The 144,179-nt window shown below is 45.6% G+C and overlaps 1 protein-coding gene and 2 long non-coding RNA genes across 3 annotated transcripts; 2 read left to right on the top strand and 1 right to left on the bottom strand.

The window, feature by feature from the left end:
* Nucleotides 1–32,847: 32,847 nt before the first annotated feature.
* Nucleotides 32,848–40,202, top strand: LOC125112676 (uncharacterized). The gene is made up of 3 exons (XR_007131226.1): nucleotides 32,848–32,927; nucleotides 39,423–39,591; nucleotides 39,982–40,202. It is a non-coding gene; the product is annotated as an uncharacterized LOC125112676 (long non-coding RNA).
* Nucleotides 40,203–40,927: 725 nt separating this feature from the next.
* Nucleotides 40,928–130,856, bottom strand: LOC125112703 (coiled-coil domain-containing protein 3). The gene is made up of 3 exons (XM_047755053.1): nucleotides 130,468–130,856; nucleotides 127,755–127,929; nucleotides 40,928–42,798 (listed from the first exon to the last, which is right to left on the bottom strand). The coding sequence occupies exons 1-3, from the start codon at nucleotides 130,839–130,841 to the stop codon at nucleotides 42,532–42,534; spliced, it is 816 nt and encodes a 271-aa protein (XP_047611009.1). The 5' UTR covers nucleotides 130,842–130,856; the 3' UTR covers nucleotides 40,928–42,531.
* Nucleotides 42,706–47,502, top strand: LOC125112705 (uncharacterized). Its single transcript, XR_007131232.1, has 3 exons — nucleotides 42,706–43,388; nucleotides 44,203–44,393; nucleotides 47,339–47,502. It is a non-coding gene; the product is annotated as an uncharacterized LOC125112705 (long non-coding RNA).
* Nucleotides 130,857–144,179: the final 13,323 nt, after the last annotated feature.

Raw genomic sequence — 144,179 nt, 5'->3', positions numbered from 1 at the left:
ATGTTAGTGCAAGTTTGTGTGCCTGCCGCACAGTGAGGCCAAACTAACCAAAATAATTGGAGTTTGCAGCAGAGAAAGGTTTATTGCAGCCACGCAAGGAGACAGGTGGTTCATGCTCCCATCTCCCCAAAAACCCTGAACCCCCCATACGGTGTTTGTAAAGCATTTTTAAAAGCCAGCTGAGGGAGGGGATGTGTTCATTTCTTCCTACCTGCAGCCACTCACAGGTGGGCTGGGTCCGAAGGCTCCCTGTGAGCTGAAGAAAGGTATTTTAGTTTAACAGTCAAGCCTGGGGGCAGGGTTCCCTGAATGGGCCATTATGTAGTCTATAAGCTATACGAGGGTTCAAGTCAAAGAAACAGATCACATATGGAGTCAGATTTGTTCTTCCCTGTTCCAATTATATATGTGTCCAAAACCACTGTGAACTAAAAAAAAAAAAAAAAAAACAACCTGAAAGTTGAGAGTTAAAAGTTTTATTTGGGGTAAAATCAGGGCTTAAGCCTGGGAGACAGTATCTCAGGTAGCCCTGAAAAACCACTCGGGCAAGGGGGGTAAGCTAGGATATGTGGGGTTTTGCAACAATGGGGAGGTGGTAGGAACAAAAGATTTCCAGAGAAGCGGATTTGCAGAAAACCATTTCTACGGGAAGACTCAAGGTCTGGGCTTCCTGGAATCCTTTGATATGCTTCCCCGAGTGCCCTCGGGGCTCATTGCTCCACCTTTGGGAGCGGCTGTTTTCCCAGGGGACCGAGTCATCTTTTGTTGTGCCCACTTCCTACAGCCCAGAACTATCTGAAATACTGCCCCAAAGAGGAAAGGGGGGCTCATCACCATCTAAGTCTCGAGCGTGCAGGCGGAGGTGCCTGCTGCCAGGCTCACCTCTTACAGATGTTTGCTGCTGGTCTCCTGAAGGTGACTCCTAGTCACAGACCTCGGTCACCACTGATGGATTTTAGTGTTTTTCTAGATATGAGGAGAAGCAAGAATTGAGCTCATAAAATCTGAAAATATCTGACTCCCAGAGCAGAGCGCCTCCCTCTGGGTCTGCACTCTGTGCTCCACGCAGTGGGGGCTGCGGGTGGGCAGCTGCAGTGGCTCATGTTTTACTCCATGTAGAGGCGGGTGGCAAGTGCCAGACTTCAGGTCACACCATAGACCATACAGCACCAAGCACGAACCCTAAAGTAACCGTGACCCTTGGGTGATGATGGTGTCCACGTAGGTCCGTGGGTTGTGACCCACACTCCGCCCTGGTGGGCACGTTGGTGTTGGTGGCGGGGAGGCTCCGGGTGTCTGGACCAGGGAGTATATGGGAAATCTCTGTACAAGCCCCTCAATTTTGCTGTAAACCTAAAACTGCTCTTAAGAAATAGTCTTAAAAAAGGAAAGACATGGTTTCTGCCCTCAAGGGTTGGCGGGGGCGGGGATGAGGGACAGACACGGTGTTGGCAGCTGAAGAACGGCTGAGGCAGGTTTGGGGGTGGGTGAGGAGCCCCCACCCAGGCACCTTGTCGGTGATTTTGAGGCTCTCAGGTGGGTCTCCTTCTCTGAGAATGAGGTACAGGAATAGAAAGCCATGGATTAGGACCCGGAGACGGCAGGGATTCACTCTGGCTGATCTGGACCTGAAGGCTGGGTTGTCTCCACACCCTGAGAGCTGGAAAGGAAGGCTTTGTTATCGCAGAAACTCCTCTAGGGCACCTCCCTCCCCCTGGGGGAATAGGCACCAAGCTGGGTGCGGGCTTGAAACTGAGATGCTTTGTTTATTCTGGAGCCCATCGCAGGCAAGGCTGGGCCTCCCTGTCTGCTTCCCTGTGGCCCTGACATCTGCCAGCCGCATGGCCAGGTGTGGGCAAGCCTGGAATGGAGGCCCTGTGACAGCCACCCACCCCACGCTGCCCAAGCCTTGGGCTGCCCTGGGTGGCTAATTCCCACCTGGGGTGACTTGGTTCCTGGGGGCTGGGGAGGGAGACACTTCAGAATGACTTCTCTCATTTGTTTGAACTCGTACAGTTTGCCTGAATTTCTCAAGGACCTGGCTCAGTGGTTCTGTATGGGGCTGCATGTTGAAATCACCCTCATGAGTCTTGCTGGTTCTGGTGTAATTGGTCTGGGGTGTGACCTCTGCAGTGGGAAGGTTTAAAACTCCCTCAGGTGATTCGAGTATGGGGAAGGGGGGCCTCACGGGCCCAGCTGAAGCATTTCCAGATCTGGTGAGGATTGAGTCACCTGACGCTGGGACTCCTTACTGCCCTCATCTGGTTTGTGCAAAGAAGGGGTGACTTGGAGAAGAACGATTGGGTTAAGATGCTTCTGTGGAATCTTCCTCATCTGCTCCCTGTGTTCTTTAAGCATTAATTCATCAAGGGACCTGTCACCTCCCTTTTGAGTAAAGGGTTTAAAAATCCTTAAGACACACGGTATGTATCAGAGAAGATATGGACTGCCCAGTGAAATTTGAATTTCAGAAAACAGGGTTTTCTAGCATAAGTATATCCTATACAATCCTTGGGATATACCTATATTAAAAAATTCTTCAAATGTAACCGAGCATCCTATATTTGTATTTGATAATTTGGGAGACTGTAATAGATAAATTAATCAGACTTCTTTTTGTTAACAGGTGACAAAAACCCAACTCAAATAATTTTAAAAAGGAGATTAATGGGTTTGTGTAAACGGGTCTGTGTTTAGATGTATCCAGGGAGGTCTCCCCATATTTTTAGCTCTTCTTTTCTCCACCCAGGTCTTTTGAAATAAAGGGAGAGAAGGCCCTTGGAGGCAGTGGCCCCCCCACCCCCCCCCCCCCGTCCTAACAGTTTATCATCCCGGTGGAAGAGATGGTGTCTCCTGAGCGTTTTAGAAACAGGCAAGGCCGATTCTTCTGGCTTGAGCTACCATCTACCCCAACCCCCCTACCACTGTGGCCAAGGAAGTTGAGCAGTAGGTTTGCTCTGTGTTTCTCCTGTGCCCACCCCTGGGGCCAGAGGGGTGGCCCCTCCCTCCCAAGATCACGGAGACCCATCAGTATTACAGTGACCAGGGCGTGGGTGGTTTGCAGGGGACAGGATTTTGAGCAAGTGTCCAACTGCTCCATGCAAAGAAGAAATGCACTTCTTACTCATCCCGGCCATGCACAGACACTGCCTGAGGGAGGGAGGATCTGAATTAGTTAGCATGGCGGTGGGGTCAGAAATTGGGTGACTCCCCGGGGGTCTCTAAAGGAACTTCATAGTTGCTCAGTTTTTCTAGCAGGACAGCACACACACCTTGCTAGCTCTCTGCCGTCCAGCAGGGGCTCCTGCATGCAGAAGAGACCAAGGTCTTGCGTGTGTCAGTGGGGGTGGGGGCTGGAGGGCCAGGGCTGCCCTGGCTGGGGGCATCTCTCCAGCTCTGCGTGCCCCTCTGGCTGTGAATGTGGGAAACCTCTGCATCTGCTGCGGCTGAAGACACCCACTTGGGATGCCTGAGTGGCTCATTCACAGCACTCCTGCTGCAGCCCCACCAGACTGAAAATTCTCTGGCCCTGTGGGTGCTGGTCAGTTACGGCCCAGGGGGTACAGGAGTTGCCCCCATTCCGCTTTGTCTTGTGACCTCTTTGTTTGTGGGCTTTGTACTTGAGTTCCGCTTTGTCTTGTGACCTCTTTGTTTGTGGGCTTTGTACTTGAGTTCTCATCTGTCCTGCTAGAGCATAAGCTTCTTGAGGGCAGGGACTCTTTCTTCATTTCTTTCTTCCCTTTCCAGCATGGGGCTTTGTTGGATGTATTAACTCACTAGAAAGATGGGGAAGAAGAAGGCTCTGTTATCCTCTTGTGCCCAGCTGTTGTAAACCCGCATTCGTATGTAGCATACCTCTCCATCAGGGACTGCATATGAGAATCAACATTTTAATAATTTTTTTTTTATTTTCCCACTGTACAGCAAGGGGGTCAGGTTATCCTTACATGTATACATTACAATTACTTTTTTTCCCCCACCCTTTCTTTTGTTGCAACATGAGTATCTAGACAAAGTTCTCAGAATCAACATTTTAAAACAAACTTGCCCATGTCATGTTTCAAGAAATTCTGATTGAGAAGCTAGGGATGTTGGGTTGGATTGGAATATACGTTTTGGTTTTTGAAGCGCTCCACCAATAACTCTGATAGATGGCTCTCTCCTGACAAACCACCGTCTACTGAAAATAGTTCTAAAATAATTCTCTTCTATGGCTTAGAATATCAAAACTAAGTCTGGAGCAACAATGCTTGTGGTGTGATTTCAACACATCCTCACACTACAGTATGGCACGATTGTGTCGGAAATTATTTAGCAGAGACATCAGCCGTGTAAAGTTGCCTGCTGCTAACCAATTCTAGCCTTATATTTAGAAGTACTTTCATGCAAGCACAAAAACATTTTTGAGGAAAGAAGTGCCTTAATTGGGGAGGTGGTTCCCCTTCTTATGATGACTTGGTTTAGTTCTGACAGAGCTTGAGGGTAGAATGCAAAGTTCTTTTTCCTCTGGCTCCTGAAACACATGTTGTGACAGTACTCTGCGTGGTGTCTTGGGATGGAACTGTCACGGGCAGCATGGATGTTAATATGGTGATAAATGAATGCTCTGCTTGTTTTACTTCATGTTGCCCTGAATAAGAATCAAACCCTGCCCAATAGTGTCAAAAGAATGGGGAGCTGGGAAGCCAAAAGTTGGAGAATAGCAGCGAGATGGCTCAGTGTGGGATTGCCAGGCTGGCAGAATGGGAAAGAAAGGTGGTGAGAAGGAGCTTGTAGTAGAGAGATAGCTACAACCCAAGACTCTGCCTTCCCTGTGATGTAGGTTTCACTGGCCAGCTGTGAACTATTCCAGTGGCCCCAGCAGCAGCAGCATTAGGAGAGCTTTCCCACCCCCAGGTCTCCTCCATCCCTGTCCCACTCAACTCAAGATAAACCACCCCTCTCTAGAACCAGTGGGATGGTTATCTTGTCCCAATACTTGGGGTCTTCAATGAAAACAGATGGACTCATTCAAGAAGTAAAGGACTCTCCCACTCCTGCTCCTCACACCTTCTCCTCCCAAAAAACCCAGTATTTTCCAGTCAAGCTAAGTTTCCACGTTGCAGGTTTAAACATGAGAATGGTAACATCGAACCAAATCCATTGCTTTCAGATTCATCCTTTAACTGAAATGATAATAAATGCCTTGTAATTAAAACTTTTTTTTCCCAATGGGTTCCTTCTCTAATAGAGGAAACCCTTCCATCAACATACAGCTCTAGGGCTTCTGTGCCCTACCGTCCCAAGGAATTTGAAGTCATTGTCTATAGAAGCCGTTCACAAGCCCCAAATTTCTCTGCAGACCTATAATGTACCTTGAAAATCACTGAAATTTTTTTTTTTTTTGCTTTTTAGGGCCACACCTGCGGCATAAGGAAGTTCCCAGGCTAGGGGTTGAACCTACACCACAGCCACAGCAACATGGGATCTGAGCCACATCTGCGACCTACATCACAACTCAGGGCAAAGCCAGATCTCCAACCCACTGAGCGGGGCCGGAGATCGTACTTGCATCTTCATGGATACTAGTCAGGTTCATTACTGCTGAGCCACAACAGGAACTCCTGAAATTTTTCTTATTCTACATCATAATAGATTTGTAGTTATTTTAATGGGAAATAAGAGTTTAAATCATTAACTATCAGAAAAGCTGGAATAAACAGAAGTGACATCATATAACCCTCTATTAGGGTTATAGAATTTTAAAAACAGATTCGTATAAATATGTAGAAAAGAAGTGTTTTCTCACTTCTATATAAATTATGACTGGTAATTACTAGGAACAGATGTCCAGAATAATGTCAAGAACTGGTTTAGTATAACATTTGAGGCTACTTTTGGTCTAAATTTACTGAGACAGTGACGTTGAATGGTAGACTGAGAAAGTTACTGATCCACTCTGCCTTTCACCATTTTGCAAAGTAGTCATCAAGAACATTTTCTGTGGAGTTCCCATCGTGGCGCAGTGGTTAATGAATCCGACTAGGAACCATGAGGTTGCTGGTTCGATCCCTGCCCTTGCTCAGTGAGTTAACGATCTGCTGTTGCCGTGAGCTGTGGTGTAGGTTGCTGACGTGGTTCAGATCCTGCGTTGCTGTGGCTCTGGTGTAGGCTGGCAGCTGCAGCTCCAATTAGACCCCTAGCCTGGGAACCTCCATATGTCGCGGGAGCGGCCCAGGAAATGGCAAAAAGACAAAAAAAAAAAAAATTTCTCCTTAGAGATGGTGGGTCCTTAGATAGGGTCCTTAATTTTCCTATCAGTGTGATGATTTTTATTACACATCAAATAACAAGGGGTTCCAAATACTTTATAGTTTCTTCATTTCATTCTCTTTAAACCTCAAGCCTTTTTCACTGCAAGGATCTTGTCATAGTTTTTTTTTTTTTTTTTAATGCAGTTTTGCCTTGAGATTGTTGAGGGTATTAAGTCTTGAAAAATATCTGCCTAAATAAACCAATTTTGAGATACTATTTTAAACATTTTATTATTATATTGAACCAGTGGTGCACTGTTAAATCAGTTTAAACAAAGCCCTGACTTGCTGTTTGCCAATTACAGTGGTGTAAATAGTTCCACCATGGCTGACTTGTAGCTATAACATGTGTCACTTCATGTGACGTTGGGAAGAAATAGACAAGTTGGTATGAGGAGCCAGGACCAGCAGGCTCTCCAACACAGCAAGTGATGTTGACTTACACCCATGAAGATGCAGCCAACCTGTACATATAATTGAACAAATACTTTTCAAGAGAATATCCATGTTACTCTGCCATGGTCAGGAAATAGAACCCTGCCAGCACCCCAGAAGTCCACCCCATGCCCTTTCCCATGTATAATCTCTTCTTCCCTGTGAGAGCTTTTATGGTGAACGCTCCCATTCTACTCTTTATACTTTTACCACCTAAATATATACCCCTACAAATTCTGATTTAATCTGGCCTATGTTATGCAAATGGAATCAGACTCTATGCATTCCTTTGGTCACTTGTTTATTTTGCTCAATGTTATATTTATGAGATTATCCACATTGGCGCATGGAACTAGAATTCATTCATTTTTATCACCGTCTAGTGTTCCAAAGTATGCATCTACTCAGTGATGTGCTAGAACCAGCTTGTTCAGCCTCATAAGAGCTGCCTGTTGAATGTTCAGGACTTTTGCAAGCTGGTTGATAACATGTTGGGAGCCTGAAATTGGCCATGGTGGAAGTATTTGTATCATAGAGACTGACAGATGCTGCAAACCAGGGCTTTCCCCTACAGCTGTTAAACATCTTCCACCATACTGCTGAATATACCATAATGCATTTATCCATTCTGCAGTAAATGGGCGTTTGGTTTGTTTATAGCCGACGAATATTCTGTCACATGTGTACTGGTACATACATACTCGCATTTCTGATAGATTATCCCTCAGGAGCAAAATTTTTAGACCATAGGATACATGCATGTTCAATTATAGTTAATAATGTTGAATAGTTTCTTAAAATGTTTATAACAATTTACATAAAACCCTAGCATCTTTGAGAGTTCTTGTTACTCAGTATCACTGACATCCCTTGGAATTGCCAGATTTTAAAACTTTTGGCAAAATAATGATTGTATACTTACATGTTATTATGGCATTTTTTTTAGTTTACTTTTTAATTTTTTTATAATTTATTTCTTTCCCCGCTGTACAGCAAGGGGATCAAGTTATCCTTACATGTATACATTTTTCCCCCCACCCTTTGTTCTGTTGCAACATGAGTATCTAGACAAAGTTCTCAATGCTATTCAGCAGGATCTCCTTGTAAATCTATTCTAAGTTGTGTCTGATAAGCCCAAGCTCCCGATCCCTCCCACTCCCTCCCTTTCCCATCAGGCAGCCACAAGTCTATTTTCCAAGTCCATGATTTTCTTTTCTGTGGAGATGTTCATTTGTGCTGGATATTAGATTCCAGTTATAAGTGATATCATATGGTGTTTGTCTTTGTCTTTCTCACTCATTTCACTCAGTATAAGATTCTCTAGTTCCATCCATGTTGCTGCAAATGGCATGATGTCATTCTTTTTATGGCTGAGTAGTATTCCATTGTGTATATATACCACCTCTTCCGAATCCAATCATCTGTCGATGGACATGTGGGTTGTTTCCACGTCTTGGCTATTGTGAATAGTGCTGCAATGAACATGCGGGTGCATGTGTCTCTTTTAAGTAGAGTTTTGTCCGGGTATATGCCCAAGAGTGGGATTGCGGGGTCATATGGAAGTTCTATGTATAGGTTTCTAAGGTATCTCCAAACTGTTCTCCATAGTGGCTGTACCAGTTTACATTCCCACCAACAGTGTAGGAGGGTTCCCTTTTCTCCACAGCCCCTCCAGCACTTGTTATTTGTGGACTTATTAATGAGGACCATTCTGACTGGTATGAGGTGGTATCTCATGGTTGTTTTGATTTGCATTTCTGTTATAATCAGCGATGTTGAGCATTTTTTCATGTGTTTGCTGGCCATCTGTATATATTCCTTGGAGAACAGTCTATTCAGGTCTTTTGCCCATTTTTCCATTGGTTGATTGGCTTTTTTGCTCTTGAGTTGTATAAGTTGCTTATATATTCTAGAGATTAAGCCCTTGTCCGTTGCATCATTTGAAACTATTTCTTCCCATTCTGTAAGTTGTCTTTTTGTTTTCTTTTTGGTTTCCTTTGCTGTTCAAAAGCTTTTCAGTTTGATTAGGTCCCATGGGTTTATTTTTGCTCTAATTTCTATTGCTTTGGGAGACTGACCTGAGAAAATATTCATGATGTTGATGTCAGAGAGTGTTTTGCCTATGTTTTCTTCTAGGAGTTTGATGGTGTCCTGTCTTATATTTAAGTCTTTCAGCCATTTGGAGTTTATTTTTGTGCATGGTGGAGGGTGTGTTCTAATTTCATTGCTTTGCATGCAGCTGTCCAGGTTTCCCAGCAATGCTTGCTGAATAGACTTTCTTTTTCCCATTTTATGTTCTTGCCTCCCTTGTCAAAGATTAATTGACCATAGGTGTCAGGGTTTATTTCCGGGTTCTCTATTCTGTTCCATTGGTCTGTCTGTCTGTTTTGATACCAGTACCAACTTAACCCTCCACCTAAACGAATTAGAAAAAGAAGAACAAAAAAGACCTAAAGTCAGCAGAAGGAAGGAAATTATAAAGATCAAAGAAGAAATCAATAAAATAGAGATTCAAAAAACAATAGAGAAAATTAATAAAACTAAGAGCTAGTTCTTTGAAAAGGTAAACAAAATTGACAAACCCCTGGCCAGACTCACTAAAAAGAGGAGAGAAAGAACTCAAATAACCAAAATTATAAATGAAAAGGGAGAAATCACAACAGATACTGCAGAAATACAAAAAACCATAAGAGAATACTATGAACAACTATATGCCAACAAATTTGACAATCTGGAAGAAATGGACAATTTTCTAGAATTTTACAGCCTGCCAAAACTGAATCAAGAAGAAACAGACCAACTGAACAGACCGATCACTAGAAATGAAATTGAAGAGGTCATAAAAACACTCCCTACAAATAAAAGTCCAGGACTAGATGGCTTTACAGGCGAATTCTACCAAACATATAAAGAGGAACTGGTGCCCATCCTCCTTAAACTCTTTCAAAAGGTTGAAGAAGAAGGAATACTCCCAAAGACATTCTATTATGGCTTTAAGTTGAATTTTTCTGGTTGCTAGTGAGATTGAGTATGTTTCCCTGAGTTACTTGGCCCATTTGAATTTTTTCTTTACAGAGTGCTTATTTAAATCCTTTGCCATTTTTAAACTGTTTTTTTTGTTGTTGTTGTTGTTGAATTTCAGATTTCTTTATGTATTCTGAATATGCTAATATAAGCACCTGTAACTTCCTTCTATTTCTCATCTCTTCCTTGAAGTTTATTAGCATAGCTGCTCTGCCATGAACAAAAAATCTTGTTCATGGTTAATATGGGCACCTTAGTACAGAAGTGCTGTTTTCCTGTGATCTGTACATGAATTTTCCTTGACATCCTTCAGCCCTCTCTGGAATCACTTTCTATTCATCCTGAGCTATAATTAATTGAAGGGTGGAGTGTAGAGTTTCTTTCCATTTTTCTTTTTTTTTTTTTAAGTTTTTTATTTTATTTTTTTCTGTCTTTTTTTTTTTTTTTTTTTTTTTTTTTAGCTATTTCTTGGGCTGCTCCCGCGGCATATGGAGGTTCCCAGGCTACGGGTCAAATCGGAGCTGTAGCCACCGGCCTACGCCAGAGCCATAGCAACGCAGGATCTGAGCCGCGTCTGCAACCTACACCACAGCTCACGGCGGAATCGTTAACCCGCTGAGCAAGGGCAGGGACCGAACCCACAACCTCGTGGTTCCTAGTCTGATTCATTAACCACTGTGCCACGACGGGAACTCCTCTTTCCATTTTTCTGAGGCTCGAAGAAGCAAGAAGGAGAGGAGAGATTCTGCATGGGTTGTGTATGGGGGTCTCCTCTCCAACCTCGAATACTCAAAAATGTCCTGGACCTACTCTTTCTAGCCAGTGTATTTCCTTCTCTGGGATGCTGGAGTTGGAGCACAGTGCCCTGGAAGATGGCAAGTCCTGAATGTTCTTTCTACATCTGCTAGGTTCCATTGAAAGCTAATGGGAAGTAAAGAGAAAAGGAAGCAAAATATTATCTTATAATTTAAAAAAAAAACAGATCTCTCAGTCCCCTTGAGCTGCCATAACAAACTATTGTAGACTGGAGGGATTAAATAACAGGCCTTGATTTCTCACAGTTCTGGAGGCCGGGAAGTTCAAGATCAAGGTGCTGGCAGATTCAGTGTCTGGTGGGGGCTCACTTCATAGACAGCTGTCTTTTGACTTCATCTTCACATGGTAGAAGAGATAAAAGATCGCTCTGAGTCTCTTTTATTAGAGCCCTAAGTGTATTCTGTTGCTTCACCATCGCACTAATGCTGTCTACCTGCATGGCCAGGAGGAGCTCCACACTACCACCCTCAGCCAGTGAGAAGGGGAAAAGGACTGGTGGGCATACATCTCCCACGTTAAGTGCCAGGCCAGAACTGCATACATCACTCGCACATATCCCGTGAGGCAGAACTTAGACATAATGCGTGTCTCGTGGCAAGGAAGGCTGGGAACTGTAGTAAGTTGGGGAGCAAAAACTTGAAAGGTTCTAGTAATGAAGGGAATAAGGGGGGTAGGTCTTTTGGGGGTTACTGGATGCAAACGGTTTCATTTAGAATGGGTGGTTGACGGGCTCCTACTGTACAGCACAGGGAAGAACATGATGAGGGTGATGGGAGAAAAAGAATGTACGTAGGACTGGATCATTTGCTGTGGAGCAGAAACCGGCACACCATTGTAAATGAACTATACTTTAAATAAAAAAATAATAACCTCAAGAAAATTTTTAACATCATGTCAGCCTGTCCCTTTCCACTCTGAGAAGTATCCCAATTAGGGTAATAAATAAATGGCTAAATGGTCACTCTGCTTGATCCCAATCCTCATGCATGGCCTCCGCATTCACTTTCTGCTCATCACCCCAAATCTCATAATAAACAGCTACAGTGATTTCAGAGGATGCCAGAGCAATGTTCCGTCCAATGCAAATAGGTCTCTACTTCAGAGATCTAATCCTGGCTTTTTATTTTCTCTTGTAAGTTCTTGGTACCTCATGAGTTCTGTACCAGTCATCGCTGGGAAGGTCCCCCAGTGGGAAGGCACAGAGAACCTTGCTCAATAAGCAGTTTTCTGCAGTGAGATCTCGCAAGAGTCAGGACCCTACAGGATGTGAGGAGATAGAAAAGGGGAATGCTTTCTTCTCACAGTGAATTGACTGGTGATCTCTGTAAGTGATGAATGGGGTTTGTTCCGACCTGTAGTTACTGCCTATGTGATCCCATTGGGAAGACACTGATAGTCCATCTTGTCTATAAATACGTGACCTTAACCTGTTACTTCATCTAAAATTACTACCTCCAGAGCTACTCTTTCTGTTAAACTTAGGAGCATATCTCTGTTAGGGTGCAACTACTTGATGGAGTTCCTGTCGTGGCTCAATGGTTAACGAATCTGACTAGGAACCATGAGGTTGCGGGTTCGATCCCTGGCCTTGCTCAGTGGGTTAAGGATCCAGCGTTGCTGTGAGCTGTGGTGTAGGTTGCAGACGCGGCTCGGATCCTGTGTTGCTGTGGCTCTGGCGTAGGCCGGGGGCTACAGCTCCGATTAGACCCCTAGCCTGGGAACCTCCATATGCAGTGGGAGTGGCCCAAGAAATGGCAAAAAGACAAATAAATAAATAAATAAAAAATAAATAAAGTGCAACTACTTGGGACATAGGATATTTTAAGAGGGAGGTAAGTCAAAGAATGGGGCCCTAGAACACTTGTTGAGGCAGGCAGGACCTGGGTGTCTAGACACGGTGATGGTGTAGTGGGAGACCATTGATTACAGAGAGAGGAGGTGAGGAGGCATCCTCTCTCCTCCGTAATTTAGTGCATCAGTGAGCTGAGGTCTCCTGTATAACAGGATGCAGAGTGGGACTTTTTTGATCTCTCAGAAGTTCAGCTGAGGTCCAGAGTTAAAACAAAGAAGGCCTCCAGTGCTTCAGGCTTTGATACAAAATACCCCTCCATCCCCTTCACCTCTATCTCATCACCATCAAGAGAGAAAGGAAGAGGGAAGAAATGGAATTTGTGGTTAAGTTGATGGGAAACGGCATCCTCAAGGGGTAGACCGTATGTGGGGGTGAGGAGGGGTGACCTCCCTTCACAGAGGGGACGTAGCAAAGACTGAGGTGCCAGCAAAAAAGGAAGACAAGAATTTCTGTTTTCCAGTTGGCCTCATCTTCCGGGAAAGGACCTGTCCTAGTTAACTGAGCAGGAGACTGGTGGTCCTAGTTCATGTTTCCTAACTATGGATGGCTTTCCTTCGTATGACAGGGACCTAGAATGGCTTTTTGTTTTTTCTCCCGTATTTGGCCTTTAACTGAAATTCCGGGACAAAAGACGTCTCCATCAGCCTTTCTTGACCCTGATCCTTTCCTCCCGCGTTGCCCTGGTCCCAACACTGACCTGGGGAATCTAGTCTTTACCCATTTGAGCAAGATGAGGGAAGCAGGGCTCCAGGAAGTCGTGAGGCCACTCAGAGGGCAGGTAGAAGCCATGCTGTGGTCCCATACAGGGAAGCCAGGTGGGGACGCAGGGCTTGCCACAGGGAAGAGAACTGGGTTAGCAAGCTAGATACATGGCGGGAGTGGCTGGGTGCCTGGTGGGCTTTGGGGAGCAGAAAGATTTCATGACCTCGTTGGATCTGAGAACATGGGAAAGAACCTGAAGCCCTCACTGTCTGCCCACCTGGGCCAGTGCTCTGTGCTGCTGGCAGGCCCAGCGGGGAATCTGTTTACCCAGGGGAACAAAGCATCATGTAAGCTTTGTGGGGGAAGAGAGCCATGATGTTCAGTCTGAATTTTGCCATCAGAGGGAGACACAGAGATGATCCCGTGGAACTCGAGGCTGGTCAAGCCCTGGTAAATCGGAGGTGGAAATTTTCATCCGAGGTGAAACTTTGTTTCATTTATAGTGAGGTGATCCCAGGAGAGGGCAGTCTGTGGCCAGAGTTTTAGAGAAATTAGGGTTGACTCCGAATTGAGCCACAGACCTAGGACTTTGGGATTCTTGGCTATTTTTTCCCCAATTTTTTTTTCTTTTGGAATTTATTTAAATAAACTATATTTGGTAGAAGAAGACTCACAAATAAGCAAGTCTCTCTTTTTCTTAACTTAGCAATATAGGTTCCACGAGGGGATGAGAATGACTGAAAAGTGGGCCTTGTGAATTTTGTAAATATATTACTCAGGGGTCCTTGGAGAAACAGAACCAGTAGGATGGATTGGGGAGGGAGGGAAAGGGAGGGGTACACTATATAGATCAATGTCCATATCATTTTTCTATTAGCTTGAGATGAATATATTTAGAAAGGGGTTTATTATAAGGCATTGGCTCAGGTGATTATGGAGTCAGAAAATTCCCATGATCTGCCATCTGCACGCTGGAGACCCAGAAAAGCCAGTGGTGTAGTCCAGTGGCAAGAGAGCAATAGTGTAGATTCCAGTTCGAGTCTGGAGGTCTGAGTACCAGGAATGTTGAGGGCAAAAGATCAAAGCGTGTCAGGCAGAGAGAGAATTCAACCTTCTTCTGCCCTTTCGTTTCATTCAGGCTGTCAATGGATTAGGTGATGCTCGCCCACATTGGAAAAAGCCATCTGCTTCCCTCAGTCCACCAATTCAGATGCTTTTCTTTTCCAGAAACACCTTTCCAGACACACCTAGGTGTAATATTTAACCAACTATCTGGTCATCCATGTCCTTTTGAATTTGGGATCATGCGACTATATTATTAATTCAAAAACTAAGACTAAATTTCTCAGTTTCTGTTTAACATTACTTGAGTTGGATTTTTTTATCATTTGCAACCAAAGAAACTTGGCTGAGCTGTCTTTACTGATGAGCTATCTTTTCTGTTATATATATTTAGTTTGTTTCTATCCACAAGGCAAGTATCTGTTACTCACATATGAAATACTAGTATTATTAATTTTTTTTCAATTCCTTTGTGAATTCTGTATGAATTTCTCCATGTTTCCACCTACTCCCTGGTACCTTTTACTAAAAGGTTTGGGTAATTAAATGGAGTTTCATCCTGGGGGGAGAGGACACCTTAAAATTTAGGTGTTAAATATGACTTTGTTTTGTGTCCAAGAGAAAAATAGTTAAGAAGTGGGACTTCCCGTGGGGCTCACAACATAACTACTAGGTGTTGCTTCTACAGTGGCTGTGGCTCGACCCCTGGCCTGGGAACTTCCATATGCTGTAGGTGCGGCCACTTGTTTAAAAAAAAAGAAAAAAGAAAAAAAGAAGAAGTGAAGCCTTCTCAGGGAATCCTCTCAAGGGCATGTTCCTGCCCAATTCCCAAAGGCAGTTCTCTGTAATCTTCCAACATGTGAGAATTTCCACCTGCCTAGAGTGTACATTACAATGCCTTAGCATGTGTGAGGGCTCCTGAACTAGAAGCTCTTATTAGTATTCCTACGCTGAAATTCACTTTGCTAGGAGAATCCCTGGGAGTCCAGTATCTTAAAGTTCCCAAGTCTAGCTCCAGTCACTTACTAACTATGTGAGTGGAATAAAGTTAGCCTTTTCTCATCATAAAATAAAGTTCCATTTTGTATTTGGAAAATACTTGCTCCAGGATGGTTGTATGGATTCCATGAGGCAACATAGAAATAACACACCACCCAGAGTGGTGCTGAATAGGTAATAGCCCCAAGACCTCACATTAGTGAGGCATCGCCATGTGGGTCACAGGCCATTAGGGGTATTTCTATACTCATAGGACAGGGGCCTGCCCCTCAGAGTGCAGCTCTTCAACGCTGCTGAACGTTTTTTAATGACGTGGGGTTTATAACCATGCGCCACTTAGTCTAGCCTCATTTTCTTTATCTCACAATAACCTTTTGAAGGAACGAATTACTTGGCAGTATCAAACGAGGCCAGCTGCCCTATGTTAAAATTTTAAACATTTAATTTGGTTCTGTACCAAAAAGGACAAAATGCCTCCCAAGTCCTCTCTGATATCTGGAGAAGGTTTTGTTATTTTTTTTTTTTTTAAGTGCACCATTTTGTTCTCTGAATGCCCTGAGGTTGGCTGTTCATGAGACCTTGCATTTTTCAGGTTCAATAATTGAACCTAATAGGGTGAAAAATGCTTCCTTACACTGTCTCTCTTTTCTATGGAGATAAAATTGATGTAAAACATTGCACAGTTGACCCTTGAACAATGTAAGAATTAGGGACACCAACCTCCCCACGGTCGAAAATCCACATATAACTTCACAGTCAGACCTTCCTACTTGTGGGTTCAGCTCTGCATCCATGGGTTCTCCATGCAAAGACTGTGTGGTATGTATTGGTGGGGAGAAAAAATCTTCTTATAAATAGATCTGCATGGTTCAAATCTGTACTGTTCAAAGGTCGACTGTGTTAGTTTTGGGCATATAACAGTGATTTAATTGTGTATAGATTGTTCAGTGATTCCTGCAGTAAATTAGTTAAAATTTATCATCACACATCGCTCTAATTTTTCTATCGTGATAAGAACTTTTAAGATGTACTGTCAACAGTTTTCGAACATATAATACTGCATTGTTCACTATTGTCCCCAGGACTTACTTATCTCAGAACTTAAAATTTTGTACTTTCTGACCATCCTCACCCATTTTTCCTCCTCCCCACTCTGCCCTGTCTCTAGCAACCACCAACCTGTTCTCCGTATCTCTAAGCTCATTTTCTTTTTAGGTCCTACCTGTAAGTGAGATGATAGAGTATTTGTCCGTCTCTGACTTAGTTCTCTCAGCATAAAGCCCTCAAGGTCATCCATGTCGTCCCAAATGTCAGGGTTTCCTTCATTTTTGTGGCTGGATTATACACACAGACACCCCATACCTACTTTATTCATTCATCTGTTGATAGACACTTAGGTGTTTCCATGTCTTGGCTGTTGTACATGATGCTGCAGTGAACATGGGGGTGGGGGGTCAGATAGCTTTTCTAAATAGTGATTTTGTGTCCTTTGGATAAATAGCTGTAAGTGGGACTGCTACATTGTATGGTAATTCTCTTTATAATTTTTGGAAGAAATTCCGTAGTGGCTATACCAATTTACATTCCTACCAGCCTGCTCTAGGGTTCCCTTTTCTCCACATCCTCTCCAGTACTTATATCTTATCTTGTTGGTAATAGCTATTCTAATGGATATGAGATAATATCTCACTGTGGTTCTGGTTTGCAGTCCCCTGAGTTTTAGTGACACTGAACACTTTTTCATGTACCTGTTGTCCATTTGCATGTCTTCTTTGGAAAAATATCTATGTAGCTCCTATGCCCATTTTTTTTTTTTTTTTTGGCTGCGCCACAGCATATGGGGTTCCTGGGCTAGGGATCAGATCCAAGCCACAGCTGCCACTTAAATTGCAGCTGTGGCAACACTGGATCCTTAACCCACTGTGCCAGGCTGGGGATTGAACCACCATCCAGCACTCCCAAGATACTGCTGATCCCATTGTACTACAGCGGGAACTCCCCTCTGCCCATTTTTAATTGGATCGTTTTCAGAGTTCTTTTCCTATTGCGTTCTTTATATTTTTTGGATATTAACCCTTTTATCAGATATATGACTTGCAAATATTTTCTCCCATCCAGTAGGTTGCCTTTCATTTTGTCAATAGTTTTCTTTGCTATGAAGAAGTTTTTATTATTTATTTAGTCTTTTTTTTTTTGTCTTTTTGCCATTTCTAGGGCCACTCCCAAGGCATGTGGAGGTTCCTAGGCTAGGGGTCAAATCGGAGCCATAGCCACCAGCCTATGCCAGAGCCACAGCAACGTGGGATCCGAACTGCATCTGCAACCTACACCACAGCTCATGGCAATGCCGGGTCCTTAACCCACTGAGCAAGGCCAGGGATTGAACCTGCAACCTCATGGTTCCTAGTCGGATTCGTTAACCACTGCACTACAACAGGAACTCCTATTTTGTCTTTTTAGGGCTGCACCTGAGGCACATGGAGGTTCCTAGGCTAGGGGTCAAATCGGAGCTGTAGTTGCCAGCCTATGTCACAGCCACAGCAACATCAGGTCTGAGCTGCTTCTGCGACCTACACCACAGCCACAGCAATGCCAGATCCTTAACCCACTGAGTGGAGCCAGGGATCAAAACGATTAGCATCCTCAGGAATGCTAATCGTGGTTGTTGTCACTGAGCCACAGAGGGGAAGCCAGATGATTAAGAAATTTTTAAAAAAAATAATTTTGATGTTAAAAAGAAAATAAAAAAGATAATTAGAGCCAGACCAATTGGGTCTGAATCCCAGCTTCATGGCCAAGTCATTGGGTGATTTAGATCAAGTTATTGAGTCTCTCTTGGTCTCTCGGCCTCCAGTTCCTCATCTGAGGATAAGACTGTTTTCTTTTTTTTTTTTTTTTTTGGTCTTTTTGCTATTTCTTGGGCCGCTCCTGCGGCATATGGAGATTCCCAGGCTAAGGGTCGAATCGGAGCTGCAGCCACCGGCCTACGCCAGAGCCACAGCAACGCAGGATCCGAGCCGTGTCTGCAACCTACACCACAGCTCACGGCAACACCGGATTGTTAACCCACTGAGCAAGGGCAGGGATCGAACCCGCAACCTCATGGTTCCTAGTCGGATTCGTTAACCACTGCGCCACGACGGGAACTCCAGACTGTTTTCTTAATATATATTTTAAGACTGTCATCAAAGTATTTTACAGTGTATTTAATTCACTGTGTGTCAGGCACTGTTCTAGGTACTGTTTTAGGAGGGAAGGATGGTGGTGTAGCAGTGTACAGAATAGACAGGGCTCCTGGGCTCTCGGAACTTATTCTCTAATGGAGGATGGGGGAGCCCACTGACAAGTAAAAAGGTACGATAACTGCAGATGGAAATATACAGTATGAATTAGATTAAATAAAGTAATGAAGTTAGCTAGGGAATATTTCGTAGCGTGTACCTCCTGAGGGGATGCCTGCCCCCTCAGTTTTAAAGGAAGGGGGGGGGGGACGAGGAGAAAGACTTGGGGCGGGGGAGAGGAGGAGAGGACCATGCAAAGATCGGAAGGATGCGGGCTCCAGGCAGAAGCAATAATATATGCTAAAGAGAGTAGTACAGAATAAAAAGCTTAGTACGGCTGGAGGGTAGTGAGCAAAGCTGAGTCAGGCGCAAGGCCAATGGTCTGAGATAGGTCTGAGGGGGCATGGACCAATGGCTTTCAGAAGACCCTATTTAACATTGTAACAGTCGGGAGTTCCCATCATGGCTCAGTGGTAACCGACCCCACCAGTATCCACCAATCTCTGGCCTTGCTCAGTGGGTTAAGGATCCAGCGTTGCCACGAGCTATGGTGTAGGTTGCAGATGAGGCTCTAATCCTGCGTTGCTGTGGTTGTGGTGGAGGCCTGCAGCTACAGCTCTGATTGGACCCCTCGCCTGGGAACCTCCATATGTTAAAAAGACCAAAAAAAAAAAAAAGATTACAACAGTCACTCTATCTCTGGAAACTTAGTTTTAGAGGAAACAATTACAGAAGCATAGGAAGGCTGCGAGAGCAGTACAGGCACTGGGGACTTGGACTAAGGTGGCGGCCTTGGACCATGATGGTGGCCTTGGAGAAGAAGAGAAGTGGGGGTTTCTGGTTGTACACTGGAGATAGGGTCTTGCTAATGTATTGTGTAAAGGGGGTGAGAGAAAGAAAAAAATCCAGAATGATGTGTTTTTGACTTGTGCTACTGGGTAGACAAATGTTGGTGTCATTTGCAGAGTAAGAGAATCTTGGGCAGAAAAGTACGAGTTCTGTTTGAGACGTGCTACTTTGGAGATGCACATTAGACAGCTGTAGGGAGATGGGATGCCTGCAACTGGATCTGAGCGTCCGGAGTCAGAGGCAGGTTGTAAGGAGATCTCCATAACAATGTGAAGCGTATTGTTATCATGACGTCTTCTTTTTTTTTTGGTGTTGTTTATTTACTTATTTTACGATAGTGTTTTTATAAATTATCCAATTTTAATTTTCAAAACATTGACTCTTGCGTTTAAGCAGCCATGTATTGAGCATCTTCCACATTCCAAGCTTTGTGCTGGTTATTTAAAGATTACCTAGTCCCCGTCCTTTAAATGTAGTCAGTGTTTTATATATAACATTATATGTGTTATATATGAAATATTATATATATATCGACTATAATTTAAAAATCCTCTAAATAACAGCATTGTGTGTATTACGTCTCCTTGCAATCATAGTGGCCACCATTTTTCTGTCTCTTTGTAAGTTCTATCTCATTCTCTCTAAATGCCTATAAGAGATTCCCCATCATGGCTCAGGAAGTTAAGAACCCATTGTTGTGGTGTGAGGGTGCGGGTTCCATCTCTGGCCAAACTCAGTGGGTTAAGGATCCAGCGTTGCTGCAAGCTGTGGTGTGGGTCCCAGATGCAGCTCGGATTCTGCCTTGCTGTGGCTGTGGTGTAGGCAGGCAGCTGCAGCTCCAATTCGACCCTAAACTGGGAACTTCCATACCGTGCCTGTGTGGCCATAAAAAAAAAAAAAAAAAAAAGCCTATAGGAAGCAAAGCATAAGGGCCAGGAAGGAAGGGCAAACATAGAGAAGATGGGTCTCAATGATACTGATAGTCGGTCACCACATTCCAATGATTAATTCCCTTTCCTCTGGGATTCTATATATTTTCAGACTCCTTCTAACTCTGCTTTAGGTCTCATATTAAAGGTAACCTTCTCAGAAAGATCTTCTCTAGCTTCCCTGTCTAAAATAGATCTGCTCTCTTGGTTTCTAACCCTATTGTAGCATTTTCTCATCCAGCACACTGTTGATTTCACTCATACCATTCACTTATAGTTATTAGTTTGTGGTTTTATTTCTCCCCTCTATCTGAGAGAGGCTTAGACTCTAAGACAGAAGGAGGCTTGTCTGCATGGTCATCATTGTCAGCCAGAACTGGCACTGTGCCTGGCACATAGTAGGTGCTCAATAAATAATTGCTGAAGAAGTGAACAAGGTGCCCCTGCCTGACGTATCGTGAATGGATTAATCGATGCTTTAAGCATGGGCTGGAGTCGCTGTACTCCAGACCAGCAGGCCCTCTGCCCAGGACAAGGAATACGTTTATTTTATTATGATAAGAACACTTAATGTGAGATCTACCCTCTTAACAAAATAGTTAAACTTATAGAAGCAGAGAGTAGAACAGTAGTTGCCAGGGGCGGGGTGAGGGGGAAACTGGAAGTTGCTGTTCAATGTGTAAAGACTTCCAGTTATGCAAGATGAATCAGGTCTAAGGGAGCTGGATTTTAAAGTCTGGCCAGGGAATAATTATCAGAGAATACAGAGGCAGATCTTGCAGAATTCCAAGACCCATGGGCCCTGAGCATCATCTGCAGTTATCATGGAGCACGATGGCGTGTGTGTCCTTCTTAGCAAGATCATGGCCCAGAAATGAATGGATCCATCCAAACCTCTGCTAAGCTCCTAAAAGATTTTTGTAAGTACTTTCAGTCGTTCTCGTGAGATGTCAGGGCCAGCAAGCTGAAAAATGGTGTGGCTGTTTGCTAGCTGCCTGGTTTAAAATCTGGTCCCTTCCATGGAAAATGAAATTGAGAAAATATTTCAAGATTTCTAATGAAGATCTGTCCCTGCACAGATCTTATGTTCTGTCTCAGCACACTGGAGATTTCTGGGAAATCAGCATGAATCCAGCTTCTCGGAGAGGGACTCGAATGAGAAGCTAAGTACTAGCTCGCTTCCTAAGGAGGGGGCTGGACATATCACAGAGCTGTTTCCCAGCACCGTCTTTGGTCCACATCTATTGAACGATGGAAAGAAGGATACTAGGTCCAGTTAACATACACAGTGAAGTGGCAGAAAAATTATAAAGGGAAGTTGAAATGGTGAAGATTTTTGTTAATCTGAACTAAAGGGTATTCTTTTTTAAAAGCTAAACTGTAGTTGATTGACAGTGTTGTGTTTCTGGTGTGCAGCAAACTGATTCAGATATGTAATGCATATATATATGAATATATATGTGAATACACATGTGAATATATATATGAATATATATACGAATATATATATATGAATATATATATATTCTTTTCCTTTATGGTTTATTACAAGATATTGAATGTAGTTCTCCGTGCTGTACCCCTTCTTGTTTATCTCTTTGATATACAGTGATGTCTATTTGCTAATCTCAAACCTCTAACTAATCCCTCCACCCCCTTTCCCCTTTGGTAACCACAAGTTTGTTTTCCATGTCTGTGAGTATATTTCTGCTTTGTAAATAAGTTCGTTTGTATCATTTTAAAAAATAGTCCACAGAGAAGTGATGTTGTGTGATATTCATCTTTCTCTGTATGGCTTACTTCACTTAGTGTGATAACTTCTGGGTCCATCCACGTTGCTGCAAATCACATTAGTTAATTCTTTTTCCTGGCCCAGTGGTATTCCATTGTGTGTGGCTGTGCACGCACACGTGTGCACTTACCACATCTTCTTTATCCACTCATCTGTCAATGGACCCTTAGGTTGCTTCCATGTCTTGGCTATTGTAAATAGTGCTGCTATGGACATTGAGGTGTGTGTCTCTTTTCAAATTAAAATAGTCTTCAGATACATACCCAGAAGTGGCATATCATACTGGGTCATGTGATAGTTCTGTTTTTAGTTTTTTTGGGAAACCTCCATACTGTTCTCCATAGTGGCTGCAGCAATTTGCATTCAGCCAACAGCGTAGAAGAGTTCCTAAAGGGTGTTCCTAAGAGTATTAACTAATACAAGTGAATTAACCAATAGGGAGGCATGAAGGCAAAGGGAAAACTTATCAAAATTTCCATTATTCTAGAAGAGGTCAGAGTTCATAGGTTGATAGAAATCATGATCTGTGCAGGGAGATGTTAGAATTTGTTCTTCTGAAATAGTTTATGTCTCTTTTTAGTCTGATGAAAATCCCTTTTTCACTAATCAGCTAGTATAATGAAGTGATGGATGCATCTGTATATAATCAATCACAGTATTTTGGAAGGGAAAATCTGAAAAGGGAGGGCTTAAATCTTTGCAGTTTCCAGGAAAGAAAAGCTGGTGACCCTCTCCGCCAAAACCGTGCTGATATTTGATTATTTGAGAGCCAGAAAATGGGAAGCACTTGTGTGCAATTTGTTGGCTGGTTGGCATTTGGTGTCAGATACCAAAATGGTAAAGATGAGTTGAGAGTAGAGTCTTTTCCTTGGAAATGTAAGAACAGTGGTTTGTGAAATGCTATGCGGTCACTTTTTTTTTTTTTTTTGCTGTCCTTTGAGGGTTGCCATGTTTCTTTCTTTTTTTTTGTTTTTTTTTGCCTTTTCTAGGGCCGCTCCCTCAGCATATGGAGGTTCCCAGGCTAGGAGTCTAATCAGAGCTGTAGCTGCCGGCTTACACCACAGCCACAGCAACGTGGGATCTGAGCCGCGTCTGCGACCTACATCACAGCTCATGGCAATGCCGGATCCTTAACCCACTGAGCAAGGCCAGGGATCGAACCTGCAACCTCATGGTTCCTAGTTGGATTCATTAACCACTGAGCCATGACGGGAACTCCTACCATGTTTCTTTTTATCCGCCCACTACCCTCCAAAAAAAGGAGGACAATAATCCTCCTTGAAATCCTTGAAAGCCCCAATGCAAAGGCAAAATTGAACATTGCCCAATTACATGGGTTGAAACACGTAACCTCAATTGACTTAGGATTTTTAAAGCAGAAATAGATTCTATGTGATGGGAGTTGGACTGTGGAAGAATCTTCTTGTTCTTTCCTAGTCTTTCTTTTTTTTTCTATTTTAATGTTCATAGCACTTTAACTCATTAAAGCAAATGACACAAACAAATAACCCTCAAGAAGAGAGTGGTACCGTCGGTCCTTGCTATTCACAGTTCTGTACTTGGGCATTCATCTACTCACTAAAACTCACTGGCAACTCCAAAATCAATATTTCCAAGCCTTTTCAAAGGTCATTCATGGACATAGCCATGCATGCTCAGAGCAGTGGAAAATTTGAGTCACCCAGTGCACATGTTCTCTACTGAAGTTGAAGGCAGAACCCTTCTTCTCCCATATGAAAATCTCTCTCTCTCTCTCTCTCTCAACTAGCACCATGTTTTTGGCATTTTTGTGCACTGGGTTGATAATTTTTCCTAGTCTTTCTTAGCTGACAGCCAGTTGTACCTTCTCCCACCCTTGAGGCCTCCTGCCCCACCCCTCATCAGTGATGCCGCTGCATGCCACTGGTGGGCCATCCGTCAGGATGAGTGCAGATGAAGGAGGGTTGCCGAAAGCCCAGCCTTGTACTGCTTACTGGGGTGGATGATGGATGGGATGAATACTGTGTAGTGATGGCAGGACAAATACTCATCATCATTGATGCTCATGATCAAAACAAGAAAAATTTATGGAGACTTAAAAAAATTATGATGCCTAACTGATGTGTTGTTTTCCTCTCAGAAATCCCCATGGTGTACAGTTCTTGGCAAGCAGGCAGACGAGGTGGGTGTGAAGGGCTTTTGCTCTGGGACATTGACAGGGGTTACCTGGGGGAGAGTGTGGAAGGGCTAGGCTGGCCTCTCTCTCCATTAGATGCTTAGAAAAATTTTCCACTTGGCTTTAGATTGGGTAACCCAGAGATTTACAATAACCTCTGTCTTCCAAATTAAACACTTGGGGCTGTGTTATGAACTCTAAGTAAAAACTGCCTTGAGGGATCCAAAGCAAAATACACCTAAGGAAGAAAGCCAGTTTTAAGTGCTGCTTGCAACCAACAAGGTTGGGGGTAGGTAGAACTGCTCTTTGGAAGAAATCCATGTACTTGAGCAAGTGTAAAAAAAGACTTCTTGATGTCTTTTCCAGGGGCTGTGTTGGAAAGCAAATAAAGATATAAAGACCGCAGATAGATTGATCACTTTTTAAATTTTCTGATGGGGAAACTAGTACAGAGATGCTAAATCATCTCCATAATATTGTAGAAAAAACAATCACAAGCGACAAGAATAAAAGTTAGGACTGTGGGTTTGCTTCTTACATTGATGGCCTTCTGCTTCTTCCATCATGGAAAGTTTGCCAGGGGATCCTGGACCAGCAGCAGAGAATGCTATTGACTGAACATTCGTGTTCCCTCCCATGTTGAAAATTATCCCCAGTGTGATGGTATTTGAAGATGGGGTCTTAGGGAGGTGATTAGGTCATGAGGATGGACCCCTCATGAGGGAATAATAAGTTACATGGAGAGAGGGTGCTTCCTCTGCCTCTGCTCTCTGTTATTTGAGAGTAGGAGAAGAAAGCCATGTGCAACCCGGAAAAAGAGCCCTCATGACACAAGAGCTAGGTATCTCAATCTTGGACTTCTGAGCTTCTAGAACTGTGAAAAAAAGTTTGCTAACCCTCCTAGCCTATGCTCTCCTGCTGTTGTAGCCCAAAATAAGAGAGGGCTAGAGAAGGATTTTGAATATGGAGTTGTCCTCAAATCTTTAGTTCCCTTTTACCCTGGATTTCTATCTGCTTTTGATTGAATCTTACAGATTCTTTGTTGGATGTTGGACTACATTAAGGTGACAATAAATGATTTATTAGTGTTTCTGTGACTTTCAGCTACTTCTGAGGTTGCCAGTTTTCCTTCATAAAAATACCCAGCCATGGAAATGGTAGAGATAGTGACAAAAATGAGTCAATAGGACATAATGAAGGTCATATACAAAAGCCTACAGCTAATGTTATATTTAACAGTAAGAGCCAAAAGCTTTTCTTCTAAGATCAGAAAAAAGAGAAATATGGGTACTCTCACCCACTCTAACTAACATTGCATTGGAAGCCCTAGCCATCGCAATTAAGCAGAAAAAAAAAAAAAAAAAAGAAAGAAATGTATCCAAATAGGAAAAGATGAAGTAAAATTGTCTGTTTACAGATGACATGATCTTAAACATAGAAAGCCCAAAGATTCCACTAAAGAAATGCTTAGAACTAATAAATGAATTCAGTAAAGTTGCAGGATACAAAATCAACTACAAAAACTCAGCTGTGTTTCTATATATTAACAACAAACTATCCAAAAAAGAAATTAAACCCTTTACAATAGCATTCAATACTACAAAGTGTTTAAAAATATATTTAACCAAGGAGGTGAAAGATTACTACACTGAGATATTGATGAACAAGTTGAAGAAGATACAAACAAATGGAAAGATATCTCATGTTTATGAATTGGAAGAATTAATATTGTTAAAATGTCCATACTACCCAAAACCATCTACAGATTCAGTGTAATTCCTATCCAAATTGCAATAGCATTTTCATAAAACTAGAAAGAAATCCTAAAATTTGTATGGAACCACAAAAGTCCCCAAATAGCTAAAACAATCTTGAGCAAGTTGAAAAAAGCTGGAGGCATCACACTGCTTGATTTAAAAATGTACTATGGGGAAATTCCCCTGTGGTGCAGCAGATTAAGGATCTGGCATTGTCACAGCAGTTTGGGTTTGATCCCTGGCCTAGGAACTTGCACATGCTATGGGTATGGCCAAAACAGAAAATAAAAAATTAAAATATACCACAAAGACATAGTAATCAAAACAGTCTGTTACTAGCATAAAAACAAACATTGATACCAATAGAATAGAAAGCCCAGAAACAAACCCATACATTTACAGTAAACTTACCGTATACGAAAGGGCCAAAAACACACAGTGGGGAAAGGATGTTATCTTCAGTAAATGGTGTTGGGAAAATTGGATTCAGATTTCATTCAAAAGAATGAAATTAGACTCATTTCACACCATATACAGAAATTAACTCAAAATAAAGACATGGATAAAGACACACACACACACACTATGTTATTCAACCTTGAAGAGAAAGGAATTCTGTCATTTGTGATAACATCAGTGAGCCTAGAAGACATTACATTAAGTGAAATAAACCAGACACAGAAAGTCAAATACTGCATATGTCCTGTATATAATAATCTAAAAAAGGCACACTCTTAGAAGCAGAGAGTAGAATGGTGTTTACCCCAGGCTGGAGGGAAGGGGAAATGGGGAAATAAGTAAGTTGTGGATGTGTGTATACAGCAGGCGACTACAGTTAAAAATACTGTGCTGTATAACTGATATTTGCTAAGAGAGTAGATAGATATATACATATATATATATATATATTTTTTTTTTTTGCCTCACTTGCAGTAGGTGGAAATTCCCAGGGGCCTAGAGGTTGAACCTGTGCCACAGCAGTGACCCAGGCCACTGCAGTGACAGCACCGGGAGCTTAACCCACTGAGCCATGAGGGGGCTCCCACAGGAATGATTTTACACTGTTGAGTTATTAAAGCCATTTGAGGCAAGAAAGCTCTCAGGTGGCTCCCACAGATCCCCAGCTCCTGGTGGTGTGTCCTTTGTGTTGTCCTCCCTTTGGGCGTGGGTAGGGTGTGTAGGACGTGTGATTGGATTCGAATCAGTGGAATTTACAGCCAGTGGGCTATTGGAAAGGGAAGGGCTATCACTTCCTGGATCAGGTTACATAAAACTGTAGCTTCCATTTTACGTGTGGACTTTCTTGCTCTCTTTGGTTTGTGTGCCTTGATGAAGTGAACAGCAGCACTGGAGCAGCCACATGGTGAGGAACTGGGGGCAGCCTCCAGCCAATAGTCAACAGCCAGCTAGGAACTGAGGGCCTCAGTTCAAGAGCCTGCAAGGAACCAATCTTTTTTTTTTTTTTTTTGTCTTTTTAGGGCTGCACCTGCGGCATATGGAGGTTCCCAGGATAGGGGTCGAATCCCAGCTCTAGCTGCCGGCCTACACCACAGCCATAGCAGTGCGAGATCCAAGTCACATCTGCAGTCTACACCACAGCTCATGGCAATGCTGGATCCTTAACCCACTGAGCGAGGCTGGGGAGTGAACCCTCGTCCTCATGAATACCAGTTGGGTTGGTTACCACTGAGCCAGGACAGGAACTCCAAGGAACCAATCTTAACAACAACCATGGGAGCTTGGAAATAAAGTCAAGCCTTCCGATAAGACCTTAGCACTGGCCAGTTTCTCAGCTGCAGCCTTATGACAGTCCCTGAACCAGGGAACTCAGCGAAGCCATGCGAGGCGCTTGACCCCTGGAAACTATGAGATAATAAATGTGTCTTGCTTTAATTAGTGAAACAATGCACCATGTATAATCTCACAGTTTTACTTCATTGTTAGTAATTACAAATTACTTACTAAGCATGTGGTACTTTTTTACATAGCAATAGGATGGCCAGTGAATCAGTCTGAAATATTTGCATTTGGATCAGTTTACCAATATTCAGAGGTGCTCCAAGTACCTCAGCGTATATCCTCTTACCAAAAGGGCTTCCCCAAATAATTTCTTCTAGAATAAAGTGTTTATTCTGAACATAGAGAACCTGTTTTACCCACAAAGCAGTGACTTTCAGTCTTTGCTGCATATCATCATCAGATCGGAGGTGCTTTGTTTTGGCTTGTTTTTAATGTTGATGCTGGCGCCCCAGCCAGGTAGGAAGGGGGCAGATGGACAGGCATCCTTTTATTTATCTCTCCCCGGTTGTTCCAAATGGGCTGCCAGGCTGGAGAACCATTAGTTTAGAGTCACATTATGTAATTGTCTGGCACTTTCAGGATGGCAATTTTATTCTTGTTTCTAGCATTCAAAGGTTCAGAAATATTGATGTTCACTCTCAGAGTGCCCAGCCCCACAATTAAATGTTTTTTAGGAGTTCCTGTCATGGCTCAGTGGTTAACAAACCTGACTGGTATTCATGAGGATGAGGGTTCGATTCCTGGCCTCACTCAGTGGGTTAAGGATCTGACGTTGCCGCAGGCTGTGGTGTAAGTGGCAGTTGCAGCTTGAATCTGGCGTGGCTGTGGTGTAGGCTGGCATCTACAGCTCCAATTCACCCCCTAGCCTGGGAACCTCCATATGCTACAGGTGTGGCCCTAAAAAGACAACAAGACAAAAAAATATGTTTTTTGTTAAAAGAAAAAAGACCTTTCAGTGTCTGCTTTGAATTTTCTCATTTTATTGGACAGGAAGACATGAACTGCCAGGCCATCCAGTTCATGCCAAGCCATCTGGCAAAAGGAGCTTCATCACTTAGGGACAGAGTGGGGTAGCCAACTCATGATCCCTTAGTGGGGAGCGGGATTAATTGGAAAAACACAGATAATCAAAAAGTTTCATTTCAGTTTCTTTGTTCAGCCTCCTCTTGGAGTCTTTAGCAAAAGCTGACAAAAACAGCAAACAGCCTCAGAGGGCTTGACATCCTGCGCTGTGTTTGGCCTCTGCTGCCAAAGACAAGTCCTCTAGACACCAAGGGAGTGGCACGGGGGGCTTTTTCACCCCCTCCCCAGGAAGAAACAGTGTCTGAGGAACTCTAAAATGATTTTCCACATAGTTATTGTCTTGCGTGTTGGTTGTGTAGGGTGGTGAGCTGATGTGAGATGGCGGGAAACATGCTCAAGGCTGTTTCCTACGGTCCCCGAGTCTAGGAGAGTTGGAAGCTAGAAAGGGATGAATCTTTCTGCACAGGACACACAGCTTTGGGTAATGGCAGTTCAGCTGCTATAGGACATTAGTCCTGGAAGAGACTGTTCTGGAGGTAAGGGTTTCCTTGAAGCCCGCAGCTGACAGGACCCTGCAACCCATGGACGAATCCCCCTGGTCCCTGTTGGCCAAGGCTGAGCCAAGATGTTAGAGCAGGATGGAGAGGAAGAGGAGGAAGCCTGCGGGATGCAGGAATTGTCATCGTTTGTTTCTCTCCCTTCGTGTCTCCTGTGCTTACCGTTCTGGGTATGCGATTCTGTCGTCTTCACTTCATTTTTCCCTTGACAAGCATTCAGTATCACTCAGAATTCAGAGATGAAGTACCCACAGGCCCTGCCCTGCTCTGCCCCCACGGAACCTCCCAAGTTAGTGGGAGGGACAGAAACAAGAACTTACCAGAAAGAAATGTGGTCAAACTCTGCAAAGGGAGTGTGCCCCAAATGCTGTGGGGTTACAGAGGGAGCCGTGATTGATTCCAGTGGGGTTAGGGAAGGCTTCACAAGTCAGGGTTTGAACGGTGCTTAGTTGTTGCACAGTGTGAATGTAACCAACACCACGGACATGCACACTTAGAATGGCTAGGGGAGTTCCCGTCATGGCACAGCGGCAGCGAATCCGACTGGGAACCATGAGGTTGTGGGTTCCATCCCTGGCCTCGCTCAGTGGGTTATGGATCCAGCGTTGCCATGAGCTGTGGTGTAGGTCACAGACGCTGTGCAGATCTGGTGATGCTGTGGCTGTGGTGTAGGCTGGCAGCAACAGTTCCGATTGGACCCCTAGCCTGGGAACCTCCATATGCCGCAGGTGCAGCCCTAAAAGGACAAAAGACAAAAGAAAAAAAAGGCTAGGGATGCTGAGTTCCCGTCGTGGCTCAGTGGAAACGAATCTGACTAGTATCCATGAGGAACGCAGGTTTGATCCCTGGCCTCGCTCAGTGGGTTAAGAATCTGGCGTTGCCATGAGTTGTGGTGTAGGTTGCAGACACGGCTCGGATCTGGCATGGCTGTGGCATAGGCGGGCAGCTACAGCTTTGATTCTACCCTAGCCTGGGAACGTCCATGTGCCACAGGTGCAGCCCAAAAAGACAAAAAAAAAAAAAAAAAGCTAAGATGCTACATTCTAAATTTTTTTTTTAAACCAAATTTTTAAAAATGATGCTTCACAAAACTTTCCAGCTAAGAGTAGACTGGATAAGCCAAGGCTTCTCAGGAGCTCCCCACTTCCACACTATAAAACTGTGAAGAATTACAACAGTGGCTAAAGGGAATGAGAATCATGACAGACTTTGAGCAAAGTTTGAAACTTGAATAAAGACGGAGATAAAGGGGACAAGGAGAGATCAGGACAGAGGCACGGGAATAGTATACGGAGAGACTTTGGGTGCGGAGTGAATTGGATCCAGTGTGGCTTAGGATCAGGGGTAGAATGAGGGTGGGGAGGCAGGAGGTACTGAGATGATGGTTTCTTTTTCTTACGGTAAAGTTTGTGTAGCAAAAACTCATATTTGAACCATTGCGAGATATATAATTAAATAGGTTTTAGTGTATTCGTAATGTTGTGCAAACATCACCACTGCCTCGTTCCAAAACATTTTTACCATTCCAAAAGAAACCTGTGTCCATTTCCTGTTTGCCCCAGTCCCTGGCAACTGCTGACTGCATTTCTGCCCTTTTCTTTTTCTTCTTTCTGGGATTCCTATTATGTGAATGTTGATAAGCTTGGAGGTGTCCTGTGGGCCTTTTAAGCACTGCTCATTTTTCTATTTTTCTTCATTCCTTTTTATTTCTGTTTTTCAAACTGGATAGTCTTTTTTTTTTTTCTTTTTAGGGCTGCACCTGGAGCATGTTGAAGTTCCCAGACTAGGGGTTGAACCGGAGCTGCAACTGAGGCTTACACCACAGCCACAGCAACACCAGATCCTTAACCCACTGTGGTGAGGGATCGAACCCATATCCTCATAGAGATTACATAGGGTCCTTAACCTGCCAAGCCACATGGAAACTCCTCAGACTGGATAATCTTAATTGACTCATTTTTAAGTTCACTTATTATTTATTCTCTCTGTTCATATCTGCTGTTGGGCCCTTCTAGTGAATTTTCATTTCAGTTACTGTGCTTTTCAACTCCAGAATTTCTCTTGGGTTCCTTTGAATAATTTATACCTTTTATTGATATCCCTATTTGGTAAGATATTATTCTCATGGGTCCTATTTTGGGTATGATTTATATTTCTATCCTTTGGTATTACTTAGCAGGAGAGGTTTCAGGGTTCCCTCTTGAACTTTCCTGCCATAGTAGCTTTAACCCCATGGTTCAGGGGTCCATTGTGGGCGTCTGACAGGTGCCTAGAATGTCTATTCCAGTTGCATGCTTGGGAGCTGGGGAAGCTAATCACAGATTGGGTTCATAGACCCAGGAAACTTACTATGACATGGACTCAGGCCAGGACACCATGTACTGTGGGTATCCCCCCCCCCATAAGCATCCCTCTGACTGTTAGCGCAGGGAGAGCTCAGTACTATTATCCAATCTTATAGAAGTTCTAGGGAGAGCTCAGTACTATTATCCAATCTTATAGAAGTTCTAGGATTTCCCTTACAATTTAGTGTAAATTGGTGTGCATTTACACTAGTGAGCACGTAGACGACCAGGAAGATTTATAGCATCCAACCATGGGCTTTCCTTCAGGGTTTCTCATCAAGGGGCTCTATGAACTCTCTTGGGTCTTGGAATCCGTTGAAGGACCATGACTAACCCATAAGTAGAATTCTTTGTTGTATATATCTCTCTGATATATGCATTGATATATGCATACTTGTATACATATAACTAATATGCATACTTGTATACATATAAGTAATATGCATAAGTCAGCTATACACATAGCTGGTTTTTTGTATATTGATTTTGTATCCTACAACTTAATTTGTCTATTCTAACATTGCTTGGTGTAGTCTTTAGGGCTTTCTGTATATAATAGCCTGTTATCTGCAAACAGAGACAGTTTTACTTCTTCCAAGTGGATTTGGATGCTGTTTCTTTCTTTCTCTTGTGTAATTGCCAGGCTAGGATTTCCAGTACTCAGTTGAGTCCAAATGATCAGAGTGGGTGTCCTTGTCTTATTTTTCATCTTGGAAGATAAGCTTTCAGCTTTTTACCATTGAGCATGATCTTAGCTTTGGGTTTGTCACATAGGGCTTTTTATTATATTGAGATGCAGCCACTCTGTATCCACTTCGTTGAGAATTTCTATCATGGATGGATGTTTTTTCTGCATTGTGGAGACAACTGTATTTATTTTTTATTTTGATAATGTGTATCACATTGATTTGTGGGTATTGAACCAGGCTTGTATCCCTGAAATAAATCCCACTTGATCATGCCGTATGAACTCCTTAATGTGTTGTTGTATTTGGTTGAATATTGAATATTGTTGATTTTTTGAGGATTATTGCTTGCATTTTCATCTGGGATACTGGTCTATAATTTTCTTATCATGTCCTCATCTGCTTTTGGTATTAGGGTAATTCCGGCCTGGTAAAATGTGTTTACAAGTGTTCTCTCTCTTTTTTTTTTCTTTTTTTCTTTTGTAGAAGAGTTTGTGAAGAATTGGTATTGGTTCTTAAATGTTTGGAAGAACACACCAGCAAACCCATCTAATCCTGGACTTTTTGTTGGTAGGTTTTTGATTACTGATGCAATTTCCTGACTAGTAATTGCTTTGTTTAGATTTTCTATTTCTTCATGATTCTGTCTTGGTAGGTTTTTTTAAGATTACGATTGGTTTCCAATGCTGTGCCAATTATTCTATACACCAGAGTGACTCAGTCTTATACACAGACACATGCACACATATACGCACACATATTATATATACACTCTTTTTAAAATATTCTTTTCCATCATGGTCTGTCCCAGGACACTGGATATAGTTCCCAGTGCTGTAAAGTAGGACCTTATTGTTTATCTATTCTAAATGTAACAGTTTGAATCTACTAACCCCAAACTCCCAGTCCCTCCCACTTCTTCTCCCACCCCCTTGGCAACCACAAGTCTGTTCTCTATGTCTATGAGTCTTTTTTTGTCTTTTTTTTTTTTTTTTTTTCCTTTTTGGTCTTTTTAGGGTGGCACTCGTGGCATATGGAAGTTCCCAGACTAGGGGTTGAATCCGAGCTGTAGCTGCTGGCCTACACCACAGCCACAGCGATGTAGGATCCAAGCTGCGTCTTTGACCTACACCACAGCTCAAGGCAACGCCGGATCCTTAACCCACTGAGCGAGGCCAGGGATTGAACCTGAGTTCCTCATGGCTACTAGTCAGATTCATTTCCACTGAGCCACGACGGGAACTCCTGCAGATGGGTTTATTTGTGTCATATTTTAGGTTCCACACTATAAGTGATATGATATAGTATTTGTCTTTATCTTTCTGACTTCACTCACTATGATAATCTCTAGTTGCATTCATGTTGCTGCAAATGGCATTATTTCATTATTTTTTTTTATGGGCCAGTAGTATCCCATTGTACATATGCACCACATCTTCTTAATCCATTCATCTCTTGACGGAGTCTCGGTAGGTTTTATTTTTCTAGGAATATATGCGTTTATTCTAAATTGTACAATTTGTTGGAATATAATTATACATAGTAGTCTCATAGGATCCTTTGTATTTCTGTGATATCTGTTGTAAATTTCTGTTGTAAAATTTCATCTTTAATTTCTGATTTTATTTATTTGAGTCTTTTTTTTTCTCTTGGTGGGTATAAAGATGTGTTTATCTTTTCAAAAACTAGCTCTTAGGGAGTTCCCATCGTGGCGCAGTGGTTAACGAATCTGACTAGGAACCATGAGGTTGCGGGTTCAATCCCTGCCCTTGCTCAGTGGGTTAAGGATCCGGTGTTGCTGTGAGCTGTGGTGTAGGTCGCAGACGCGACTCGGATCCCGCGTTGCTGTGGCTCTGGCGTAGGCTGGCAGCTACAGCTCCAATTAGACCCCTAGCCTGGGAATCTCCATATGCCGCGGGAGCGGCCCAAGAAATGGCAAAAAGACAAAAAAAAAAAAAAACCCAAGAAAAAACAAACCCAAAAAAATCTAGCTCTTAGTTTCATTGATTTTTTTTGTCATTGTGATCTCTATTTCATTTTATTTCTGCTCTGATCTTTGTTATTTTCTTCCCTATACTAACATTGGGCTTAGTGTGTTCTCTTTCTAATCCCCTAAAGTAAAAATTTGCTTGTTTGAAAATCTTGTTTCTTAATGCAGGCATTTATCACTTGAACATCTTACCTATGACTGCTTTTGCTGCATCCCATGTTTTGGTATGTGTGTTTCTGTTTTCATTTGTCTCATGATATTTTAAAATTTCTTTTAAAATTTCTTCTTTGACCCATTGATTGTTTAGTAGAATGTTATTTTTTCCTTACCTCTAACTTTTGACAATTTAATTACAGTACGTCTCTCTGAGTCTCTTCATAGTCATGCTTTTTCAGATTTAGGCTTCCTGCATCTGGATGCCTGCTTCTTTCTTCAAGTTAGGGAAGTTTCAGCCATTTCTTTGAATTATCTTTCTATTCCCTTATTTATAATGTGTATATTAGTCTGTTGGATAGTGTTCCTAAGTCCCTCAAGTTTTCTTCAATCTTTTGTCTTTTGTCCTTATGATTAGATGAATTCTTCTGCCCTATCTTAAGCTCATGGATTTTTGTTTTGCATTTTAGGGCCACACCCATGGCTTGTGGCAGTTCCCAGGCTAGGGGTCAAATTGGAGCTAATACAGCTGCTCCCTCCTGTCTTCTTTGTTCTCTTCCTTTGTGATCTGATGATTTTCCTGAATGGTATGCTTAGATTTCTTTATCTTTTGTGTGTCTTCTCTAGGGCTATGTGGTGTAGTCACCACAAGGCTTACATAAAACATCTGAAAGTTACAACAGTCTATTTTTAAGCTGATAACAGCTTAAGTTTGAATGGTTCTAAAACTACATTTTACCTCTTCATACCACATTTTGTTTTTGATGTCACATTTGCATCTTAAGTATACATTAACGAAGTATTGTAATTATAGTTATTTTTACTATTTTGCCTTTTAATCTTTGTGTTAGTTTTATAAATGATTACCGCACCGCCGTTACAGCATTAGATTATCCTGAATTTGACTACACATGTACCTTTCTCAGAACAATTTTTCCTTTCGTATGTGTTTCCTGCTACTAATTAGTGCCTTTTTGTTTCAGCTTAAGTCTTTTTAACATTTCTTGTGGGGTCAGTCTCTTGGTGCCAAACTCATTCATTCAGTTTTTGCTTCTCTGAAAAACTAGCTCTCCTTCAATTAGAAGGGAAACTGAAACACAACTGATGTTTGTATATAGAGTTTGGATCTTGCAACTTGACTGCATTTGTTTATTCTAATAGTTTTTTTCTGGTGGAGTCTTCGGGGTTTTTATATGAAATACGTTCTCCAATTCTGAAGGACAGCTTTGCTGAGTACATTATTATTGGCTGGTAGATATTTTTCTTTCAGGAGTTTGAATATACATCCCAGTCCCTCTAGCCTGCAAAGTTTATCTTTAAAAAAAATCTGATAAATTTATGTGGGTTCCCTTGTATGTAACCAGTTGTTTTTTCTCTTGCTGCTTTTAAGATTTTCTCCTTACCTTTAACTTTTGACAATTTAATTACAATATGTCTCTATGAGTCTCTTTGTATTCATCCTTTTTCAGATTTAGGCTTCCTGCATCTGGATGCCTGTTTCTTTCCTCAAGTTAGGGAAGTTTCAGCCATTTCTTTGAATTATCTTTCTATTCCCTTATCCCTCTCTTCTTTTATAAATGTGTATATTAGTCTGTTGGATAGTGTCCCATAAGTCCCTCAAGTTTTCTTCAATCTTTTGTCTTTTGTTCCTATGATTAGATGAATTCTACTGCCCTATCTTAAGCTCATGGATTTTTTTTTTTTTTTTTTGCTTTTTAGGGCCACACCCATGGCACATGGAAGTTCCTAGGCTAGGGGTCAAACTGGAGCTACAGCTGCTGACCTACACCACAGCGATGCAGGATCTAAGCCGTGTCTGTGACCTACACCACAGCTCATGGCAGTGCCAGGTCCTTAATCCACTGAGCGAGGCCAGGGATTGAACCTGTGTCCTTATGGATGCCGGTCATGTTTGTTAACTGCTGAGCCTCAACAGTATCTGGTTGCTGTCGAAGCGGCTGTTGAATTTTTCAGTTATTATTTTCTTCAGCCTCGTGGTCGGATTGGTGCTTTTTAATACTCTGTCAGCTTTGTTCATGTTTTGCTCTCCCGCCCTCAGTGCACATCCTTATGTCTGTTAATTGAAAGGTCAGTTAACTTACTAATCTCTGTAATATTAAGGTCTGTTTCTGAGGTTTCATCTTGTTTTTTCATTTGGAATATATGTGTACCTTTCTTCATTTTTCTTAACGCTCTGTGTTTGTTTCTGTGCATTAGATAATGCAGCCTCCTTTCCTGGTCTTCACGGAGTGGTCCTGTGTGGGAGATGAATCTATCAGCCTAGCCCATGCTCCTGTAACCTTTGTGATGGTCCAAGCCACCATCCGTGTTCCTAGCACCTCTCAGTACTTGTCAGGGTCCCAAAGGGGAGGAGCATAGTCAGCTCCTACATGCAGGCTGCGTGGATCCTCAGGCAACAGCTGGGAAAGTATGTAGGTGGGCATCTCCCAGGGAGAAATGGGAGGTGGTGTCTTTGCCTGCTCCAGGTGTATAGCTGTGCGATGGGGAGAGGGGTGTCCTCCTGAGTCTGTTAAGAACCACTTTTTTGCTGCACAAATGCAAGACCTATTTGTTAGCAGAACCAAGCAATTTGGCTGCTTGAAACTTAGGTGGTCGCCACAAAAGCTGGGGCACAGCCGACTGCACAGTCTCCTTCCAGGGAGGTAACTAGCTACCTGGAGCAGGCTAGCAGGAGAGAGGAGATGTGTCTGGTTTCAAGGAGGATTATGGGCAGCCTCTAGGTGTGTAATATATTTGAAGGCTGATCCTTGGGCAGGAGCTTTTGAACTAATGCAGATAGACCCCTTTCATGGAAAGACTGAGAGGTGGGCAATTCTTTCTGTTCCCTCTCTGCTGAGCTCTGCGGGACTAGCCAGTTTAAAACTGCCTCTGCTTTCTGTAGTCCTACTGAGGCAGAATATTAACTCAGGTAGTCAGTGTAGGAGCATGGGCTTTGATGCCTTCTTTGATCTGGCTATTGATGAACTTTTGTGGCTTAAGGGTTCCAGGGAGTAACATCCCCACAGACCTCGTTTTATTATAGGAAATGGGCCTTCCCCACAGACTTTGTTTACTATGGAAAATGCGAATCTCTAGCCTACTCCTCAACTGATAAAAAAGGAGTGAGAGGAATGGTGACTTGATCTAAGGAAAGGAAAGGACCAAAAACCCATCAAACCTTGGGGACATTTCCAACCCTAAAACCCATATTGGATAAGGACTGATGTAGGTAATTGAGTAAGGCCAACGGGCGACAACCACATCTTTCTGGACCCCACATTGGTACCCACCTCCCATCTTTAAGGAATAAAAACCTCTAAAGGACAATAGAGAAGGGGGGCTCTTCTCCCCCGTCCCAGCCTGTCCTGGGAGCTATTTGCTTTTCTTTAATAAAGACTTTGCTTGCTTGCTGCCTGTGCATTCGCGGAGTTCATTCTTCGACTGCCGTGAACAAGAACCCTGACTCCGGTAGCAGCATCTTTCTGCCATCACTATGGGACTTCTGAATGGAAGCCCTAGTGACAGTGCAGGCCAGGTGATCTGGGGACCCATCCCCTACCAGCAGTCACAAAATCTGGGGTGCAGGTGTAGGTACAGATTCTTTTCAAGGAAATACTGGCACCTTGGAGCAGGCAAGAGGGGACAGGGGTGGTGTCCACTGGCTTCCCTGGCATTTGGGGAGGATGGCAGTCAGCCAGCCCCTAGGATAGGTGCCTAGGTAGAAGCCTGACCCCCAGGCACCAGCTTTTAAAGTATCTAAACAGACCTCTTTCAGGGACAGACTAGCACTGCATGTTTTTTGTCTGCTTCCCCTCCCCCGTGCTGCCCCAATGTGAGTGCTTGAGCCCATGGACAATTGCTGCTTTGTTTGCTATAGTTGGTAGCTCTCGTGCACTCAACTCCATTGGCCTGGCGAGCTGGGTGTTGTAGGTGTGAGGTCCAAACCCTTCACCCTGCAAGGGGAGGCTGGCATGTGGGGATCCCTCCCCGTTATCTGGCTCTGTGCCAGGGCTTGGGTTTATGGCAAGAGGATGTCTCAACCTTTCCTGCTCATTTCAACGTAATGGTCTTCTTTCTTCCCTTATTGTGTACAGGGTGCTTATTAGCCAGTTTCTTCCAGAAGGAACTCCTGTGTGTAGCTGTTCATGAGGTGTGTCCCTGGGAGCAGGGCAGTCAGGAGCCTTCTGTGTTGCCATCTGTAAACACAGCCTCAATACTTTCTGAACTGTGCTTCTGTTTTTGTGTTTCCCGGACTGGGCAGACCTGAGCGTGGCTGCCAGCTAAGGGCAGGATTTCCCAACAAAGAAAAGATGTATGATAAAAGAGGGAACATGGGTGGAGCCAGGTTTTGAGAGGAGCAATGTGGATTTGCAATAACAGGGAGAAGGGTTTGACCCTGGCTGTGGGCCAGGGCAATGTGCCTTCCTTTCAAATGAGGGGGAGGAGCGAGAGGCGGTACACCAGAGTGTGTGAGTGTGGATGGGAAATGCTGCCGGTCCCATCCGGAAACAAAGGCCAACAGCCACGGTGGCTCCCGACTGTGCACCCTGAGGGCATTCGGGAGGGAGAGCCTCGAGATTGGCCCTTGATAGTTCAGATGCTTAGCGAAGGGATGATTGCCATGCGCCCAGACTCTTGCATCTTCCTGTAAGTACAAAAGCACTCGACGCATTACCTGGAGATGTCTGTTCTCTTAAAGATCAGTCATCTTTTGATAGTCTATCTGGTTTTGTTTTTGCACAAACTCCTACATATCCTGGCTCCTCCCGTAGCTCTATGGAACAGTCCCTCAGAGCTGAGAGGTGCCTGAGTTTGCGTCCTCAGTATGTGCACCAGATGGAACACGCTTCTCAACCTTTAGGTTGGGCGTTTTGTTGAAGGCAACCCCGGGAAGGTGAGGAAACCCATTTCTCCTGGTATAGATTTTCCTGGTACATTTGAGACCAACTCCTGAATGTGAAAGAAAGGCGGCTCAGCCACAAGGAGAGTGGAAGAGAGCTGGAATACCGTGCGGCGACTGGAAAAGTTACAAGAAAATTACATGGAACCCCACTAACCACTCTCACTTGCGACGTGCACTGGGCCTTTCTGGTGAGTACAATAAAGATTGTTACGAGTGATATCTGTTGTGTGAGGTGTGTGGCGTCATGCTGAGCATCTATACGGGTAAATTCAGTCCTCTGAACAGCCTTTACGGTAGAGCATGTGCAGAGGCAGAAAGGAGGATGCAGTGGGATCCTTGACTGGCCACCTGTTCAGGCTGGGTGCCCTGGGCAACTTAGTCTCGTGAAGCCCTAGCTTCCTCTGGGAGAATGAGCAGGATCACTGTTTATGAAATTATTAGGAATATTAAATGATGTGTGTGCAGGAGCCTAATGCATGCTGGGTACTTTTTAAAGAAAACCATCATAAAATGTGAACAGTGGCTCAGTTGTTGGCTCCGCATAGACACTGCGATCTGAGCTTGTTCTTTCTCCCCAGAGCAGGATGAAGACTTGCACCACAGAAGCAGGAACCCCTGTGAACGTCTCCTACCAGGTAGGTACCACATAGATGTGTGATGCAGCCTACTGTTAAAAAGTGTGTGTGTGGGGGGGGGGGCAGTAGTAGCAGAGACAGTGGCCCGAACCATGGTTCAGTGAAGGCTGACATTCCAACTTGGAGTGGAAGCCAAGAAACCTCATCCCTACATGAAGTGTGGCCCACATGCCACCAGTTTGTGACTCCTGGGAACTCTGGTTTAAAGATGCTAGCTTATGGAGTTCCCATGGTGGCTACCTTGTCTCTGTGAGCATGTGGGTTCAATCCCTGGCCTGGCTCAGTGGGTTAAGGACCCGATGTTGCCGTAAGCTGTGGCATAGGTCACAGATGCAGCTTGGACCTGCTGTGGCTCTGGTGGAGCCGGCAGCTGTAGCTCTGATTCGACCCCCAGCCCTGGAAACTCCCATATGCCACCTGTGTGGTTAAAAAACAAAAAATCTAAATTCTCTCTGCCTCTTATTATATGACTTTGGCAAAGTCACTTAGGTGCTTCAAACCAGCAAGTGGAACGAAACCCTGGCCCACAGCTCAAGAGACAGTGCTACAGTCGTCTGGCTAAACTGTGTCAGTGCTCATGCGTTTTTCTCGGCTCAATAATTCCTGCTTGTACAGGAGCAGATGGTGAGGGCTGTGCTAAGATGACAGGGCAGCGGGTAGTGGGGCTCGGGGAGTTTTCTTGGGCACAGATCCCAGGGTGCAGTGGAAGACACTGATTCATGTGTGTCCCTCAGGAGGTGAGGCCAGGACACCCCTGCTTGTCTGCAGCTGTGTGGCGAGGTGGAAGCCCAGGGGGAGGGGGTTCATCTCACAGATGCGTCCCTGAGAGGATTCCAGGCCCTCCTGCCATCTCCCTGCTCCAGAACAAACAGCCGTCACTGTGCTGGTGTAGCCGAAACATTGCTGGTATTTATTGAAAAGGCAGAACATGCTGCATCCGTAGAGATCCAGCTCCCACAGTTCTCCAGACATGGGCTGTACATCACCCTTAGGCTTGTCATTCCCTCCGGTGCAAAACTGCTGTAGTGAAACGTCCCCAGGAAGAATGAGCTAGAAGACGCGCCTTCTGTTCTACACGCTATGAAGGATTCGGTGATAAAGTGCTGGCGGAAGCTTGGCTAGGAAGAGCCCTGAGCAGAAGTCCCCATGCTGGGCAGTCCAGGGCATTGATTTCTCCCCTGTGGCCATCACCTGCCACCAAGACTCAGGTAACATAAGGCTTATGCCCCTGACAGGCTGCCAGAGCCACGGGGACGTGGTTTTTCTAAAGGCAGTAAGGCAGTGGATGGACATGGGACACTGGCATTGCCAATGGGAGGAGGGCGGGATCAGGCCCTGCGGTGTCTGGGGGAGTGGGGTGGGGTGTCCATGGAGAGCATGCCCTGCTGAGGGGCCAGCAGCTTCCACCTGGAGCAGCCGGGAAGAGAAATTGGTTGGATTGGAGGATAACCAAGAGGTGGTCCCTGAAATGCCTTCTTCATCCCACAACTGGGCTCCATCCCGTGTGGCTAAGCCAAGGGCTCAGGTGTCGTCAGTACCTTTTACTTGCAGTACTGTGTCGAAAGTTTTCTTTCCAATGACGATGAAGTGATTACACACAGGATCTGATGCAGTGAGAAGTGGGCTAATGTGCAGACACTACCCCAGGGTCTGGGAAGTCCTGGTGAGTGGGAAATACCTTCATAAAGCAGCCAAGGCCAGAACGCCTGCACCAGGGCCTTTGGGACCCCAGATGGGGATGAGGCGAGGTCACCTGCTCCTAGGAGGTAAGGAAGTATCTTTGCACAACTGAAGTTCACAGCGTACTGGGTCAGCTCGCCTCAAATTCAGAGAAGTTGGAAGCAAATACTGCACAAACCGTAAGCTAGAATTTAGCAGTGGCTGAAATACTGTTCAGGCTCTTTCAACTTAGGAACGTGGTTTGATGAGACATGACAGGCCCATAAAGGCAATTCCCGAAGCCTCTGCAAGTCTGGGGAGCTGATGCGGGAAATCCCACATAATTCATCTTGTTTAATTACCTGCCACCCCATTCCCAGAACTGTAATAAGCTCGTTAAGTCTTAATGACACCAGAAGGTTCCTTGACTTGCTTCCAATCATTCCTCCAAACTAATGGTTGTCCTGCAGCTCTGAGCTGAGACCACACTGCCTTTCTTCAGAAGTCAAGGCCAAAGGCCTTGGGTTCTTCTACCTCTAGGGATTCTAAAGCGTTCTTTCCCTAATAAGTGTACTTTCCAGGCTGCTTCTGGAAGCTGAGGACAGTCCCCATGGCACCAAGGACAGATCTAGGAGCAGGCCAGGGAGGGACAGGAAGCCTGCAGCCAAGGAGACAGTGAGACTTGCCTTGGAAACCAACTAGATGCTACCGAATGCAGAATACAAATATCATCTACAGGAGTTCTTGAACTATGGGCACGTACAAACCCGGCCTCCCTCTTTCACGCCCCGTGAGAGGCCCCCTCTGCGGCGGGAGGCGCCGGCTCCAGCTGCGCTACCCCCGCAGGTAGGGGGCACGCGCGGGCTCCTGCCCCAGCGCGTTGATGTGCGGGAGCGGGCCGGCCAGCTTCTCGCTCAGCTTCCGGTTCAGCAGCTCCAGGTGGCGGCCGATCTTGCGCGCCTGCCGCAGGGCCCTCCTGACCTTCTTCACCCGGTCCCGCAGCTGCTTGTTGCGCTTCTCCAGCGTGGCCACCTTCTGCTGCAGCTTCTTCACGTGGTCCTCCTCCTCAAACAGGGCCTTCTGCACCGAGGAGCACATGAGCTGGGGACGAAGGCAGCAGAGGCCGGTGAGTTCAGAAAACCTGCCCAGGCTGAGGACAGCCCTCAGGGCCCCCGCCCGGCTGGGTTTCGCCCTGTGGCCCCCAAACCAACACCAACGCAGCGCCTCTCCTCTGCTTTCTGTATCTGGAGGCCCGAGGTAATTTTGTTTTAAAAAGCTACTCCCTGGTTTATCTTCTCATATGCTTACCAGTTTGCATCTCATTGATGCCCTGTTGGGATAGTGACTCTTTTGTGTTTTGCTCTCATTCACCGGTTCTGCCTGCTCATTTCTAATCTGGGTCCAAAACATTTTCCAGAAAAGCCAAAGCTTGAGGCTCACCCAGCTGGAAGGGAAGCTGGAGCCCATAGAGGCCTTCAGCATATTTCCAGGAAAGGCTTTACCTGCCCTGAGGCACAAATACCTCATCTGGAAACCTTTCTAATCAATCTCGAGATCGGCTGGAAGAGAATGTCTTTGAAAATGGAGATTTTTGTTTCTAATGCAGGCCACCTTGGGTTCTCAAAAGAAAAAGGAGATTCTAAATATTCGTCACTCCTATCCAAAAGGACAGAGCTCCAGGGAACCAAGAGGTAAAAGACCAAAACCTGAAATAGAAAAATGCACAGAGAACATGGATATGCCACAGGCAAGGAAATACCAATCTCTCAGTGTAGGAAAATCTACCCCCTACTCTAAGATACACACAAGGTAGCTCCACAATGAATTGCTTTTTCACAAAATCAAATTTTGATTTTACTTTCTGGTAACATCAGAGGCAGGACTGGGGTAAACAGACATTCTCATATACTGTGGGGAGAGTGTAAACTTCCATAAAGAGCAGTTTGACTGCTTACACCCTTGGGTCTAGTCATTCTGAGATTTCATCTGCTATAAATGCTCCACCGTGTGCAAACACACACACACAACTGTTATGAGAAGGGTGAGGAGTGACGTGAACATCATGGCCGTATAAGACAGCCCTCGGAGTTCCCATCGTGGCGCAGTGGTTAATGAATCCGACTGGGAACCATGAGGTTGAGAGTTCGATCCCTGACCTTGCTCAGTGGGTTAAGGATTCGGCGTTGCTGTGAGCCGTGGTGTAGGTTGCAGATGCGACTCAGATCCCTCGTTGCTGTGGCTGTGGTGTAGGCCGGCAGCTATAGCTCCAATTAGACCCCTAGCCTGGGAACCTCCACATGCCACGGGTACGACCCTAGAAATGGCAAAAAGACAAAAAAAAAAAAAAAAGACATCCCTCATTCCCCTCCTCAAACAAAAAACTGAACAAAAGTGACTTGAGAGAACTGTGGGATCCAAGGGACCCAGGAGAAATCTTGCCACCCATGTACCTACACATGCTTATCTAATTGCTTGCCTGTCTCCACTATTCTGTTGTGTCCACAGAACCTCTTTTTCCCTATACATGCAGTTCGTATGTTCATGAACAAAAATGCTGGTGCACTGAATGACTGTTAACCTTAAAGCATAAAAAAAGAAGACAAACATCAGTCCTGGCTGTGGTCTGCCTCCAACTCCTCTTAGGCAAAGGCCCTCAACAGTTATTTCTCCAACAAAGATGTGCAGATGGCCAACAGGTGTGTAAAGAGGTGCCAGACATCACTATGAGGAAAATACAAATCAAAACCACCCTGAGCTATCACTCACGCTCGTACTTCTCTAACCTAGATCCAGAAATCCCAGATGGTATTAAGCAACATGAGCTCAAAAGAGACTTATACCAAGATACAGTGTAGGAGTTCTGTTGTGGCTCAGCAGAAACGAACCTTGACTAGTATCCAAGAGGGTGTGAGTTCAATCCCTGGCCTCGCTCAGTGGATTAAAGATCCAGCGTTGCTGTGAGCTATGGTTTAGGCCACGGTTGTGGCTCAGATCCTGCATTGCTGTGGCTGTGGTATAGGCTGGCAGCTGTAGTTCCAATTTGACCCCTAGTCTGGGAACTTCCATATGCCACACCTGCGGCCCTAAAAAGCAATAAAGCAAAAAGATACACTGTAATTCAAGTATCAAAAGTTAAAGACAATGAGGGAATCTTAAAAGCAACAGAAAAATAACTTGTTATATATACAAGGGAACCTTATGTGCAAGGGAACATTATAGGACTATTAGCAGATTTTTCAGCATAAGTTTTGCAGGCCAAAAGGGAGTGGAGTGGCATAATATTTTAAGAGCTGAAAGAAAGAAAATGCCAACTAAGAATACTCTACCCTGGAAAACTGTCCTCAGAACTGAAGAAGAGATAAAGAATTTTCTAGATGAGCAAAAGTAGTTCATTACCACTAGACCAGCCTTATAAGAAATATTAGAGGGAGGAGTTCCCGTTGTACCACGGCAGAAACGAATCCAACTAGGAACCATGAGGTTGCAGGTTCGATCCTTGGCCTCGCTCAGTGGGTTAAGGATCCTGTGTTGCTGTGAGCTGTGGTGTAGGTTGCAGATGTGGCTTGGATCTGAAGTTGCTGTGGCTGTGGCACAGGCCGGCGGCTACAGCTCCAACTAGACCCCTAGCCTGGGAACCTCCATATGCCGCAGGTGCAGCCCCAGTAAGACAAAAAGACAAAAAAGAAATATTGGAGTTATTCGAGCTGAAAAGAGAAGGTGCTAATTAATAACAAGAAAACATAAAAAAGTATAACTCTCCCTGGTAAAAGTAAATATGTATAAAATTCAGAATCTAATGTCATAAAGGCAGTGGGTTAATCACTTGTAAAGCCAGTATAAAGGTTTATAAAGCAGTAAAATTTAATAGAATTTTTTAATAAATACACAAGGTAAAAGATGTATACTGTGACATCAAAAGCACTATAAAATAAGTTATCAACTTAAAATGGACTGCCCTAGGTTGTTTTATAATGTCCCGGATCCGGCATTGCTGTGGCTATGGCATGGGCTGGCAGCTGTAGCTCTGATTGGACCCCTAGCCTGGGAATCTCCATATGCCACAAGTGTGGCCCTAAAAAAAAAAAAAAAAAAAGAAACAAAGGTCATTATATAATGATAAAGGGATCAGTTTGTTAAGAGGATATATCATTAGTAAATATTTATGCACCCTATATAGAAGCATCTTATTATATAAAGTAAGTATTAGACCTAAAAGGAAGAATCTAGCCAATCTAACTTTGGCTAGATTCGGTAATAGTAGGGGACTTCAGTAACCCCTCATGAACAATGAAAAAAAAAAAATCATACAGACAAAAGAATGAGACATTGGGCTTAAACTACATGTTAGACCAGATAGACTTAACATTTACAGAACCATCCAAAAGCAATGGAACACATAGTCTTCTCGAATGCACGGGAAACATTCTCTAGGACAGATAATATGTTCAGTCACAAAACAAGTGAAGTAGCTTTCTTACCACAATGGTATAAAAGTAGAAATCAATTACAGAAAAAAAGCTGGGAATTTCACCAATATGTGGAGATTAAACATGCTCCTAAACAACCAAGGGATCAAAAAGAGAAATCAAGAAATAAAACACCATAATTTATGGGATGTAATAAAATCAATTGGAAGAGGGAATTCATAGTAATAAATGCCTACATGATGAAAGAAGAAAGATCTCAAATAAACAGCCTAACTTTACACCTCAAGGAACTAGAAAAAGAAAAAGAAAAAAAAAATGAAGCCCAAAGTTAGCAGAAGGAAGGAAATAACAAAAAATCAGAGCAAATGAAATAGATACTAAAAAGACAATATAAAAAGTCAATAGAATTAAAAGCTGGTTTTTTTGAAAAAAGTGAAATCATGAACTTTGGCTAGATTCAGCAAGAAAGACATAAAATCGAAATGAAAGGAGATATTACACCTATTGCAATAAATACAAAGGATCCTAAGAGACCATTCTGAACAATTATACACCAAATTGGATAATAAGAAATGGATAAATTCCTGGAAACATAAACCTACCTAGGGTAAATCATAAACAGAAAATCTGAACAGACGAATTACTAGTAATCAAAAACTTCCAAAAAAAAAAAAACTTCCCCAAACACAGAAGTCCAAAACCAGATGGTTTCAGTGGTGAAATCTACCAAACATTTAAAGAAAAATTAATACCAGTCCTTCTCAAACTTTTCCAAAAAACAGAAGAGAACACTTTCAAACTCATTGTGTAAGGCCAGTATTACCCTGTTACTAAAAGCAGACAAAAGACACCACAGAAAAGAAATCACTGGCCAGTATCCCTAATGAACACAGAGAAAAAGATTCTCAGTAAAAGATTAGCAAGCTGTTTTCAATAATACATTCACAGGATCCTACACCATGACCAAGTGGGATTTATTCCAGGGATGCAAGGATGGTTCAATATCTGCAAATCAGTCAGTGTGGTACACCACATTAACAAAATGAAGGATAAAAATCAATAGATGCAGGAAAAGCATTTGACAAAATTCAGTATCCATCTATGATAGAAATTTTGGTGAAGGATTAGGTCTTGAGGGCAGAGCCCTCATTAATGGGATTAATGTCCTTATAAAAGAGACCTGAGCGCTCTCTTGCCTCTTCTGCCATGGGAAGATACAAGAAGTCTGTGACCTGGAAGGGGCCTCACCTGCCCATGCTGGCTCCCTGACCTTGGACTTCCAGCCTCTAGAGCCGTGAGAAAAAACCTTCTCTTGTGTGTAAGTGACCTACTCTGGAATTTTGTTAACGTAGCCCAACCAGATTAAAACTCCCCTGATACACAGAAAACAACCGCTAAAGGCTGATTGTTATTATGGGATAGGGCTCAGTCTCTTAAAACCCTTAACCTTTGTGATTGGACCGAGCCTGTATCTCTAGTCTTATGTATCAGCCTTTTGTTCACACACGTTATGCCCAAAGCTACCTGGCTCTGGTTGTTCTCCCAGGATGTCATCTTCTTTCCAATCTCTGGGCCTGTGCAGGCTCTTCCTTCCTCCTGGAGGGCTGGTCGACCCCAGCTCTGTCTGGCGGTCCTAGAACCATTCTGCACATCCACCTCCAAGACACCCTCCACATCCCAGTTAATGATTCCTCCTCTCCCATCTCCACAGCACCCAGAGCTATTCACACAACACACACCGGGCACCACACAACACTGCCAGGACACACCGCCCTTGTCACATCCTGAACTACGGAAGGCCTATTTCACTACAGCCTTTGTAGCCTTGTTACCCTGGCCATTATAAGCATATACTAAAAAATCTGAATCAAGTTAAGTGTTCCAAAAACATCTGTCAATAAAGAGGTTTTTTTACCACTGTTAGAGGGGGTGGCCACGTGTGCCACACTGCCCTCTTCTGGCCAAAACGAGCCCCTTAAAAAGGAGAAAAGGTGACACAGGAGACGCTGACGTCATTACATTGTATATGATCAGATATCATGTCTATAACTTACTGTTTAATATGGACGCCTACTGGGCTTAGGACTTTATATCCACTCTCACTCAGTTGTGGTCTTTCTCTAAGTTATAACAGATTCTTCAACCAAGGACAGGATAAAAGAGTCCAAGCAAAGTCTATTAAAGCAAGAGGGCTGGGTTTTTAGATGGATGGCTGTTCAAATTTTGAGAGGACAGAATCCAATAGTGGGTAGGAGCATCGAAGGGAAGGTCGAGTTACACTTGATGATGCTCTTCACATGCTGCCTTTTAAAATAAGCGCAAACCTGATGGGATGCAACAAGTTCTGCCCTGTTGATGGAACATTCATGATCCTAAGACATCAGCAGTCTTCTTGGCATCCCTCAGACCCAGAGGCCAGATGTTCCCCACTCCAGGGAGCTAGAGCAAGAGGACAGCCACCTTGACAATGGCCTGAAAACAACCAAGATGGAGCAAAGGGACAGCTGGACATGTGTGTGTGGGGGGGGGAGTGGGGGCACAGTTATTAAGTCAGGATGAACGGCATGACTGGAGTTCCTCGGTGACTATGTCACTCTCCATCCCACAGCCTCTCTCTGACATGAGCAGCATTTGAGCTGGAGCAGAAAGACACAGAAGGACTTTTGGAACTTGTCCAGGGTCACTAATAGTAAAGCTGTGACCCAGGACCTCTTACCAGGCAGAAGGTCTTTCTCTCTCTGGACAGTGGGCTATGCCTGCAAGCAGGGAGGGCTTAGGCCCCAGGAATAAGAAGCTAACCCCATAAAATGATGAAGCCATTGTCATAAAAAAGCCTCCTGAATGCTGGTCATCACGTCTTATGAAAGCAAGAATTTCTGCACAAGAGCTATGCTTTCATAAATATGTGTTTGAGAAAATCTTTCTCTGGAATCCTTTCCAAATGAAATCACTCTCTCTAGAAACTGCTTTAACATCTGTCTGTCTGTCTGTGGTATATAAGGTCAACACACTCACTTGGTTTTGTGTCCTTAGAGTAGGCTGAGGAGAGGAGGGACCGAGCTGAAAAAGGTATTGCCACATGTTCTTTGAAGAAACAAAGAGATGCAAATGATGGTATCAGGCAACCCCAAAGCAAGCAGTTCCTAACAGGCAGCCACATCCCCAGGCTCTGACTATGGAAGAGGAAGCACCAGCCCATGTCAGGTGTCTAAGCACCTAGCATCCACCACGGCTGGGTTGCTTTTCTCTAGAAAACTCCACTGTGTCAGGATGGATGGAAAGGCTGCCATGAGGGAGCCTTCCCTTTCATTCCTAGTAAGACAAAAGGTAGGTTGGGATTCCCATTCTTCATCTTTTTTTAAACAACACCTTTCTAAACTATAAAAGCCACATCTTTTATTGTAGACAAACTTTTTAAAATTATGGGGCCAGAAAAAGACAATTAAGATCATGTGTAATTCTGTTTCACAGAGATAGCCACTGCTGGCATTTGAATATATTTCTTCCTAGGACTGTTTCTATCAGTATACATAAATATTGAAAGTTGGCCTCATGCCCGAGTTTCTGTTGTTTTTTCCCTTGGATATTTTTTCATGGTTATTTTCTGGACGTTTGTTTGGACACTTCCATTGAGCATTTCAATGGAAACCAAGTGGGGGTTGGGGAGGTCAGGTGGTTCTGCCCACTGACCATGAACTGCACTGTCCACCACTCGTTGTTAACCTCCTCCCTCCTTATGGCCACAGGCGGATGGGAAGGGATGCCAGGACGGGCCATTTTGCACCTGTGCGGCTGAATGACCTCAGGGTGACCTTCTGGGTAGTCACCTGCCTCCAAAGGCAGGTCAAAGCCATGAGAGTTTCTCACCTGTGCCCTACCTAAAACCATCTCCTGTGCTCTGCTGTCTCTAGAAATCTCGGATGCTGTGAGAAAGTTTCACAGTCAAGATGTTGAAAGCTTAAGGAACCGGATGGATACTAGCCTGCAGAGTCGATACACCATGTACAAACACCTCTCAATGACTAAAGAAATCATTTCTAAACAGTTTCCACTTCCGGCATTCATTCCAGCAAGCAGCATTTATTATAGCATGCCTGGCACTGTGCAGTGCAGAAAGTTTTCCTGAATCCATCCGCAGTATACCCCTAAGCTCTGTATCTAGCTTAACAAAAAGACGGTGTATTAAAAATTACTATTTCATGGCAGCAGACATGCCGAATGCTCACTGAGGTTTCCTGCCTTCACAGCTGCTTTCAATTTAAATAGCCACCTATAAAGACAAGACAAAGTGTACTTTCTGAAATGGTAAAAATGAGGCAAGACTCAAAGTGGCCACACTAGCCAACAACTTGCCTTTTTAACACTTTGCTCCTGTTCTTGAGATTCAACAAAGGAAAAAAAAAGAAAAAGAACAAAAATCTAGCATCGAGGTGAGCAAACTCTGGCTCGTGGACCCAGTCGGACCCACCACCTATTTTTGCCAATAAAGTTTTATGGAACACAGCCACCTTCCCTTTTTTTTTTGCATTCCTGCTGCAAGGACAGAGTTGAGTAGCAGTGACACAGACTGTGGTCCAAAAAGCCTAAAATATTTAGTACCTGGCCTCTAGTAGGAAAAAAAATTCTCAAACCCTAATTTGGAAAGGAGCTCAAGGCAAACAGAGCTGCAAAGGCAAAAGCTGACACCTGGGTGTGTTTGGAGGGAAAACAGCCAACAGAGACTGGAGGAGGGCAAAAGACAGGAGACGCTCAGGCCCCGGAGTCTCCCAAGACCCTTACTGGCCACCCCTCACCCTTTTCCCAGCCCCGTCAACACTGGTTTGTGATCACGGCTCGGGCTGCCAGGTCACAGCTCAGTTCCCAGTGACCTTGTCATGGACCCTTGGACTCTGTGGACCGCTGCCAATTTCGAAGCTCCAGATGGAAGTTCAGAGGACGGCTCTTGCCAAAATGGCTGTCTCTGAAATGCTTCCCCAGCGACAGTGGTAAGATAAGCTTTCTAGAACCTCCCAGGTGCACTGCCAGGAGCATCAGCTCTCAGCGGGAGAAGCACTGTGAGGTGGGTCACCAGTCACGCAGTCATTTCTGAAAAGCTTCCCTGCATCGTGTCCTCCGACCCCGCCTCCTCCGTCCTGTGTGAGCTGCAGGAGCCCCCACCCCAATTCTCGCCCGTTCCCTCGGGCCCTGGCTCTTTGTCCTACCATTGCTTTCAGCCTCTTAGAGGGAAGGGTGAGGTGGCGGGCGGCAGGGCCAAGCGGATGCAGAATGGTTTCCTAAATGATTCGACAGTAAGGGTTTGGATGACACCCAGCGCTACCGAGAACTCTCCCAAACCACAGCAGTGACAGCAGGGCAGTTCTTCTGAGGCCTCTCTGGAGAAACAAGCTGAGGTTCCTGTGACTGTATTTGACTTGGCATCCAGGCCTTTGCTCCACCCCAAGTCCAGAGTTGTCTCCCTGTGCCAGGCGCCCACCAGAAGGGAGAGCAGATGTCCCAGACAGGGTGGCCTGAGGGCGAGGGGCCTGTGGAGCTGGGGGCAGGAGGTCAGGGGGTGGAGCTGGGGCAGGAGCGCCCTTCCCACCGGACAGCCCAGGATCAAGGGCTTCCCCATTTTCCCTTCCTGCTCCCTCCCCCACTCCGCAGACCAGTAGGAGGCTGTCTGGCGCCCTGGGTAGGAGTGTGGGCTTCAGAGCCAGGCAAAACTGGGCTTGCATCCTGGCTGCCCCATCCCCTGACAGCAGGGCCTGGCCTGCATCAGCAAGGCTGCCTTAGCTCACTCTCCTTACTTACACACACGGGGTACTAATGGCCCCGCCGCAGGCTTGCTTTGAAGATTAAAATCAAATAGGAGATGGGAAAAGCTTTGGGAAAGCACCCGACACACAGTAAACAAGAAGGAAGCGTTACGGCTGTTACTCATCCCCAACTTGAGCTTTCCTGAAGCCACTGCCGCTCCCCAAACACACTGCGCTCTCAAGGATCTATGCCTTTGCATGTGGAGTTCCTTTTGCTTAGAAAAATCTCCCCTCCATCCAGCTGATGAAATTCTCATTTTCCAAGCCTGGGTTCAAAAGTCACTCCTGTGAAGCCTTCCTGATTCTTCCAGAAAGAGCCATGTAATCTTTCCCTAATTTTATCCACTGTCAAGTTTATCACATGGTGCATCTGACCCTCTCCTGGACAGTCGAGGCCCCTGAAATGCATTTTCATCTTTGTATCCAGCCCCTGACATGGAGTCAAGCAAGGAAGGAAGCACGCAAGCGATGCAGGCTGAAATAGAAACAAGTTGGGCAATGAATGAAGACGCAGGAGCTGCCTTTGGCAAGTGGGTGCTGGGTTCCCCGTGATCCTTGGGACGTCCTGTGCCCTTAGTCCGTTCTGACTCCCTCTTCTCCCTGGTGAGGTCAGGAACTGGCTTTAAGGAGCTCTGACATTCATGCGTTTTCTCTTCTGATACCCTCCCAGGTCCAGCTGACCATCTGCACATCCTATACCGAGTGTGCAGGAGTGGCAGGACATGGTGGAGGTGAGAAAAGACTGAATTTTAGAGAGGAGATGCTGGGTTACAGGAAACTCCAGTGAGTTTAGGAGACAGATCACATTTCAGAAAGACTCCCCCGATGGCAGAAGAGGAGGATAGGGTCTTAGAAGACCAGGGCTTAACTCGCAACTCGACTGTGATTAGAACTAGGAAAGACTGTGACTAGAATTCAAATTTTGGGTCCCCTCCCTGGCACGATAGAAAGGGAAGTTTACTGGTTAGGTTCAGTTACAGAAAGACAAAGATTTACCTATCTTCAGATAAATGCACTAGAAAGTGTTGCCAAAGTGAGGTCATGAGATGCTCGCATGGAGACAAAAAGGGGTGTTTTGGTCAAAGTAAAAAAATGTGTATGCATATTATGTCTCCCTCTTTGATATGATATGCATTAACCTATTAGCCATGCATGCTGTTCCTGTATTAAATCAACCCTATATCTGTTTTACATCCATTCTTTTTATTTAATTAATTTTGGCTTTTTTTGAGCCACACCTGTGGCATATGGGGGTTCCCAGGCTAGGAGTCGAATCGGAGCTGTAGCCACCAGCCTACACCACAGACACAGCAACGCCAGATCTGAGCTGTGTCTGTGACCTACACCACAGCTCATGGCAACACCAGATCCTTAACCCATTGAGCAAGGCCAGGGATCAAACCCACATCCTCACGGATACAAGTTGAATTTGTTTCCACTGTGCTACAGTGGGAATTCCCAGGGTTACACCATTCTTATTTGACTGTGGCAGAGCTCTCCACCAGGCAAACAAGAACTGACTAAAAGCGTGGAGACAGTTCCATCTTCTCAGGCCTGGAGGCAGCCAGAGATCCTGACTGGTCCACTCAGCTCTGAGCAGCCTGCTAACTCACAGGGTTTTCCTCAGTGTCTGTTACAAAAGTCCTATATGCTTATGGTTGAAATGGCATCATGAGTCTAGGAGTTCGGTAACTTTTAAAATAAATTTTGATGATGATATTGTCATTACTACTCACATATAAATGAATCAGTTTCCTCACTGCATCCCACTACACACTCTCTTTAAATATAGAGCTAGAGAGGGAGTTCTTGTCGTGCCTCAGTGGTTAACAAATCCGACGAGGAACCATGAGGTTGCGGGTTCGGCCTTGCTCAGTGGGTTAAGGATCCGGTGTTGCCATGAGCTGTGGTGTAGGTCGCAGGTTCGGCTTGGATCTGGCATTGCTGTGGTTCTGGTGTCAGCCAGTGGCTACAGCTCCGATTCAGCCCCTAGCCTGGGAACCTCCATATGCCACAGGTGGGGCCCTAGAAAAACACAAAAAGACAAATATATATATATAGAGAGAGAGAGCGCGCATGCGTGCCAGAGATGTAAACATATATATAATGTCTATAGGAATCCAGAAAATATGAATCCATCAATCCTATGCATGTGGACCTCGCTGATGGGCACGGAACTTGTCCCATATTCTGTGACATTTCAATCTAGGTTCTGAGCTTGTGGGGGAATCTGGGGGAGGTTTGCAAACACCATTTTCCCTCGTCTATGATGGAAGAAAGCCTGGGAGGCCCTCGGTCATGGAAAACTGATTCCAACCCCCAGGCTTTTCTAGACCCACCAAGGGAGGTAAAATTGAAATCACAGTTGCTTGGGTCAGAAGGCTGCTAGCATCTCATGTTCTGTTTGGAGCACCTGCCACGGTGAAATGGAGAGAGGGCTCCTGGGTAAACTGGGAAGGAGGGTTTGGGTGTGAGTTTTAAGTTCCCGGAAATTCACTCCAGACAGCTGGTGTCACAGTGGAAGGAAGGGCACCTCCATCTAGTCCCAGTTCTGCCACTGATGGGTTGGTGACCTTGGGGAGTCGTGGTTCGCCCCGAACCCCAGTTACAGCCTCAAAGACATCTTACCACATCCGCTGCTTTGGGGTTTGGTCGAAGCCTCCTTGGACCTCTTAGTCCCTCGCTGCCAGTCCCGGCCAAGGCTGGGATTCCCTCCCATGAAAACAGCAGCAGGGCAACAGACCCTGACAGGCTTGCTGGGGCAGGAACTCCCTTGGGAGGTGGGGATGCCATTGATGGTTACTGGGGTCTCAGGGTTTTATTTAAAGATCTGACCACTGGCCTTCTGATGTGTGTACTCGGCCTCGACGGCATCTTGGGCTGTGGGATAGGAAGGGCCCGATGGTGTGGGCTCCTCTCCCGGAGCGAGCAGTTGACAGATGCGCTGCTACTGGGGACGGGGGCCAAGTTCATTCCTGCCCCAGCCCTAGGTGTGTGACCATGGCCGAGTGGAGTCACTGATGGGCTTTTAAGCTCCAAGCCTCAGGTCACTGCTGTGGTCCAAGTGAAAGCTTCCCCTTCACCTTGTGAACCTCTGAACCTACTCCTAACTTAAAGGCAGCCCTTCTGATCTCAGGGCATCCGGGGAAGGCTGCCGAGAGTGGCACTGCTGCACCATAGACCACCAGGCCCGCCAGAGAGGGGAAGCCTAGGGCAGAATCTGGCCCAGAGGCAAGCCGGTCTGCTCTGCCCCTGCCCTCTTGCCAAAGGCACCATCGGCCTGACCCACCCCAGTCCCAGGCTCATCTCGCTGGGCCCTTTCAGAGTCACAGGTTTGGAATATTCAATATTCAGCCTCCAGCCCTTCTCCCAGAAAGGGCAGCTAAGGAGCAGGCTCTGCTTTTCCTGGCATCATCAGAACTGGCTGAAACACCCCCCAAAGGGCTCCTGCCACCTCGCCCCGCCCCGCTGGGGAATGTGACAAAGATTTATAAGTTGTGAGCCTCTCCTGTTTACTTCCCCAGAGGTTGATGACTTGTCCACGTGGCCACATCCAGGGCCTGACTCAGCTCCGTCTGCTTGCTTGGGAGAGTTTATCAAACCCAGGCACAGGCTGTTCGGCTACTGAATCAAGACAGGTAGCCTTGAAGCTGACTTTCCTTAGAGGAGAAAGAGCTGGGGGTGGGATTTAGCGAGAGCTGGCGTCAAACGTGGCTCTGGCTCCGCAGCTGGTTCTTCTTCTTTCAGAAAGTGGAGGTCCTGAGAAAGGGGAGACTGTGCCTGGCGGTATTTGGAAAGCCATCAATATGCGAAGTGTCAACTGTTATAATTACAGACCGCCAGGCTCAGTCCATAACCTCATGTCCCAGAATCAGTTCTCAGCTAATATTTTAATAGGTAAAAATATTATTGGAAAACCTTTAAACCACAGACGACAACAGATATGAAGTACGGTGTCATGGTTCTGCCAGCTCTTAAGAGCCATCTTTCCTGGCTTGCTCTCTGGCACAAGTCCTTGCAAACTTGAAAAGTTTCAATAACATGGACAAATTTTACATGTGATAGGCATTAGATTACAGAACCCTACCCAGTGCCTGGTTATGGCCAGAATCAATCACCAGTGAAAAAGGAGTATTAGTCATGAGAAGAAGACTTAAATATGCCTTAATTATTGATCTATTATACAAACAACTGAAGTTACTCCTAGCCACCTCTTTAACAAGTTGCTGTTCCATCTTCCTAGAATGCTATTCCATTACTCTGTGTGATTGGCTCATTCACATCCTTCTGGTTCCTGTGTGAACCTTCTCAAATGTCTTTCCCTACCACCTTGTGAGTAACCTCCCCTAATGACTATCTCAGCAGCCTGCTTGTGCCCCTAAAAGCATGATCAGTTGACTTGATACTGGTTAATTTCTTAATGTCTCTTTCTTTCATTACACTATAAAACAGGGACTCTCTTATTTTTACTGCTGTTACCCTAGTGCCTAAAGCAGTGCTTGGCATACAGTAAGTGCTCAAAAAGAGTGACTGTTGACTGAAATAATGAATTATAGAACTACTACATTGCTAATTATTTTTAAAAAATTGGAAACCACTGGAAATAGAAAAAAAAAAGTCATGACTCAAAACCAAATTTTTTACTGGCATGATTTTTTTTTGTAACCTGGTTATAAACTATCCTGTATTTTCAATTTTATTTCACAAAAACTATCAAATCCCAAAGTTGCATAATTTCGATGGCTGCATCTATTTCATTATAAGATTACTCTTTAACTTACTCAGATGTATTCTTTTTGTTAGGCCCACAGCCCGTTTCTAAACATTGTACTATTTTAAACAATGTTTATGCCACATTTTTATCTGGATTATTTCTTTAGGGTTAACATTTGAAAGTGAAGTTATTAGGTTATTAAGACTGGATGTAATGAACATTTCTCTTTTATATGGTATGATGTGAATGCATAAATGCATTTTTCCCAGATAGTAAATCAGCTATTCTCCCACATTTTTTAAATACCCCTCCCTTTCCCACAGATTATATTAATATTAACTCCTTAGGATTCTGACTGATACTAAGGTCTCATTGGACCTACTTCATCCTGTTTAGCTGTGGGTTAGTAACACCAGTCTCCTGGGGCTCTTATTTAGCTTTAGAGTATATTCTATGATAGGATATTCCTCTTTTTCAAAAATTTCCTGGCCAACTTTTAAAATCCAGAAGAATTCTATGAAGGTCTTAAAATATGGTGTGAACCCATGTAGCTCTATGCCTGTTTTGAATGGATCAGAAACTACTAATAATTATTACCCAACTTTGAAAATTACTCCAAAGCGTATGCTTTTATGACCACCTCCCTGCTGCCCATTATTTTTTTTTTCTTGAATACACTCTTGATTCAATTCTGTCTTATTCCTATTGGGAATAAAGCCATGAAAATGTATGGTTCGTGCTGGATTTACCCTATAAAAAAAATCGTATGCTCCCCTCTTCTCATTACCCATCTAGAAAAATATGCACAGATGTCCCTAATGGGAATCAAGAAGGATGGTCGTGGCAGAATTGTTTACAAGACTGAAAAAGTGGGAATGACTTTCAGGCTCGTCAGTAACGGAGGGGCTAAACAAACTACAGCCCGGCCACGCTAAGACGGGCTTGGCCATATTGAAAGAATGAAAAGGGGAAGATCTCCAACATGTGTTATCCTCAGAGGTAGACCCATTCACAGGGTATGATACCATTTAGGCAAGAAAAGCCCACACATACACCCAGACAAAACTATAATTCGAAAAGATACACGCACCCCTGTTCATAGCAGCCCTATTTACAATAGCCAGGATAGGGAAACAACCTCAATGTCCACTGACAGATGAATGGATAAGGAAGATGACAGATGAATGACAGACATATATACGGTGGAACATTACTCAGCCATAAAGAATACAATAATGTCATTTGTAGCAACACGAATGAACCTAGAGATGATCATACTAAGTGAAGGAACGTCAGAAAGACAAATACCATATGATTTCACTTACATGTGGGATTTAAAATATGACACAAATGAACATATCTACAAAACAAAAACAGATTCACAGACATAGAGAATAGCCTTGTGGTTGCCAAGGGGGAGGGACTGTTGGGGAGGGAGGGACTGGGAATTTGGGATTAGCAGAGGCAAACTCTTACACAGAGGATGGATAAACAGCAAGGTCCTACTCTATGGCACAGGGAGCTATATTCAATATCCTATGATAAACCATAAGGGTACAGAATATGAAAAAGAGTATTTATGTATAATTGAGTCACTTTGCTATACAGCAGAAATTAACACTGTAAGTCAACTATACTTCAATAATTTTTTTTTTTAAAAAGCCCACAAAACTTCAGGGTCCACGTATATGCACGTAAAACCCTGGTCTGAGGTCTGGAGGGAGCATGGCTGTCAGTGTGGTTGCCTTAGGGGAGGGGCCTGGGACTTGGAGGCAGAGAAGTTGTGCTTTATTTATTGCATTTACATTTTATATGAATACCGTATCCATGTGTATTTCACGTGTACAATTAGAAGTCAGTATATGTTTCACAACTCCTACTCTTTGAAGGCATGATCAGCTCTTGGGGGCATTTCCCTTGCACACGCCTTGGTGACATGCGGTTCCTTCCGTAGGTGATTGGCACAACTTAGCCCATCGGCCCCTAGAGATGTGCTGTAATTAAGGCCCTGCAGGAATCACAGACTCTGCAGTTGCCAACTGAGGTAAGAAAAGCCACGCTCAGGAAAGGGGGGGCTTGACTGGGTTGGACCAGCAGCCGGGTCATGGGTGCTGTTTACCCCAACCACAGTCATGAAGGAGCAGGTGCTCAGAGTGTAACCACCTGGGGACCTCCGATGTGACCTGTCAGAGCTGGGTCATGGCTGGGGCGGGGGCGGGGGGCAAGGGGAAGGACAGTAGTTATTTACCCAGCGCACCAAGACGCCCACACTTGGGACTTTCTCTTCCCTGGATGCTGGCGTTGAGGAAAGAACAGCTGCCCTCGTTTATCAAGTATCTACCATGTGCCGAGCATCATACTACCTGTTTTAGAAACGTCCTCTTATTAAATTCTGACCCTCAGCCCATACAGGTAGGTTGTACTACTTGTCCCATTTTAGCAAGTAGAAAAGCGAAGCTCAGACGGCTAAAGCAACCTGCCCAAGGCTCCATGGCACGGGATGGAGCTTGAACTTGCAATCAGACCCTCTCTCTTCAAAGGCTGTGCCCCTCTGCTCTGAAGCTCTGTGACCGAAGTCTTCAGATAAGGAGATTTAACTTGCAGACAGACAGCTCAGGTGGAGGTTTCCCGGGGCCTGGCTTTGCTCTCAGCCCTCCCTGACCCTCGGAGGCGCACCCAAGGGCATTCGCATCCCAGAAACACCACCTTCCAACTATTCTCAAAAAAGCCAAAAACGAACCACCACAGGGGAACTACACATGATGACCTTTGCTTGTGACACAGTGGTTTCAGTTCCCAAGACAGGAAACCGAAAACCAGCGTTCCAAATGCCCGCCTCCGCGTCCCGGCCCGTAATCCCCTGCAAGCAGTCTGGGTATTCAATTTAAAGTGAATTAAGGAGGCAGCTCTGGTGAAGAAGGGCGTCAGCTCGGCTTTTGAAAACTCACAGTTGATGAACATCAGATTCCACTCTAGTCCCTGAGAAGGTGACCTTTTGACTCATAAACCTGATACATCCTCTGCAGCCAGAGCCGCCTCTGGGCTGGGCTCCTGTCCCCAGGGCGGGGCGTGCACGTCTGCTGTGAGGTCAGCCCGGAGGCCTGGGGTGGGCTGTGGCCTGTCCCCCCAGCCTGGGCGCTCCCATTGAGTGGGAAGCCAGGAAGCCCCGGCCACCGAGAGACTTGACTGACCAGTGGAAAAGCCAGGCCTCCTTCTTTCAAATAATTTTTTATAGAGGTAAAATACACAGTTTACCATTAATGTATCTTTTTTTCCCCCTTTTTATGGCTGCACCTGCGGCATATGGAAGTTCCCAGGCTAGCAATCAAATTGAAGCTACAGCTGCTGGCCTACGCCACAGCCTCAGCAACACGGGATCCGAGCTGCACCTGCGACCTACAGCACAGCTCATGGCAACACCAGATCCTTAATCCACTGAGCGAGGCCAGGGATCAAACCCACATCCTCATGGATACTGGTCTGGTTCTTAACCCTCTGAGCCACAAGAGAACTCCTAATGTACCTCTTTTTTTTTTTTGGTCTTTTTGCCATTTCTTGGGCCACTCCCAAGGCATATGGAGGTTCCCAGGCTAGGGGTCCAATCAGAGCTGCAGCCACCGGCCTACGCCAGAGCCACAGCAGTGCAGGATCCGAGCTGCGTCTGTGACCTACACCACAGCTCACGGCAATGCTGGATCCTTAACCCACTGAGCAAGGCCAGGGATCGAACCCGCAACCTCATGGTTCCTAGTCGGATTCGTTAACCACTGCGCCACGACGGGAACTCCCAAATGTACCCATTCTTAAGCGCACAGTTCCATGGCATTAAGCACATGCCCGATGCTGTGCGGCCCTGATCGCCATCCTCCCCCAGGCCTCACTGTGGACTCCCTGAGTGTCTCCACCCCGCCTCCCTTCTCCCGTCTGTTCCACTTCTGCCCTTTACAAACTCGCGTCCACTTCTCTAGACAGGCCTTTGCTTTCTGCAGAGGTGCTGTGTTGGGGAACAAAGCCGGCACTGGGACCAGTCCACGCTGCAAGGCTCCCCAGCCACCTGCTCTGACAGCATCAGGGCCTCCTTCCAGACCCAGGCTGGACCGCCCTGCCCAGAAGGCTCAGGATCGGCCCCCTCGGCCCCCAGCTGACCAGTCTACATCCACCCTCCCTCCAGGTTTCTCCACATCACGAGATGCCTTGGAACCCGGGTTACAATCTGGCCCCTCCTTGGGCAGCTCTGTGGTCCTAGGCAGGTGACTGAACTTCAAGGAGCCTTCATACCCCTCTATAAAATGGGGCCACAGCATCTAACTGCTGTGGTGGCCATGAGGGCTGGAAAGGAGCCTCGTCAAGGACCTGGTGTCTGGAAAGCTGGATTAGACGCTAACTCATATTCCTTCGTGAAGATAAGACTGACGTGCTGCGCCCGCTCCAAGGTCCCCTCTGTCCATCGCCTTCCTTCTTGTTCTTGTTTCTCTTCCCACAACATCCCCTCCCACTTCCCTTCACCCTTGGCCTTCAGCGGGAACCCAGGAAGTTTATGTTATCCCAGCACGTGGTGCAAAGTGAGAGGCTGGCTCTCCTCGGTGTGAACCCCGAGGAGCTTCTGTTTCTGACCTCTTCCCTTGGCTGAGTCTGGCAGAAAATGCCCACTTAGATGTCACCTCTCATAGTGTGAAAGGTACAGAAAGAGACAACCCCCCAAATGCCAGTTTACAGCCCAGGCAGGGACCCCAGAGCCTCTGGTCTTGGGAACCATACTCTTGCTCTGATATTTGCCAAATGTTGGCTATAAAACACAGTACATCCTTCCCCGCCCCCTTTGTAAGATAAGACAGACAACCTCTCGATGGAGTTGAAGAATAAGTCACTTATTTGTAAGAGTCACTGGGTGGGGGCAGGGGGCAGTCACTGGAGGCTTTGAAAGCCTCAAACACAGGAAAGAAAGCAAGTAGACAAAACTAGATTGGAATGGGCTTCTACGACCACCACCCCCCCCCCCGCCCCCGGGCCCATCTGTAACTCTAATCTCCTAGCAGAGAAAGCAATCTGGTTGTTCCTGGCCTGGGAAATACAGGCCGGGACACTTGTATGTTGTCACTTTTCTCTGCCCAGAAACCTTCACCGGCAACCAGAGCCCACCTGGAGATGGTCCTCCCTTAGCGTCCTGATTTGACATCATTGGGCTTTCATGAGTACACTACAGGCACCCTGACCTAGGCTCACTGCTCCCTAAACGTGTGCCAACGATCACTTCAGAGGCGTTACGCCTGATGCTTCTCCACCTGGCATGTCCCCACCCTTAGCTGCTGAAATGGCCCCTTCTCCGAGGCCAACCTCTGATGCCACCTTCAGAGAGCCTTTCTTTCGTCCCTTGATTACATGTAATCCAAACCCTTTGGCTCCCGTGGTGCTCAAAACCTCCCTTTTGGCACTTACCTTGCAGAGGCAAGAATTAAAACCCACTGTATCTTAATGTAAGGTACACAGATGGCTCACCTTAGAGATACATCAAGGTCATGGATGCACCTGTCTTCACCTCTCTGCTTGCTGATGAGTCCTTGGAAGGCAGCATCTGTGTCTGCCTGCTGACCTCCATCACTCAGCACCCTGCTCCATGCCTGGAACTTGTTGGCTACTCAGAAAGCATTAGTCTATTAAGCTTTACAAGTTGATGACACTACTCTAAGCATACAGTCTGTGGACACAGCCTCCTCTGCCATGTGGAGCTTTGCAAATGTTGATAAGGAGCCTGACCTCTGCAATGCACACAACCCCACAGAATAGCCGCGCTTTCAGGGAAAGTGGGATTCCTCCCTTTGACAGATTGATGACACACTAGGTCTGGTCCGAGATGCATTTGTGAGCTTAATTCTGTCCTTTGAAGGAGACTGGTTTCAGATGCTATAGAGTTGTCATCACCTCAGTTTCTGCTTGAAGCATCTGGCGTTATTAGCTTGAGCTATGCACATTTCCGGATGAAGCTGAGTTTTTAGAGCACTTCCCAATCTCCCAGAAAGCGGTAAAGACATCAAAGAGCTGGACATTCCCTACTTCCAATTCTGTCTTTAAACTTCCTCACCATACAGTGTGGCTTAAGACCCAAAAAGCATCGCACTGGTAGCCTGCAAAGACTTTGGAGCAGAAACAAGCTCGTTAAAATGTTCTTCCGCTATGTTTCAGGAAGTCCTAGGCCTGGGCACGTTGAAGCAGAGATCCTCGAATGCCTTCCGAAATGAAAATTCGTTGCCAGGATGCAATTTATAACTGTGTTGCCATGGAAGCCAATCTGTCATGTTTCACTCAGCCTAAGAATATCTAAACCCTGCTGATCCTGAGAATAGGCTAAGTGGGACGGCCAGGTGCGATCCTCACAAGGGGTCTGGGATAACATTCCCTGCTCCGAACCCACAGGGCTTCTGCATAGATCTCCTAGATGCCCCAGCTCCTTCTCTGAATGTCACTGTGAGGACACAGGCTTTCAAACTCAAGGATCCAAGCTGCAGCTCCTGCTTCTCTGCCATGTTCTATGTGTATACAGGTATCACTGAGCACAGGTGGAGAGGAAGCAGTAAGCCTGAAGTTCTAGAAGCTTCTCTGTGCCAACAGAGAGGGTGCCATCCATACTGTTCAGGGGTAAAGGCAGGTTTGGGAGGCAGAGATGCTCTGAATGAAACACAGGGTCCCAGGAAAGCCCAAGTGGGGAGCAAGGGACCTGGGTCAGAGCAGCGGGTCTCCATCAGGAAGCAGGTAGGAGGGAAGGGGGTTTCAGGGAGAGGAATAAGCAGCAAGTCCTGAAGAGATGCCTAAGGCGCCAAGAAATCCCACCAGTGGGAGGGCTGTTTGGTCACGACCCCGGGGTGTCCTCTTTGACTTTCATTAGGTGGCTGATCCTAGTCAAAAACTCCCCCAGATCTCCGTTCCTGTCTTTAAATTCCTTGGTGGCCCACTACTAATCAAGAATAATTTCAAAATTCAGACCTACTCAAACACATGCTTCAAGGGCCTGCAGGCAACCTCTCACACCCAGTGAAGGTGGATGTCTCTAACAAGTGGCTGGTGGGGGCACTCTGTCCACACCTGGCATCTGGCACACTTTTTTTCTAGCACAACTTCCTATCTCCAAGGTAAACATACTTATACACCTTATAACAAAATATACCATAAATGGTTTCAACTCCTGCTTCTGAAGTCACAGCAGAATCAATACACTTCCTCTTCTGCCAGACAGCATGCCAAAGGTTTGTACTACACAGAACTGTACCCTCTTTAAGTCCTCTCCAGCCCAGGGTGAACATCAGCAGCTCCCTGGACCATTTCTCACACTACATCTTTCAAGACCCCTTATAATCCAAACTCTCCATCTCAAGAAATTCTGCAGTCCATCCATCCACCCATCACATCCATTCTAATGTGGTGTCCAGAGCTGAGCACTGTGCTTAAGGGATGGTCTGACCAGGGCTATTGAAACCCGAACCTTGTGTATGAGGTGAAAAGGAGCAGGGAGCAGAAGAGCTGGAACTCCTATAACACCAGGGGGAGACAGGCCTGAGGAGGCCTTCCCAGGCTGTAGAAGGAGAATCTGCAGGTTCTGTGCCCAAAAGAGAAGTTGGGCAGGAGTAAAAGAACAACTGGACACCTCGTGATGCATCTGGAGTGTTGGACAGTGTTCCAGGCCTAGGTGGGGTCTAGGACCCTGGGGAGGGTGGAAACAGGAGAACAGCCAGAATCAGAAACCAAAACAAGAACACCAATCCATATCAATCCATCTACGGACTGGGGAACACAGGTGGAGTGTGACAACAGCTGTGATTCAGTGATAACAGGCTCGTCTCTACTCTACACACGGGGCCGAAGAAACTGATAAAAGCTCCACTGGATGGCGTACTAGAGCCATCATGTGCTTAAAGCCATTATAGTTTCTCACGTAGCCCAAGAACTGTGGGCTGGATGGAACCTAAGGATGACAGGGAACAGTGGCCTGAGCTATGAGGTCCAAACAGACATAAGGCCCTGCTCCGGGTGCCTCACTCATGATGTGCTGCAATGGTGATCCAGGAGCACTCTTTACAAAGACTGCGACGTGAATGGCGTCTCCTGAAATTCTCCATCTACTCATATAAAGAAGGCCCACTTTCTTTGTTCTGCATCCTGGTTTTCTATTAAGGTGGAAACAAAGATCAAATAAATAATAGGCAAGACAAATAGAAAACAGTGAAGAGCACGATGGTACCCTTAAACTCAACCATTAAATGTGAATGGACCAAACACTAATGAAAAGGGCAGAGATGATCTAACTCGATACAAAAGCAAGGCCCAACTATATGCTATTTATAAGAAATAGACTAAGTACACAGACACAACTAGTTTGAAAGGAAAAGGTAGAAAGATATACAGCCATATCATGGGAACACGCGGCCTAAGAAAGCTTGTGTGGCTACACTGATATCAGGCAAAGCAGACTTAAGCACATGGAGTGCGGTACTTGAGATAATAGAGGATATTTCATCAAGGATCAAATGCATCATGAAGACATTATAATCATAAATATTTTACCCCTAAAAATAAAAACATCCTGTCAGTGAACTCAAGAACATTTATTTAGCACTACATACATTAGAAAGGTAAATAAGATATAGTCACTGCCCCCAAATAACTTCCAACTTATAAAAAAACAAGTACTTAAAGATTTTCAGGGAGTTCCCATTGTGGATCAGCAATAATGAACCCAACTAGTATCCATGAGGATGCGGGTTCAATCCCTGGCTTTGCTCAGTGGGTTAAGGGTCTGGTGTTGCCATGAGCTGTGGTGTAGATCACAGAGGTGGCTCGGATCCTGCATGGCTGTGGCTGTGGGGTAAGCCGGCAGCTATGGCTCTGATTTGGCCCCTAGCCTGGGAACTTTCATATGTTGTGGGTGTGGCCCTAAAAAGACAAAAAAAAAAAAAAGATTTTCAGAGTCAAGTATTAGTAGCAAAGAAAGCTACTCCAACACCCTGGTCTGCCTATCAGCTGATGAGAGGTTTGCCAGCTTCTACTTTCCAACTCCACCCAGCAAAGGAATCTTTTTTCAGAAAAATCGTTCTATTATGGAAATTTCCAAATGCACATCACAGTAGAGGAGGGTGCAGTCAACTTCCACACACCCATCCCGCCCCCCCTTCAGCAGTTCCCCGCATTCTGCCTGCCTTGTTTCAGCTATGCATTGGCCCTTCCCCAAGTATTTTTAAAAAGCATATTTTAAAGAAAATCCCAGCTATCATATTATCTTAACCTGTAAATACTTTCATAAGCTTCTCTAGGAGCTAAGAACAGTTTTTAAAAAACACAACCACCATGCCCTTATCGCAGTTAATAATTACCTGACGTCAACCACGACCTCTTGTGTGTGTGGTTTGTTCAAATCACGATCTAGATAAGGTTCTCATAGTCAATTGTGTGTGATATCTCTTGAGTCTCTTATGCTACGATAATGACTTTTCTCTTAAAAAACAAACAAAAAGCCATTGATTTCTGCAGAGAAACCAGATCATCTACGGAGGGGACAAAAACAGCTCTTTTTGATGTAAATGAAGATTCTTCTAGAGATGATTACTGCCACATAAATAAAATAATACACAAGTTTAGAGTGAATGCTCTAACGCATCATCTCTATTCCAAAACACCCCCACGACACTGCTTCTCACTGGCCAAGGAATTCGCTCCACCTATTTTCAGCCAATTTGAACCCCACTGGAAACCCATGGACCCTATTAGAATCATCAGAAACAGCCTTTCCAATTTCAAGTGAAATTCCATCTGCCTTTTGATCAAAAGCACTAACTAGACTTGTGGGTCCTACCTATCTCAAACTACGCACACATCCAGAAAAGTACCTAAAATAGAGAGAAACCTCCTAGGGCCCTAGGCCTGAAGCATATGAACACTGCCAAGTCATAAGTAACTATCTAATTTTCTTCTAACCTCAAGGCTTGCCGGGGCACATGGAAGATGTCAAACACTGCAGGTGTACATACCCAGGGCCTCAGCGTGTTCAAACACAGCCAGGCCAGTGGCATCGCATCGCTGTTCAAATAAAACTTAATACAGACGGACAGAGCTTGGAGGTGGCACGTACGACAACCGTGGCCCAAGGCCTATGGGGTTATTCAGCCGGCACTCCCAACTCCTGCCCCCAGTGAACCTTAACTTTGTTCTCTCCTAGGGGGCGTGGAAAGCCACAAACTTGGGAAGAAAAAGTTTGAACAGCCATAGGCCCGGAGGAGCAGAATACAAGAAAGAATGCAACAGAAGGAAAGAAAGAGCACCTTCCCTCCGCAGCTCCAATCCTTTGAGAAATTACAGTCGATACTCATGTGCTGGACAGGGGCGCCGAGGAGGTGAACCAATGCCAGTCTCTCGATAGTGATCCATCTTCCTGGGCCTGGGCAGGACTGCACTCAGCCCCCCAGAGGAAAGCTGGCCCTTCAATAAGTGACCACCCTGGAGCTGCTTTTAGGGGTGTGTCACTGACACTGACAACCAACAGCCAAGTCCTAACTCTCGCCCTGAGTCACCTCAGCTGCCAGCCTGCCCCCCAGCCTCCCGTAGGAAGGATTCCGCACCCAGGAGCCCCTGGGGAGGAGCGTTGCAGTATCCAGGAATTCCATCCCCTGACGGCCTTTCCATCCCCAGAGCGGTGCCTGTGGCACGTAATCCTCGCTGTGGAGCAGATGTGGCAAGAGGCTCTCACTCCACGGCAGACACAGCGAGGCCCCCAATGTCCAAACTGAGGGGACGGGCGCGGGCTCCATCACAGGACCGTCAGCAAGGCCAGCCTTGCAGGCACCTGGCTGACCTCAAAGGGAGGTGAGCGTGATGGATAATTTCATGTGTCAACTTGCCCAGGCTAAGGGATGCCCAGAGAGCTGGAAAACATTTCCAGTGTGACTTGGAGTGTGTTTCTGGAAGAGATCAGCACTCAGTTGGTGGACTGAGCAAAGACGATGCCCCTCTCCAGCAGGGGGTGGGGGTGGCAAATCCAATCCCTTGGGAGCCTGAATGAGAACAACCGGGGCGGGGGAAGGTGGATTCTCACTCTGCAGCTGGGACAGCATCTTCGGCTCCCAGAGAGCAGCCCTCCGGTTCTTGGGCCTTTGGACTCAGAGGAGGACTTGCACCATCGGCCCCTGGCCTTTGGGTTTGGACAGGGGGCCACACCGCTGTCCTTCCTGGCCCTCCAGCTTGTAGACTGTTTGTGCTCATCCCTCACGCAGAGTCTTTCTGTTTTCTGTATTTATCGTCTTGTTTCTATTTTCTCCAATGGATCACAGTGAGGATCCAGGCCACCTGGGTGCATCAGACCAAAGGTGACTAAGAAGTGCCACAGCAGGAGTATCTGTCGTGGCTCAGCGGAAATGAATCTGACTAGGAACCATGAGGTTGCGGGGTTGATTCCTGGCCTCGCTCCGTGGGTAAGGATCCGGCGTTTGCCGTGAGCTGTGGTGTAGCCTACAGACCACAGCTCAGATCTGGCATTGCTGTGGCTGTGGTATAGGCCGGCAGCAACAGCTCCGATTCAACCCCTAACCTGGGAACCTCCATATGCCACAGGTGTGGCTCTAAAAAGGACAAAAAGACCAAAAAAAAAAAGTGCAACAGGAGCTTGTTGCCTGAACAGAAGCCCTGCCCAACTCTGGGTTTTACTTTTACACCCCGTCACGTTAGAAAAAATACTCAGCCTGCCTCTACCTCTTCACAAGGCCATTAAAATTCATGTGCAAGGGCTGTGAGGGACCCTGATGGACTGTCACAGAAACAGCTGTGAGCACGAGGGTGTGACAAAGCCCCTCAGTGGCTCTGTCATTCTCCCTAGGAAGCCCAGTCCTTGCACCAACGGAAGACACCAGCATACCACAAGCTGGTTAGAGCCACGGGGCATGCAGCCCACACTGCCCCTCTCTGCCATGGGCTGTCTCCATCACTGTCCATCACATGCCACTGACCATCCAGTGATGCCTTCACTTCTCATGGTCCCCGGGATTGGTGTTCACCCTTCTCCACTGGTCCAAAGACCAACATGTCTCAAGATTGACCCCATTAAGACAGTCCTCTATCTTGATCCTAAGCTGGTAGCCTCTACCTCTTGAGGCTGTTTCATTATATTAAAAAAAAAAAAAAGTCCTGATACTAGTCTGATGGAATATGGGATCACGTCATGCAGGAATGCGTACACGAAGGTCTTCGTAAGCTATAAAATGCTACACAATGCAAGCTATGCAATCAAAGCGGGAAGGAACAAAGTACTACTGCAGGGTGCAATGAGAGAAAAGCTAGAGTGAAAAGAATTTTCTGTGTTTAATCTGGCTGCTGAAATTTTCCTTTTATGATGAGTAAATGAAAGGTGATAAAGTACTAGAAAGTAGCCCGCAAACATATAATGGGGCAGAAATGACGATTCATGCTATGTTCACTTTCAAACAAAAGGACTGTTCGCACCATTTATATGTTACAATGCAGATGCTATTACTACCTTGGGCTCAAGTTATGACGACAGTTTTCCTCGTTTTCCATAATTTGCACAGTTGGCACAAAATTCCAGATGTCATCAAGCTCATGCTCCAGGCCGAACCTCAGCCAAATCACTTTCATCAGCTAGGTCTCCAATCCCTTTTAAAAAGCTTTCCAGGAGAAGACACTGTACAATTTCTCTGTGAATGCTTTAACACTTCCCCCTTCCTTTTCTTTCAGTGATAATGGGTCACCCATTTGCAATGGGCCCTCAGAAAGTGTATATGTCACCAAGCAATTTGCAAGCCATGTATTATTAGTAAGAGGTTAATGTGACATTAAGGGGACAGGATGACCTTTCGATACATGGAGCATCTTCCTGTGCCATGACAATGGCCATAGCAGGCAGTGACTGCTACTACTGGGTTGACAGCTGAAACCATGTTTGTGGGGCAATGGTTCTCAAATGGGGGGTGAATCTTACCCTCAACCCCTCCCCCAGTGGACATCTGACAGTATCTAGCGACGGTTATGACTTAGGCAATAATGCTACTGCCATCAGCAAATATCTGCTAATATCCCACCATAGACAGCCCCCCACCCCCCAACAAAGCAGTATCCAGCCTCAAACGTCAGCAGTGCTAAGGCTGAGAAGATGACCTGGAACGCAGAGCAAAGGAGGGGTTCTGAGGGATGCGACTTCAGTGCGAACTCCAATGACGTGTCTACCCCAGGCTCTGGTCCAGACCTGACTCTACACTGTGAGGGGCACGAATCCATTTAAAGATCTGACAAGTGTACTGTATGCACAAACCTTATGAATGTCCACCTGCCAGTACAATTCTCCAGCTTTTGACGCAGGTGTGGTGGGATGGGAAAAGCCAGAAAGCCTAAACTGTCTCCAGTTTAAGAATTTGGTCTTCAGATGGCTTCACAGGGAGAATTCTCTCAACACTTAAGAGAGAGTTAACACCTATCCTTCTAAAACTCTTCTAAAAAACTGCAGAGGAAGGAACACTCCCAAGCTTTTTCTATGAGGTCACCATCACACTGATACCCAAACCAAAGACACCACAAAAAAAGAAAACTACACGAGCTCCTATCATGGCTCAGCCCTAACAAACCCAACTAGTATCCATGAGGATGTAGGTTCGATCCCTGGCCTCGCTCAGTGGGTTAAGGATCTGGTGTTGCCATGAGCTGTGATGTAGGCTGCAGATGCAGCTTGGATCTGGTGTTGCTGTGGTGTAGGCCAGCAGCTGCAGCTCTGATTTGACCCCTAGCCTGGGAACTTCCATATGCTGCAGGTACACAGCCCTAAAAGAATAGAGAGAGAGAGAGAAAATGAAACACCTAGAACAAAAGACCTATACTCTGAAAATTACAAGACACTGATAAAAGAAATTGAAGATGACAAAACAGATGGAAATATACGTCATAACTTTGGAAGAATCAGCATTGTCAAAATGACTATATTAGCCAAGGAAATCTACAGATTCAGTGCAATCCCTATCACAGTACTAGAACAAAAAAAAATTTAATTTTTATGGAAACACAAAAGACCCCAAATAGCCAAAGCAATTTCGAGAAAGAAAAATGGAGCTGTAGGAATCAGGCTCCCCCACTTCAGACTTTACTACAAAGCTACACTCATCAAAACAGTATGGTATGTGCACAAAAACACAACTATAGATCAGTGGAACAGCATAGAAAGGCCAGAAATAAACCCATGTGCCTATGGTCAATTAATCTATAAGAAAGGAGGCAAGAATATTCAACGGAGGAAAGACAGCCTCTTCATAAATAGTGCTGGGAAAATAGGACAGCTACATGTAAAAAGAATGAAATTAGGACATACTCTAACATATGCAAAAATAAACTCAAAATGGATTTAAAGACCTAAACATAAGACCAGCTAACTATAAAACACTTAGAGAAAAACATAGGCAGAATACTGACATAAATCACAGGAATATCTTTTTTGACCCACCTCTGAGTAATGAAAATACAAACAAAAACAAGAAAATAGAACCTGATTAAGTTTAAAAGCTTTTGCACAGCAAGGAAACCAAAAACAAAACAAAGACAACCCACAGAATTGGAGAAAATCTTTGCAAACAAAGTGACCAACAAGGGATTAATCTCCAAAATATACAAACATCCCATAGAGCTGTATACCAAAAGAAAAAGAAAAGAAACCAATTAAAAAATGGTCAGAAGACCCAAACAGGCATTTCTCCAAAGAGAGATGGCCAAAAAAGCACATGAGATGATGCTCAACACCACTAATTATTAGAGAAATGCAAATCAAAACCACAACGAGGTATCACCTCATACCAGTCAAAGTGACTGTCATCAAAAAGTCTACAAACAAATTCAGGAGAGAATGTGGAGAAAAGGGAACCCTCCTACACTGTTGGTGGGAATGTAAGCTAGTGTAACTGCTATGGAGAAGAGTACGAAGGTTCCTTAAAAAACTAAATACATAATTACCTACTCCTGGGCATATATCCAGAGAAAACCATAATTCAAAAGACGCACCCCAGTGTTCATCGCAGCACTATTTACAATAGCCAGGACACAGAAGCAACCTAAATGTCCATCAGCAGAGGACTGGATAAAGAAGATGTGCTTCTTAATACACAATGGAATATTACTCAGCTACAGAAAATAATGAAATACCATTTCCAGCAACATGGATGAACCTAGAAGTTATCATACCAGTAGTGAAATAAGTCAAAGACAAATAGCCTATGAGGTTACTAATAGGTGGAATCTCATGAAAAATGATACAAAAGAACTTATAAAGCAAAAACAGACGCAAAGATTTTGAAAACCAATTTTATGGTTGCCAAAGGGGAAATGTGGGGGGGGGGGGGGAGGAGGATAAATGAGGCTGCCGGACTACATATAAAATGGATAATCAACGAGGACCTTCTGTGCAGCACTCGGTAACCTACTCAGTACTGTGTGATAAGCTACATGGGAAAAGAATCTGAAAAGGAATGGATGTAGGTATAAGTGTAACTGATTTACTTTACTGTACACCTGAAACTAACATAACTTTGTAAGTCAACTCCAATAAAATTTATTTTAAAAAATAAAATAAAAGCTGAGTAAAAGATAGAATTTGGTCGTGTGTGTGTGTTTCCTTGATGGGGGTTTTACTCTGGGGTCCCCACCTCCTAAAGGGCCTATGAATAGAACTCAGAGGCTCTGCGGATTTGGGTGGGAAAATATTACATATATATTTTCACTAATTTCTAACTGAATTATAGCATTTTGCTCTATTATGCATTCAGCCAAGTCACAGCAATGTTCACAATACCTGACATTTTCAGAAATATCTTCATCTCACTTATATCTATCTGAATAAATTATTTTGAAATTATAAGACCTACGGCTAGTTTTTGTTAATGTGTCGATAATAAAGCATGTATATTTCTGTATCACAAATTTGTTTTTTATACTCTGATGAGCTATGTACACAGAATTGGTTGCCTTCATCATCGTGGGCATCTTATGCTATGAGTTTAGCAACATTGCTCTGAAAAGGGGTCCATAAGCTTCCCCAGACCATCACTGAGCTCTATGGCACAGAGAAGGTCAAGAAGCCCAGTTGGACAGAGTCAGAGTACAACTCAGAACAAGCCCATCCACAGCTTGTTTGTCATGGCTAAAGGAAGGCTAATGGTCTGGGGGAAAGCACATGCATTGGCCTGGCTCAGAGGGAAGACAGACCTGGGCCCTGTGGACCACGGTCACTACCTGTGGCCTTGGCCTGCATGGAGGCCCCTGCAACTTCAGACCTGGGCCCTCCCTGGACACTTGAAGGCAAAGAGTCCACCCAGGTCCGTCGTCACCCAAAATGTTGGCCCTGTCCACCTCCCGTCCAATTTTCTCTGGGTGCTTATGCTTTGATCCAGGCTTCCCACACCCTCCCCCGTTCCCAATCCCTGGAACTCTTCAGTATAGAAATTAAATCCTCCACCATCTTCATCTCGCGGGGAGAATTCTCCTTCCATCTGCCTGCTTAGCTGGAGCCTGGCTCTTTCCCAGGAACACAGCTTCCCAGTCCCCGAGGCTTCAGGGTTGGGAGGAGGGATTTGCTTTTTCCTCCCCAGCCACAGCACTTCCAAACTTCCTCCTCCACTCCCATCTAACAACCCTGGAGCTTTTGGACTCAGGCCACCTGATTGCATCACGTCTCCACCTCTCCATTTGTCATCTGCTGGCCTTCTTGTCACCAATCCACACTCGTGAATGCTTTCAGCGCCCTCTTCTCCCCGCTCCCCCAGTAATCGCAGGGATAATGCACCTGCCATCTTGCCTCCAGTGACCGTTGCCCACACTGGGCCTTAGCCACTTTATCCTGTGGATGTCTCCAGTACCTGGGAAGCAGCTGGGCCCACCCCACCTTTGACGTTCTGCCCCCCATTCCAACCACCTTTCTTGAGGCAGTAGAAGGACTGCCCACGGAAAGCCTGGGCTCTGATGCTGGTCTCTCAGGGTCCCCATTCCAGCTCTGTGCTAGTGGAAATACTTGGGACAAGTTATTTAATCTTTCCACGCTTGCAAAATGTGAACAGCAACCGTCCTTTCTCCTATAGTTTCTGTGAGAGCTCAATGAGTTAATTTGCACCAAGAATCTAGAGTAACACCTGGCGAACACACGGAGCTATTTACACAGCGGCTGCCGTTAGCCTCCTCCCAGACCGCTCAGGCCCTCACTTCTTTGCTGGTCTTTGACTTCCTGAGGTTTCTAGTCTCCCGACCTCTCTGTTTTCTCCGAACGTATCCATTTACCCCTGTCCTCATCTCCTTCCCTCTCAGCCACCCCGTCTCCCATGGTTGCTTCATAGATACTTGCTCAATGAACGAACCGATGATCCATAACTCTGATCAAGTTCTCATACCCTCCACCCCGCTGTCTTCCTGTCCTTTTAATACACACTCCGACAATACACCAGCCCCAGATCGAACCGAAGGTCTTCTCTCCTACCCGCCCCCCCCAGATGGCGACCACTTCCAGTGCAAGCTCAGCATCTCCAGCGTCAACTCTGCCCAGTCCTTCCTTTATGTGTTCGAGTCAACGCTCCTCCCCACCGCTCACAGCAGTGATGCCCAGACATCAGCGGTCCCCTCAAAGCCCTCTTCCCCCACCACCTCTTTCTTCACTCCTGGAAGATGACTGCGCTTCCTGCTTTTTAGAGCAATAAAGGCTTCCGGATGTGTGTATGAAAGAGAAACAAGGAAACCAGGTGGGGAGCAGAAGAAAGGCTCCTCGACTTTCTTCCTGTTCCTTAAACATACATGCATCTTCTAATCTCCCTGTTCCAACAGGAAAGATGTCCTTTGGAGCAAGGTCAATTCCTACCCCAGTGCTCACCTTCCATCCAACCCGCCCAAATCAGGCTTCTGAGTTGCTTGAGAAGGAAGCATTAGAGTTACAGTGAAGATTACTAGGCTGTCATAAATGGTAGAAATGGATCCGTTCTGTCCAGGTATCAGCTGGCCTCTAAGAATAAATTAGACACCCTGGGAAGGTCAGCTCTCTCACGCAGGGCGCCATGCAGAGACACACTAGAGCTTGTAATCAAATCATGACTACCTAAAAGAACAGTGAAATCAAAGCCTGAGCAGTCCCATGAAGAGTGGTCAAAACCTGTAAGTTTTTATAGCTAATAACTTAATAAAAATATTTAATTGGCCAATCTTAAGAATTTTCAGAAAATAAGACTGTTAGGTACCAGCACAGTTCATCAAAGCGAGATGAAAGGCCTTTAAAGACAGGCTAGACCTGGGTACGATGGATTAAACACCCATTCCAGGGTCTTCCCCCACTCCCATTGTACTTGGCTGGGTTAACGTATCAGGCCTAACTGTCTGAAAACAGGCCAATTTTTCTGACAAAGCACAGGACCCTACTAGCAGATGTTTTACAGGGGAAAAAAATGACTTCAAGTACATCAGACGATTTCAGTTACAGAAGCAACAACACAAAAAGAAAAAACATGGAAGGCATCTGGAAAAAAAGAGAGTAACTGAAAGAGTTTTTTCCCCCAAAGCCAAGCTCTGGTGCACGGTTTCTCCCGGGAACGAGCTTTTACTGTTGGGAAACGAGGTAACTGCCGTATTTCAGAGACAGTACTGGTACACGAGAGGCTGCTGTGAAAGGACCTGCAAGGACCTCGAGATCATGTCATCCTTTGAGAGTTCCAGCAATGAAGTCCCTGTGATGGACAAGCTTGATGTGTGCAGAAGTCACCTCAAGGTCAGGGTGGCTTCCCAGTCGAAGGGGAGGCAGGGGATTAGCATTGGGTGCAGCTGCGGGAAGCAGGCAATACACTCATCACCCACATTTCATGGGGGGCCACCAGCACCCCACACCTGTTCCCTGCTCTACTGCTGGACTCTTCCTGGACCAGCGGGTCTCTCACTTTAGCCCAAAGGTGAAGGTCATTGTCGGACAGAGCTTGCCCTTCTTAGACCCGAGGCCTGATACCTTACATCACTGGGAGAACTAAATAAACACCTGGTGACCAACTGAAGACCAACAGGTCTGGTCAGAACTCAAGTCCTTGACCGTGGGCCAGTTTGTTCCTACCAGGGAAGCAGCAGGCTGTGAGTGGACAGCAATATCCCATTTGCTTTTTAGGGCCCCTGGGAGGGAAGACTCTTTTGGTTCTTTAGATAGAGAAACAGCCAAACACCACTGCCCATGGTCTCTCAATACTGAGTCTCTCTCTTCCTGGGTAACCAAATCCTGTGAGAACTGGGGAACTGCATCTATGTGTAACTGGACACGTGGCTGCCCAAGGAGAATCCACATATCCCAGCTGGAGCCAAGTGAGGCTCCCTGAACACGTGCTGACCATGGGATGTGCGCAGACGTGGTAGGCAGAGCAGTGTGATGCACAGCTTCTGGAAGTGCTTCATAAAGGGAGAAGGCGTGTCCTTCTCAGGCTGGGATGCAGACCTGATGGCTGGAGCTGGAGCAGACATCATGGGCCATGAGTTGAAGTTAGTCATACAGGTCATGCGGTGGAGCAACCAGATGGGAAGACCAGACCCCAGGATGTTCTGCTCCAGCCTGGCCCGCCTGCCTGCCTTTCATATGAGTGAGAAACAAACTTCTACCCAACCCTCTGGGCTTTATGATCCTTGACCTGAACCTAATCCTAAGGAATGCATATTGGTTTACCCAGCAAGACAAGACTGGTTGGCTTGACCACTGGGAAAGAAGTTATAACAATAGACTTGTGGTTCTAACTCAACGGAAGTAAAAATCTGGCAGCGCTCTTTGAGGGGGTGGCCTCAGAGTCTTGGACAAGACTCTTCCTTTAATACTGATGCATCTGGGTTTTTAGAGGAAAGTAACCATGGACTGATGCAGGTCACTATGAGTGCAGACTGCCAAGCAATGGGGTACTGATGTCAGGCTGTATCCAGTGGTACTGTGCGGGCCCATCAACACGGCAGGGACGATGGACCAGGCATCACAGTACCTCTCCTGAGCTTTCTGTAGGTGCTGCACCCTGCGCTCTCTCCCAGCTGCTGCCACCCTTGAGCTTGGGCATCACGTCCTCCCTCCCCCGTCTCCTCTCCAGGGCAGCATCTGTCCTGCATCCTCTCAAGACACAGATGCAGCCCCATCTCCTCCTGGAAGCTGGCCCTCCCTTCGTCCAGTCTTCTATAAGCTCACATGGACTCCTCCAAAGACCCCCTCTGACAGGTCAGAGCTCGAAAAATACTTCTTGGAGAAATAAACAAACTAAATATGATTGATAAGGTCTCACGCCCAAGAGTTCAAGCTAACAGGAAATTCTCAAAACACCCCTGGAAGCCAGAAAGCAGTGCATATCTAGAAGAGAATCAGCCTGAGTCATCACTGGCTGCTCTGTTTGTTCACAGGATTGTTTCGATTGAATGAAACGGCTGGAATGCCAAGCCCGACTCTAAAGAAGGAATTCACCCATCACCCTTTCTGATTCTAGCCCTTAAGCCCAAAATCAGCTCAGGAGCAAACAGCAGAACCAGGTGAACTGTTCTCTGTTAAAACAAACACGGTAGGAGTTCCCTGGTGGCCTAGTGGTTAAGGACCTGGAGTTGTCACTGCTGTGGCTTGGGTTCCCCGGCCCAGGAACTTTTGCATACCACAGGTACAGCCAAAACATAAAGAAAACAAACAACATGAAATGCTTTAACACACTGGGGCTGGTGAACTCCAGAAAAATGTGCATTCGATTGTCATTTTCTCCCTGTACCCTGGATTTTCTGGCTAAATCTCCTGTACTCCCTTAGAATAGAGAAGACAAACTTTTCTCCATCACCCACATCCGAAACCCTTAGAAGACCCCGTGCACCCCAAGCAGAGCTGACCACACAAGCTCAGACGGTGGTCCCCCACCTCCACCCTGAGGGAAGGAGTCACGCCATGATCGCTTATTCAGAGCTGCAGTGAGACCCTCTGTGAGGAAGGGTCTGAGTCCATTTAATGCCCAACTGGAGTCATTACAACAGGGTCACCTCAGGAGGAGGCGGAGTGTGCAGGGCGCGTGTGGCTGGCCTCCCTCCGTAACACGGAGACTGAGTGATCAATGGCTCAGTTTGTGCACAGTTGCTTGGCTTATAAAAGGACAAGAAGCCAAAACAATCCATCAACAAGTACTGAGTGAGAACTGGGAGAAACAGAGAAAACGCCGCATCGGCCTCCGAGGGGCCTTCACCTAACGCAGGGATTCGTAGCCTGGAGGCCACGACCCAGTCGCAATGGTTGTGCGATGGATTCATCAGGTCTCTGTGAACAAAGCCGGACAGAACAGCAAGTCTCAGGGCATCACCTTCTCAACTCTGTGAAACTTCCGTTTTGTTCTAAAATGTCCTTCTCGGGGGGCGCCCCAGCCAAAACCCTGCGGGCCCTGCTGCCTGAATGACTGCTGGTGGTCGGGGCGCTCATGGGAAGTCTCTCATGTCTCGTGTGCTCAGCTTCCATGGAATTCTACACGTTCTGCATAATGTCTGCTGGTTCTTCGGGTGTGTTCAAAGGTGGCCAGGATGTTACCCTTTTGTCAGATAAGGGACGCAGGTAAGAAATAGAAAAGGACTCTGGTGGCCACACAGAGGACACGGCTGGCATGGCTGTGCCCAGATCAGGCAGGACCAAAGAGCAGGCTGTGAAATTCTCCCCCAAACCTCCTATGGAGCCAGACAATGACAGGCCACCAGTAGCTGGTAGGGGCCGGTTAGGATGGACGTTACACGAGGCAAGGGTTTTTCTAGCTCACCGCTCTGTCCTCCGTTCCCGAGGCAGTCCCTGGCACGATCCTGGCCCTCAGTAAATATTAACTGAATGAGTAATTCAGTGAGGGATGGGGGATGAAGCAGGTCGATCCTCAAACTCAAAAATAATGATTTACCAACAGGGACGTTTACCTGACCCTACAAAGAAATCGTGTTTCAGAGTTCCCGTCATGGCTCAGGGGTTAATGAATCCGACTAAGAACCGTGAGGTTGCAGGTTCGATCCCTGGGCTTGCTCAGTGGATTAAGGATACGGTGTTGCCATGAGCCGTGGTGTAGGTCACAGATGCGGCTAGGCTCGGATCCCGCCTTGCCGTGGCTCTGGTGTAGGCTGGCAGCTACCAGCTCCGATTAGACCCCTAGCCTGGGAACCTCCATGTGCTGTGGGAGTGGCCCTAGAAAAGGCAAAAAGACAAAAAATAAATAAATCATGTTTCACTGAAGTGCAGTAAAGACACTCCACTAGACTTAGAAGTAGCCCAGTTAGAACCGAGATCATTTAACTCCAGCTTGAATGTTTGGATGGCATCACTTAGACTGAATGCTACCCGGGTCTGGGACATCTCTTCATATCCGAGGTCTCTCCGACCTTCCTAGTTACAACTTCATCACCCTTCTTGAAATTGCTTCTCTAGCAACAATGAACTAAGTGAAATTCTCCAATGCATGGGATCCCTCTATGATCTGGTGTCCCTGCCTGTTCAGTGTCCTTTGCCTGAAATGCTAGTCTCCTCTGAGAGCCTCGCCAGATCATTCCACCCCCTTTACCGTCAAAAGTCAGGTATGGCCTCCTCAACCCTTTCCCTGGTCATGTGTCCTTAACCCCAGCTTCTCCAGGGTAAACCCAGTTCTCATCCATGCCACCTCTCTGCTGCGGGTACATCTAGCACAACTGTTATAATTCTAACTAACATCTTGTTTCAAATCAAGTACAGTCGTCGTATGTCTAATATCCTGTTTTAATCCACCTAGGTACGTGCTTGACTCCCCCACTGGATTTTGAGCTCCCTGAGGTCTATAGCGGCTCTTATTTAATAAATGGAGGTATAAACGAATGGATGGATGGATGAGTAAACCAGTCAGTCAGTCCTCCTGGACCCCTCTTGCCCACTCTTAGGCCATCTCATCCTATCCCCATAAATTATGTACATGGGGGAATACTGAAGGAATTAAAGTGATTACAATATACACATGCAAATAAAATACTTATACGGCCTGAAGCAAGGAATTCAATGGCTGATGGTGTTTTCACAGGTGGATCACAGAGAGCTCACCGGCCTGTGTCTCTGACACCAACTATTTGAACATCTGCAGGCAGGAACATTCTCCTGAATCCCACTGCTCACCTGCTGAGGGCCAGGTTCACTCAGGTTTTAACCCCATGGGATGGTAACTTGGGAAGAGCCTGGGGGCTCTGGGGCTCAGTCCAGGGAATGCTCAGAGGCTTGACCCAAAGAGGAAGGACTCTCAGGTGGAAAGAAGAAAACAAGGGAAGTCGTCGAAAGGGTCCAGCGCAGGGGCTGGCCATCTTTTTTGGTAAAGGGCCAGTTAGTGGGATATTTTTGGCTTTGTGAGCCCCGCAGCCCGGCACACAAGTCATCCAGGCCGTGGGAGCCCAGAGGAGCTGCATACGGTATGTGATACCAACCAAGCCTGTGAACCAACACAACTTAATTACGCACACTGAAATTTGAATTCTGCACCCTTCTTGTGTTGCAAAATATTCCTTTTTTAATGTTAAAAAAGTAAAAACTATACTTAGCTCAGGAGCCATACAAAAATAGGCAATGGATCAGAAGTGATGAGCTGGCCCTGAGAGCTGAAGTTTGCTGACCTCTAGCCTAGTGTGGGAAAAAAAAAAATCACACTACATCAAAATCTTCACTCAGGAAGCAAATACTATAGTAGTTTCCCCAGAATGCCCATGATCTGACCTGTTCTAAATATCATGTTTGCAGAATTTGGGTATTTTGAGTCCAAACAAACACGATGTTCATAAAAGAGTTGCTTCAACTCAAATGTTTTTGATGTTGAATAAACTTGTGTTTCCTTCCATGACGCTCGTTATTAAATGGGGTGTAAAACATATCTTTGCCCAATTATAACCCTGCACTCCCCAAATGACTATGATCCATGAAAACAAATAAGGGACCCAGACAGTCCCAATGCACGTGTCACCTGGGAGACTCCCATGACCCTGCCAACGTCCACTGCCACCTGCCTCGTGTTTAGCCGGTGGACTGGCCCCCTGGACATCACCCGCTGTCACTCACGCCCTGCTACTTCACCCAATCACCTGCCACCCACGCCAGCAAACTGTGCTTTGATGTTTTTGATGAATTATCATTTATTTTTAAAATGTTTCCAATATGTCTACTAGTATTCAGACATGTCTGGTATTTAGACTCCTCGGGATACCAGAGTCACGAATTCTCAAAAGTGTTCCCTTCCATTTCCTGAAAGCATCACTCTACGATTCTGTTAAACACGAAGCTCTCCTGATTCAAATAAAATAGAACTTCATTTACTTTCCAAAGACACATCCGTCAGGCAGCCTGCAGTGTGTCACTGAAGAAAATCCGACTGCCTGCCTGGTTGGGATTCCCCCCGATTCTACTCCATCGGGACAGGTTCCAATTCCTGTCTGAAGACACCACCTCGCTGAGGCAAAGCCCCGTTATTTCTGGGTCTGTCCACAGTTATTACAGGGCAGTTGTTAGGAGTGAAAAGAGGGAGAAGAGTTCCAAGTGGGCCCTGTGGGTCATCTGGTTTGTAACCAAGACCCAGATTCAACAATTTTTTTTTTTTTTTCCCCTGTGCTCTCAGCATGTGGAAGTTCCCCAGCCAGGGATCGAACCCACACCACAGCAGTAACCAGAGCCACAGCAGTGACAACTCCAGATCCTTAGCCTGCTGCGTCACCAGAGAACTCCCCAGATTCAGTAACTTGATCCTTATTTCAGTGACTTGTGGCCACTCTGCTGCTCTTCTGCCAAACCACCGTCCTGGGGCCAAAAGGAAAACTTTCTCATCCCATCATCCCATGTGCTTCAACACAGACCGAGCTGTGCCTAAAGCTCAGACCAATGTCCCTCCATCTCACATGTCGATGGAGCAGGAATGTGGTGGACACTGATGGGCCCTCTACCCAGCAGAGCTGGGGACTCAGCTCACAGACCCAGCGGTGGCCCAAAAGCCACTCCTCACCGCCCCCACCTGCCCACGGAACCCTGATTTATTCACCCTCCTCCCAGTCTTGGGCTCAGACAAAAGGCCCTTCCCAGCTCCAGGAGGGGGATCCTGATGAGTCTAAGGGCAGAGTCTACGCCATTAAGGGAAATGACACTTCTTTTAGCCACAGTATAAGCCTGGGGTTTCTAGTGGTTTGTCACAGGCTGACAATGCAATTACGGCCAAGGAAACGACAAAGACCTCTTCCTAACCGAGCTTTAGTCAAGTTCCTCTGAGTCTTCTTCTCCCCAAGGCCTCAACCTTGTGCCAAAAGGACTACAGCTTTCCTCACAAATGACTTTATCCCTGTTAAGGACTTGAACAAACTCTAACATGGCTTCCAGGAGCCTGTGGTCAGGTCCCTGCACTGACCCCATGCCCCGTGAGTTTCTGTAAGAGAAAACTCAAAGCTGCCAAAAGCATTTACCATTTGTTCCAGCCAACAGCTTGATAGGCCCTGACGTCCCTTTTCTTAAAGCATTTAATAAAACAAACACCTTACATATATACACACAGTTGAGTCACTTTGCTGCACACCAGAAACATCACACTGTGAACTATACGTCAATACATTTTTCTTAAATTTACAATTGTAAATCCTTCGTCTGTCCCTTTGAGATGCACGTGGACCTCCTATAGCCACGGAGGGTCTTTCTCAAGGACCTGAAAGCCATTCCTTTGACTGTAATCATCAGCAAAGAGCACCTGGCCCCCCAGGCTCTGCGTGAGGCCAGGAGCCCAACTCCAATTAGCACCAGGTAGCAAACCCAGGTGGCCTCATCATGCAGCCTAATCAGCCTGCTTTTTGCAACTTTCTACCTCTCTGCACGTGCTTGAGCCCCTGCTCATTCTCCCCTTACAACCCCCAGCTACCTCCAGCCGGATGGGAATTGAGCCCAGTTCTACATAATCTCAAGTCTCTTTCTCCTACCTCCCTAGTACTGAGCTAAATCTGTCTTTAGCCCCTTTAACTTGTGTTGCGCTTTATTTTTCTTTGCCAGAAACATAGGGAAAGTCTGCCAAAGGGCTACTAGTAGCATTTTTTTCTCTCTGATCTAAACTCAAATGCAACCAAAAAAGCAAAAAAACCCCAAAAAACCCAGCCGCCCATGAAGGAATCTGAGGAGAAACTTCCATTTGGGATAAAGCAGCTGGGTGAGGAGTGATTTCCAGGGCTGCGACCTTGCCCCAGCGGGGAGACATACTCAAAGGCCATGCCGAGGACCAAGGGCACCCGGACCCTGACAGCTTGAGCCTCTGATGACCCTAGAGACCAACCATGGACCCACGCGGCCCTGGGCTTCTTGTTACAGGAGACCGATAAACACTTTATCAGGCTTCTTAGGGCACAATCTTGAAATCAAATACATGCTGATTCAAACCACAGGGTGAAGAGCCACCCAGAGGAGGCGGCAGAAAGGCAGCAGCGCCCAAAGAGCAGTGCTGCGCGTGCCAACTGTGGGTGATGCAAATGCACTCCAAGACTCCAAGAGAGAAAAAGGAGCATGTGGGCTCCATGCCTGACAAGGCCAGGCCCCAGTTTGGGCTCAGCACAGCTGCATCCAGGTGGGCTGACCACGCTGCGGGAAGCCCCTCCCTTCTCTGCTTCCCCAGCCTCAGTCTCCTCCTCAGTAGGTCCTTCCCACATCGCGGTGAAGATGCCAAGAGCACCAGGTGTACGTCCCTCCAGTGGGCAACCCCAGTGGGAACGGGGAGCTTCTGTCCCTCTAGTTCCAGCAAAGTCTCATCGACCTGGTTTGGTGTCTGCTCAGGGCCAGGCCTGGATCACTGGGACCTTGTCAGCTCAATGAGAAAGGACAGCCATGGGAAAATGGAGGGCCACTGCTGAAAGCCAGGAGTGGGCCAAAAGAGTGGATTCCACAATTGGCAGGAGTGAAAGCTAAATCGGAGACTCTGATATCCGCCCTCAAACTACAACTGCCCTCATCACTGCACCTCTCCCACTCTCATTATTTTTTACAAGCTACAAAGAGTACGACTGTGCTTTATTATTCCTTAGGGCACTGCCTGGCTTACCACAGGCACGCAAATATGAGGTGCCCAAGTGTTCTACCATTTCCATTTGCACATAGAGGGGTCAGGATGAGCCAAGGACCAGCCCACGGGAAACCATCGTCACGGATGCAGTTCAGGCAACAGACATCGGGGCCCAAAGACAGCTTATCAAGCACCTAGTCCAAATCTCAGACTATAGTAAAAAAAAAAACAAACAAAACCCACCACCAACAAAAAACAACCTGAGCCCCAGAGAGGGTGGTATGGCCCGATCTCAAGGCTGGTCAGGCTCAAGGTCAGGGCTGTCTCTGCCCAGCCCGGTGTTTCCCACCACATCGTGGGGCACCCAGAACACTTACAGTGAGATTTACAGACAGTTATTTTCCTTTGTTATTTTTCTACCACGGATTTCTCGATTGCATAATGTTCTCTCCTTTCTTAAGGGTTTTCTCAGCCTAACTACGTCCTTGAAGGGAAAAGCAATGAACAGACATATGACTTTTGAATATCTGTTGTGTTTTTATCCTCTAATTCCACGGACCTTTGGGATTACTGTGTTGTTTAGTCCTTCCTCTGCATGTGTTTGGAAAGAGTGGGGGAGAGGAGCCAGAATAAAGAAAAGACCGGGGCAAGAAAGAGCACTGGGAGCCAGAGGATGTGTCTGGGTCCTGGTGCCTCAGAGGATGGAAAGTCCCCATGCTGGGGTTCAAAGGCTTATCTGCTTACTGGTGCAGAAAAGGCAGCTGCCAGGCACGGGAGAGTTCTAATGTGACATTCCAGCCCTGATCCCTGTGGAATAAACAGACCAAACCCCACGATACTCGGGGTGCAGCCAGTGCTTTTGAACCAGGCTCAAGATCTGCCCGCCAGTGACACACTATGCAGCATTGGCACACAAGCTGGGGGCGAGAATTGTGGGAGCTGACCAGGAGGCCCCTGAAGGGGTCAAGGCTGCATAACCCTCCCTGGACCCGAGGGTTTAGAGAAGTCGACGCTTTTCCAGGGCACCTCTGCTGCCAGATCCCCAGCTTGAGATTTCTGCTCCGACCGGAAGCAGCCCTGCTGACCAAAGCCAGCAGGATGGTACAGGGCAGGTTTGCTGGGGGCTGGAAAGCTCTGTGCACAAACACCAGAGAGCCCGTGGTGGCCTCAGACCTGTCTTACCCTTTACAGTTTGGGTGAGTATGCTTCGTGGAAGGCAGGTGGCAGGAGGGGAACTCAAGGGCCTAAGAGCAGGGAAGAGCCCTCCCCCACTTTGCTATATGGCTCTGCCTCTTAAGGCATGGCCACCATCTGGAACCAAAGGCTTGCAACACCCACCCCCCCCACTCCAGCCCCTGCCCAGACTCTGCCCTCACTGGCTTGGTGGCAAGTGGCTTAACCCCATCCTGTCTCGGTTTCCACATCTATGATGTGAAGGTCCTGACAGAATACACATGGCAGTGCTGTCCTGAAAACCTAGTGTCGCCAGAGCTGCTGAGCGCCCACACCCACACCGTCCCCCTTCCCAAATCTGTCAGGAAAGGAAACACAGGTGAGCCGACTCCTTGCCAAAGACTAGTAGTTGTTTAAAGCCAAAGAGACGTCGTCAAGCCAAAAAGCGTGAGAAGGTCAGCGAGGAAAGAGCATCCACCCACCTTCAGTTCTCCACGCTACACTCCATGGGGCGGGTCTACTCACAGAAAGGGTCCTCACGAGCCTCGGAAAAGAGGCTGGCATGTGTGACTGGGGCGTTCTTCTGTGGCTTCCTCCTCAAGGCTCTGGGACTTCTGTATACAAGGAGCCTAGCTCCTCACTCCCCGTTTGCTCCGAGGCCTGGAGCAACTCAGGACAGCTGGTGGAGTCCCGTAGCTTGACTTGGGAAGGAGGCCTCCTCGTTAGGAAGCTGATGGAAGCACAGAGGACCTCCCACCCCTGAGAATCAGCTGCCGTTGGGAGAGTTTCCATGCCAACCTCGGGGACCCAGGTTTGCACTAGAGACCCCCTTATGAGGCTTCCAAATAGTTACCCGGAGTTTCACCTTCAAGGAAAATACCCCGGGGCAGGCAAAGAAGGCCCCTCCAAGCGAGCAGTCTCTGAGAGGCATGCGTGGGGCGAGTGTCGGCCTCTGAGCAAGGCAGGAACGAGTACTTGGGCGTTTCGGTGATGCTAAGGATCAAACCACACAGATGGGCAATCACTGGATTTGGCCCGGTTGACGATACTCAATGCAGTGCTGCTTTCTGAGAAAATTAAAAGTCAAATTGGACAAAAGGCCAAGAAGAACGAAAACTGCCGTATTCAGGGCAGGGCAGGGCTCCCCATTTTTTCTCCCTGCCTCTCTGGCTTACCCGAAGCGGAGGGACTTGATACAACACGTTCTTTGTCAGATGGACAGACTCCCTTTACAGTGATTGGCTTTGGATCAAAGAAAAACACCTATCAATCAGCAAATCCCCCCCCCCACCCGCCCCAATCTCAAGCTGGAAGAATAAAATGATGCATTTTATGTTTAGAACTGATTTTGTCCCCTTCTTCCTCTAAAGACATTTAGTTTTACTGTTGTCACCTGTTACATTTAAAATGCCTTATCAGGGTTCCTGTCGTGGCTCGATGGTTAACGAACCCGGACTAGCACCCATGAGGACGTGGGTTTGATCCCTGGCTTCGCTCCATAGGTTAAGTATCCCGAGTTGCCGTGAGTGTGGTGTAGGTCACAGCCCCAGCTTGGAACTGGCCTTGCTGGGGCAAATTGGCTACAACTCCAATTCGACCCCTAGAGCCTAGGAACCTCCATATGCCATGGGTGAGGCCCTAAAAGAACTAAAAATGCCTTATCAAGTGGCCAGCACAAAAGCCTAAGTCCCAAATGACACAGAACACCATCAGATATAATAAGGACCTTCTTAAGTCACACAGAGTGAAAATGAACTGCAAAATCATTCAGGACACACAGAGTAAACTTTTTCTTGAGTCATGTATCAAACATGGACTAGGAAGATTATTTTTAGTTCTAGCAAAAAGCTTCAAGGAGCCAACGTTTTTCTTTTCCTTTTTCTTGGCTAGGATTCCTATAGCTTTTACATATTCCATGGCTTTTATATGGTTTCTTGCAAGTATATTTTGTGTTTTTCATAAAGATCTAGTTAAATTCACACACACACATACACAACACACTATTTTCTGACTCCACTCTCCACCCCCCCCCCATCAAAAGTAATGGAATCTAAGCTTTTTATTTGGTTAAGAGACCTCCAGCTGTGTTAAGAATACTGCAGTTAAATACTGCTTTCCAGCAGTGAAAGAGAATAGCTGTGGGAAAGAGGAGACTTCTGAGACTGGAATTCATTAACACATTGGACAATGGCATTTTTCCTTTATTTAGAAAGCTGCTCTGACTCCTCCCAATATAAAGACAGTGACCAAATATAGGCCAATCGCTCGCTCCGTCTCCTTTTTGCCTTTGAGATCAACTAGATTCCCACTTCTTTTCCTCTAGCATCTCTCTCTAATAAAACGGTACCATTCATAATACCAGTTTTGTTTTTACCATGGTACTCATCAAATATATATACTCAGCAAAATAAGCCAACCCGCGCATACTGGTTCCTGCGTTTGGAGCACTGTTGAAAGAGTTTTGTATGGTCAGTCATTACAGCACGTGTTAAGTCATCGTCCCTCACAATAATCCCATAGGCTTCATGGCGTTGGTTGCCTAAATCCTTCCTCCCTTCCTATTAAACCTCGACTTTGTTAAAGTTCTGCCCTTTTTCACATGCCCCTTCCTTCAGGAGGGGCTGTCCTGGGAGGTGGGTCCTTCCTGGACTAAGTAAAGTAAGGCAGCCCATTAGGTACAGGTATGTGATACACTTCTGGCCAATGACATGTGAGAGTAAGTCGGCATGGTTGTGGGGAGGGGGAAATTGTTCATGAGAATGTTTTTCTTTTTTTTTTGGTTTTTTAGGGCCACACCTGTGGCATATGGAAATTCCCAGGCTAGGGGTCCAACCAGAGCTGGAGCTGCAGCTTCCAGCCTACGCCACAGCCAAGCAGGATCCAAGCCTTGTCTTGACCTACACCACAGCTCAGGGCAATGCCTGATCCTTAACCCACTGAACTGGGCCAGGGATCTAACCCACTTCCTCATGGATATTAGTCAGGTTCATTACCACTGAGCCATGATGGGAATGCCTATTTTATTCTTAATAAAAGCTACACAGAAAAAAAAGATTGTCTTCCTTTTTGGATCTTGTTGGGCCTAGACTGGATGCCTCAAACTGCTGCAGCCTTCTTGCAACCATGAGGAAAGCTAGCCTGAGGACAAAGGCACCCCAGAGAGAATGCCACGCCAAGAGTGGGCCAAGAATCCCCTTTATCTGTTTCTGCAGCCGCCATGGCTTTTGCTTTCTTGTCTCATGTGATGAGGCTTCTCCTCACTGTTTGAAGTGAGCTGAGTCCACATTTCTCTCTTACTTGCAGCCAAAGGCATCCTTCATTGTAAATTAACAGATGAAGAAAGAGTACAAGAGGGCAAGTGACTTACCTAAAATCACAGGGCTGCTAAGTGTCCTAAGAACATGCAGGCATTAAGGGACTACAGTTTATACACCAAACCGTGACAAAAAGTGCTAAGACTTCTAAACACCAATGTTTTATAAATTATGTGTACATACTGTCATAATCACTCACAAACACACCCACACACTTTCTCTCACACATACATAACTCATCTTGAAATTCTGGTTGGCAAATTCATCAACTAGAAGTCAATATATATTTCCGACCCCTGTTCCCAAAGATAGTTAGATTATGACATATGTGTGTGTGTGAGATGACAGGTGTAAGCCACTGAAAGTTAATCACAAGGCCCATGAAAAGGCAAATTTTTTTTATTAAACTCCAATGGATTTGACTATAATAGTTTGTCTTAAAAATCAAGTGATCAGCCACCAGTAAAAGTATATAAATAAGGCAATGACCTGTTGTTAATTGTTAAGGCTCCTTTTCTCCTGTGATCCTGAGTCATTACCTCTCGGATGCTAGCAGTGGCGGGGGTGGGGGTGGGTTCAGCTATAAGGAGGGGCTCCATGTAAGCAGAGCCCAGAGATGGCGCTCCCCAAGGAGGTGGCAATTCTGTACTCACTGTAAAGTGACCCGTGGAAGAGGCAGACCCCACACCAGTGAGACTCAGCATGTAATTCACTCCGGATGATAAATCACTGAGTTCTATGAAAGCGAGTTAAGGGTTCATTTTTAGTGACCACTCATCATGAAGCATCTCTGGCAGAGAAAGCCAAGCTTCCACCCAGGCATCTTACTTACGCGTCCTTTGTAAGCCTCTCCCCAGAGGCTCCTAAGGCGATGTCTCAATAAATCTGTCGTGGGCTGTGGACAAGAAGCATCTGGGAGTGATGTAAGTAAGCGCTAATGAACTCAAAGCCCACGGCACCAGTTCCGGGGGTCAGGTTACTCCTAGACGGGAACATTTGTTGGGAGGATTGCTGTCTAGTTTCTGGGCAGAGGGTCCTTCCTGGTCTGCCCAGGACCCCTCACTCACACACACATACCCCCCCACCATGGTGGATGGGGAGTGAATCCTGATTGGTGTATTTGAGAAATGACTGCACCCGCCTCGCTTAGCTTAGTCCCACCCTTTCCCCTTCCCCTCTTGAGAACTAGCTGCCTGCAGGGAGCTCCCTGTCCTGTGCCTGCCTGGTGGGTGTGTTCTTTGAACCCTGAATTGGTCCATCAACCCTCTCACCCGCAGGTAGGAACCCCATTTCCCAGTACCATCTTGAGCAGTTAAGAAGAAACAAAGAGCAAGCAATCTTCACATCCTCAACTCAATTCAGGACACAGGTGGGGAAGCTCGAGGCTATCTAGGGGGCTCCCTCAAACCCCAACATCTCTCTGCTCTCCACACGCAGAAAGGCTTCACCCCAGGGCACTGTGTGTGGCGCCTGATGGCACCGGAAGCCTCCTCCGGTCTCCCCTCTCTTCGGGCCTTTTCAGCAACCCTGGGGGGAAGACTGCATTCACCGCCCCAAATGGACTCCAGTGTAGAAACTGGGTGCAGAAACTTCAAATGGCCTGTCCAGGGCACACAGCCCTGTACCATGTCCCAGATCGCCTGCTCCAAGCTTCTGTTCTTTCGGGAATCCCTCTCTTACCCCCACCCCCTTCCTCCAGTGACTAAGCCATGTCGGGACAGGACAGGGGCCAGGCCCCCTCCCTGACACGGTGGTCCTGCTTTAGTACACCACCATTCATTGACTGGGGTTCTGTTTCATGAAGAGCCTAATTGACTGGAAGCCCCAGCTGTAATTACTTTAATTTTTCCTCGCTTGGGAGGCTTCTACCAGGCAAAGGAGAGAATGCAATTAATTCCTTTGTCATTTCAAGGACCTATTCATTCTGAAGCAAATTCGAGACTCTTCTTTAAGAGTCACTCCACAAACTGACGAATAAGCAGTTAGAAAGCCCTCTGCAGCGCCAGGCCTGCCACAAGCCCTTCTGCTCCTCGGTGTCCACGCTCTGAGCTGGGAAGCTGTCTACCTACAGATGTGGCGTCAGGGCTCATAATTACCCCGACACAGAAATCGACGAGGCGGCAGTGTTTTGAAGGGAAGTTCTTGACCCCACGCCATCAACCACCTCAGATGCCTCCCTCCCTCCCTGTGCCCAGGGCCTCGTAGACTATATTTAAACCATGGAGAGTAAAAGTGACTCCCTGAGGCAGGCAGGAAAGGAGCCCCGTGGTCACTGCGCCAAAGCCTGAGCAGAAAGCACAAGCAGCTGTTACCCTTTCTCACAGGACATGGGACATCTTCCTGCTTTCACTGGTCCTGCATGGCAAACACGAGTTACTCCCTAAGGATCTAGACCACCGGCCCAGAGCTCAACTGCCCAGCTTCCCAGTGTGACCACGGGAGGCGGAGATGCGAGCGGGCAGGAGCGGGAACGCTGTGGTCCTAAGTGACCTCCCAGTGCTCTTTCCCTGCCTTGAACTCCAGCGCTTGGCACCGCTGCCCTCCTCCTCCTGGCTGTCTCTGCTCTCCTGCCCATGGTCCCCATGGCTGGCTGGCTGCCAGGTTGCATCTTGTCCCTCTGGCCACCGTCAACTGCAGTCAAGGCTGAAGGCTTGGTTTCAACCTCAGTTCTCTGTCTCCTCCAAGCCCGGCTCATCCTGCCTCCTGGCTGCAAGCATCACCCCCATCCTCTCTCTGCTGCTCACTCCCGCTGCCCGCAGGATGCCGCCCTGTCAAACCACACCTCCCGCCATCCGCAACCGAGACCAGGCTGTTCCTGTTCTTCCCCACAGCCTCCAGTGTGACCTCTCCCCCACTTCACGCACGGTCTTGTTTCGTCTTTATTTTTGTCGCGACACTCACCGTCAAGCAGCTTCCACTCTGAGAACGTGCATCGGCACCTCACCCCGCATTTCTAAGGCTGGCCAGAGGCAAATGTCCCCTAATTCTGGCCACAGGTCCTGGCTACAGGGCTGGTCTCTGCCTTGTTGCCAGCCTGGCATTCTGCGTTTCCTGCTGGACCAGACTGCCTGCCCAAGCCATATCCCACTCTAAGCTGGAGTCCTGATACACCCCTAGTTCTTGCCAAGTGCCCGACCACCAGGCAAAACCTGTTCCATAGCCACCTGGAGACTCGAGATGCCTTTAAAAATGAGGAATTCTGGGAGTTCCCGTTGTGGCTCAGGGTTATCGAGCCAACTAGTATCCATGAGGACAGGGGTTCAATCCCTGGCCTCACTCACTGAGTTAAGGATCCAGCGTTGTCGTGAACTATGGTGTAGGTTGCAGACATGGCTCGGATCCTGAGTTGCTTGGGCTGTGGTGTAGGACAGCAGGTGTAGCTCTGATTTGACCCCTAGTCTGGAAACTTTCGTATGCCATGGGTACAGCCCTAAAAAGAGGAATCCAGAATTCATCTTGTTTTGGCGTGAACAGCACAGTAGAGGGAAGTAGGGTGCTGTAGTGGAAAGAACGAACCCCAACTGAGAGTGTAGACAGGCCTGGGTTCGAATCCCACCACTGGGACCCCTGACAGTGTAACTAGGCAGACTCCTCCTCTAAGCCTGGTTCCTTCGCTGTGAGGTGGGGACCTCATCGCCCGGTTTTTGGCAAGAAGGTTACAAGAGTAATGACAGAAGCTACCATTTACGGAGCCTTTACTATGTGCCAGGCTCTCTGCCAGGGATGGGAGGGCACAGAGGGCCAAGCCCATGGCCAGTTTCTTTACCTAAAGACCTGGGGTCTCTCTTGCTAATAAACAGTCAGAGGAACCACAGGGGAAGGAGACCAGAGAAGGCCAGCCCGGAGGGATGCAGGAAACAGAATATCCTAGCACCCTGCAAGCCCCTCCCCTAGCCGTGAGTCCTGGTAGGGGCCCCTCACAGCCACCACCTATGGGGAGGTCACCAGGTTCAAGGGAAGAGCGGGGAGGCCCTGCAGCGTGGCCAACCAAGGCGAGAGGCCCACGCCATGGAAGAAGACAGGAAGCGAGTGACATACAACCTGGCCTCATCTCCAAGTCCCGAAGGAGCGTGGGGACGCTGCTGGTTGTCACGGGTCTGGACCAGCACCGTCCAGTTCAGGACATAGGAGGTGCCAACCATGCTCTTCCAACACAGAAGTCTCCTCCAGAGGCTGTGGTTGGTTGGTGCTCCCAGCACCACCAGAGGGCCGTTGCGGCCTCTGCACCAGTGAGAAGTTCCCTCTGGTTCACCGCCACATCACCCAACTTCCAACGCACTTAGCACTTGCAGGTAAACCTGGCCACAGTCCCATATCCCCAAGGCCTCTTGCATCTAATGCCAGCTTCTCCCCCCACCAGGCACATGATGTAGTTAAAACAAACAAAAAAACCCCCAAAAAACAGGCACTAGACCAGACATTCGGGGACCTGAATTATCTCCCGATGTGCTGACAACCACTGTGACTTCGAGTGGCCACACACCTCCATGTTCTCATCTATGACAACATCTGTGGTTACGAAGATGAACCGAGAAATAAAGCGCCCCGGACCAGGCAGCGTTCCGGAAAGACCAAGAACACGGTCGATGGCCCCTTTACGGGGCGATGCACAGAGCACCCCAAGCCTGGGAAGGCCCAGGCCCCATGATGGAGTATGGTGGGTGCACAGGGAAGATAAGCCGGGTACAGCGAGAAAAACCTCATCCCATGCAGAAATCACGGCCAGGTTTTCCAACTTCCTGTCTGCAGTTTCCATTTGCGAGGCTTTCGGAACCTGGCCAAGCTGCTCATACGCGGTATCATCCACAGAACAGAGTAACAGGGCGGTTCAGCCCAGGCCAGAGGTGTCCACGGCCACCAAAATGACGATCCCGCTGCAGGGACTGGCCACCTCCCCCCTCCTGTTTTCCTCTCGGTGTGTTTTTACAGCCGTTATCTTTATCGGCAGAAGGGACGGCGCTGTCGGACGGTAGACGGATACATGGAAGCGGTAACAATCACTATACCGAATTTGGAAATCGCGCACATGACCATTTCATCCACCTAAACGCGGCCTCAGAATCTCCTGCAGGAAGCAGGCGGGAAGGGCACTGTGGCCTTGGTACCAGGAGTACTGGGAAGCAGAGAGCCCGGGCTGGAGCTCAGAGGCGCTCTGAGCAGCAGTCCTGGTGGAGCTGGGAGCTGAGCTCCCAGCGAGCAAGCCCCACGCCGGGCTGCACCCCCAGACCAACAGCACACCCCTGTAGTTTAGGAGAAAGAAAGGGTGGGTGAGAGACTTGAAGAGGCCTGGTTCTTCCCAGTGATGGAATCTCCATCCTTAATCCCAAGAAGGAATCAGGAGGGTGTCCTCGAGCAGAGATGCTCCACGTTCCGCTCCCTGCCTCTCTGCCCGAGGCTCGTTCTTCGAGGTCGGATGAGGATGGCCTCTCGCCAGCTCCTGCGATGGTAGCAAACAGCCTCGTTCAGGGCAAGACCTGACTTGCGCCAGGCACACGGGGAGAACACTGGGCTGGCTCAACACGGAATGGGAGTGGGTGGGAGCTGGGGGCAGGGTGAACACGGCTTCTCAAGACAGTCCTGACAACCCACTGCCCTTCCCGGGACCCAAAGCAAAGGCAGGGGATGGAGGGGGAGGATGGGGGTGTAGGCGGAGAAGATGGAAGACACACGAATCTCAGTAAGAACCAGTATCAGTCGGGCCCTTACTGCAAGTTATTAAGTATATTAACCTGAGTTACTTCATTTAACGCCTAACCACCCTATCAACGTGGGTCTGCTTTTATCCTGGTTTTTAAGATGAGGAAACGGATCCCCCAGCTGGTATTGCTGTTCATTTTCATGCCTCGTGTTTGGAAAGTGCCCTCAAGGCCTCCAAGACATGAGCTGTCACTGTGAGTAGCCAAGCAGACAAGGGCAGCATGGCTGGGAAATGCCATTCCACGTGGCAAACGGGAGCATGGCATGGTGCTGTGGAAGGCGTCTGTGAAGGTGTCGGGAAGAGAAACAGACTCAGCCCTCGGGGGCAGAGACGCCCACCTTTCTGAGCATCCGGGTCCCTTCTGCTGCTCCAGGGAGGGTCTCCATCCTGCAGCATCACAGCCTAACCGGGCTTCGCTCTCTCAACATCTTCACTTCTTCGATGGGTCTTATTTCTTTAGCACATGGCACAACCAGATTCTTGAATCCCATCCTAGGATGGGGGCTGAGGACCAGATCTGGAGCTCCTCAAGAAGCTCCAATACTTGTCACCCCAGTTCAAAAGGTGACACCACCCCTTGAACACTTACTGTGCGTCAGAGACTTGTAGCAGCTGGTGTTTTACATGCCTCATCTCCTGAAATCCTAACCCTTTTCAAGGTTAATGCCTACCCTTACATGGTCCCACAACAAGTGTCTGAGGCCCCCCCACGGTTGAAGGATTTCCTGAAGGTCAAAGGGCCAGCAAGGCCAGGAGTCAAGTCCTCATGTCAAGTTGTCAGGCAGGCTTCCCTGGTTTCTAGTCTTAGGTTTAAACCATTTTTAAGGCCATGGACTTTGACCCCACCATCCATGCCCTCTTCCCAAGCCCCTGACCCAGCATGGAGCAGAGGCATCTCTCCCTCGTCAATGTCCCCACCCAGGCTCTGCTGGTCCCCTGTCCACCTCATCTTGGAGGGCTCCATGGAGGAAGAGGCTCAATGGCCCCCCCACCCAGACACACACACACACACTCCAAGCCTCCCCATACCCTCCCCAATGACAGCAAACCTAGGTTCCTCTTGAGCTTAGCCCCCAGCCCAGACAAGAACCTTCCCATTTTCCGCTCAATTCCAGCCCCATCTTTTGGACACAGGTCAGTCTTTTAAGAGGAGAAGAACTTTGAGTTTCAGCAGCCCTTGAAAGGAAAGGCTGAAAGAAAAGAAATCCACCAAGTTGACACACCCCTGGTTGTTTTTCCAACAAGAAGAAGAATGGGCAGGAGTTCCCATTGTGGTTCAGTAGGTTAAGAACCTAATATCCATGAGGATGTAGGTTTGATCCCTGGACATGCTCAGTGGGTTAAGGATCTGGCATTGCTGTGAGCTGTGGTGTGGGTTGCAGCTGCAGCTCCAATTTGACCCCTAGCCCAGGAACTTCCATAATGCTGTAGGTGCAGCCACAAAGAAAAAAAAAAAAAAGATTAAAAAATATTTTAAAAGAAACATGGGCAAATTGCCACTCAACAACCCCTCCGTGGTCTGCAGAACTTGAGTCTCGCTTTGTGCACACGGCCGGGCCTGTGCAGAGGGTTTTCAACAAGCAGCTGCCCGCGTGCTGAGTATTAGGGGGACTAGCTTTGCTGATAGTCCTTCTGCTGCCAGCACCCTCAGTCAGGGGTGCCCTTGAGGTGACAAGAAGGGGACACACTGTGCACTTAACCAGCAGCTATCTTTTTTTTTTTTTTTTTTTTTTGCTTTTTAGGGCTACAGCTGACCCAGGCTAGGGGTCCAATCAGAGCTGCAGCTGCTGGCCTACACCAAGCCACAGCAACGCCAGATCCTTAACTCACTAATCAAGGCCAGGGATCGAACCCACATCCTCATGGATACTAGTCGGGTTCGTTACTGTTGAGCCACGACGGGAACTCCTAACCAGCAACAATTACAGAACACTCTCAAAGCTGGTCACTCTTCTTTTCCTTTAACCACATTACCAAGGGTGGTAGAGTTAACCCGACTCCAATTCGCAGGTGTTAAACTTCACTTCCCCAGGTTTCAACGAGTTGAAATGAGCCAGGCTAGAAATTCAGAACACAGCACAGTCGTGGGGCCCGGGGCCCCAAGACACACCCCTTCCCACTGCATCCTACTGTCCTGAAGACCCCACATGAGAATCCTGCAGGGTTAGACGGCTGTTATTTGTGTCTAAGCCCCCATGTCTCCCCACATGGGGTTCAGCCACTGGAGCAAGGCCACCTCGACCAGCCACATGCCCAGGCTTGGTGAGAAGCAACTTTTGCCTGTCTCTGGAGACCAGGACCTCTGCCCGATTTCCCTCAGGTGAATGGAAATCAAGATGGGCAGGAGCAGCAGCATGAGGGGAGGGTGGCTTGTGGTCAGCAGAAGATTATGCAACAGCATGGATGAAGAAGTGGGGTTTCTGGAGCTGGTACTTGGGCATCACCCTTCCCTCTGCTGAGCAGTCGCTGTGTGTTAAGGTACAGCAATAGAGGAAGACATGATTCCCACCCTCAGAGCCGCTGAAATAATGGAGAGACGTAGGGTGAGGAGTGGCAGGGATGCAGAGCAAGAATAGCCGAGAATTCTAAAAGAATTCCCCCACGCAAGGTTACCTTGTCAAGACAAGAATCCATAGCCACAAAAACATGCATTATTATAGAATTTACCTTTCAGCATCTGAGCTGAACCTACTTTTAACGTATGGTCTTACGATGTAAGTAGATAAAAACAGATGAATACACTTAGAAACATGTCCTGTCCCACATGCAAAACAACTGAAGTCTCGCGGAAAAGCCAGTAAGACTAATGGGAAGGAAAGGATGAACTGGCAGAGCGGGGGGAATCACAGGCACTCCAATGCTGCATCTGTACAAACACACAGGATGTACGACATTAAGGGTGGTCCCTAAGGTCAGCCACGGACTCTTGGTGATGTCAAGGAAGGTTCATCAATTGCAACAAACACACCCTCCAGGGAAGGAGGCTGATAATGGGGAGGCCCGTGTGTTGGTGCAAGGGTGGATGGGAAATCTATTTTCCCTCAGTTTTGCTGTGAACCTGAAACTACTCTAAAAATAGCGTTTTTTTAAAAAACTTCAATCAGACCACTGGATCATAACACGGATAGGTGTGTTAATCCGGTCCAGCTTCTGTAACAGAGTACTATAGACTGGGTGGCTTGTAAACAGAAATTTACTTCTCACAGCTCTAGAGGCTAAGAAGTCTAAGATCAAGACACCGGCAGAGTCGGTGTCCGGCAAGTGCAGCTTCCTGGTCTGCAGACCACAGTCTTCTCCTGCGTCCTCACGCGGAGGAAGGGACAAGGGAGCTCCCTGAGCTCTGAGCCATAAGGGCGCTAATCCGCTCATGAGGCTCCATCTCATCACTCAATCACCTCTCAACCATCACACTGTGGGGTCAGGATTTCAACATATGAATGAGGGGGGCGCAAACATGCAGTCTAGGGCAACGAGAGTCCTGGGCATCCGGCCAGCGTACTCACCCTCGGCCCTTCCCCCCTCAGAGTCCTCTCCATGGCAGCAGCCAAACCCAAGCCCTTACCTGGAGGGAGAACCCACAGGCCATGGGTTCTCCATGGCCATTCGAGTCTCCATGGCCAACCTCTGGGGCCCAAGATTTGAAGAGACGACCACTTGAAATCCCAAATTTCTCCGTCTGCGCCCTCTATGTCCACACGCCATCCCAGACGGCAGTTCAGTGGGCCGCAATGCAAACCATTTGGGGTTTGCCACGTAACAGAGCTCCCATTCGTCAGCCAGCCACTCTCATCTGTGCCAAACTCTTTGCACACATAGCTCATTTCAATCTTAAAAATAAGCCCATGAAAGGGGATCATAATTCCTGTTTTACAGATACAATAGCTGAGGCTCAGAGAGGTTGAACGACTGACTTATAGTCACAATTCGTCTGGAGCAGTCCTAGGATTCAGCCCCCAGGTGTGCCACAGGTCACCACTCAAGATGGTATGGATCACTTCTGAGTGCCCAGAGGAGGGTAAGCAGTGCCTCTGACATACGTCCTCGGTGTCCCTAAATGCCTATAGCCACCAGCATTGATGAAACTTTCGAGGGAAAGGAGCAACCTGCTGCCCTGTGGAGCGAGCAAGCGGATCACAGTGCTAACAACGATGGCATCTAAAGCTAATTCTCTCCAGAGAGCATTCAGTTTCAGCCCTGAGAGCAGTGTATCTGCAACATGAATTGGCTAGAGGGAAAAGAAATGACCTTCACTCGAGGGTTTCAATTAATTAGTGATTCTCGTAACACAAAATCCAAGCCCTCATAGGGCCTTTCCAATAAAGCCTTGAAAGCAGATTTCTACCACTAGGCAAGACTTGCTGCTGACTCCTTCAGGCATATTAATATTTCATCGTTAGTAGATACGTATTAGGTTCCTTTTGTTCATGAAAAGAACTGGATTTAAAAGAGGATTCCTTTTTATTAGTAGCTTATGACCTGATTATAGAGAGAGGAAGAACTCATAAAAGACATGTCTGGAGTAAAGCAGGTTTAATCTTCCTCAGGAACAACTGGACAGAGATGACCTTGAGCTCAGGCTTGTGCATGGACGGTGTCTGGATGGGATCAGCTATGCGGTTTGCACCATCCAAGGTATCGTCCAGAAAAGCAAAGCTACTTTCCCACTCTTGCCTCACTGGTCTGTTCCACTCATTTTTTCAATTGAAGTATAGTTGATTTACATTATTACATCAGCTTCAGGTTTATAACCTAGTGAGTCCATATTCTGACAGATTATACTCCGTTTACAGTTATTGTACAATGTCGGCTATACCCCTTATGGGCCACATCCACATTATTTCCTTGTATCTTTTTTTTTTTTTGTATCTTGTTTTATACCCAGTAGTGTGACCTCCTAGTTTATACCTCTAAATTCCCTTCCCCTATCATGTCCCCCCCCCTTCTTTTCCCACTCTTTTTTAAAGGATCTAAAGCTTTACAATATAAATGTTTACGAAAAGGCAATAAACAGTGCCACTAATCTTTACCATTTTACCCTGAATTAGTCAATGGGATCAGCTTCAACTGCCTGGCAGAGCCTTGGGGTTACACAACATAGGACAGCACAGTGGAAGTGGGACAAAAGAAACCTCCGGAGCCTGGAGAATTGGACTGTGAGAAAGAGAGAAGATGGAAGCCATGGGTACTAGACAGGCGGCCAGCCTGGGTCTGCAGGGAGAACCCAGAGGCAAAAAGCCAGACGGCACAGACAGACCAGCCCTGGTCTCCAGATGTAGCTACAACCATTGCCCAGAAAACTGAGAAATCGACCCTTCTCTCGGGCCTCAGAACAAGGGAATGGAAAAAAGATCCTCTTCTCATAGCAAATCCACAGTTTTAGAAAGTACCTACAGTGTTGCTATCAGACACCGTGCACGATACTATCTTGACACTTTTCTGTTTTTTTTTTTCCCAGCAGCACCTACAACTTATGGAAGTTCCTGGGCCAGGAATCGAATACAAGCCGCAGTTGTGACCTATGCCACAGCTGTGGCAGCCCCAGATCCTTAACCTACTGCACCACAGCGGGAACTCCTCCCCCCTTTACTTATGTATGTCGATGTGTATGTTCGCACACGTGCATTGGTTTACTTCCTTTGACCTGAGGTATGACCGTTTTGCTTCCCTGCAAAGCTGTGACAGAGGCGTCACACTTTGGGAACCCTACACTAGTGTCTACTAATATTTTGAGAGTTTTGTTATTGAAATTGTGATGATTGCATCTAAAGTCAAAACAGCCTCACTGAGCCACATGCTAGGAGCTGTAGCTGTGGGATGGGTCTTTGTCTTCCTATAAAATTCTCCTGTGGTGGTGCATTAAGGTATTGACAAGATGACTTTTCAGTTCCCTTCTGGCACTGACTTTCTTCAGCCGGTGCCCATGCAGAGTCAGTGGACTGGCCTTGAGTGCACTCCGGGGACAGCGACCCTCGGAACATGCTGGCAGCATCTGAGTTTGCTGAGGCCCCCGGGGAAAGCTGGCTCTGCCAGGTGTCACTGCTGATTAACGCAAAGAAAGATGAAAACCAGCCATGGGAACTGAAGCTTGACAGTGTCCCTGAGGGTCTGGCTAGTGAGAACCGGAGCAGCGTGGAGGATGCTGCAGGAGATCTCCTCTGGCCCTAGATTCTCAGGCAGCGTTCGTTCTAATCACCGAGATCTGCCCCGGAAACCCGCTGCCACCTCCACCCCACCCCACCCCACCCCCGCCTATGTGCAAAACCACAGTGTGCGCGGCGAAGGACAAGGTGAAGCTGCTGGCCAACCCCTGGGAAGGGACAGTGCAGGAGCAACAGGCCTACAGGGAGGAGGGGGTGTGGGCAAAGAAAAGGATAAAGGCATTTCCCCTCCCCAGAGAAGCTTGCATGAGCTCAGATGCCATCAGGGAGAGCTCCGAGGGGGGCAGCTTCTTTGCTTCCAAGACGAGAGGGATAAATGATCGTCCTGTCTTATTTAAAACCACAGCCTGATGGCCAGAGATCTTCTGCAAGTGCCATGGCCCTTTGTAAAGCCTCCACGAGCACAGATACCACATTCAGTCTCCGTGTCCACATGGGAACAATGAGACATCGAGAAAGAATTTAATGAAGAAAGCGACTGCAGGAGACTTTGGGAACAGATGTCAGAACGTCTCTCCCAGCCTGCAAGACTCTCAGAAGGCTGTATTTCATTTCCTCCTGGTCCTGGAGCCCGTCTCCATGGCAGCTCCCTGAGAACTGGGTGCCTCGTGGGGCCAGGCGGGGGCTAGCTTGAGGACCCTTCTCTTTGGGGGCAGAGAAGACCCCTTGCTGAGAACCAGACCCCATGCTGGTCTCCCTCTTTCCCTCTGAGCATATGCGCTGAGGTACTCCGGAATGGTTTGGAGATTAAAAGGTGAACTTCATTATGCAAGAAGGTAAAAATGAAGAAATGAGGCCCCCCAGTGAAGCCTCTTCAACAAACCAGGATGAGAACTTTCTCCTGCTCCTCCTGACTTTGTGGCACAGGGGCTCAACTGCCCTCTCTGAGGCCGTCCCGCAGACGAGAGTGCTACTTCTTCACGAACCTCTGAGCTTAGGTACCTCCAAGTTCCACACCGTAATAACGTGCTGGCATCTGTTTTGCTGATGAGGAAACTGAGTCATGACCAGATCATGGATTATTAATGAGGTGAGAATGAGAAGTGCCTCGCATGGGTCAAAATCTACAGCTACGGTCACAGGCTATAACGTGGCTGCATCGTGAGGACACTACGCTAAGGGAAATACGACAGTCGCAGAATGACAGATAATGCATGATTCCACTCACTTAAGGTGCCTAAAGCAGCCAAACTCACAGAAGCAAAACGTATCATGGTCGCGGCCACCAACGCTGCCTTCATATGCTTCCATCCCACAAGCGTGCCAGGCAGTGCCTGTCTTGCACAAGAGACCTGGCTTTTTCTTCTCCCTGGAATGCTTTGTACAGCTGGCCCTGGGTCATCCAGACGTCAGTTTAAGGGCTATCTCCTCACCCCAGTTCCTCTGTCAATTACCACCTTCTTTTAATTCTTTGCTAAACGCATGGTTACCTGACATTCGTATTGACTGAAGAATTGACCGTCTCTCCCTCATCCTACAGTCTAGGCTCCAGGAGGGCAGGACGCTCTTTTCTGTTTTCTTTTGTATTCCCAGTGCCTGACATATGGCAGGTATTCAATAAATATGTGTGCAATGAAGGTGTGTAAAAGACCAGCTCCCTACCGACTTCACTGTACTGGCTCTATCTGGCCAAATCAATGACCTGTTGCTGACAATTTAGAAGTTACTAGCTTTCAACTAGAGGCTGAGTGAATAGGATGACCCTGGTACCTCAAAAGCACTTTGATAACGGCGTATAGTTGACCCTTGAATAACATGAGCGTTAACCCACATATAACAGTCGGCTCTCTGCATCCATGGTTCGTTCCTCTGCATCTCTGGACTCATCCAGACTGTGTGGTCTTGTCGCATTAACTACTGAAGAGCACCTGCATCTCAACAGACCCTAGCAGTTCAAACCCCTGCTGTTCAAGGGTCAACTGTATTAAAGGTCATCTTACAAGGTCCAGATCAAACCCCCTCTCTTCTCTGAAATCTTCCTGACATACTCAAGGTCTCACTGATGCCTCTGTTCTCCGACCTGCTGAAGCCTTTCCTGCCTACGCCACTCATGATGCTCTACATCCAGCTTCTTCATGGCATTACCCACGCTGGCCGCAGGAAGGAACCGCACTAGGTCCCCGGACAACCACAATGCATAAGAAGGAATTTACATCCCAGCTGGGGGACGCAGACGGTGAACCAGCATTTTCACACATCGTTACTCAACTGTACTTGTGATAAGTGCCACAAAAAGTTAAGTGTGCACTAACAGCATGATCAAAGGACAAAACCGGGCCTGCTGCATAAAGGATGGCAGGAAGGCAGTGGGTCAGGGAACCAATAGTGTGAGAGAGAAAAATCTCAGTTTGGGGGAAGCAAGAGCCCCAGGCGGCACGGAGAACATACAAAACACGAACTTGAAATTGGGAGACCCTGGTCTCACTTCTGGCTCCATCACCGTCCACCCACCTACTTCAATCTGTCTGGGTTTCAGTCGACTCAACTGTGACAATAACGGAATCATGTTCTGTGTTTATAAATATAACTTCTTAATTTTCCAGAGATTAAATTACTTAATTCCAATGAATAAGGTCTTTATTGAGCATATTTTAATTACATATTGAGCATAAATATCCATCAAGGTGAATGAACTTGCCCAAGATTAATGTTAGTTAATGGGCACAGATCAGATGAGAACCCACACCTGCTGACTCCCAGGCCCTGGATTCTTCCCAGAGGTATCCACCCCTCCACAATCTGGTCCAACCCTAACTATGCAAATCCCCATTCCTCTCAATGCTAGAAGCCTAGCTGCTGAGATCACTCCAAGTTCAAGGTTGACCGCAAGCCTTCTGAGAGCCTGGGCTGCTCTGTGAGGTTATGCGTCTCTCTTTCCCAGCTCAGACTATGAAATGTCTGCCATCCTCAGTAGCTCAGGAAAGGCTTCCTAATCTGCCATTCTCTCATCCCCACACTGGTCTAGGGCAGTGGTTCTCAAAGTCTGCAGATTCTTGAAGGATCCTGAGATCCTCTCAGAGGAGTCTGTGAGATCAAAACTATTTTCAGAACATTCCTAAAAATGTATTGTTCGCTGTGCTGACATTTGCACTATTGGTGCAAAAGCAAAGGTAAAACTGCTGGTACCTGGTGCAAATCAAGGCAGCAGCACCAAACAGTACAAATAGTTATGACATTTTTTAGTGCCGTGTATGGGCAGAAAACAAAAAGGCAGTTTAAGAATGTCCTTGATGAAGCAGTAACAGTCATTCATTAAATCCTGACTCTTGAGTACACACTTTTTTAATACTCTGAAGATACTGGAAGCACAAAAAGCATTTTTTCCACTTACCAAAGTACTATGATTGTCTCAAGGAAAAACTCTTAGGCGACTGAATTTTGAGCTGAACTAATGATATTCTTTGGGAAATACTCATTTTACTTGAAAGAATGAATGACAAACTACAGATATGAGCATCTGATAGACATTTTCTTGAAAATGAATAAAGTAAGCTTGTCACTTCAAGGAAAACAAGCCTGTATTTGTGGCCACTGATAAATATTAGAATTTTAGAAAACCTGCCACTGTGTGTTTGACATTCTTCCATTGCCTCAAGACTTTCCTGTTGGGATCAATGGCGATACTGATGAAGAGATTTTTTAATATTGTATAATTTAAAGTCTCAACATTTTCAACATCTATATAACTCGGAACTAGTATTTTTCACATGGTCAATTCACGTTTCAAAATCACACACGGTTAAAGAAAAATCCATCAAAAATGCAAGAAACTTCATGGACTTTCATGCAGTAATACAAGTTCATTGAAAAGGTTTCAGATTCTGCACTGCAACTTTTCAAAAACTTTCGCTTTTTGAGTTTTGATGCAGTATTGAAGAAGAATACAGAAAAATCAGTTACATGTAAATGCACGAATCCTTGTTAGACTGATGTTATACTCTTCCATCCCTAAGGGATATCTTGGTTCTTGAACAAACCATCTGGTAAACTAGACTGTGTAGGCAAACTTCCAGGGTGATTCTAAATCCAGGGCTTTATGGAAGATACGGATGAACTGAATTATGATTTTCTTGATGCATCTGGGCTCAGATTTTACTTTAAAAACTACATATCCTCTTTTCTACTCCTATTTGCTTTTGATCATCAGAAAATACCATTTGCTCCCTGCAGTATGTCCTATGCAAGATTGACCAGATGTTCTTAATGGGCCCACCCAGTCAAATAGAAACATCCACTTCCAGAGCCAGTCAAGACGAAATAAACGGAACACAGCCTATGAGTCTTACTGATTATGTTAAAACACACAGCAACTACCTGAAGACTCTGAAAATTAAACAACTAGAGGCAATGGGACCGGAATCAAACAGGGCTGACTCACTGAACTATGCTGCAAAAGCTCTAGGAGCAATCTCCATTTCTACCTAGAAGTCCAAGAAGAGGAGCCCCAGTATACTAAGAGAGTATAAAGGAAGGCCCTGGTTTTCTTCTCTTTTTCCTTTTTTTTTTCTTTCTTTCTTACCCATCCTTACACTGCAGCTAACCACAGTCTCCAATCTATACTGCCACAACGGCACAAGAAAAACAGACAACCTGAGTATTCCCACGTATTAAAGAGATTAAATGAGTAGTTTAGGTCCTTCCAACAGATAAGACTCCAGACCCAGATTACTCACTGATAAATCTTACCAGACTGTTATGGATCGAACAGCCTTGCCTTCAAATTCATATGTTGACGCCTTAACCCCCGGTACCTCAGAATGCGACTGTATTTAGAAACAGAGCCTTTAGAGCAGTTAGCTGAAATGGGACTGTCAGAGGGGGCCCTAGTCCAGTTGGACCGGTGTTCTCACAATAAGGGGCGAGGAGGACAAGTGGAGAGGCGCTGAGGAAGCACATGCACAGAGAGTTGACTGTGAAGAGGCAGCACGAGGGCAGCTACTCGCAAGCCAAGGAGAGACAGCTCAGAGGCCAACCCTGCCAGCACCTTGATCTTACCACTGGCCTCCCGAAGTGAAATAATAAATCTCTCTTGTTTAAGGCACCCATTGTGTGTTACTTCGTTATCCATGGAAGACTAAGACACACAAATTTAATGGGGAAAAAAATACAACACCAATACTGTACAATCTCATCCCGTACCCACCCATAGGTGGTTAGGTGGGCGACCCATAGACTGGAAAATAACTATGTTTCCAAGGCTCTCTCAGAGGAGTGAGAGTTGCAAACCCCACATCAGGTTCCCCAGCCTGGGGATCTGGCATTGGGAGGAGCCACTCCTGGAGCATTTGACATTGAAGGCCAGCAGAGCTTGAGCACAGGAACTCCACGAAACTGGGGGAAACATAGACTCCACTCTTGGAGGGTGCACACAGGGTTTTATGTGCAGTGGGTCTCAGGGCAAAGCAGGGGCTTTATAAGAATCGGGATCAAACCTACCTGTGGGTCTTGGAGGGTCTCCTGGGAAAGCAGGGGGCAGCTGTGGGGACAAGACATTGGAGGTAGAGGTTCCAGAGAATACCCATTGGCATGAGCTCCCTGGAGGCTGCCTTTTTGGAAAAATCTGGCCCAACTCATCAGGGCTGAGAAGTCCCAGGCCCAACAACCAACAGGGTGGGAACACAGCCTCACACATTAAAAAAAAACAGGCTGCTTAAGACCTCTCTGGCACACATGTGCCTCTAATCACACCCAGAGACAAAGCCCTATCCACCAGAGGGACAAGACTCAGCTCCACCTTCCAGTGGGCAGGCACCAGTCCTTCCCATCGGCAAACCTGCCACAAGCCTGTGTCAAGTTCATCCATAGGGGGCAGACACCAGAAGCAAGAGAGGCCACAATACTGCAGCCTGTACAAAAGGAGACCACACAAAAAGCTATACAAAATGAAAAGGCAGAGAAATACGAGCCAGAGGAAGGAACAAGACAAAACTCCAGAAGAACAGGAAAGCGAAGCAGAGATAAGCAACCTACATGAAATAGAATTGAATAATGATAGTAAAGATGATGCAAGATCTTGGGGGAAAAAAAAAAACCGGAGGCAAAGGTCAATACATTACAAGAAACATTTAACAAAGACAAAGATTTAAAGATTAAAGAAACAGAGATGAACAATACAATAACCAAAATAAAAAGCTCACTAGAAGGAATCAATAGCAGAATACAGGTGGCAGAAATGAGGTGGAAGACTGCTGGAAATCACTAACATGGAACAGAAGAGAGAAAAATGAAAAGAAATGAGCACAATCTAACAGAACTCTGGGACAACTTTAAATGCAAAAACATTTAAAAACATTTGCATTATAGGGGTACCAGCAGGAGACGAGAGAAAGAACTGGAGAAAATATTTGAAAAGATAATAGCTGAGAACTTTCCTAACATGAAAGGAATCACCCACTCAAATCCAGAAGGCACAATGAATACCATATAGAATAAACCTAAGGAGGAACACCCTGAGACACATATTAATCAAACTGCCTAAAATAAAAGACAGAGAAAATATTGAAAGCAGCTAGAGAAAAGCAACATGTAACTAAGAAGGGAACCTCAATAAGGTTATCAGCTAATTTTTCAGCAGAAACTCTGGAAGCCAGAAGTAGTGGCACCATATACTTAAAATGATGAAAGGAAAAGAAACTGCATCCAAGAATACTCTACCCAGCAGGGCTCTTATTCATATTTTGAAGTACAAATCAAAAGCATTACAGACAAGCAAGAGCTAAGAGAATTCAGCATCACTAAGCCAGCTTTACAGCAAATACTAGAGGAAGTCTCTAAGTGGAAAAGGCCATAACTAGAAACAAGAAGATTACAAACAACAAGGCTCACTGGTAAAGGCAAACATAAAAGGTAGGAAATCATCCACATACAAATATGATACCAAAACCAATAATGATGAGAAGAGGAGGGTACAAATGCAGGATACTGGAGATGCATTCACAATTAAGAAATCTACAATACACAGACACATAAATAACAAAAAACAATCCAATCACAACACTAAAGACAGTCATCAAACAACAAGAAGAAAAAAAAGACCAAAAGACAAATCTAAAACAATTAACAAAATGGAGTAAGAACATAAATATCAACAATTACCTTAAATATAAATGAAATAAATGATCCAACCCAAAGACATACACTGGATGAACGGATACAAAACAAGATCCATATATATGCTGTCTACAAAAGACTCATTTTCAGTTCTGGGGACACATACAAACTGAAAGAGAGAGGATGGAAGAAGATACTCCATGCAAACAGAAATCAAGAAAGCTGGAGAAGCAATACTCATATCAGACAAAATAGACTTTAAAATAAAGGCAGACAAGAGATAAAGAGGAAAATTACATAATAATCAAAGGATCAATCTGAAAAGATGATATCACAATTGTCAATATACGTGCACCCAACACCTCAGTATATGAGGCAACTGCTAATAGCCACAAAAGGAGAAATCGACAATAACACACCAATAGTGGGGGACTTTAACATCCCATTATGGCAATGGGCATACCATCCAGACAGAAAAATCAACAAGGAAAAAAAGGCTTTAAATGATGCATTAGACAAGACGGACTTCATAGTTATAGAACATTTCATCTGAAAGCAGCAGAATACACATCCTTTTCAAGCACACACACAGAACATTCTCTAAGATCACATTCTGGGCCACAAATCAAGCTTCTGTAAATTTAAGAAAACTGAAATTATATCAAGCATCTTTTGCAACCACAATGCCATAAGACTAGAAATCAACTGTAAGAAAAAACCTGCACAGGCACAAACATGTGCAGTCTAAACAATACGCTACTGAATGACCAATGGGCCACTGAAGAAATCAGAAATACCTAGAGACAGATGACGACAAAGACCCAAAACCTATGGGATGCAGCAAAAACAGTGCCAAGAGGGTAGTTTATAACAATACTAGCTTACCTCAGAAAACAAGAAAAATCTCAAATAAACAACCCAACCTGGAGTTCTCACTGCAGCACAGTGAGTTAAGAACCCGACTGCAGCAGCTAGGGTTGCTGTGGAGGCACAGGTTTGATCCCTGTTCCAGCACAGTGGGTTAAAAGGATCTGGTGTTGACACAGCTGCAGGGTAGGTTGCAGCTGTGGCTTGGATTCAACTGCTGGCCTGGGAACTTCCATATTCCACAGGTGGAGCCACAAAATTAAGAAATAAAAAATATAACCTATACCTAATCCAACCAGAGAAAGAAGAACAAAATCCAAAGTGAGTACAAAGAAAGAAATAGAAATCAGAGCAGAAATAAATGAAATAGAAAACAGAAAAGATCAATGAAATTAAAAGCTGGGCATACCATCTTTGAAAAGATCAACAATATTGTTAAACCCTTAGCCATACTTATCATGATAAAAAGGGAGAGGGTTGAAAACAATAAAATTAGAAATGAAAATGCGGTTACAATGGACATCCCAGAAATACAAAGGATCATAAGGCAACTATATGCCAATAAAAGGAACAAACTAGAAGAAATGGACAAATCTGTAGAAAGGTACAGTCTTCCAAGAATGAACCTGGAAGAAACAGAAAAGATGAATGGACTGATCACAAGTACTGAAATTGAAATCGTGATTTAAAAACTTTCAACAAACAAAAGTCCAGGACCACATGGCTTCACAGGTGATTTCTATCAAAAATTTAAAGAGTTAACACCTGTCCTTCTGAAATTCTTCCAAAAAAAATTGTAAAGGAAGAAACACTCCCAAACTGATTCTATGAGGCCACCATCACCCTGATACCAAAACCAGACAAAGGTACCACAAAAAAGAAAATTACAGGCCAGTATCACTGATGAACATAGATGCAAAAATTCTCAACAAAATACTAACAAATCAAATCCAACAATATATTAAAAAGACCATACATCATGGTCAAGTAGAATTAATCCCAGGGATGCAAGGATTTTCCAGTATTGGCAAATCAATCAGTGTGATACACCACATTTACAAATTGAATAATAAAAATCCTATGATCCTCTCAATAGATGCAGAAAAAGTTTTTGATGAAATCCAACACCTATTTCTGATAAAAAACCCTCCAGAAAGTGGGCATGGAGTGAACCTACCTCAACATAATAAAGGCCATATATAACCAACAGTTAACATTATTTTAAATGGTGAAAAGATGAAAGAATTTCTGCTAAGATCAGGAACAAGACAAGGATCACCACACTTGCCCCTCTTATTAAACATAGTTTTGGGAGTCCTAGCCATGGCAATCATAGAAGAAAAAGAAATAAAAGAAATCCAAATTGGAAAGGAAGAAGTAAAACTACCACTGTTTGCAGATGACATGATATTAGACGGAATATATCCTTAAGATGCTACAGAAAACTGTAAGTGCTCATCAATGAATTTGGTAAAGTTGCAGGAAATCAAAATTAATACACAGAAACCTACTGCATTTCTATATACTAACAATGAAAGCTCAGAAAGAGAAATTTTTGAGACAATCACATTTACTTTCCCATCAAAAAGAATACCTAGGAATAAACCTACCTAAAGAGACAAAAGACCTGTACTCTGAAAATCATATGATGCTGATGAAAGAAATCAAAGATGACACAAACAGATGGAAAAGTATACCATGCTCTTGGATTGGAAGAATAAATATTGTCAAAATGACTATACTACTGAAGGCAATCTATGGATTCAACACAATCCCTGTCATATTACCAATGGCATTTTTCACAGAATTTTAAAATTTGTATGGAATAAAAAAAGACCCTGAAAAACCAAAGCAATCCTGAGAAAGAAAAACGGAGCTGGAAAAATCAGGCTCCCTGACTTCTGACTATACTACAAAGCCACAATCATCAACACAGTATGGTACTGAGAGATCCCACTGTAATGCAGCAGGTTAATGATCAGGCTCATCTCTGTGGTATTGCCAGTTCAATCCCAGCCCAGTGCAGTGGGTTAATGATCTGATACAGCTTAGGTTGTAGATGCAGCTTGCTTTTGATCCCTGGCCTGGGAACTTCCACATGCTGGAGGTGAGGCCAAAAAGGGGGAAAAAAAAACATATAGTACTGGAGCAAAAACAGAAATATAGATCAATGACACAGGAGAGTCCAGAAATAAACCCACACACCTATGGTCAACTATGACAGAGGCAAGAATACACAATGGAGAAAACAAAGTCTCTTCAGTAAGTGGTGCTAGAAAAACTACACAGCTGACTGAAAAGAATGAAATCAGAATACTCTCTAGGACCATACATGAAAATAAACTCAAAATGGATTAAAGACTTAAGACTAGATACAGGAGTTCCCACTGTGACACAGTGGGTTAAGAATTGGACTGTAGAAGTGCATGTTTGATCTCCAGCCCAGCACAATGGGTTAAAAAGATCTGGTGTTGCCACAACTGCAGTGTAGGTTGCAGCTGTGGCTCAGATTCAATTCCTGGACCAGAAACTTCCATATGCAATGGGTGCAGCCATAAAATTTTTTAAAATAGGAAAAAAAATACTGGATACTATAAAACTCTTAGAGGAAAACATAGGCAGAACACTCCCTGACATAAACTGCTGCAGTATCTTTTCAGATACACCTCCTAGAGTAATGAAAACAACAAAAATAAACAAATTGGTCCTGATTAAACTTAAAAGTTTTTGCACAGCAAACAATAAACAAAATGAAAAGACAACTTAGAGAATGGGAGAAAATATCTGCAAATGAAGCAGTGGACAGGGGATTAATCTCCAAAATATATGAACAATCCAAGCAGCTCAATATTAAAAAAAACACAACAACACTAACAACCCAATAAAAAAATGGGCAGAAAATATAAATAGGCATTTATCCAAAGACAGATGGCCAAAAAGACACATTAAAAAAAAAACAAATAAAAAGATGCTCAACACCACTATTTATTAGAGAAATGCAAATCAAAATATAATGAGATATCACCTTACACCAGCCAGACTGGCCATGATCAAAAAGTCTAAAAACAGGAGTTCCCATCATGGCGCAGTGGTTAACGAATCCGACTAGGAACCATGAGGTTGTGGGTTCAGTCCCTGTCCTTGCTCAGTGGGTTAACGATCCGGTGTTGCCGTGAGCCGTGGTGTAGGTTGCAGACGTGGTTCGGATCCTGCGTTGCTGTGGCTCTGGTGTAGGCTGGAGCTGCAGCTCCGATTAGACCCCTAGCCTGGGAACCTCCATATGTCGTGGGAGTGGCCCAAGAAATAGCAAAAAGAAAAAAAAAAGTCTAAAAATGAGAGGATTTGAAGAAAAGGGAACCCTTCTACACTGCTGGTGGGAATGTAAATTGGTGCAATCACTATGGAAAACAATATAAAGATTCTTCAAAAAAATAAAAATATATGATCCAACAATCCCACTCCTTGGCATCTACACAGACAAAACTATAATTTAAAAAAATATAGCCGCCCCAATGTTCAGTACAGCACTGTTTACAATAGTCAAGACATGGAGGCAACCTACATGTCCACTGACAAGGGAATGGATGAAGAATATGTGGACATATATACAATGGAATATTACTCAGACATAAAAAAGAACAGAACAACCCATTTGCAGCAACATGTATGGACCTAGAGATTATCATACTAAGTAAAGTCATTAGAGAAAGGCAAACATATGAGATCACTTATATGTAGAATCTCAAAAAGTGATACAAATGAACTTATTTGCGGATCAGAGACTCGCAGATTTTGAAAACAAACTTATGGTTAACAAAGGTGACAGCTGGGGGTGGAGGAGGGATGGACTGGGGGTTTGGGATTGGCATATGCACACTGTGTGGTACAGGGAATGATTAGCCAATGGGGACCTGCTGCATGGCACAGGGAACTCCACCCAGTATTCTGTGATAATCTACATGGGAAAAGAATCTGAAAAGAATGGCTGTTTGTATGCCGGAATCCCTTCACTGTACAGCCAAAATTATCACAACATTCTAACTCAACTACACTTCAATGATGGGATCCTACTGTACAGCGCAGGGAAATGTGTGTGACTGGGTAACTTTATTGTACAAGAGAACTTGATCAAACATTGTATACAAACTATACTTCAATAACAATAAAAAGTTTAAAAATAAATAAAAGTTTAAAAAAAAAGAACACTTCCCAACTCATTTTGTGAGGCCATTATTCTGATGCCCCCCTCCTTTTTTTTTTCCTTGTTCCTTAGGGCCACACTTGTAGCATATGGATATTCCCAGGCTAGGGTCCAGTCGGAGCTACAGCTTCTGGCCTACGCCATAGCCATGCCAGATCCGAGCCACGTCTGTGACCTACGCCACAGCTCATGGCAACACCAGATCCTTAAACCACTGAGCGAGGCCAGGGATCAAACCTGCAACCTCATGGTTCCTAGTCGGATTTGCTTCCGCTGCGCCACAATGGGAACTCTGCCCTTTTTTTAATTACAAGAAAACTACAGAATAATATTCCTTATGCATGTAAGTATAAAAAAATCCTTTAAATACTACCAAATTAGGCCCACCTATATATAAAAAAATAGTATTTAACCTGAGAATATAAAGGTCTTTCAGCATTTGACAGACAATGTAGTTCACTTTATTATAAACCGAGAAGAAGTGTCATGATCATCTCAGATGCAGAAGAAGCATCTCACAAAATTCAACTTCAATTCATGGTTAAGAGTCTTACCAAATTAGGAATACAAGAAAAATTCCTTAATCTGATAAAAGGCATGAACCAAAAACTAAAAATAGCTTACTTAAAATAGGTCTTCCACTCTCATTACCCCTATGCAGCTTCATACAAGAAGTCATTGCCAATACAATAAGAAAAAAAAAAGGCATACAGACTTGAAAAAGAGAAATAAAACTCTCCTCACTGAGAATATAACAATTTACATAGAAAATGCCATAAATCTACAAAAGCTCTTAGAATTAAAAAGTGGTAGAGGAGTTCCCATCATGGCTCAGCGGAAACAAATCTGACTGGTATCCACGAGGAGGCAGGGGCGATCCCTGGCCTCACTCAGTGGGATAATAATCCAGTGTTGCAGTGAGCTGTGGTGTAGGTGGCAGACGCAGCTTGGATCTGGTGTTGCTGTGGTATAGGCTGGCGGCTGCAGCTCTGATTCAACCCCTAACTTGGGAACCTCCACATACCCCGGGTGCGGCCCTAAAAAGACCAAAAAAAAAAAAGTGGTAAAAATATTGTGTGTTAGAAGGTGAATATGAAGGAAAAAAAAAAAGCCAAACACAGCAGTATCTTCTCAGATCCACCTCCTGGAGTAAGACGATAAAAACAAAAACAAACAACTGGGACTTAATTAAACTTACAAGTTTCTGCACAGCAAAGGAAACCCTAAACAAAACAAAAAGACAACCCACAGGAAATATTTGTGAATGAAGCAACTGACAAGGGATTAATATCCAAAATTTATATACACCTCCTGCAGCTCAATACCAAAAAAACAAACAACCCTATCAAAAAAATGGGTAGACGATCTAAACAGACACTTCTCCAAAGACAACATACAGATGGCCAAAAAACGTATGAAAAGATGTTCACCATCACTAGTTATTAGAGAAATGCAAATCAAAACCACTATGAGGTGCCACCTTACACTGGTCAGAATGGCCATCATCAAAGAGTCTACAGACAACAAATGCTAGAAAGGGTGTGGAGAAAAGGGAATCCTATTACACTGTTGGTGGGGATGTAAACTGGTGCAACAACTATGGAAAAGAGTACTCCTCAGAAAATTAAAAATAGAATTACCATTTGATCCAGCAATCCCACTCCTGGGCATCTATACAGAGAAAACCACAACTTGAAATGTTCTAATGTTCATTGAAGCACTATATACAACAGCCAAGACATGGAAACAACCTAAATGCCCATTGACAGCAGTGGATCAAGAAGATGGAATATTACTCAGCCATTAAAAGGAAAGAAATAACAGCATTTGCAGCAACATGGATAGACCTAGAAATTATCATGCTAAGTGAAGTTAGAGAGTTAGACAACAACATCATATGCTATCACTTACATGTGGAATCTAAAAAAAGGACACAATGAACTTCTTTGCAGAACAGATACTGACTCACAGACTTTGAAAAGCTAAGGTTTCCAAAAGAGGCAGGTTGTGGGGTAGAGGGATGGGCTGGGGGTCTGAGATAGAAATGGTATAAAATTGGGGTGTGATGATCATTGTACAACTATAGATGTAATAAAATTCATTGAGTAATTTTTAAAAATCCATTGTATTTCTAGAGACAAGCAATCAATAATTAGAGATAAGAACATTAAAAACAGTACCATTGCTGGTAGCACAAAAATGAAATAATGAAGTATAAATCTAGCAAAATATGTGCATCTATGTGCTAAAAACTTAAATAAGTACCACATAAGAATCACAAAGCTGAGGAGAGTTCTCATTGTGTCTCAGTGGGTTATGAAACCAACCACTATCCATGAGGATGCAGGTTTGATACCTGGCCTTGTTCAGCGGGTTAAGGGTATGGCATAGCCATGAGCTATGGTGTAGGTAGCAGACATGGCTCAGATCTCAAGTGGCTGTGATGTAGGCCAGCATTTGCAGCTCCAATTCGACTCCTAGCCTGGGAACTTCAAAGTAAGTAAACAAAAAAGAATCACAGAACTGAAGAATAACTGAAATGAAAAATTCAATAGAGCAGTTCAACAGCACACAAGATCAAATGGAAGGATCAACAAACGTGAGGACAGTTCAGTGGAAATCAGCTAATCAGAGAAGTAAAAGGAAAAAAGGATGAGAAAGACTGAAGATAGCTTAAGAGACTTACAGAGAACCATCAAGTGAACCAGTGTACTCATTATGTGAGGTTTAGAAGGGGAAATGAGAGAAAGGGGCAGAAAGCTTATTCAAATAAAAAATGGCTGAAAGCTTCCCAAGTCTCAGGAAATAAAACAGATATCCTGAATCAGGACACAAATAAGATGAATCTAAAGAGACACACACCAAGACACATTATAATCAAACCGACAAAAGTTAAAGACCAAGTGAGAATTTTGAAAGCAACAAGAAAAAAAGTGTCTATTACATAGAAGGTAATCCTGCACCCTGCCAGAGTATTTTTCATCATAAATCTTGCCAGGCAAAAGGAGTAGAATGATATATTTAAAATACTGAAAGAAAAAGAACTGCCAACCAAGAACACTATCCTGGCAAACCTGTCCTTCAAAAACAAAAGGGAGATAAAAAGACTTCCTCAGACAAACAAAGGTTGCCACCTGCCTTACAAGAAATGCTAAAGATAGTTCAAGTTGAAATGAAAGACACTAATGAGAAATGAGAGCAAAAGAAAGAATAAAACTAGACAAAAACAGAATATTTTATCACTATATACTCTAAAGGATGAAAGTGTTGAAACAACCAAAACTAAACATTTGTGAATATATGAAAATCGAAGTGAACTGTGATATCAAGAACATATAATGTGCTGGGTTGGAGAAGTAGAAGAGCTCTTGTAATCAAGTGAATGGTTTTCAGCTTAAAATGGAATGTTATTAACTAAATGATACAGCATGTTTAAGCCCTTTGGCTTAAGAAAAATACCTATAGAAGTTACACAAAAGGAAAAAAAAGAATCAAAACCCTATCAACACACACACACACACAAAATAGCACAAGTGTTGAAGACAGCAAGATAGAAAAACAAGGACAAAGGAACTATAAGACAAAAAACTGTTAACAAAATGCCAATAGTAATTCCTTTTGTATCAATAATCACTTTAAATGTAAATAACTAAACTCCAATCAAAAGACAGAGTAGTTAAATAGACACGAAAAAATCAAGACACAATTGTAGGCAAGGTATAAGAAACTCCCTTTAGATTCAAAGATACAGAAGCTGTTAGTGAAGGAAAGGAAAAGAACATTCCATGTGAATGGTGACCAAAAGAAAGTAAGAGTGACTACCCTAAAATCAGACAAAACAGGTTTTAAAAACTGTCTCTACACAAAGGTCATTATATGATCCTAAAGCAGTCAACTCAGTAGGAAGATATAATAATTGTAAATATATGTTCCAAATAATTGTGAATATACATGTAAATATATAAATATACACGTGCATATTTATAATAATTATAAACATACAGAGCACGTTAAGTATGTATAACAAACTTTGACAGATCTGAAGGAGAAACTGATAGTAACACAATAATAGTAGGTAATGTCAGTCCCCATTTTTATAATGCAAATAACACCTAGACAAAAAATCAATTAAGAGTGGGCCTATGGAGTTCCCCTCGTGGCTCAGTGGTTAACAAATCTGACTAGGAACCATGAGGTTGCGGCTTCCATCCCTGGCCTTGCTCAGTGGGTTGAGGATCCGGTGTTGCCACGAGCTGTGGTGTAGGTTGCAGACGCGGCTCGGACCCCGTGTTGCTGTGGCTCTGGCATAGGCCGGCAGCTACAGCTCCAACTCGACCCCTAGCCTGGGTACCTCCATATGCCACGGGAGCGGCCCTAGAAAAGGCAAAAAGACAAAAACAAACAAACAAACAAAAAAGTGGGCCCGAAAAACAGTATAGACCAAACAGATCTAAAAAACATACGGAATACTTTTTCACCCAACAGGAGAGTACACATTCTTCTCAAGCACACATAGATATTTTCCAGGGGAAATCACATGTTAGATTACAAAAGAGCCCTAACAAATTTTAGAAGACTGAAATTATCTCAAACATCTTTTCTGAACACAATTGAATAATAATAGAAGGAAAAGAGGAAAATTCATAAATACATGGAAATTTAAAAACACTTTTGACCAACCAATGAGTCAATGAGAAAATTAAAATGAAATTTTTAAAAATCTTGAAATAAAAATGAAAACATAGCATACCAAAACTGAAGGGATGCAGTAGAGGCAGTACAAAGAGAAAAGTTTACAGTGATAAGTGCCTATATTATAAAGTAAGATTTCTAATAAATGACCTACCTTTACACCTCAAGGAACTACAAAAGAAGTAAATACCAAGTCAGCAGAAGAAATAATAAAAATCAGACAAGAATAGAGACTAGAATATAGAAAAGAACTCTTAAGAGTTGATTTTCTGAAAGACAAAAATCAATAAACCCTTACCTAAATAAGAAAAAAAGAGAGAAGACTGAAATAAATACAGAAAAGAAAGACACATGACAATAGTTAACTCAGAAGTAAAAAGGATCATAGAGGACTATTTACGAACAATTATGTGAACAAACTGGATACCCTAAAAGAAATAAACTCTGAGAAACATACAACCTGCTAAAACTGAATCAAGAAGAACATAAAACCTGTTAAGACTGAATCAAGAACAAAAATCTGAACATACCAACAAGTAGTAGTAATTTAAAAAAACTCCCCAAAGCAAAAAAATCTAGTACCAAATGGATTCAAAAGTGAAATTCTACCAACATTCAAAAAATAATTAATACCAATCCTTCTTAAACTTCCAAAAAATAGCAGTTGGGAAAACACTTCCAAATTCATCTACGGCACCAGCCTCACCTGCTATCAAAGCTGGACAAAGACACTGCAAGAATGGAAAAGCACAGACGAATATCTCTGATAAACATAGATGCAAAAAAACTCAAAATACTAGCACACTGAATTCAACAATATATCAAAAAAGATTATACACCACGACTAAATGGTAGTGATCCCTGGGATGGAAGGTTGTTTTAATATATGCAAATCAATCTATGTGATACAATTCATTAACAAATTAAAAGATCTGAATCATACGATCATCTCAATATGCAGAAAAATCACTTTACAAAGTTCAACATCCATTCATGATAAAAAAACTCAATAAAATATATAAAAGAAATTTCCTAACACAATAAAGGCCGCTTATGAAAAACCCATGGCTAACATCATAATCAATGGGAAAACTAAAAGCTTTTCCTACCCTTGCAATACTATTAAATATAATACTGGAAGTACTAAGAAGAAAAAGACATAAAAGGTATCTAAATTGGAACAGAGGAAGTAAAATTATCTGCTTGCAGATGTCATGAATCTATATGGAGAAAACCCTTAAGACTATACAAATACACAAAAACAGCATATATGAATCCAGTAAAATTTCAGGATACGAAATCAACATAATGAAAAAAAATCAGTTGTATTTCTTTACATCAACAGCAATCTGTCTGAAAAAGAAATTAAGAAAACAATTCCACTTATTAACACCAAAAAGAATAAAATACATAGAAACAAATTCAACCGAGGAGGTGAAAGATCTATGCACTGAAAACTTAAAAGCATTGATGAGACAAAGACAAAAATCAATGGAGGAATATCTCATGTTCATGGATTGGAAGAATACTGTTAAAATTTCCATACTACCCAAAGAAATCTAGAGATTCAAAGCAGTCACTATCAAAATTTCGATGGCATTTCTCACAGAAATGGAAAAAACAATTCTGAAGTTTGTGTGGGACTACAAAAGATCCTGAATAGCCAAAGAAATCTTGGAAAAAGAACAAAGCCAGAGACATCACACCTCCCAATTTCAAATTATATTACAAAGCTATGGTAATCAAAGCAGCATGGTACAGGCATAAAAAAAGACAGGGCAATGGAATAGGATTGAGAACCCAGAAATAAATCCACACACACTCAACTAACATTCAGTAAAGATGCCAAGAACACACAATGGGGAAGAATAATTTAATAAATTGTGTTGGGAAAATTGAAATCACATGCAAATGAATGACACAGCGCCCTTACTTCACACCATATACAAAAATTAATTCAAAATAAAGATTTAACTATAAGAAAACTATAAAAACTACTAGAAAACAGGAAAAAGAAACTTTTTTGATATTGGTGTGGGCAATTTTCTAGATATGACCCTCAAAGCATAGGCAACAAAAGCAAAAATTGATAACTGGGATTCCATCCAAGTAAAAAGTCTGGTACAGCAAAGGAAACAATACTATGGCTTGGGGAGAAATATTTGCATACCATCTACTTGGTCCAAAATAAATAAGGAACTCACACAAGTAAATAGCAAAACAATAAACAACTTGATTTCAAAATGGGCAAAGGACCTGAATAGACATGTCTCCAAAGAAGACATACAAATGGCCCACTAATCAGGGAAATGCAAACCCAAACCATAATGGATCCCCTCATGCCCGTTAGGATGGCTATCATACACACACACACACACACACACACACACACACACACACACACACAAAATAATGTGTTAGAGAGGATATGGAGAAAAGGGAACCCTTGTACATTGTAGGTGGGAATGTAAATTGGCACAGTCTTTCTGAGCAACACTCTGTATGAAGGTTTCTCAAAAAATTAAAAATAGAACTAGCATAATATCCATCAAACCCTCTTCTGAGTATATACTCAAATGAAATGAGATCTGTACCCTAAAGAGATGTATGTGCATCATTAATCACAATAGCTAAGACATGGAAACAACCTAAGTGTCCATTAACAAATGAGTGGACAAATAAAATGTGGTATAAATACATACAATGGAATACTATTCAGCCAGGAGAAAGAAGGAAATCCTACCATTTGTGACAGCACAGATGGTTATGGACTTTGATGGTTATGGACTTTGATGGCATTGTGCTTGGTGAGGCAAGTCAGAGAAAGACAAATACCATTTGATCTCATTTATACACAGACATTTTAAAAACCCACTATGAGATAGGACTGCACCTCTTTTAAAATATCCACTTCTTTTAACAGATCGATGGGGATGCAGAACTGGAAATCTCATATAGCGCTAATGTGAATGCACAATGGTAGAGCCACCCTGGAAAATGGTTTTGCATTTTCTTATAAAGTCAAACATACACTTACCTTATAACCCAGTAACATTAGAGGTATTTACCCAAGAGAAACAATTTATGTTTGCACCAAAACCTGTACATCTCTACTTAGAGCAGGGCTAGTAGCCTAAAACTGGAAACAACCTAAGTATCTCTAATTCCTGAATGGATACATAAAACTGTGGTACAGCCCTACAGTGGACTACTTCTAAGCGGTAAAAAAGGATTGAACTAGTCATACATATGACAAGACAAATCTCAAGTACATTCTGCTAAATAAAGGAAACCAAGCTTAAAACATGCAACATACATGATTCTATTCTAGTGACATTCTGGAAAGTGCAAAACTAATTGGAGAACCAATCAGAGGTTCCCAGGAGCTGAGGTTGGTTGGGGAAGGGTCTGACTATAATAGCAGCAGCATAAGGGAGGGTTTTGGTGATGATGGAACTTCTCTCCATATTGTGGTTGTAGTTGAAGTTATACAACTGTATGCATTCGTCAAAATTTGTAATTGTACATGAAAAAGAGCAAATTTGACTATGTGTGGATTTTAAGTATTAATGTAGAAAATAGAAAGAGAAGGCTTCTGCTTATTAAGGCCCCAGAGCTCTCTGAATGAGGGAGAATTCATTCAGCAAATGTGTAAGATGCCATAAAATGCACCAACTATACAACAGTGAATAAAATAAATATCCTTGCCCTCAAATAGTTTCGTCTCCTTGGGCAGACAGCATCTGATGAGTAGGAAAACAGGGACCAAGATGGTTTGAACAGGACGGCTGCCAGCTTTTAACACAACCAAAAAACCCACTCAACTGTCTTGCCCCCTTCACCTGCAGCCTGACGTGTATTCAGCCCTCCACAGCCAAACGTCCTGAAGGAACTGCCCTCCCCTACGAGCCCTATATCCTCCTGTCCCACACTGTCCTCACACACCACAGCCTGGACTCCACTCTGTCACTTCATGGGCTGTCCTCATGTCTGCCACCAAAGTTGAGTGGTTACTTTTTAGCCCTCATCTTACTTCTCAAGAGCTTCCCACTCCATTGATCGCTCATCCTTCTGGAGATACTGTGTGCCCTTGACTCTCCTAGTTGTCCCTGTACCCCTCTGACTACTTCTTCTCCAGCAGTGTTGGCAGTTTACAAGACTCAGCCCTACCCTAGGACTTCTACTCAATGCCCTCTTCATTGGGGATCTTACCTAGATCCTGTTTCAACTGAAACCACCCAGTTATTGCACAGCCCCAGAGGCGTTATCATCTCAGCTCCTCTCCAATCTCCAAAGGTATAGATTCAACCACCTATTCAAGATCTCACATGGCCGGCTCACAGACACCTCATCGCAACTGGTCCAATACTAGACTCATGAATTCCCCCACCAAACCCGTCCTGTTCCCATTCATCAGTGCTGGGCCCAGCATGCTGTCAGCCAAGAACACAGGAGTTATCCTCCCACCTCCTCTCCCACCCAAATCCAACCCATCATTATTAACATCTACTGATTTTCTTTCCTACGTATCGCTCAGATGTGCCCCTATTGCTCCACCCCCACTGCCTCCATCCTAGTCCAACATCTAGCTGATAGCTTTCTGACAACCACGACCTGTTCTTACCGTATCACCGGGGTATCCTCCAATTCACCTCCACAATCCTGTCACTCTAGTTTCTTCTTTCCTTTTTTTTTTAATTTTATTATAGCTGATTTACAATGCTGTCAGTTTCTGCTGTACAGCAAAGTTAAACATATATACACACGCATACATTCTTTTTCTCCTATCATCTCCCATCATGTTCCATCAAAAGGGACTGGATATAGTTCTCTGTGCTGTACATTAGGACCTCACTGCTTATCTACTCCAAATGCAATAGTTTGCATCTTCTAACCCCAAACTCCCAGTCCATACCACTCTCTGCCCCTCAGCAACCACAAGTCTGTTTTCTATGTCCGTGAGTCCTGTCTTCAATGTGAATTTGGTCCCATCACTCTCTGCTTTCAAAACATCTAAAGCTTCCCATTCCTACTGGAACAAAGCCTAGCCCTCGCCAGGATCTCTCCATCCCTGCACAGTCTGGCTCCACCTAGGGCTCTTGCCTCATCCTTCCCACTCACTCCCTCCCCTCCAGCCGCAGGGACGTTCTTCGATATCCTCAAAGGCAGCCCGTACCCTGCTACCACAGGGCCTTTGCACAGATTCTTCTCTGGACGGCTCTCATTTCCCCATTACCAGCATTAACTAGGATACCTCCTCACCCATCATATTTTTAACTCCAGTATGAGTTCAAGAGAAAAAGCTTTCTTTGCCCTTAAGTCTAGGTTAGACACCTTGATTATTTCCTTTCCCTTTTTTTGAGCACTTATTTCTGTTTAAAATTACGAAGTCATTACTGTGGTCTTTAGATTGTGTGGACCACCAACACCAGGACTATAAGCTTCATGAGAGCAGGGTCTCTGGACTCTGTTCAACACTGAAACTCTAGTATCTAAAACGGCAGCTGCATCACAGTAGGCACTCAATAAATATTTGCTAAAGACTGGCCTCAACAGTCCCACAAAGTGATTTCTGTAAGTCCCACATGTCCGCACTCTTTGTAAGAGTAATAGATTGGAAACAACCTAACTACCTATCAATAGGGGGCTTGATTAAATAAACCGTGAGACATCCATCCAATGGAATATTATGCAGCCATTTAAAACTACTAATATGCATCAATAGGGAAAGAGCTTCAAGATCTACTTTCAAAAAAGCAGGCGTGGCAGAGTATGCACAGCACGGTGCCACTGGTGTCACAGACGGTTTAAACCATGTTTCAATTATTTGTTGGATGAAAATACTAATCAAATGTTTATCAAAAACTTAACAGTGGCTACTTGTTTGGCGTGGAGGTGGGAACAGGGAGGGTGGACGTCAGAGGCGGGGAAACCCCTACTGACGGACTCCCATGTTACCATTTTATATTTTTCTATTTGGGAACCCATGTGAATGTGTCATCTGTTTCTAATTCAGCCCATCAATTTCTCTTTTGTCTTTTTAGGGCTGCGCCCCCAGCATATGGAGGTTCCCAGACTAGAGGTCGAATCGGAGCTGAAGCCGCTGGCCTACGCCACAGCCACAGCCATGCAGGATTTGAACTGCGTCTGCCACCTACACCACAGCTCACAGCAATGCTGGCTCCTTACTTAACCCACTGAGCGAGGCCAGGGATCGAACCCCACGTCCTCGTGGATGCTATTCGGCTTCGTGTCCGCTGCGCCATGACGGGAACTCCAGTAAATTAAGTTTTAAAGAAGTGCTCCCTGGCCAGAGCCCAGTACATTCCACTGAATGAATTAATAGCACATGATACCCTCTCCATCACCTGTCCCCATCTTCAGCACATCCCCTGTCACCCCGGCTGCTGACGCTCTGCCACTCTCCTGGGGAGAGGCAGGACGCTGTTTCAAAGCTGCACATTCTGGGATAAACGACAAGGTCCTACTGTATACAGCACAGGGAACCAGATCCAATCTCCCGGGATGGACCATCATAGAACATTAAAAAAAGAATGTGTAGATATATGCATGACTGAGGCAGCAGAAATTGGTACAACATTGTAAATCAACTGTACTTTCATTTAAAATAAGCTACATATTCTTTAAATTTTAAAGCTACTTTTTTTTTGGGGTCATGCTTGCAGTATGGGGAAGCTCCTAGGCCAGGAATCAAACCCACACCACGGCAGTGACCTGAGTCACAGTGGTAACAACGTCAGATCCTTAACCCTCTGCACCACCAGGGAACTCCAAAGTTACATTTTCTAATTGTCACTTTCCAGTCATAAACACCTGCATCACTCTACAGTTACTAAGTACTTTCAAACACGCCCTCTCCTTAGGTCCTTAACGACCACCTCAGAGTTTAAATGTTTTTTAGCCCCACGTTATAGATGAGTAAACTGAAGTTGTGAGAAATTAAACGTCCTCCCCAGGGAGTTCTCTTTGTGGCTCAGGGTAAGGAACCCGACAAGTATCCATGAGGATGTAGGTTCAATGCCTGGCATTGCTCAGTGGGTTAAGGATCCCTCATTGCGGCAAGCTGTGGCACAGGTCACAGATGTGGCTCAGATCTTGTGTTGCTATGGCGGCAGCTGCAGTTCTGACTTGCCCCCTGGCCTGGGAGCTTCCATGGGCCATGGGTGAGGCCCTTAAAAACAAAAAAGGTCTCATGCAAGGTCACGCCTCTGGAAACGGCAGAGCCAATCTCCACCTTCTGCCGAAAAGTGGACATTCCTTCTGTGCGGCTTGGAGGACGACAACCCCCATGCTTCCCAACTTCAAAAAGGGCAAAGAGAAGGACGGCAGAGAGCCTTCCCAGCGCTCCCTCCCACCCCGTGACATCCTAGGACGCAGTGACGTAAGTGTGGGTCAGTCTGGGTCTCGGTCCCAGGGGACGGTCCTTGCAGAGCGGGGCAAACAGCCAACTCGTGTTTTGATTCTTACACGCACCCAGGGGGGAAGAAAAGAAGAAGGAAAATGTTCTTGGCTGGTGTGGAGGGAACCCTGCCAGAAACGGGGATGGATGCTCTAACCTGCCAAAGAGCTCCCCGAGGTCCCGTCAGCACCATGATACTGAGCCAGAGAGACGCTGAACCCTTGGGAACACGCCTGACTTCTGGCAACTTCTGAAAGTGGGGCTGTGTTTTGACTGACTGCAGTGTCGACGGAATGTCCGCGGAGGGAAGGAGAGATTGGGGAGGATCCGGCCGCGGAGGGTGGCGCTGCGCGGCGCAGCGCGCGGGGTGTGCATCACCACGTCCTCCTACGAACAGTTCCCTTCAGTTCCGTTTCTCAGCCTCCAGAGCGACTCTAGAGCCCCCGAGAACCATGAGTGAAAAGAAGGATGCGTGCCCATCACAAGCACGGCCGAGGTCCACTGTCCAGGCTGAGGGGCTTAGACAGCAGCAACATCAACGGTGCAAAGGACAAGAGCGCGCCCGCAGCCCTCCAGGATGTCTCGCCATCTGAGATGCGGCAGGCAAGCCATCCAAGGAGGCCTTGCAACATCCAGGCCAGCTCCTGAATGGTCTCAGAACAAAGGATTCACGTGTTGCAGCCAAACTCGAACCTGAATAAAAAGGTGACTGCAACACAATCTCAGATCCCTCTGACGTCACGACTCCAAGGAGAGAAAATAGGATGCTCACCTTCTCACAGAAAAGGCAGAGTTTTTAGCTTTTTTTTTTTTTCTTTTTGAAGAAAAGAGCATGAAATTGTCGGTAACTCTTCATCCAAAGTGTGGCAATGCCATCACTTTGAAGCATGACAGTCCTTAAATTTTCCCTACAGCTGGCATCTGACCCAGACTGGAAGATCCTTTTTATATTTCCAGCTGATAATTATTGCAGCTGATAGCTTCAATTCATAATGATTTCAATCACTCCAGGTCATAAACCTCTCTCAAAGAGCATCAGCAAATGTAAATGTTAAAACTTACCAAAAAGCCAATTTCGTTTTCATTTAAAACTAAGTTCTTGGAGTTCCCGTCATGGAGCAGTAGTTAACGAATCCGACTAGGAACCATGAGGTTGCGGGTTCCGTCGCTGGCCTTGCTCAATGGGTTAAGGATCCGGCGTTGCCGTAAGCTGTAGTGTAGGTCACAGACACGGCTTGGATCCCGCTGTGGTGTAGGCCGGCAGCTACAGCTCTGATGAGACCCCCTAGCCTGGGAACCTCCATATGCCACGGGCGCGGCCCTAGAAAAGGCAAAAAGACAAAAATAAAAAAATATATATATATTAAAAAAACCAACAACCAATTTCTCAAACTAACTAGCTAATTTAACTTAACTCTGATGGTAACTTTCAAAATGGGCCAGGGGAAAAAATGGAAGGAGCCAAGACACGGAAAACTGCAATATCCGTCAGTTCCAATGCCTGAATTTGGCTACTGAGCAGCTCAATCTGGAACAATTAATTTTCCTCCCCCCAAAACTTCTGACTCTTCGAGCAAAAGCAGCACGCCCACCCTTTGTTATCTAAGAGCCCAGGGTGATGAAAGGGAAAAGGAATTCTCCCCAAAATCAACATCTGACCACCAGAAATAGGACTGCCTTCACAATGAAACAATTCTCCATGGTCCTACTGTTCTATTTTTTTTTTTTCTAATGATGGAAAATCTAATTCCAGGGAAATGTTAATAGCTTCATTATGTGACCCTAGGGCTAATCGGTTATGTAGCTAAAGAGTTTGGGGGCTGAGCTACAAGGTGTTTTTGGAACAACATCTGATCTCTTGATATAAATCTATTGTTACCAAAGATTTAGTAACACAAGCAAAGTCCTACAAAACGGAGAGCCAAAGGACCGCGTCTAAGAGGGTTTCGCTTGGAACGTGCCAAGGTCTGACCTGGGCCGGGAATACTCAGGCTTATGCTTGGTAGGTCTGTTTCACTGTGGAGTGAGTGCCAGTACAGACTGAGAGCAGAGAAAAACAAACAAAAAACCAGGTGCTTGGAAACATGTTGGGAGCAAAACATAGAACAAGCACTCAGGAAATTCTGGCAAACCGTAGAGGAGGGGTCAGAAGAGTCTAGAGGTCTGTCAGTAGAGCAGGCCTAAGGAAGGAACCCTGGGTGGTGTTAAGAATCAACATTTTTCCTGTTGGACACACCTGCCCATCACGAGAACAGTGTCTGTGCAAAGAAGGTGAAGAAGGCCTCCAGGTGCCAGGGAGCCCTGGGCAGAAGATAAGGAGCTTTGGAAGAACGAGGCCACTACCCTGGGCCAGCGTGTCAGGTAAGAGAAAGATACTTCCTCCTTCTGATTGACTTCACTTAGTCCGAGAGTCGCTAGTTCCATCCACGTTGCTGCAAATGGCATTAGCACTGGGAACTCAGGATGGAGCATGATGGAGGATAATGTGAGAAAAAGAATGTGTATATGTATGTGACTGGGTCACTTTGCTGTACAGTAGAAAATTGACACAACACTGTAAACCAACCACGGAAAAAAATAAAAATCATCCAAAAAAAAAAAAAGAAAGCAAGCTGCTCCCAGCAAGGCCACGACATACAAACGGAAAGGAAGCCACTCAGCATGTGCAAATTGGTCCATTAACCCATAAAAAAAAGTCCCTGGCCCAGGAGACACCCCCACCCCCACACGAGAACCCCCCAGCAGTCTGTCACATGGCCCTAAAAGCATCTCAGATGGGAGGCTGGGAGTGATAGGCTCCTGATCTGGCCCCATAAGTCTTCCTGCTTGATTGTGGCAATGTCACCACTTTGAAACACGACAGTCCTTAAATTTTCCCTACAAATGGCATCTGACCAGACTGGAAGATCCTTTTTATATTTCCATACTCGAGACTATCCAGGCCCTCATGTTCCATAACCACCTGGGCCACCCTGTAGCTCTATGTCTTAACAACTACAGTTAAGAATCATGGAAATATTGGCTATGACAATATTTCATTTCCAGGAGGACTTTTTCTTTATTCTTAGAAAATTCCTTAGAGCCCTATGCCATCAGTAATAACAATAGGAGCAGTAATCATTATATTGGTAGGAGTCATGATAGCTCACACATACTGACTGCTTACTCTGTCAAGAACTAGGCTAAGGGCTTTACATATTTACACCTCCCACATAGTTAATTCCTACTGCATCAGCCCTATGGTGACATGCTACCACTGCTCCCATCTAACAGAAGAGGAAACTGGGGCACTGTGTGCAAGCCTTCCTCCCTTCTTGTTCCCTCACTTTGTGAGGGACCCCATGCCAAACGGTAAAGCCTCAGGAATCCAAGGTTTATGAGCAGTGTTTGCTAATTGTTAGAAGCAGAGAGGAAGACACTCTTTGGTCTGGGCTTCCAGAAGAATCGTCTTGACTCCCTTGGTCACAAGATTCATACAAGATGTAGCCATTCTACTATTTGGCTGTGGTACAGGGTACGGCCAATTCTTACCCTATTGTCTTCTTGGATCTCCCAGTCACTGGAGAATGTCGCCAGCTGCTGCCCTTGGGAACAGTTCGAAAACTGGAAAAGGCTGGAAAACATCCTTCGGTTCTCTTGGGTGTCTGGAAAGATGGCATCTTGGAAATTGACTCCATGAGGCAAGAGGTTATAATTTTCATCCATCCTAATGGGAAGAGCAAAAAAGCAGAGCTGTAGACTGGACACCCATGGGGTCTACCATCTTGAATTAAGTCTCAAGGACGACTGTGACAGGGTTGCCAGTTACACAACACCGTCCAGCTTGGCTCTCTGAAGAGTGACTACTTGTAACCATTTCTCTGCCTCATGTGCCATGAGTCTATCATAAAGGTTTTCAAAAAATGTGACTGTGCGGGGTGGGGAGTGTCTGCATGTGTCTGTGTTTGTCTATTTGTGCATCTCCTGAGTGGCCTTCTGACTTACAGAGTGTTCCTTGGTTCCTGGTGAAAGAAAAGCCAGTTACCAACTCGGGTTCAAGTCCTACCATTGCTACTTATCTGACACAAAACGGCTTCCTTAAATTCTTTAAGCTGCAGTATTACAATCTATATAAAGAGGATGGCAATAGCACCTTACTTTTGTTGGTGGTGTAAGGAATGCATTAAAAAAAAAAAAAAAGGAAGAACGGTATCCAGCACAGAGTAAACGCAGCGTAAAAGTTAACATTTTTATAGAGCTCGGCATAAAGTGCGTGCTGGCAAGATAAAGCAGTCAGGAAAAGGAAGAGGAGAGGTGGGAGCTACACTCCAGCCCAAAGGGGGCATGGGGGGGCTCCCCAGTGAGTCTCCACTGTCACTTTCTCCCATGACACTGACCAGAAACTGTCCTCTTCTCGGCAGGTCCCAGAATAACAGAGGGGGAATGTTGTGTATGCAGTTGTTAACACACGTCAGGGCAACGCAGCTCTGTGAAATAGAAACCTGTCGGACTCCCATTTGACTCAGTATTTCTGCCCTAACATTTTATAAATATGTCAGAGCAAAAGATGAAAGAGTTGGCTGACCACCACAGAGCCAGTGGACAAAACTGTATATCATGATAACAACTGGAAAAGGAAATAAGGTCTTCTCAAGTACTCCAGCCTTTTTCTCTCTGGAAAACAAGATTTTATTGTTGAATAGCTTTATAGCTGGATTCCCAGTGTTTTCCCTAGAGACATGAAAAATCTAAGTTGTTTCTTCCTACCAAGAAGGTACTGTCTCACACTCCCGCCTTTATTTAGAAACTTCCCTTCTCCAGCAATTGAAAAAAATTTAGCTTAATCTAGCTAAACCACCCAAGCCAACACAAAGCACGCCATGTATTCTAAACTTAGATATTCTGGCTTCAATATAGAAAACATGTGTTGCCATGAGCTTACGAAGCCTCTCCGTGGAACTTGCCGTTTTCTTTCTCAGTGACATTAAATCTCAAGGGCTAAAAGCGAGTCTGCAGACCAAGGTCATGGTCATTCCAAATATCCTTCATGCTAGTCCAAGGACTGGGACGAGTGGAACCGGCCCATCACCACTGTGGATTCCTGCACTCACTATCTTGACAGAAGAATAGATTCCATTTTGAGGTTCCTCTCAGTCGCTCTTTATCAGTCTCCTCCTTCAACTGGAGACAGCCAGAGAGTTTAGGGTTCCACCTGCTGCTTTTTATTTCAAACTTCAGCCAAACCCATGGCCTGACTGCTTATCTACATGCATTTTGTCTTGACCACAAACCAACTTTCATGGAACTGCAAGGGATTCCAGAAGTCTCCAGTCTCCTGCGGGATCCACCTCTATTCTTCAAAGCCCCATGGCCTCCCCCACTCCCCTCCCCCCCAAGCCCTAATCACCCCCAAGGTCCCTCCTCCATAAACCTTTGCTATTTGGAATAGCCTGGCGTTTGAGGTCTGCTGGCAGCTGATATGAGCTAATGTGAGTGAAACAAAAGGACAGCTGGGCTGCATTCCACCCCATTCCCACCCTGGCACTGAAGCAGGTGTGAGGAAGAGAGTGACAATTCCTTCTGCCTCTAACCTGCACCAGGTGTTTTGCGTGAGTTGCGGGGTTTGTGTCTCAACCCGCCTTGTTTTTCACATTGTGAAGGTGACGCTATTGAGATTCTCAACAGGGTCACTTGCTCAAAATCACAGGAAGAGCAGAGCCAGAATTCCAACCACATTCTGATTTCAAAGAGTTTTGTTTGGTTCTGACCACCATCCATCGCAAACTATGCCCACTGAATCCAGTTTAAATTGTAAGATTCCACCTAAATTAGGGTTCCACCTGCTGCTCTTCATTTGAAACCTCATTTGAATCCACTGCCTGAATTCTTATCAAGCATTTCACCTGGACCACAACTGTCATGGAACCCAAGCAGAGAGGGCTCCCTGCCCGATTTACCTTTATGTTTCTCAAAGCACTGGGACCAGGGGCTCCCCCCCCCCCCCGCCATAAGCCTTTGCTATTTGGAACAGCCTCGCTATTTGTTGTTGGAAATCACCCTGAGCTTTTGCCTGAAACGCTCTTCTGTTCATCCCTGTTTGTCCAACAGGCTTGGCCAGAGATACCCAGAGCGGTCGGGAGGAACAAGAAAGCATAAGTAGGGCTAGGAGCCCAAGGCACATTCTAACACCGCAAGGATAAAGATGACCCCGGCGGGTCCTGCCACTGGGCTGGGGGGAGGGGGCGCGCGGGGCGGGGGGGCTCACCTGAGGAAGAAGAAATAGGAGTAATCCTGGACCACAGTGTGGGAGTGGCAGGAGAAGTAGCCCAGGCCGGTGAGGTTGAGCCTGGAGCCCGCCGGCACCTCGAGCATGCTGCCCCACGCCTGGTCACACAGCATCTCTATCTCGGCCGAGTAGAAGAGCCCCGCGTCGCTGGCCTCGTACTGCCAGGGCAGGTAGTTGTACAGGCCGGGCACCTCCTGGTGCAGCGCCAGCACCTTGGCGTACACGATGATCTCGGCCAGCTCGGCGCGGCAGCCCTCGCTCAGGGGTCTCCACTCGGAGGGCAGCTGGCAGCCGCGGGCGGGGCCGGGCCGGCCGGCCAGGCAGAGCGCGGCGAGCAGCAGCGGGCGCAGCATGCCGGCGTCGAGCGCGGCGGGCGGCAGGAGCGGGCAGGTGGGCGCGGCGCCCGGGGCGCACTAGCCGGGCCGCATGGCGAGGGTACCCGGGGCGGGATCGCCGGCGGCGGCGTCGGGGAGCGCGGAGCGCCCGGCCCTCGGCGCCGCCCCGCCGGCCCGGGAAGCGCAGCCCTGGGCGCTGGGCTCGGCGCGCCGCTCGCTCCGCCGCCAGGTTCCCGCGGCCGGGCGGGCGCAGAGGCTTTAAAGGCGCGGGGGGCGGGCCGGCCGCCGCCGTCTTGTGCCCGGGAGGCTGCGGCGTGGGCGTGGGCGTGGGCGGCGGCGGCGGCGGCGGGCGGGGCGGCGGGGGCGGAGGGCGCGGCAGCCAAGGGGTGCGAGGCTCGGCAGGCGCGCGGGGCGGCATGGGTCGCCCCCGGCCGGGAGCCTGCGGGCGGGAGCGCGGGGCTCCGTGAGAAAGTCGGTGCGTCCAGCGACGGGGTCAGACTTGCACAGGCTACAGGCCGTTCCAGACGTGGCCGCCTTAAAACGAGCGCGGTCGACTGTTGGGCTGCACACGTGTTTGCATGGTCTGTGTGGTTCATTTAGAGTCAAAGACATATAAAGCCGATTTCACCTTCGCAGACGTTAACTGGGAACTTCAGTGTGATCTAATAAACTTTTCTAGCTCTCTCATTTTTTTTTTTTTAACGATGGTCTTAGGAAAGCCTTCATAAACTTTTTGAAAAGCCGAACCAGATTGCTCTGACTTTCCTCCAGCTGCATGATTTCGTGATTTACATAATTTCTACTTCCAAATTCTGAAAACCTACACCTGAGGAATAAATCAGAGGTACATTCCAAACAGCTTTACACAAGCCAACGAGTGAATCTCTGGAGACCCAAACTCACAATGCTTTATCTCTAACTCAGCTGTTCCTTTTTAATCTCCAAGTTGCCTTAACTATTCCTAACATAGTATGAAGAATAAAGAGGGGGACCCGGGAGGCATCCTGGCGATAGCTCCGGGCTTCCCAAAGGAGTGGAAAGACCCAGGCTCCAGCCACCCTTGCTCAGCTCTGGTGGGACTAGAAGGCTCCAGCCAACACGCGTTCACACTATATAAAAATGTAGGTCTAGAATCTGATCAGGGACTCGGTGGGCCAAATTTTTATTTGTATAAAATCATCTGTGAAGGGCCTAACAGAACACAGAAATAAGAGAAATCTGTGCTCCTCACAGATAACAACTAGCCCCTGCAGAGCTAGTGAGCAGCCTGGGGTCTCAATCAGTTTTGCAGAACAATTAGTTACACTGGGAAAGCAAGCAGACCCTCGACCTGAAGGTATCCGCCTCCTCAGGGCACCCCCCCACCCCATGGCAGACAGCAGACTTTCACCCCACGGGACACTGTACCTCAGGACAGCTCATTTGTCTCCCACTGAATATATATGAGTTAAAACAGTTCACAATGTCCCAGTCTTAGGTGGTTCTTTTCTTTTTGTCTTTTCTAGGGCCACACCCACAGCATATGGAGGTTCCCAGGCTAGGGGTCTCTTCGGAGCTATAGCCGCCGGCCTGCACCACAGCCACAGCAACGTGGGATCCGAGCCGCGTCTGCGACCTACACCACGGCTCATGGCAAGGCCAGATCCTTAACCCACTGAGCAAGCCCAGGGATCGAACCGGCAACCTCATAGTTCCTAGTTGGATTCGTTAACCACTGAGCCACGACGGGAACTCCCTGTCTTAGGTGTTTCTGACTGCCATAACAAAATGCTATAGACTGAGGGGCTTAAACAAGACATTTATTCCTCACCGTTCTGGAGGCTGGAAGTCCAAGATCAAGGTGTCAGCAGGACTGGTTTCTGGTGTGGTCTCTCTTCCAGGCTGGTAGAGGCCATGTTCTCTCTGTGTCCTCACGTGGCCTTTCTTCTGTGCACAGGTAGAGAAAGAGGAACCTCTGGTGTCTCGTCCTCCTCTCAAGGACACCAGTCCTATCTGATGAGAGCCCAACCCTTGGGACCTCATTTAACCTTAATTACTTCCCTAAAGGTCCTATCTGCAAATACAGTCCTATTGGGGGGTGAGGCCTTTAACAGAGGAATTGGAGGCAGGAAGGAGGGGAAGGGACAGGGGAGGCAATTCAGTTCGTAACAGCTCTTTGCAGGTGTTGTGCAGGTTTGCTAAGGAAAAAGAGGGCGAATATAAAATGGTTTATGTTCCTGGCAAGCCTACTTAGAGTACACACGCCGAATTATAACATTAACAACTGTGAACATTTATTCACTGCTTGCTATGGGCCAAGCACTAGTGTAAGTACTTTGTCCATGTTATCCTAATTAACTCTCTAAACAACACTTCAGAGCAAGTACTGCTCCCATCCTCATTTTAGAGATACAGAGAGGTCAACGGACCTACCCAAGATCACAGAGCTAGAAAATGACCAAGCCAGGATTCAAACCCCAGCATCAGATTCTAGAGTCCAGGCACTTAACCACAACATTAAAATGTGGACAAAATAAGCAATATTTTAAAGGCATGAGTGGGCCCTTTATCAAAAAGTTAGGTAGATGAGTTCCCGTGCAACACAGCAGGTTAAGGATCTGGTGTTGTTACTGTTGTGGCATGGGTTCAATCCCTGGCCTGGGAACTTCCTCATGCCATGGGTGTGGCCAAAAAAACAAACAAACAAAAAGTAGAGCATACAAATAGTAATAACTTTAGCAGAATCACCAGCAATGGCAAAATGAAGGTGTAACTGGACTCACATTCATTTTGTTTTAACCAGTAGCCCTGCTCTGTTTCAGTCCTGTGCTGTCACTCACGCAGACAGGAGAGTACGGAAGTTTGTAATGGCATCATCAAGTGCCTCAGAGGCCTGGAAAAGGTTTGTCCATTTCTACAGACCTTACAGAACTGACTTTTCTTTCCATTTAGAGGAGGAAATAAATAAAAATCAGTACACATAGCTGATGTCTCTCTTGTTGTATAAACTTGACAGAATCGAAACTCTTCCAGAATGTATTTTCCAGATGCGAGGGCCTTTGAGAGGTTGTCTGTCTCCTGGATTCTTTATAGACCCATCAGTCATGCTTTTCTTCTCCGTAAGGTCAGGCAAAGTGCCTCACTGATTGGGCTTCTGTACCTGGAGCCCTGGGTGTGAGCATCCCTGGCGAGCAGCTCCTCTTTAGGGACTTAGAACTCCAAACAAGCAGAGCTCAAGCTCACCAGGATGGGAAGCCAAAACCCTATGACTGAATTAGTGGGTTCAGTGGTGGGACAAGCACTTCCACCCCTTGATTCCAAACCTGTGCGTTCTAGTCGTGGGGGAGACAGCACTTGTATGTCCTCTGTTTCAAACGTACATAATATTCTTCAGAGCATCACAATACCTTTTGTTGTTGTTGTTGTTTTAGGGCTGCACCCACGGCATGTGGAAGTTCCCCAGCTGGAGCTGCAACTGCCGACCTACACCACAGCCACAGCAACACCAGATCCGAGCCACATCTGCAACCCACAGCGCAGCTCACAGAAACACCAGATCCTTTAACTCACTGAGCGAGACCAGGGATCGAACCCGCATCCTCATGGATACTAGTCAGATTCTTAACCTGCTGAGCCCCAAGCCACAACAGGAATCCCCTACATTACCTTTTAAGATAGTGCTCCATCCTTGCAAGATGTCAACTCCCTCCTTGACACAGGAAATAAGTCTTCATAAGCCATTACATTGTATCAATAAGCTTTCAAAATTTGCCCATTTGCTTGTAGGTGATGGAGTATGTGGTAAGATCAGTTAATTCTATGGCCCAGAGCCTGATGCTGTATTCCCTTTGCTGTGAGAGAAGAGATGCTATGGAAATCAACCAGAAGCAATGCTACGGGAAAAACCACAATGGTGGATAAGGTGTTCCCGGGGCGCATAGATAGTGATCCTGGCAAAAGCACTGCGGGGGCAAGGAAGTCACATCCATACCCAGGATATGTCTGTTCCAGGGAGGGCAAGTCTCTGCTCCCTCCAAGATAGGAGAGGTCCAGTGGGGTCAACCTGCCACCAGGTGGCTGGCTGTTTACCCCAGTGAAGGGGACCATGTTAGTATCAGTCTCTGGTGCTGACATAATAGACCCTCAGCAATGTCACTGTCTGGGTCAGTCTTAGTAAGTTCATGTTTCAAGCAGGTGCACAGCTTCTCTCCGCTATCCCTACCACCATGGCCATTTCTTGCATGGGCCCCCTGAATAAGTACTGGGGTGCCTGGGAAAAGAGACAAGACACCCACAGAGTACATGACTTGTCTGCCTAATTACCAAGAGCTTCTCTTCAGGTGCCCATTGGTCACCAGTCAGATGGGACACAAATATTTTCACAATCTGATAAGAGGTCCATCCATATATCTCGTCCCCAGATGTCCTTGTCACCAGTTTTCTGATCCTATATCTTTCAAGTCCATCTGTGATGCTTTTTTTTTTGTCTTTTTGTCTTTTTGTTGTTGTTGTTGTTGTTGTTGTTGTTGTTGTTGCTATTTCTTGGGCCGCTCCCGCGGCACATGGAGGTTCCCAGGCCAGGGGTCGAATCGGAGCTGTAGCCACCGGCCTACGCCAGAGCCACAGCAACGCGGGATCCGAGCCGCGTCTGCAACCTACACCACAGCTCACGGCAACGCCGGATCCTTAACCCATTGAGCAAGGGCAGGGACCGAACCCGCAACCTCATGGTTCCTAGTCGGATTCGTTAACCACTGCGCCACGACGGGAACTCCTCAAGTCCATCTGTGATGCTTAAACTTTATGTGTCAACGTGAGCGGGCCGCTGGGTACCCAGATGAAATGTTATTTCTGGGTGTGTCTGGGAGAGTGTTTCCAGATGAGATGAGCATTTGATCGGATGAACCCAGTAAAGCAGACTGTTCTCCCCAGTGTGGGTTGACATCCTTCTATCCACGCAGCGCCTCAATACAATAAAAGCTGAAGGAAGAAGGAATCTTCCCCTTGCTTTTTCTGCCTTACTGCTTTACCTGGGACATTCCATCTCGTCTCCTCCTGCCCTTAGATTGGGATTTATGCCATCAGCAACCCTGGTTTTCAGACCTTTGGACTCAGACTGAATGACACCACTGACTTTCCTTAGTCTCTAGCCTGCAGGTGGCAGATCCTGGGACTCTGCAGCCTCCATGGTCATGTGAACCAATTCATCTCCTTTTACATGTATGTGTATTTATACATGCTCACCTTGGAGATATTGCAGGACCAGCTCCAGACCATCACAATAAGGCAAATATCACAATAAAACAAATCACATGATTTTTTTGGTTTCCCAGGACATATGAAAATTATATTTACACTATATTTTAGTCTCCTAAAAGACAGCTTTATGTCTAAAGAAAAAATGTACATATCTTAATTTCAAAATATTTTATTGCTGGAATTCTCATCATGGCTCAGCGGGTTAAGAACTCGACTAGTATTCATGAGGACGAGGGTTCAATCTCTCAACTGGCCCAGTGGGTTAAGGATCACGTTGCTGCAAGCCATAGCAGAGGTTGCAGATGGGGCTTGGATCTGGTATTGCTGTGGCTGTGTGCTATGGCCGGCACCTGCAGCTCTGACTCAACCCCTAGCCTGGGAACCTCCATACGTTGCAGGTGCAGCCCTAAAAAGCAAGAAAATACTTTACTGCTAAAAAATGCTAATCACCATCCAAGTCTTTAGCAAGTGGTAATCTTTTGGCTGGTAGAGGGCTTGAAATATTTTGAGAATTACCAAAATGTAATACAGAAACACAAAGTGAGCAAATACTGTTGGAGAAATGGAGCCAACAGACTTACTTAAAACAGGATTGCCTCAAACCTTCAGTTTGAGAAAAAATCCTAATATCTGTAAAGCAAAATAAAGCGAAGTGTAATGAAACATTATATACATGTATCCTAAATATATAAAAATGTAGGAATTGCTGTTGTGGCTCAGTGGTAACGAACCTGACTAGTATCCATGAGGACACAGGTTTGACCCCTGGCCTCACTCAGCTGGTTAAGGATCCGGTGTTGCCATAAGCTGTGGTATAGATCACAGATGTGGCTCGGATCCCAAGTTGCTGTGGCTGTGGCGTAGGCTGTGAACTCTAGCTCCAATTCAACCCCTAGCCTGGTAACTTCCTCATGCCTCAGGTGCAGCCCTAAAAAGACAAAAAAAAAAAAAAGTAGATATAGCCTAACACATATATACTATACACATATATATTTATATATATATATGCACATATCATATTATATACATATAATATATATTCATCTGTGTTTTGCCTAACACACCATCCAACCAAACCACTATCAACTAACTGCCCTGGAGTTAGCGTCCATCTGTACTCCCGGCCATCTCTCAGTCTAGACATTGTGTACAGATAAATGTGTTGTTCAGAGTTCTACCCTTGGAAGCCCTTTGCCTCACCAGCATCCTTTCGGATCAACCCTGAGTGATACATACAATACAGAACGATCTGTAAACCAGGCTTATGGTTGATTCCGTAGGTGCAGGTGAATGTGTCCAGGTAGCACGTTCAAAGCTGATATAGACAGATGAGCCCTGAACAACAGGGGTTTAAAGTGCGTGAGCCCACTTACAAGTGGATTTATTTCAGTGACTATGGACTACATGATCCATGGTCTGTTGAATCCACAGATACAGAACTGAGGATGCAGAAGGCTGACTCTACAGTTGTACTTGGACTTTCAACTGTGAAGGGGGTCAGTGCCCCTAAACCTTGTGTTGTTCAGGGATCAATGGTATTGTGCCTCCAACACAAAAAGTCTTACCAAGTAGTTTTCCTCTTCTTCCATTGCAGGTGGTCCCAGGAATAACTTTACTTTCACTCTGGAAATATAACGATTAACCCCCTAGAAACTTCACTGAGGTCAGAGGATCCTAAATTTTTATGGGACCCGGTTTCCAACTTGTAATTCACATACACAAGACTTAGTCCTCTGAAGTACCTGCTATTTCATGAACATCACATCTAATCATTGTAATGTCATCCCATGAGCTTGGAGTATAATGTTTTATGGAATGTCAGGATAACCAAGACCTGTCCAGAATAACATGTCCGAAAGTCAAACTGGTAAAGCCCCGAGGCAGGACTGGGCAAGTGACGTGTTAACCCGACAAGGAAAAGCACACTGTTTCTGGTGGCCTCTACAACTTGGTGTGGAGAAAAAGGCATACCCTAAGGTCAGTAGCTACAAAGCAAGTGCCCAGGAACTTATCAATTTGCTCCAGGAAAGATGCTACATCTGGGGCAGCAGCTGGAGTTTCAGTCACCACTCCATTAGGTTTAGAGCAGGCGTCACTCATTCTTCAAGATCAGTGTGACTCCTGCACAGGCCACACCAGGGAGGTCCATGGAGATGTGAGAAGCATCATGTTTTGTGCAGGTCTCAGCCTACTGATGACCACGACTGTGACTGGACCAGCCTTTGTGGTTCTTACTATGATTGAACAATGCCCTCAGCAATAACTGTCAGGAAACGCCGAGAAAAAAGAAAGCTCTATTACTTGCAAGTCCTAGAAATTACATAGAACACCTGGGGCCCTATAGCAAGATCGCAGGTAGAGGCAGAGCACATCTGCCTGGAGTTCTGCTTTTACGGGTTGAGATTGGGGTGTCTCGGGTTCTGCAAGCTCAATATTAAGTGGTGAATTTAATATGTAAGGGCAGGCTCTGCTCTGGCACACTGGCAAACAAAGTCCCGCACACTGACACAGCAAGATGCTTCCAATAGAAGAGGAAAGGGACGGAGCAAATAACCCGAATAATCCACAAAGCCAGAGCGCACCCTGGGGCAAGAGAGAGCTGGCTGGGATGAAATGGAAAAGGCCAAGTAATGTCTCTCAGTCTTGAGAACCTTTCTGAAACTGGGTGACGCTGTGCTGATGAGGCCCTTGCAGGGAGGCTTTTTTTTTTTTGTCTTTTTGCCATTTCTTGGGCCGCTCCTGTGGCATATGGAGGTTCCCAGGCTAGGGGTCTAATCGGAGCTGTAGCTGCCAGCCTACACCAGAGCCACAGCAACGCAGGATCCGAGCTGCGTCTGCAACCTACACCACAGCTCACGGCAACGCCGGATCCTTAACCCACTGAGCAAGGGCAGGGATCGAACCCACAACCTCACGGTTCCCAGTCGGATTCGTTAACCACTGCGCCATGACGGGAACTCCCAGGGAGGCATTTTTTAGGACTGCAAAGATGTAGGGAAGAGCAAGAGGAATGACACTTGGTCCAGGCTTCTGGGATAAGGATGCTTTGTACCTTGTCTGCACCACCTGTGAGAGGAGTGGCTGTGGCCACACGACCTCCTGGCAGCGACAGGGCTGCAGAAGGTCACCCCATTAGTGGAGAGCCCTGGGAAATCCTGGGCCCGATGAAAAGTTTTTGATGAAATCCCTAGAAAATCCTGCCCATCGGTAGGTGTTGGTGTTCAACTGGAAACGATATTTTAAATATTTTACAAAGACTAGAAGAATAAAAACACAACCTTGGCTGGTGGGGGGGGTTCAATAAGCCCCGCCACTTAGTGATAATGGAATCTGAGGCCGAAACAGGACTCCCCATAAACAGGGCTGGGCTTTGGTTTCTAAATGGACCTTATAGGAAATAAATTAGTTGTTTAATCAGAAATCATTTTAATTGTCAAGAGCTATACAGTTGATTGATATATTGGTTATATTTTTGATTGGCTATCTATGTAGGTCATCCTTAGGGGATAGAAAAAAGTTAACAGTAAAAGCACAGGCTGCTATACTGGGTGGGAAGTTCAAATAAAAACAAAACAATTTTCTGAAACAAACAAAAAAAATGTAAGAGCAGGAATTGAAAGCAAAAGAAGAGAAAAATTGTGGCCTAAATGGTCAGCTATTAAGACCATTATCAACACCTCTAAAGCAAATGAGCTGGGGGACAGGGGAGGGCAGCCACTCGGGGCTGGCACGGTGTTTATTCAAGACCGCTGACTTTGACATGAATGCCTCTGCAATCAACGCTTAAATCCAGCACTTGCATTACAAAAAAACCCAAAACAAAAACAAAAAGCTGTCAGGGCTTATACTGCACATCACCACTCATACTGCTTTTGACGCTTTGACAGCTGCATCATTTTTGCAAACCTCCTGGGGATGCAATCCTGTTTCTGATTGACAGACTTTTTTTCCTTTTTTTTAGCCCCCCCCCCCCCAGGGCAGGCATATGGAGTTCCCGGGCCAGGGATCAGATTGGAGAAACCCGCTGGGCCAGGTGGGGAGCAAACCTATGTCTTGGTGCTGCAGAGATACCACCGATCCCAGTGCGCCATAGTGGGAACTCCTGATTTACATGCCTCTTTAAAAAATTTTTTCATTTTTAAAATTATAGTTGATTGACAGTGTTGTGCCAATTTCTGCTGTACAGCAAAGTGACCCAGTCATATAAACATATATGCAATCCTTTTCTTATACTATCTTCCATCATGGTCTATCCTGAGACTGGATAGAGCTCCCTGTGCTGCACAGAACTGATTTACATGCTTGATATGAATGGATACACAAGGAGCTTCTGCGTAGTCCTTCCTACCACAGTGGCCACCACCCAAGGGTCAGAGATCAAATGCGGGGATTCTACCTCTCGTCAATTGTGTCTATTCCAGTTACACCTTCAGAAACGGGGGATGCAACCACTCGTGGAATCTCGGGAACAAACTGGCCCAGTGTGGAATTAGGATGAGCCAAAAACCCATGTGCGGTCTGAATATGGTAAGAACACATTTGGTTTAGGGCCATAGTGGTATTCTGGGTTCCTCTGGGATTAACACCGTTTCAGAGCCAGTGTCTAATAATCCCTCAAAGACCTTCGTATTTCCTTTGACCAGTGCACATTCTAGTAAATCACCTCTGGTCCTTTCGGTGAAGTTGTAGAGGAAGATTTTCACTTCCCGTCTATTGCTATCTTGCTGAAAGTTTTTATGAAGAATTCTGCTCATGTAAACATGTGACACATATATTTAGGAATTTATTCAAATTTGAGGTGCAGTGAAAATTGCAAAAGGTAGTGTGGGATCACCTGAAAACAATGAACTATGATAGATTATGCAAAGGTATTTTGTCGATGTTAAATTTCCTCAGGTTGACAGTTATCCTAGGACTGTGGTTATGTCAGAGATTATTCTTAAGAAATACACAATAACGTATTCAGGGGGTTAAAAAAAAAACGTGATGTGTACAGTTTAATCTCAAATGGCTCAGGGAAAAAAATCTCTCTCTCCCCCCCATGTGTATGTGTGTGTGTATATGTATGTATACACACACACACACACACATATATACATGTATGTACACACTTCTTTTAAAAATGATCCTATGACCTTGATAATCTCTCTTTTTTGCTCCAATACTTTTTGCCAATTTTTCAGGATTTTCTCTAAAATATCATGTCATTAGCAAATAGTTTTACTTCTTTTCCAATCCAATTCTATCACCCTCTTATATATCTGAGGAATCAGATTCCAAAACAAAGAAGCCACTGCTCTCAGAGACACAGCTTTGGGGAAGATTCCCGATGTTGTCCCTAAATCCTTCCTTCTCCTGAACAAACAAACAATAAAACCACCAATCTCCAGGAGCTGGTATGTACAGAACAAGGCCAGGATACAGAGCCATCTGTCTTTAGCCACAACAGTGTGCTATGTCCCCAGTTTTAGTGGTGAGAGAGCCAACATTCATCACAACAGTTAGTGAGACTGTGCCCCCAGAGCATGTCCAAAAGTGTGCTGGGCACTTCATACACAAACTGCTCCTTTAACCCCCACGACAACCCTGCAGGCATGGTGTTATTACTCCCAATTAATGATTACGGAAAAGGGGCACTTGGCTGGTAAAGAATGAAGCTGCAGGAGTTCCCATCATGGCTCAGTGGTTAACAAATCCGACTAGACCCCTAGCCTCGCTCAGTGGGTTGGGAATCTGGTGTTGCTGAGAGCTGTGGTGTAGGTCGCAGATGCGGCTCGGATCCCATGTTGCTGTGGCTCTAGCATAGGCTGGAGGCTACAGCTCCAATTCGACCCCTAGCCTAGGAACCTCCAAATGCTGCAGGTGCAGCGCTAGAGAAGCCAAAAAAAAAAAAAATGAAGCTGCAATTCAGATCCTAGTCAATTCATTCACTGGGTAAACACAAACCAAGCAGCAGGTGTCTGTCAGGCACTGGAAAGATCCTGGAGATATGACACAGAGAACCCAATTCCTACCCTCTGGGGCTTACCCTGCTGATGGACCCCAGTGCAAGTGGCTGCTCTGCATCTACTGCCGTTCTCCAGTAGGAGTGCCTACTGTTGCCCAAATACAGTCCCAAGTCAGATACTTCTCCCAACAGCAATCAGCCCCCCGCGGTTCACCTCCTCTGAAAGTTAACAAATGAAGGAACAACACCCCCAGCAGCTCTGAGTCAGAGTTATCCTGCCTGAAGCAGGTTCAGAGCCTTCTTTTACTTTTGCCTGTTATTTTAGTATTGTGCATATGGAATAGACCCAGAAAGGCTGACCGAAGACCACCAATTTAAAAATAAAAGGCATTCTTCACATTGTATCGTATTTCCCAGTTGTACGGTGCTTTCTTGGAGGCTTCCAATGTAAATATGAACTCATTCTTCCTTCTAGTATCCTTGGGAGGCAGGAAGCCAATGCTATTTCATAGATAAAGTGGCTAGAGCCCCAAGGGGTTCAATTCCTTGCCCGGGGTCACATAACTACGAACAGTTGAGGGTGCTGGGAACCAGGCTTGACGTTAGGAATCCCTGCCTGGGGTCCCTTGGCCCCCACATGGGACCTTCTTAGGAGATAACTTTTGTGTGTTAAAACTCTGTGGGGATCTGGTTCTATAAAAAGCAAATTATGGGACTGCTGAGGCACGACATACATTATCCTTCCCCTGCACGTTCATGTGAAGGACATTTTCAGCATTAGGTTTGGGACATAGAGCCATTGTCCAAAATTCATCCAATTTGGGGACTAATATTTAGCCTAAATGACCCTTCCAGTGCTGGATCCATGACAATTCTGTCAAGAGAAGACAGAAATAAGAGGGCTGAAGTCTTGACAGACATCTTAATCTATGTCATTTTAAGCATCTGCATTTCAGAAAAAGAGTGAGCTAAGTTTGGGGTTGACAAGTACTGCTCTTTGGAATGCACGGCTCTTTGTTCGGTGTTAAGCACTCTGCTTCGTCACTCTGCTGTCACAGTGAAGACTTGGCCAGCCCCCTTTTCACAGTTGGCACAACAGAAACAGGGAGACTGGTTGATTTTTCAAGTAACTGAGCTGTGGCTCTAAGAATTTCTTTTGTAATTTTAAGTCTATCAATCCAAATTACCAACACCCTCTTGTGTCAGTTTTTCGATGGTAAATGGAAATACGAGGCATGGATCGAGCAGTTGGACATTCGCTAGCCATCATCCAGCATGTATGTTTCAACAAATAGCTTTCAACATTTAACCTTCCAAGTACCACGTGTCAGGCAGTATTCTGGGTCCTGGGGATACAGCAATGGATACAACAGAGACCCCGCCCTCCTGGGGTGTGCATCCACCAAAAGGCGAAGTGAGGCCATGGACAGGCTGGGGAGAGAAAGGCTTGCCTTGAAGACACCGTCGTTACCGGGGGAAGAATGGCTTGAAAACCCTGTTCAACATCCTCTGAAGCACCTTCATTTAAAGGTGCACGGAACTGACAAGGTTAAGCTTACACTCGCTGGGTCTCAGATGAGTCTCTGAGAAGCCACGTTTCAGAGCACCATCCACCCTCAGACTGAGAGTGGGATGGATTTCATTGACATCAGTGTCACATCGTTTCCTTTCACATCGGTGTCCTTGGAATGAAATGAAAAAATAAGCCAGAGTTGAGGAGGAGTGGAGAGAGGGTATTTGTGTGAATATCCTAAAGTCACTCTGACTTTCCCTGAGAGGTTACCAACTAGTGGTTCTTTCCCATAGGAAGTGAAGCCTCCTGGGGAGGTGGTAGAAGCCGTGGCGGGTGAGTGGGACAAAGTTCTTAAAAGGAAAGAGCCTGCCTGCAGAAGAGAAGACCCACAGTCAATGGACTAGATCCACGCACTGCAGCCTGGACCAATTTTTACCTCTTAGCACTTGCCTGACAGCTTGGCTCAACAGTACCTGCTCCGGGAATATATGGAGCTCGTAGGACAGCACACCCGGGAAAGTTTATAAAGACTCCAAACGTACAAACTACTGCGTGTTTTCGGTTTGCTGGCTCAATTTTGCCAGCTGCATAGAAGAGTTAAAATACTGTTGAAAAGCTTGCTGGAGAAATGAAACTCTTACTCCGGAGGAAGGATCTC

This window comes from Phacochoerus africanus, chromosome 12 (assembly GCF_016906955.1).
Source record: "Phacochoerus africanus isolate WHEZ1 chromosome 12, ROS_Pafr_v1, whole genome shotgun sequence".
NCBI lineage: Eukaryota > Metazoa > Chordata > Mammalia > Artiodactyla > Suidae > Phacochoerus > Phacochoerus africanus.
This window is presented reverse-complemented; position numbering and strand designations above follow the sequence as displayed.

What these genes read in the sequence shown, in the direction of transcription:
- LOC125112703 (XM_047755053.1), bottom strand. Translation starts at nt 130,841, where the DNA reads ATGCTGCGCCCGCTGCTGCTCGCCGCGCTCTGCCTGGCCGGCCGGCCC. An exon ending in TCCTATTTCTTCTTCCTCAG is followed by an intron (nt 127,930 to 130,467) that starts GTGAGCCCCCCC and finishes TCTTCCCATTAG; the next exon opens with GATGGATGAAAATTATAACC. An exon ending in AGATCCAAGAAGACAATAGG is followed by an intron (nt 42,799 to 127,754) that starts GTAAGAATTGGC and finishes CTTCGTCCCCAG; the next exon opens with CTCATGTGCTCCTCGGTGCA.